Source organism: Daucus carota, chromosome 2 (assembly GCF_001625215.2).
Source record: "Daucus carota subsp. sativus chromosome 2, DH1 v3.0, whole genome shotgun sequence".
NCBI classification, from domain to species: Eukaryota; Viridiplantae; Streptophyta; class Magnoliopsida; order Apiales; family Apiaceae; genus Daucus; species Daucus carota.
The window spans coordinates 10899969-11006728 of NC_030382.2; the positions used below are offsets into that span (position 1 = coordinate 10899969).

The 106760-nt window shown below is 35.8% G+C and overlaps 11 protein-coding genes, 1 long non-coding RNA gene and 2 pseudogenes across 15 annotated transcripts; 9 read left to right on the forward strand and 5 right to left on the reverse strand.

Moving 5' to 3' along the window:
• Nucleotides 1-8417: 8417 nt before the first annotated feature.
• On the reverse strand, nucleotides 8418-21437 carry LOC108210071 (uncharacterized). 2 transcript variants are annotated; one of them, XM_017381325.2, is made up of 11 exons: nucleotides 20583-21437; nucleotides 19851-20483; nucleotides 19078-19695; nucleotides 18345-18977; nucleotides 17510-18148; nucleotides 16108-16587; nucleotides 14025-14575; nucleotides 12678-13305; nucleotides 10855-11217; nucleotides 9548-10350; nucleotides 8418-9214 (listed from the first exon to the last, which is right to left on the reverse strand). In XM_017381325.2, exons 1-11 carry the CDS (start codon nucleotides 21175-21177, stop codon nucleotides 8564-8566), a joined length of 6594 nt encoding a protein of 2197 aa, XP_017236814.1. In that variant the 5' UTR covers nucleotides 21178-21437; the 3' UTR covers nucleotides 8418-8563. The 2 variants fall into 2 exon arrangements, with proteins under 2 accessions (XP_017236814.1, XP_017236813.1); XM_017381324.2 differs by having other exon boundaries at nucleotides 10855-11220; nucleotides 20583-21436.
• Nucleotides 21438-29670: 8233 nt separating this feature from the next.
• Nucleotides 29671-33270, reverse strand: LOC108206991 (probable disease resistance RPP8-like protein 2). Its single transcript, XM_017377448.2, has 2 exons — nucleotides 32082-33270; nucleotides 29671-31925 (listed from the first exon to the last, which is right to left on the reverse strand). The coding sequence occupies exons 1-2, from the start codon at nucleotides 33058-33060 to the stop codon at nucleotides 30070-30072; spliced, it is 2835 nt and encodes a 944-aa protein (XP_017232937.1). The 5' UTR covers nucleotides 33061-33270; the 3' UTR covers nucleotides 29671-30069.
• A 1937-nt stretch (nucleotides 33271-35207) lies between these two features.
• LOC108208099 (uncharacterized) lies at nucleotides 35208-37468 on the forward strand. Its single transcript, XR_010288564.1, has 2 exons — nucleotides 35208-36222; nucleotides 36579-37468. It is a non-coding gene; the product is annotated as an uncharacterized LOC108208099 (long non-coding RNA).
• Nucleotides 37469-43298: 5830 nt separating this feature from the next.
• LOC108208123 (oxoglutarate-dependent flavonoid 7-O-demethylase 1-like) lies at nucleotides 43299-44837 on the forward strand (annotated as a pseudogene).
• A 2361-nt stretch (nucleotides 44838-47198) lies between these two features.
• Nucleotides 47199-48826, forward strand: LOC108207003 (oxoglutarate-dependent flavonoid 7-O-demethylase 1). Its single transcript, XM_017377462.2, has 4 exons — nucleotides 47199-47597; nucleotides 47682-47929; nucleotides 48028-48352; nucleotides 48419-48826. Exons 1-4 carry the CDS (start codon nucleotides 47349-47351, stop codon nucleotides 48659-48661), a joined length of 1065 nt encoding a protein of 354 aa, XP_017232951.2. The 5' UTR covers nucleotides 47199-47348; the 3' UTR covers nucleotides 48662-48826.
• A 1516-nt stretch (nucleotides 48827-50342) lies between these two features.
• Nucleotides 50343-52530, forward strand: LOC108207032 (oxoglutarate-dependent flavonoid 7-O-demethylase 1). The gene is given in 5 exon segments (XM_064086416.1): nucleotides 50343-50795; nucleotides 50883-51015; nucleotides 51018-51119; nucleotides 51218-51552; nucleotides 51619-52530. Coding segments are annotated over 5 exon segments (1062 nt in total). The 5' UTR covers nucleotides 50343-50546; the 3' UTR covers nucleotides 51862-52530.
• Nucleotides 52531-54948: 2418 nt separating this feature from the next.
• LOC108207927 (oxoglutarate-dependent flavonoid 7-O-demethylase 1) lies at nucleotides 54949-56482 on the forward strand. Its single transcript, XM_017378360.2, has 4 exons — nucleotides 54949-55294; nucleotides 55363-55610; nucleotides 55709-56033; nucleotides 56100-56482. Exons 1-4 carry the CDS (start codon nucleotides 55046-55048, stop codon nucleotides 56340-56342), a joined length of 1065 nt encoding a protein of 354 aa, XP_017233849.1. The 5' UTR covers nucleotides 54949-55045; the 3' UTR covers nucleotides 56343-56482.
• Nucleotides 56483-56843: 361 nt separating this feature from the next.
• On the forward strand, nucleotides 56844-59350 carry LOC135150353 (5-epi-aristolochene synthase-like; annotated as a pseudogene).
• Nucleotides 59351-65805: 6455 nt separating this feature from the next.
• LOC108207042 (G-type lectin S-receptor-like serine/threonine-protein kinase At4g27290) lies at nucleotides 65806-70106 on the forward strand. The gene is made up of 7 exons (XM_017377508.2): nucleotides 65806-67127; nucleotides 67220-67348; nucleotides 67463-67623; nucleotides 67769-67979; nucleotides 68099-68336; nucleotides 68419-68569; nucleotides 68657-70106. Exons 1-7 carry the CDS (start codon nucleotides 65834-65836, stop codon nucleotides 68948-68950), a joined length of 2478 nt encoding a protein of 825 aa, XP_017232997.1. The 5' UTR covers nucleotides 65806-65833; the 3' UTR covers nucleotides 68951-70106.
• LOC108208850 (G-type lectin S-receptor-like serine/threonine-protein kinase At4g27290) lies at nucleotides 68098-72594 on the reverse strand. The gene is made up of 7 exons (XM_064086417.1): nucleotides 71163-72594; nucleotides 70926-71054; nucleotides 70653-70807; nucleotides 70232-70442; nucleotides 69868-70105; nucleotides 69636-69786; nucleotides 68098-69555 (listed from the first exon to the last, which is right to left on the reverse strand). The coding sequence occupies exons 1-7, from the start codon at nucleotides 72577-72579 to the stop codon at nucleotides 69250-69252; spliced, it is 2607 nt and encodes an 868-aa protein (XP_063942487.1). The 5' UTR covers nucleotides 72580-72594; the 3' UTR covers nucleotides 68098-69249.
• Nucleotides 72595-80813: 8219 nt separating this feature from the next.
• LOC108218317 (uncharacterized) lies at nucleotides 80814-84297 on the forward strand. Its single transcript, XM_017391225.2, has 4 exons — nucleotides 80814-81941; nucleotides 82394-83121; nucleotides 83214-83641; nucleotides 83719-84297. Exons 2-4 carry the CDS (start codon nucleotides 82398-82400, stop codon nucleotides 84172-84174), a joined length of 1608 nt encoding a protein of 535 aa, XP_017246714.1. The 5' UTR covers nucleotides 80814-81941; nucleotides 82394-82397; the 3' UTR covers nucleotides 84175-84297.
• Nucleotides 84298-84887: 590 nt separating this feature from the next.
• On the reverse strand, nucleotides 84888-90329 carry LOC135150354 (uncharacterized). Its single transcript, XM_064086617.1, has one exon. The coding sequence runs from the start codon at nucleotides 90327-90329 to the stop codon at nucleotides 84888-84890; it is 5442 nt and encodes a 1813-aa protein (XP_063942687.1).
• Nucleotides 90330-90755: 426 nt separating this feature from the next.
• On the forward strand, nucleotides 90756-93899 carry LOC108208849 (G-type lectin S-receptor-like serine/threonine-protein kinase At4g27290). Its single transcript, XM_017379419.2, has 7 exons — nucleotides 90756-91817; nucleotides 91943-92074; nucleotides 92181-92335; nucleotides 92414-92624; nucleotides 92728-92965; nucleotides 93047-93197; nucleotides 93444-93899. The coding sequence occupies exons 1-7, from the start codon at nucleotides 91007-91009 to the stop codon at nucleotides 93741-93743; spliced, it is 1998 nt and encodes a 665-aa protein (XP_017234908.2). The 5' UTR covers nucleotides 90756-91006; the 3' UTR covers nucleotides 93744-93899.
• Nucleotides 93900-95200: 1301 nt separating this feature from the next.
• Nucleotides 95201-99778, reverse strand: LOC108210260 (BTB/POZ domain-containing protein At1g30440). Of its 3 annotated transcripts, none has more exons than XM_064086418.1 (5): nucleotides 99638-99778; nucleotides 98895-99039; nucleotides 98440-98509; nucleotides 96375-97598; nucleotides 95201-95968 (listed from the first exon to the last, which is right to left on the reverse strand). In XM_064086418.1, exons 2-5 carry the CDS (start codon nucleotides 98951-98953, stop codon nucleotides 95426-95428), a joined length of 1896 nt encoding a protein of 631 aa, XP_063942488.1. In that variant the 5' UTR covers nucleotides 98954-99039; nucleotides 99638-99778; the 3' UTR covers nucleotides 95201-95425. The 3 variants fall into 3 exon arrangements, with proteins under 3 accessions (XP_063942488.1, XP_017237056.1, XP_017237057.1); XM_017381567.2 differs by having other exon boundaries at nucleotides 98895-99084; XM_017381568.2 differs by having other exon boundaries at nucleotides 98895-99084; nucleotides 99602-99756.
• Nucleotides 99779-106760: the final 6982 nt, after the last annotated feature.

The following is a 106760-nucleotide window of genomic DNA, read 5'->3' on the forward strand; positions in this document are numbered from 1 at the left end:
GGCTGGTAAGATTAAAACAACAGCTTTGCATGGGAGAAATTAAAGGTGGCTCTGCATGAGAAAAGAAGAAAACCAAAGTAGCTACAGCTGGTGATGAAATGTTCTCCTGGAAATATGGTAGGCAGCAGTGTGTTTCAAAGCTAATAGTTATATACACGCTAAGGTGGCAAGATAAAAATGCAACAGGTTTCTATTAAGCCTAAAAATAAGGAAGACTATGGAAATCAGTAGTCCGCTTTGGTTGGCTAGTATTAACTGCATGTGTATGTAATAGGGTGAAACCAGCTTGTACTTGGAGCCTATAAATAGAGTTGTTCCAGGAGTATACTAATAGTACCGAGTAAGAAATAGAAAGCAAAAGGAAAAAAAAGAGCCGAAGCTCTCTGTGAGAAAAGAGAAAGGTTGTAACCTTTCAGTGTAAAAGGCTGTAGCCTAGAGTTTGTAATACTGAGATATTAATATATAAAGTGTGTGCTTGTTATACTGAAAATTTAGTTTTATTTTGGTAGAAACCCATACACGTTTCCAACAGGTACCTCACATCTTCTGATACTCCTGCAGTCTTAGTCTTCACTGCATCTTTTTTTAAAGTTTCTGTCTCTTTCTCATTATCTCTGCTCATTGGCCCGACGACTTGATTCGCCAATTTAGTTTCATCCTTCACTTGATCCAAACTCTGAGCAACCGCGTCGATAAGTACTTCATTAGTATTGATCTTTGGTTGAGATGATCCTTGATTTGTATCCTCTGCATTTTGCTCGGTTGAACTCTCCAGAGATGACATTTTAAATTTTTAGAAAATTTAGGGAAGCTAAGCCGAGGAGAAAACCTGCAGAGTTTGTAGTAATTAACATTGTGAACCATTTATATAGTTGCTAGCTAAGCTCCAGGGTGTGCTTTAAATTGTTGAGAGTACGACGTCACGACGTCTCGTTTTAATACATTTTAGTTACATATTTAGTCTTGTTACAGCGAATAATCAACTTTTATTACTAAAAAAAATCGGAATAAAATATAGAGTTCGTAATCTATTAACAATCGAGCTGTTTGTCAGATGCACAATTAGAGGAGCATCAGGTCCAACGAAAAAAAGCTAACAACCGCAGTAATCTGACGTTCCTTACTAATAAAGTTTACAAGTCTGTTAATTAACGAACTGGAGGAAGAAGGTTGTTAGATGAGTTTGACGCGAGGCTTTTTGCACTATATATAATAGAGTTAGTGTTCTAAAAATCCCCGACTAAACTGATTCATCCCCTGCAAGGTCGGCCACCCATTCGATTTTTGAAATCCGATTAATCCTTATATATATTTCGCTTAATTAAAATACTATATTACTTAAAATATGAATAATTATAGAGTTTATGAATATAGTAAATATATTGGTTACTAAATAGCTAATACAATAATAACTAAATATTAAATAATATTTTAATATTAAAATAAATCTGATTTTCACTCCGATTAATCCCTGATTTCCGATTAATCCCTGAATCGGTAGATCAACCAATTAGGTCCGATTCCCGATTTCTGTAACATTGAATACAGTTGTTGACAATTTGTCTTTTTTTTTAAATATAATTTCTGTTCAGATTGGTAGTTTACAGGTCTGCATCCACGTGAGCTTGGTCACCACTTGCTGAATTTTATCTTTTGTTCCATGAACATGATGAGCTTCTTCAGTTCATAAATGACTCAGCCTTGCAGCAACAGTTGACAAAATTGCTTCTGCCATTGGATATCCTATATCTTCTTCTCTGACAGAAACACAATGTACTCGAAACAAAAAGGACCTGGAGAGTATTTATCACAGTTGACTTACGGAAATTTCTGGTGTAATGATGCCATATTCTCCTAAACTTTAAGGTGTTGGAGGAAGTCCTCTATCATATAATATTTAATACTGAACCCTCGACAACCGGTAAAAAGAGTAAAGGTCAGACCATTAGACCAAGAGGTCATCGGCAACTTTCAGGAAATTACGTATTTTTTGAGAAGAATTATTAATCGTTATAATTGTTATTGAAGACTAATTGATTGTCAAAGTGTATCAGATTCTTTTAAACCATTCTTAAACAAATCAATTATAAAATGCTTACCTGCTCAGCTACTATCACATAAAATAAGTTAGCAAGGAAAATCATTTCAGCAACCACCAAGGCTCGTCTAAAAAGTAAAAACAGATGACTAGTTGGTATGCATCTTCATCCATTTCCAATATTAGTGAACAAACAGTTACAATTTGTTGCCATAAAATTTTACAACGTAATCAAACTGGAAAATTTATTTGGAAACATAATTTTTTTTTCTCGTATAAAAGTTTAGCTGCCCGACGCACTTATAAAAAATCTATAGCGTTTGTTAATAAGAGAAACTCACTTTTAGTGGAATAGAAATATAAAATACCAGTACAAAAATTTGATTACCATTATATAATTTATTTTATTTAATAACAAAAATTATTATACTATTATGAAAATACTTTTATGTTGGTTAATTAGTATTTTGTAATATAACGACTATCCCACCAGAATTATATCTTTATAATCCTTCACTTAACTTGATTAATTGTCATGATTTAGAATATTTAAAATTTCATATTCTAATTAGGGTAATCGCGGTGCACGCTGCAGATTTTGTCTAAAATCGCAAACTCAACCGCATATGCGGATTGGTTGAATATTCGAATCGTGCATCGTGCTAGCATAAAAACCGAGTTAATCACACCACAAAAATGCATAATATAATTATAAATAATACACATACATATATAATATAAGTTCATTTACCCATTCTTAATACATTTAGATATGTTATTATATTAAGGTCCGGCGCGGTTTAAACCGCACTAGTAATATGTCAAATCTCATACAGTGCTTGTGAATAGTTCAAAACATAATCGCACCACGAAAATTAAAAATCACGTTTTGTGGTGCAGTTTGGATGGTTTTATAATCACCCTTGATCCTAAATACATATTTTATAGAAACTATTATATCAACTGCTAAATGAAAATATTATACTTATTACAAATCCATCATTCGTTGATAAGTTACTTGATCAATAAATATTACAGATATTATGCTATCTATTGCTTAGCTATATCCACTTGTACAAATCCATATTAAGTATTTTAACTTATCATAATGAAACATCATATTCTTAATAATCTAAACAATAAAGCATGGATACACGAATTAGACTAACAAATAATTAAATTAAAATTTGAATTTCATATTTCCGTCAAAAAAAAAATTTGAATTTCATATTCATTTGAGAATAATTTTTAAAATTTATCTATTACTGACGAAATTTAAAAAATAAAATCTTTCAAAGTATAATGACAATTAACTTAATCACTTTATCTATAAAAATAATACATTAAAAAATTCTACAAAATTTTGATTAGTTGACATCCGTCCAAAAACAGCTCCCCTCAGAGTGGAAACACGATATCTTGTTTTTTTTGAAACAAAGTTATTAATCTAATAATAAAAAATTATACAGCATTTATGCCAATGTTCAAGTCAAACAAATAGTAACATGTAATTGCATGTTCTGATTAAGAGACAGTTAAACAGTTTTTTGAAGATAATCTATATACAAATACTACAAATACAAGGACGCACTTCATATATTCTCGTTGAATTACTGGTACTCTCTCTTCATCATGTCCCAATGGAGTTATTGTATGAGCTATCGATGAGAAATGTGATTTCATACAAAATTTCTCCACTAAATCAAGACCCCGCTTAAAATCAAGAAGCTAAAAATAGCCTCTCACCAAGAAGAGAAAATAAATTGAAATACAAGTCAAAAACCAAAAAAATAAAAACAAACTGAAAAAAATTATCAAAATGAAATTTATGAATCATGTGTGTTGTCCTCTCATACGAAATATTCGTTAAAATATTTGTTCAAAATAATCATTTTGAAAAGGTGAGAACATGTTTTCATTTTTTAAGCATATTACACTTGACTAATCCTTTCTGTTTGTTCTTCCCCCTCGAATTGTTGGTCGTTAGGTCTCTCTTCTCGCTCTCCAACAAAAAAGAAATTCATTTTTGATCCAAGATTCAATTCACCGGACTTGAGGAATACGGTGACTAGGTGATGTTACCATATGATTATTGATGTTTTAACATGTTTTTCTTTAGTTTTTTAATATTTTATAAATGTTTGTTGTGTGTATTTATGTCACAATGAAGGTACGCTATCTTAAACTTTTGAAGATTTACTATTATATTGATTTTGGTGGGTTATGTGATTATAAGTGTTAGATGTAGATGTGAATATTGATAGTCTTGAATTCATGTATCTGCTACTTGTTATTTTTTTCTCGATCATTGTGTTATGAGATGTTCAAGACGAGTGTTGTAGCTCTTTTGGTTGATCGTTATACCCTTTTGGAGTCTATATTTTGTTATATTATTTTTTGGTTAAAATTTTAAGTTTCTTGTGCACTAACTTTGCTGCATTTTTTCAGATGTTTTTGGGAATCATGTTCTTGATTTGGAAGTGCATGTGGGCAGTGGACTGTATGCCAAGGATATTCTCCATTACGCTGTTTTGGACTCCTTGAGTATGTTTGAGCCTATGCTGGAAGACAAACGCCCTCTCCATCATGGGGTTTGATGAGTCTGACCCCCAGCCTCCTCCCAAGAAACTACGCAGGGCGGCTAACGTCTGATGTTAGTCTGTCCACGCAGTGTGCCTCAGTGTCCAGCTATGTTTTAGTTTATTTAAGTTCCTTAGGTTTCTAGGTCTAGGTTATTGGCTTCGGTGCTTTCTCGGGGTCTCTTTCTCCTTTTGCTGATAGTTTGGTTTTGTGGTTGGCCTCGTGCCTTTTTGCTTGGCTTTGGAAGCCACTTGTAAGATGCTCCGAGATAGATTCTAATATATAACCGTTTTGCTTATATAAAAAAGAAAAACTCTGGCTAGTTTACACCTTTCAGATCATTGTTTGATTTGATTAATATATGATTGTTTTGTGATCACTTGTTTCTTTTTCTTCAAGTTTGTCCAATGACATGAGTGAATAATTTTTTAGTCTAAGTGTTAGATTCTTTGGGATAGTAGTACGTGTATGTTTCTAAACTTCAACTTGAATTATTATTCATTTGTAGTCAATCAAAAGTTTCAATTTCTTGAATTGAAAATCATATTTGATCTTGAAAATTCTAATTAAATTTTATTAATCTGTTTTGGAGATTACAACGGCTTTGTAATATATGAGTATTTCATTTATTCAACTTTAATTGCTGCATTTAAATTCATTAATTTTGTTTGACCGTAATAAATTCATATTATGATGAGATATAATTTTACATTTTACATATTTATAAATTCTGTTTTAATCCAAAACAAATTTGATACCTAATAATTTTAATCATAGAAGTATATAAATCCAACCGTTACAAAATTATTTTTATCTAATTTATTTTTTAAACAACAAACTAAACAAAACTAATGTTATGCACAATATTAAAATTAGTAAGCTGGATTTAATCCTCGCGTAATAAATAGTTAACATTACAAAAACTTTTAATCAAAAAAATTTTGTAAATAAAATAATAGATTGTAACATAAATTTGTTTTAATCAAACAAATTTCAAAACATAATCAAATTTGATTGGAAAAAAATTATTACTTAACTGCATACATGGGAAAAGCCCTAGCTTGACTAAGCGGGGAAAACTTAGAAGAATGAATGTGCTGGAGGGATCGAAAATAAGTATACAATATTCTATGAAGATTAAAGATACACAAGATGATCAACAAAAAACTTAACGCAATAAATGATGTCCACAACAATACACTAATAGTACAATACTACCAAACAAGCATGAAGTCAGAAGTCAAAAATAAGACATGACGAAAGAACGAGACAAAAGTTTAGTACTCGAGGAGCAGTTCTGACTTACTAAAAAGATTTTATTTCATATTTTATATTTTATTTAAGCATATGATTTATTATTGGTAAATAATTTTTTTCATCATTTAAATATATTAATAATAAGAATTTACAAAATATTTTAAAAAGGTCCGTGCATTGCACGGCGCTATAGGCTAGCATTAGACAATTCACATAAATAATTATTATGCCTAGGTTAGTCTTTTGGTGAATCTTTTTACTCGTACTAGTATATAGATAAAATCAACATCCACATCATAGACAACTTGTGAATGTTCCTAATAGCAGCATGCAAAGTAGTAGCGCCACCAGGATCATTTTAATTTAAACGACTTGTACAAGTTGTATAGATCACCTTCACTATATATAACCCTTTTCCACACAAATGTAGATTGGAGTTTTGCCTTGCCATATTTGAATTTAATTGTGTAAATGAAGAACTGTTGTATCTACATGATTGTAAAAATTAAGAAAATGATAAACTGAATTGATTCAACTAAATATGTTACAACAGAGTATATATACAGAACTGTATAACCTCACTAAAACGTAATTAACCTCATAACAAACAAAGTCAACATCCCCTCTCAAGTTGCAAGTCTGAAATAGATTACAGACATTGAACTTGGAACATGCTTCAACTGCTACGTACGTCTATATGTTGTCACAAGTGGACCTTTCTCAAAGTTTTCTTGAACCAAGCGACAATCAATTTCGATGTGCTTGGTCTACTTTCTCATAGTTTTCTTGAGCCAAGTGACAATCAATTTCGATGTGTTTGGTTTGTTCATGGTATATTGGATTTGATGCGATGTGCATATTTGGACGAAACCTGCAAATCCTTTAGCACGGTAACAAGCCAAATCACCTCACACCATAGTTCTATAATCCTACTATAACAAGTATCTATGTGTTGATCCTCTTTTCTTTTTTTACCTTTCTAGATCATTTTTCATCCTTCCATACTTTAGTCTATAAACAAATATTTATGTGTTGGATATCACATCTTTTATCTCTCATTTACTTGGAAGGACCATACTTACCAAATTATGTATTTCTTTGTTGGGGATATTGTCCGCTTGGCCCGAGCCCACACGATTTTGTATTTGGGACATCCCAAAAAGCCTTGACCTATTGAAGTTGTTCTGACTAGTTATATTCTAGCTTTCTTCCCCTCACACAACCGATGTGGGACAACTCCTAACGATCTTCCCCTTCACACATTAGGCTCGACACTTGTCGAATCCGGCCTCTTGATAAGCGATCGGGCTCCCCCCTAACCCCATACTGGAAGTTCGTCGGGTCATCTGGCTCTCAGGCCCAAACTAGAAGGCCCATATGTCTTATCCTTAAGCCCATTCTGGGTAGCCCATCTGCCTCTTCCTAGGCCCATTCTGGAGTCCACTTTAGATTGTTATGGACAGTTCCAACCTAACTCTCATACTACTTATTTGGCCATCTAAATGATCCTAACTCTACAATATTATAATATTATCCACTTTGGACCAAGTCCGCACCACTTTGTTTGCAATTTTAATTTTAACCTAATTAAAAATTGTATTACTCTGAACATGATCCATTATATATGAATTCAGATCCTTTATACTCCCTCCGTCCCAATTTATGTGACCCTCATTCCTTGTTGGGACGTCCCAAAAAAAATGAGCCTATAATACTTACTATTTTTGAACACTACCTTTCACTATTTCACCCATTACTTCTCTATTTTATACTCTTTTTTTATTAAACAAATGCTATTACACCCACTACCTTTCTCCACCATCTCAAATCTATTACTCCCTCCGTCCCACAATACAAGTCTCTTTTGAAAGAAATTTTTGTCCCATAATACCTGTCCACTTTTAGTTACCAATGCAAATATATTGACATTATTCCAAAATTACCCTTCTTAAAAGTTGTATAACAATTACTGTGGGTTGAATAAGAGTCTACATTCATGCATTTATTAGGGGTACTAGTCATCTTTGACAGCTGAATGTTCATTAATCTGAGTTACTCTTTTTCTTATGATAGGTTGTTGAAACTTAAAATTAGGATTATTTTTAATCGGTCCCTATACCACCAACCTGGGAATTTATTGACGTACTGAACTGCAGCACTACCAGGAGTCCAGGACTGCCAGTAATATAGAATTTATAATTAAATATAGTATCAAGGTGGCATTTGAAATTTTCTGATACATTATATATATTATCTGCTTCATAAGTTTTCTTCAAAATTAAACAGTTATCTTTAAAATATTAAAGGTAGAATGCATAGCATAGAGTTCTATAACAGCAAAAAGAAAGTTTCATAGGTTACAGTGATATATTTGAAATGAATAGAGACGCGGGACAAGGTGGTTTTGGTTCTGACTTCTAATGTTACTCAAGGTTGATAGGGAGTTGAAGTCCTCTTTTTCTTCTCCAGCTTTAAGAAGGATTTTCAGTAACTTATGCTCCAGATATAGTTAGAATGCATCTAGTGAAAGCATAAACAAAACTTGAGGGTATTAATATTGAGATCATTAAACGAGTATTAGTTACGAAGCATGTACACAATTACAGATCACTTGATATAGGAGTCGAGCACAATACATCATGATATTTGAAGATTCATTAAAACATGTGGAAATAACGATATGCATACTCAATCTTTATTTCTTTTGTAACGATCAAATACTATCTTGATGATCCAAAGAATAAGAATAAGAAGAAAGAAGAGAGAACCGATGATGCATATGGCTATGGCAAGAACTGGTGTTTCGGATAACACCACATACGTTCCTGCAATAAATGTCACCATCATTGCCGAAATAGAAAGAATGTTAAGCACAGTTGATGAAGCATTAAGCAGTGACACTTGGTGGATATCTTCATTCATCGACTCGAGGAAGTAGAAAAACAATGAAGATGTTGACATTAGTAGAGCTAGTGCATCCGATACCATGAATACATTGAAAGCTCTCTTTTTGGAAAGAACCACTAGTCCTTCGTCAACCTCTCCACTTTGATGGAGACCACCAGGCATAGTAAATCCTACCGTAAAAGTTACTGTGGTTATCAGTGCAGTAACTAGTATCTGGGTGTTGGTCCTCATTTTATATGTTTTTCGATCTTTTGTCCTCTGTTTCTCTAATGTTTTCTTCTCTTCCTCAAATTTCACATCTTTTTCCTTTCGTTTACTTGGGGGGGTTTTATTACATCTCCAAATATCAGCTTTCTTCTCTGTTCTTTTACCCCAAAGCTTCCAGCCTGATTTACTAGTCAGGACCTCATCAAGGGCAATTTTAATATGCACCTACATAAAAAGGTCAACAAATAATTATTCATAATGTTAATACAGAGACATGATCCTTTATAATAAGACTGTGCTGAAACTTTAGAGATATTAAATATATCAACGCAATAAAATTGCTCCTGCCTCGGTGCCTCTGCTGCCATTAGCCAAAGATCTAGCTAACAAGGTGGACAAGAATGGAAGGTAAAGAGAGTAACCATTTATTACATACTCATAATAAACAAGACTAAATGCTTTTACCGTTTAGAGTACCTCATTATTTTTTGTTTCAGAAAAAACAAAAAACTAGTTTTCATCAATTAGTGAAATATATAAGTGAGGTTTCTCAGGTACCTGATCGGCAACAGTAGCATCTTCAACATAAAGCATGTCCCGAGGAGTAAAATCTCTCTTGTTTCTTTCCATTGTATTAATTCCTTTATGTTTTATTAGTCCCGGAATAAAACAACCATGGTAGTTAAGTAGATGGAGAGGAGTATCATCATTTTTATCCTTCTGTTTCAAAATCTTGTCCTTGTATTTATTCGGACAATATTTCAAAATACTTTGTACCATCTCTTTTCTGTTAGCTGCAGCTTTTCGATTATCAACAGCATCAGCAACAGCTTTTTGATTATCAACAGCAACAGCAACAGCTTTTCTATTTTCCGCAGCACGTGCAACTGCCATATGTAGTGTATTTTGACCATCTTGAGTAACGAATGTGTATGGAGAGCGCTCATCAGAAGACAAAGCTGGCCTTAATTCCATTTGTACCATCTCTTTTCCACTATCAGCAGCCGCTGCAACAGCTTTTCTATTTTCAGCAGCAGGAGCCACAATTGCCATATGTAGTATATTTTGATCATCTTGAGTAATGAGTGTGTATGGAGAGCACTCATCAGAAGACAAATCTGGCCATAACTCCAGAAGTCGTACCAATGTAGAAGTATATCCACGTTCGATGGCTACATAAAATGGAGTTGCTTCCATATTTTCGTAATCAAATGGGTGTTCCAAATCTTTTTGTTCTCTTATTAGGGCATCAAGTATGGCATCAAATTCGTAATACACCGCGTAGTGAAGTGGTGTCCACCCATTATCCTCTTTAAAAGTTACAAGCTTTTTGGCCTTTCTCAAGAGACTTAATACAGAGTCTGAAGAAAAAATAAATACGTGACTTGGTTAATTATATCAAAATATACACATAATAATTTTGAATTTTATTCACCCCACATATGGTACTCCCTCTGTCCCTCTCATTTCTTTACAGTTTTTTCACACCGTTCGACACGCATTTTAAGGTGCATATAAAATATAGTTCTATAACTTATATTTAAATTTTTTCTTTTATGTATAAAAGTTTAAACATCAAATTTTTATCTAGAAGAAAAAAAAGTTCAAAATAATTTATTGAACTACATTTTACGAGAGCATTAGAATGCGTGCCGAGCCCCGTCCCCCAATGTAAACAAATGAGAGGGACGGAAGGAGTATCAATTATACTGAAAATTTTACTTGAAGTAGCATACATATTCTGCACATGCTTTAGAATTACTTGAAGGAATCACAAAATCAAATATGATAGGAACGTAACTGTTATTCTGCCGACGTAGTGTATTATATAGTCCTCGATAAATATATAAAGTATTAGTACATACCTTTATCAAGCTCTTGAATAGCACGAATTAAGTCAAGCACGTCAGCGGGATCATGGTCGATTATTCCAGCTTTGTATGTTTCAGAGAGTGCATTGATAATGTCATCACTACACTCGTCATCAATGGCCTTGCAGATTAAACGCATGAGACAATTTCTTTTCATTTCACCACCAGGTTGATTGGCCGGATCTTCCTTCAGTATCAGTTTAACAGCGTTCACATCTTTTCTCTCCACAGCAATTTGCAAGACAGTTCTTCCCAGCTCGTCTGTCCTACTAAATAATGCTTCAAAATCCTGTGCACTACTCCAGCGTTTGGCTGCATCAACCATCATGCCAATCACATCGCACTCTCCTTCTGTTCCTTCTGTTAAAGTCAAGTAATCACTACAAGCCAAAATGAGTTGTTACTCCCGCTAAAACTACGTTTTTTTCCGTTACTCTTCACTCCAATTTGGCGTTTGACAGCAATTAGCATAAGGTGTCAAAAAATAATCTCAAGTGTTTAGATTGTAAGCTTTTATTGAAGGTAAGTTTTCTTATCATTACTATATAAAAAGACAACTATACTTAAAACATGATACATGAAGTACTAAATTGTTAATATAACATCCAATATTTAACCTATAATATAAATTTTCAACATTTTAATTGCAGTTTGTAGTTGTTTAAACTTGACATTCCAAAATTCATAATGTGTTGCCTTTTGTAATCCTTTCTTAAAAAAAAAACCTTAACATTAAGTCGGATGGACATTTTTATACATGCATATGATTTTCACTAAAAACACATATATAATAATTCGACTTTATATTTAAAAAAGTAAAATTTCTTTTATGGTAAAATAAATTTTTTTAATTAAAAAAGGTATGATTTAATTGTATTTTTAAAAAATAATATTATGCAAATGAAACATGAGATTAGATTTTTCACAATTCAAAAACTTATTATTCGATAAAAGAAATATCTTAGATAACTTTAGTAAGATCAAAATTCTTATATTTAATTTCTTTCAAGTAGTGATGATTGGGAGAATTAATAATAAAATAAAAAAATATTTTAGATAATAAAATTGAATTATTAGATTTTTTTGATAAAAATAAAAAATTATAAATTTTGGAATGTCAACGATTACATTTCAGCATGACTACTCTTAAAATTAAAAGTTATAAACTGCAGTTAACTATTAAAAAAAATGCTTATGGCCTCTCTGCAAACTCAATTATTGATATAATTTTAGGAGCACACTGATTCTCTTATTTTGAATAGCCGCCAATAACTCAATTTTTGTTCCCAAAGGATCCTATATTTAAAGCATCTTTCAAGGCTCTTATAATATTTTCCTATTATCATTTGACAAGGAAATTACAATTTTACAATTCAATATAAAATAAAAATTATGCACAAAATATTATCTTTACACAACTTTACCACAAATATTAAAATAAAGTATATATAAACAATAACACCACAAACATATGTGGATACTCAACTGAATAAGTATAATTGTTATTGTTATTTTGATCCCTCATCAAATATTAATTAATACAATAAAGATAACTTATTAATGTTTTTGACATTTAATCATATAAAATACTCAATAGAATATTTAATCATAACACTGAATATATCGATATATAATCTTATTACTGAAATTTAAAAATATGAGACCATCACCCTAAAAACTTAATAAAAATGATACCTGAGTAAAGGTTTATGAATTTATGATGCCCTCCAAAGTTTATGCGGCCCTTAAGTTATCATATACTATTTATTTTATCAAAGTAAACTATCTCCTAATAAAAGTAAATCATATATCCATACCTCGGTCTATATTCTGTATGAGAGCATGCAGAGCAGTTGTCCTACCACCCGGACCATCTAAAACCAGAAGTTTGCAATCCCTACAGATCACCTTTACTATATCTTTGTAACCATTTTCTGCAGCTATGTAGATTGGAGTCTTGCCTTCACTGTTTTGAACATGGCAATCATTTGAAGAAGGTAGAAGTCTGGCCCCATGAATGAGAGCTTCAACCACTTGAGTGTGTCCATTTTGTGCCGCGAGGTGAAATGCAGTTTGTTCCAATCTATCCCGCTTGCCTAAAAGGTTTTTCTTTGCAAATTCAATCACAATGAATCGCACGTTTTCAATATCTCCCTTTTTTGATTCAACGTGAAGGATAGTTTCTCCCGATTTGTTGAGTTTATCAGCTTTCATTCTCAATGCAGCTTTTGAAATAGGATCTCCCCCAATGGCATCCGTAAAACAACTGGCAATGACATCATGATCTTCTTTCATCCCTGTATACTTTTCATGTATCATCAATTTTGCTCGTTCATTAAAAATCACATCTTTTCTCAGTCGTCTACTTAGAACCACAGAACGAGAATATTTATTATCCCTTGTAGGATCAGTTTGAATACCGTCAAGTATAATTTTGATTTGTACCTGTAAATAAAACAAAAATAATAATATACAATTATATTTACTTGGAGACGTGAATATAAATTAACAATTTGTCTCTTTTTAATTGTCCACTTTTGATATTTAATGGCCACTTTTTGACCAAAGTTTTTTTTTTTGCTAAATCTTTTGACCAAATATTAATGAACATCTTTTTATTATTTTGAATACTGAATATTACATTAAAATATATTATATGTACTTTACAAAAGTAAAATTTCTATTTTTTTCAATTATATAATATATATATATATATATATATATAAGGTTCACTAAAATTTTATTAGAAATATTTATTATTACCAGTAATAATATATAAATTTTTGTAATAATTTTTTTCAAAATTTTTTTAAAAAGATAAAAAAAATTACAATAACTTGAAAATAATTTTAACTAATTCAAGAGATAACATGATCAATGTTCACCCACAATCACCTCAATGAATATAGAGATCCATATAAATACTTATACATGATTTTTGATGAAAAAATTGTTTTTTTTTCAAAATATTATATAATAATCACATGTATATCTAATTTTGAGAATGATTTTTTTGTAAGAATAATTTGAAGATGATTTATATATTTTTTTATCATTGGAAGCAAAAATATTTTGTAATGTAATTTAAATATTATTTATTACATTTATTATCATATTCAACATTGAAGGGGAATCATCGATGAAGATGTACATAGAAGTAGTACCTGATCCTCCATGATTTCATCTTCAAAATACAACATGTCACGAGGAGTCCATTGTTTCTTATTTTTTATCCCTGTATCAAGTCCTTTGTATGTACAGAATTCTGGAATGAAGCAACCACGGCCAATAAGTAAGTGAAGAGGTGTATCACCGTCATCATCCTTCTTGTTTACAAACTTCTCCTTGCACACTTCTGGACAATGTTTTAAAATGCACAGTATCATCTCTTTTCCACTTTGCAATGCTGCTAAATGTAGTATATTTTGCCCCTTTTTATCACTACCAGTAAATGTCAAAGACGAAGCTGGCCATGACCTTAATAAAATTTCCAGAGTAGACATATATCCTTTCTGGACTGCTATATGGAACGGTGTTGATATCCTATCTGGATATACAAATCCATGCCCATATCTCTTTTGTGCTTGTATTATCTTGACCATTATCAAATTATGTTGATAATATACTGCATGGTGAAGTGCTGTCCATCCAAGATTGTCATGAAATGTTACAAGCTCTTTGATGTCATAATTATTTAGCACACTGAGGACATATTCTGCAAACAAATTGCAATAACTGAATCAGTTATACATTATTCTCTTCCTATATGCAGGTTTCAAATTGTTAAAAACTAGACGACGGATCAACAGATTGATCAAGGAGATAAATGTTCTGAGTTTGTCATTTTTTCTAATTATTGTGGATTTGTGGTTTTTTTTTTTAATTCTACTGTCATAGAAATTTATAAAACATGTTAAGACTTAAGAGTTAAAAATAAAGGGACATACTCTCTATAGTTAAACCTATCTCTATATATTACATAGCATACAAAAGAATTAGGGGTCACTTGATAACATGTGGATGATAGATATTATGGGCTCATTCATAATGGGCCTCATTAAGATTATTTGATAGCAATTTATTTGGACTTCACACCAAATACTCGAGGATGCATCCTCAATTTTCTCGCTCAATCGTCCAGATAGCTCTCCAATTTACCGCTCTCCAATTTATCGATTCCTAAAGTAACCGCCTACTATCCTATACATCATTTGCTGGAGTTTTAGGTTTTTTGGCGCCTATTCTTATCATCACTTATGCTATGTAAGTATTTAATGTAGCATCTTCTCATCTTGTCAATCACTTCTAATTTTATCAGGTACGAGTCTTTGTCGACCTAAATTGTTAATATTAGTATATTCTTGTTATTTTCACTATGGGTTAATTTTACATATGTGTGTTGTTTGTGTTATTTATACTTTGCAGCTTGTCAATTCTGCAACTCTTAATTTAAAGGCATGAAAACTTGTGGGATATATCTTTTTCGTTTGAGTTTTGATCACTCATCGGTCACCAGTTCCTAAGTATATGTTAGTGAGAACTCTACCAAAATCATAAGGTTAATGGAAGTACACTAGACCTGTTTAGCAAGTTGTCGGATACAACAAACGCTCAGTTATCAGTTTCAAGTTGTCGGATAAAACAAACGCTCAGTTATCAGTTTCAGAATGACCAAAACAAAATGATAGAACACTCTGAACATCAAAGGAAATTTACTATTAGAAGGAAATACAAAGATTTATGAAGTACGACTTCAAATTATGTAAAAAGTAATTATCAAGTGGTTGTGGTGGTTTTCAATTTTTTCCAAACTTAAAAGTGTTGCGATTTTATTCCAGACTTCCTCGGCCACTTCTAGGCTAATTATCTCACTCTGGTTCTGTACTCTTGTTTAGTTAAATAATATGCAATTTGATTAGTAGAATTTTATACAAATTCATAATAAATATTGATAAAAAATCATGCTATATATGTAATCTAAAGAGAAGTATTCACTTAAAGGTTCTGATGAATTAAGAAAAAGTATATTTTATGACAATTATGCTTTGTATTAGGATATAGTTATTAATATATATCCAACGTGTTTATTGGAGACTCTTTCTGTTGAATGCTTTTTTTAGATGAAACGTTCGTTTACTTTCATATATATATATATATATATATATATATATATATATATATATATATATATAACCTATATTATCAATGTTAAAGTAATATTGAAATGAATGGCATAATAAAACATACCTTCGTCGCCCCTGTCCATGTCAGATATCAATAGGTGCACATTGGCCTTCGTTTGGAAGCCAATCATTTGAACTCTTTCGTATGTTTGAGTGAGTAAATTGACCATATCATTGTTCTCCTTCTCCTTCTCTCTCTCCATGACTTTGTAAATTAAAGGCATGATACCCATCAATTCAGGATACATGCGCCGCTCATAAAATGATTTTCTTTCAAATGTCAATTCAAACAAACGTCCTATCAATTCAGGAAACATGCGCCACACGCGCGGGCCATAACCTGGATTTTTTGCTAATATCAATTTAACTAAGTCCAAATGATTTCCCTCTACTGCCAGTTCTAAAATCATACGTCCCTTCTCATCAGTCCTATTAAAGAACTGCATTAACCTTTGATCTCTCTCGTCTGAGGTCCCATGCTTATTTGCATGTTTGACCGCTTTAATGATTAACTTAATCACAGCCGTACCTTCTTCTTCTGCGCCTGCTAGGAAAGTACTGATAATATTATAAGAAAATCTCCCTTTTGACATATTTGTAGCAAATATTTAAGATATTATAAAATTTATTATTATGATGCTGAAATATTATACTGTTTGTTATTATATATTAGACTTAATGACCTTTTAGCCCTTGAAGTTTGGGTGGAAGTTCCGATGCGGTCTCGAAGTTTAAAAACATACCGTTCGACCCTCAAAGTATCTTTGTCGTACCTTTTAGCCCTTATGGCGTATACCGGTATATAATGGGGTAGACAAAGTTGACATTTCACACGTGAGGGTTAAAAGGGGAATTAAACATTAAGGGTTAAAATGAACATCTAATGTATTTTAATGTATTCTTTAGAGGTAAAAAGGAACGAGATGTATACTTTAAGGGTTAAAAGGTATGCCCAAACTTTACCCTGAATATGAATTGTCAAGTTTATCCCCCGATTTATACCAGTATTTTTAAAAAGGGCTAAAAGATACGATAAAGACACTTTGAGGGTCAAAAGGTACGTTTTTAAACTTCGAAGCCGCATCGGAACTTCCACCTATACATCAGAACTTCCACCCATACTTCGAGACCTAAAAGGTCATTAAGCCTATATACTAAGTATAACGAGTTTAGTCCAAGGTACATGTTGAAAGTCGCATTGTATAGAAAGCGCAACACACAAAGGTGTTTATGAGTGTTTTCTATTTTGATTTTATCAGAAACATACATTTATATATGTATTAGGACTGGTGACAAAATAAAAATAATATTGGACGACCGTTATGTTCTAAACACAGGGAGCTATCTATCATAAACGTAAACATTATAAAAGAACTCTATATATACCTCTATATCATCAAAAAAACAAAAAAAAGAAGTCTCTTAAAGCATATTAAATTGTTCTATACAACATATATCCCACATACCTTTGTCGAGATTGTCGATAAGAATATGTAAAACAGTGGTAGTACCACCAGGACCATCCAAATTAAGTGGAGGGGTGCAAGTTGTAGAGATCATCTTCACCATATCATAGTACCCTCTTTCGGCAGCTATGTAGATTGCTGTTTCCCCTTCACTGTTCCGTGTATGTGAATCACTTGGATCGGCCTCCACTATTAGCTTAACAATGGCCACATTGCCCTTCTTAACTGCTTTATGTAAGGCAGTCTCCATCATATTATCAGCTTGCCTAAGAAAAGCTTGAAATGAAGTAACCGCATCATCATCATCTAAAGAAGGAGGCGGCAAATGTTTAGCAGCATTAATGAGGATCTCAGCCACTTCTGTGTGTCCTTCATACGATGCCAAGTGAAGTGCAGTCTGTTTATATCTGTTAAGCTTCACCAAAAGATTTTTGTGTGCAAAATCCTTTAATATAAATTGCACGTGTTCTGTATTTCCCATTTTGGATTCAGTGTGAAGGATAGTTTCTTCAAAGTATCCGTCCAGCTTATCAGCATGCATCTCCAATGCAGCTATGGCATCAGCATCTCCGGCAATGGCATCTGAATACAGAACATCTTTGTGCATAATTTTGTAGAGGGTTCCACCTGGGCTTTCAGCTATATTGATAAACATGTGTCAAATCGTGTGTATTTAAGGAATCATCATGACATTGAATATATGGTCAAAAAGAAATTTAACATAAAAGGAACTAAATATAGTTTAATTAACAAAAGGGTATGCAGGCCTGTATAGTATATATATGTCTAACATTAAAAAGAAAGAGGCAAGAGACAGAGTCTTTATAAGGCATACCTTGGTCAAAATTTTTGTTACGCACAACACTACTACAATCAGGTCCGAGCAAAGATGGAGCAGTGCAAGTTGTAGAGATGATCTCTGCTATATCATTGAACCCTTTCTCCACTGCTATGTACATCGGTGTTTTGCCTTCATCATTTTGGGTATGTGTATGACTTGGATCGGCCTCTACTAATAGCTTAACAATAGGACCGTGCCCTTTCTTAACTGCTGCATGTAAGGCAGTGTCCTCATATAGATCAGATTGCCTAAGAAAAGCTTGAATTGAAGTACGTGGATTTTTATGAGTGTTATCATTATCTGAAGAAGGATACAAATGTCTAGCCACATCGATGAGGATCTCAGCCACTTCAGTGTGTCCATTATTTGCTGCCAAGTGAAGTGCGGTATGTTCATCTGAATCAAGCGGGGATAAAAGATACTTCTTTGCAAACTCCTTCAAAATAAATCGCACACGTTCCGTATATCCATTTTGAGATTCAACGTGAAGGATAGTTTCTTCACCTTCGTTCGGTATATCAGCTTCTGTCTCCAATTTAGCTATGGCATCAGCATCTCCCGCAATGGCAGCCACGAAGAAAGCATATCTATCCATAATTTTAAATAGAGTTCCACCAGGGCTCTTACCTGTAATGTGTGTATATGTCAAAAAACTTCTAGCAAACAAGGTAAAGGATTCAGAATAAAAAAAAAAAAGAATTACCAGAAGAGTCTTTAAATAGCATACCTTGCTCGAGATTGTTAATACGCACTACCGTACTACCATCTGGTCCGTCCAAAGACGGAGCTGTGCAAGTTGTAGAGATTATTTCTGCTATACCGTTGAACCCTTTGTCCACAGCTATATACATTGGTGTTTTACCTTCATTGTTTTGTGTATGTGTATCACTTGGATCGGCCTCTACTAACAGCTTAACAATTTCTTCTTTATTATGTATGACTGCTATATGTAAGGCAGTGTCCTTATCTTTGTCACCAAGCCTAAGAAAAGCTTGAAAAGAAGTAATTGGATAATAATCTTCTGAAAAAGGTAAATTTTTAGCTGCATCAATGAGGACCTTCGCCACTTCAGTGTGTCCATAATATGCAGCCCAGGTTAGTGCAGTCTCCATTTGATCATCCTGCTTCACTAAAAGGTTTTTGTGTGCAAATCCCCTCAAAATGAAGCGCACATGTTCTGTATTTCCTTCTCTGGATTCAATGTGAAGGATAGTTCTGTCATTTATGTCCAGCTTATCAGCATGCATCTCCAATGCAGCTATGGCATCAGCATCTCCGGCAATGGCAGCTGCATACAGAGCATCTTTGCGCATAATTTTATAGAGGATTCCACCTGGGATTTTAGCTATATAGATAAACATGTGTCAAATCGTGTGTATTTAACGAATCATCATGACTGAATATAGTTTAATTAACAAATGGGTATGCATGCCTGTATAGTATATATGTCCAACATTAAAAAAAAAAAAAGGCAAGAGACAGAGTCTTTATAAGGCATACCTTGGTCGAAATTCTTGTTAAGCACAACACTACTACAATCAGGTCCGAGCAAAGATGGAGCACTGCAAGTTGTAGAAATCATCTCTGCTATATCATTGAACCCTTTCTCCACTGCTATGTACATTGGTGTTTTGCCTTCATCATTTTGAATATGTGTATCACTTGGATCGGCCTCTACTAATAGCTTAACAATAGGAGCTTGCCCTTTCAAAACTGCTGCATGTAAGGCAGTGTCCTCATTCAGATCAGGTTGCCTAAGAAACGCTTGAAAAGAAGTAACTGGTTTATCACGAGTATTATCATCATCTGAAGGAGGCAAATGTCTAGCTGCATCGATGAGGATCTCAGCCAATTCAGCGTGTCCATTTATTGCTGCCAAGTGAAGTGCAGTTTGTTCCTCTGATGTGATCAACGTAGCCAAAAGATTTTTTTTTGCAAACTCCCTCAAAATAACTCGCACACGTTCTGCATATTTATTTTGAGATTCAACGTGAAGGATAGTTTCTTCCCCTCGGTTGAATATATCAGCTTGCACTTCCAAATTATGAATTGCATCAGCATCTCCTTCAATGGCGGCCACATAAAAAGCGTATCTATCCATAATTTTGTATGCTGTTCCCCCATGGCTCTTACCTATATGTGTGCATATGTGAAGAAACTTTTAGCAAAAAAGATAAATGATTAAGCTTAAAAGTTGCAAAGACCTACCAAAAGAGTGTTTAAAGAGCATACCTTGGTCCTGATTTTTAATACGCACCACAGTACTACCATGAGGCCCGAGCAAAGATGGAGCAGTGCAAGTTTTAAAGATAATCTCTGCTATATCGCTGAGCCCTTGTTCCACAGCTATGTACATTGGTGTTTTACCCTCATAGTTTTGAATATGTGTATCAGTCGGGTCAGCCTCTACTAGTAGCTTAACAATATCCAGGTGACCATACTTGACTGCTGCATGTAAAGCGGTGTCCATATCTTTATCACCTTGCCTGAGAAAAGCTTGAAAAGAAGTAACTGAATTATCATCATTATCTGGAGGAGGAGGCAAATGGCGAGCTGCATCAATGAGGACCTGAGCCACTTGGGTGTGTCCTCCTCGATATATAGCCAAGTGAAGTGCTGAATGCTTATATCTACTAAGCTTAGTTAAAAGATTTTTGTGTGCAAATTCCCTCAAAATAAATCTCACACGTTCTGTATTTCCCTTCTGTGATTGCAGGTGAAGGATGGTTTCTTCATCTTTGAACAGTGTATCAGCTTCCATCTCCAATTTGGCAGTGGCATCAGTATCTCCGGCCATGGCGGCATCGAACAGAGTGTCAAGATCCATAACTATATTTTGCTCTGCCTGTTGGAATTTCTGGGATTAATACAACAAACTTGCTAGCCTCTTTCATGAGCTAGTTATACACGGTGCTGATGTAATTTGGTTGTTGGACTTGGTAATGATGATGCATTATAATTTTGAAAACCAAAAAACAATAATGGTTAAGTTGGTCGAGAGTCGAGACTTTAAACTTTAATCTCCATCTTTAGATTCTTAATCGTATAGAAGCGTACCGACTGAGTGAGTTCATTTATGATTAGTTAAATTTCTGAGACCACTCTTTCATGAACTGTAAATTATTATATGTCATACTAGTAAGTGGCAATTCACTGATTCACAATTACCTGCTGGTTCTGAAAACATGTAGCTCCTCTTACACTGGTTAGTGGTATTTTATTTTGTAGCCGATTTTTAAACCACAAACCAGCCAACGATGGAGGCGTTAGATAACCTTTGTATTTTCTTATGATTTTTTAAATGAGAACCGCATTGTTACTAAACACAACAACCCATTTACATCAAGAAAACATATAGTCCCCCACAGAAGGACCAACTTTGAAAAGTTACATCACAGTTGCAACAAATGATACAGGAAATTAAAGCGGACTCATATAAGGGCCGGTTACATGTACACAATTGTACAGGAAAGGTAGGTGTACACCATCAGTGACTTGAAGTTACTAATGGTGTGCATTAAATGAAGTACATCAGTGACATGATCTTCCGGACGCATGAAAAAAATATTAAATAGCTACGTTAGTGACTTCAAGTCACTAATCAGTGACTGGAAGTCAGTGATGTTGAGTGAAAAACCTAAAATGTCGGTATTATCCTTCTCACCTTTAGTGACATGAGATCACTGATGTTGCATTTAATTTACATCAGCCAACAACGTACCCCCAACTACCAAGTAAAAAAATTATAAATAAGGTCACTGATGAAATGAAATCGTTATATTAGCTCCCAAGACTAGAGCGGTGGAAAAATTTTTAAGTAAAGAACATCAGTGATTTCAAGTCACTGTTATAGTTCTGGGGATATCCGTGACCTTAAGTCACTGATGAAAACGTTACAGTAGCTCCCCAAAACTAGAGGGCTGGAAAAAATTCTAAGTCAAAAACATCAGTGACTTGAAGTCACTAATGTAATTATGGGGATATTCGTAACCTTAAGTCACTGATGAAAACGTTAAAGTAGCTCCCCAAAACTAGAGGGCTGGAAAATTTAAGTAAAGAACATTAGTGAGCTGAAGTCACTAATGCGTAATCTTGGAAAAAATTTTAAGTAAAGAAAATCAGTAACTTCAAGTCACTGTTGTAATTTTGGAGATTGATTTAGAAGTTTGGAAAGAATCTCAAGTAACAAATAAGCGACACGGGAAAAAAAATTCCAAGTAAATACTAGTGACTTCAAGTCACTGACATGATTCTAAGTAAAACTCAAAAAGATGTTGATTTTTGTTTAGCATTTGATTAACATAAGGTATAGGAGCTTCGTTATATCTATAATTAACGAAAAAAACTAAGTCCGTGATATTTTAAGAACAATAATAAAATGAAAAGGATGGAATCTTGCACAAGTTCAACACAACACATATTATCTTTTCAATTTAGATGATTATTTTGCTTGACATAAAAACTCATCACTTATAATTAATAATATAATTTATATTTTTTATTATCACCCAGACATATTTTTTAAAAATAATTTTACTTACAAATAACCAAAATACAAGTCAAACCACTAGTTGACTGTTAAAATATCAAACGAAAAAAAATTTATTTATTTCTAAAACTTTTTTAATACCATCAAAATATATAAACTTTGACATCCGTGCGGTTGGACCATCGAGATATATCTTCAAAAAAATTTAAACGATAATACATGATAAAATACTACTTACATATACAAGTCAAACCACTGGTTGACTGTTAAGATTTCAAACGGAGAATGGTTATTTTTTTCTGAAACTTTTTTAATATCATCAAAATATATAGACTTTGACATCCGTACGGTTGGATCGTCGAGAAATATTTTCAAAAAAATAGAAACACAAATACATGATGAATGTCAAGTTACTAGTACAAGTCAAACCACTAGTTGACTGCTAAACTCTCTATTCAAATAACATTATTTTTTTTTTGAAAATTTTTAATATCACAAAAGATATAAATCTTCACATCCGTACGGTTGGATCATCCAGAAATATTTTTAAAAAAATATAAGCTTTAATACATGATAAAACACTAGATGCTAGTACAAGTCAAACCACTAGTTGACTGCTAAACTCTCCATCCAAATAAAATTATTTTTTTCTGAATTTTTTTTAATATCACAAAATATATATATCTTGACATCCGTACGGTTGGATCATCCAAAAATATTTTTAAAAAAATGTAAGCTGTAATACATGATAAAACACTAGATGCTTCTACAAGTCAAACCACTAGTTGACTGCTAAACTCTCCATCCAAATAAAATTATTCTTTTCTGAAACTTTTTTAATATCATCAAAATATATAAATCTTCACATCCGTACGGTTGGATCATCTAGAAATATTTTATAAAAAATGTAAGATGTAATACATGATAAAACACTAGATGCAGTACAAGTCAAACCACTAGTTGACTGCTAAACTCTCCATCCAAATAAAATTATTTTTTTCTGAAACTTTTTTAATATCATCAAAATATATAAATCTTTACATCCGTACGGTTAGATCATCCAAAAATATTGTTAAAAAAATGTAAGCTGTAATACATGATAAAACACTAGATGCTAGTACAAATCAAACCACTAGTTGACGGCTAAACTCTCCATCCAAATATAATTATTTTTCTCTGAAACTTTTTTAATACCATCAAAATATATAAATCTTCACATCCGTACGGATGGATCATCCAGAAATATTTTTTAAAAAATGTAAGCTATAATACATGATAAAACACCAGATGCTAGTACAAGTCAAACCACTAGTTAACTACTAAACTCACCATCCAAATAAAATTATTTTTTCTGAAATTTTTTTAATATCATCAAAATATATAAATTTTGACATCCGTACGGTTGTGTCATCCAGAAATATTTTTTAAAAAATGTAAGCAGTAATACATGATAAAACACTAGATGCTTCCACAAGTCAAACCAATAGTTGACTGCTAAACTCTCCATCCAAATAAAATTATATTTTTCTGAAACTTATTTAATATTATCAAAATATATAAATATTCACATCCGTACGGTTGGATCATCCAGAAATATTTTTTATAAAATATAAGCTGTAATACATGATAAAACACTAGATGCTAGTACAAGTCAAACCACTAGTTGACTGCTAAACTCTCCATCCAAATAAAATTATTTTTTATATCATCAAAATATATAAATCTCCACATCCGTACGGTTGGATCATCTAGAAATATTTTTTGAAAAATGTAAGCAGTAATACATGATAAAACACTAGATGTTAGTATAACTCAAACCACTAGCTGACTGCTAAACTCTACATCGAAAAAAAAAAATTTTAAATGAAACTTTTGTTATATCATCAAAATCTATAAATCTTCACATCCGTACGGTTGGATCATCCAGAAATATTTTATTAAAAAATATAAGCAGTAATACATGATAAAACACTCGATGCTAGTACAAGTCATACCACTAGTTGACTACCAAACTATTCATTCAAATAAAATTATTTTTTTTTGAAAGTTTTTTAATAACATCAAAATATATAAATCTTCACATCCGTACGGTTGGATCATATATAAATATTTTTTAAAAACTGTAAGCTGTAATACATGATAAAACACTAGATGCAAGTACAAGTCAAACCACAAGTTGACTGCTAAACTGTCCATCCAAATAAAATTATTTTTTTCTGAAACTTTTTTAATATCATCAAAATATATAAATCTTTAAATCCGTACGGTTGGATCATCGAAAAATATTTTTTAAAAAATGTAAGCAGTAATACATGATAAAACTCTAGATGCTAGTACAAGTCAAACGACTCAAACCATTAGTTGACTGCTAAACTCTTCATCCAAATAAAATTATTTTTTTATGAAACTCTTATAATATCATCAAAATATATAAATCTTCTCATCTGTACGGTTGGATTATCCAGAAATATTTTTTTAAAAATGTAAGCAGTAATACATGATAAAACACTAGATGATACTCCTAGTCAAACCACTAGTTGAGACAAATCTCTCCATCCAAATAAAATTATTTTTTCCGAAACTTTTTTAGTATCATCAAAATATATAAATCTTCACATCCGTACGGTTGGATTATCTAGAAATATTTTTTATAAAATGTAAGCCGTAATACATGATAAAACACTAGATCCTAGTACAAGTCAAACCACTAGTCCTAAACTCTCCATCCAAATTTAATTATATTTTATGAAATTTTTTTTATATCATCAAAATATATAAATCTTTACATCTGTACGGTTGGATCATCCAAAAATATTTTTAAAAAATGTAAGCAGTAATGCATGATAAAACACTAGATGCTAGTACAAGTCAAACCACTAGTTGACTGCTAAACTCTCCATCCAAATAAAATTATTTTTTTCTGAAACTCTTATAATATCATCAAAATATATAAATCTTCTCATCTGTACGGTTGGATTATCCAGAAATATTTTTTAAAAAATGTAAGCAGTAATACATGATAAAACACTAGATGCTACTCCCAGTCAAACCACTAGTTGAGACAAATCTCTCCATCCAAATAAAATTGTTTTTTTCTGAAACTTTTTTAGTATCATCAAAATATATGAATCTTCACATCCGTACGGTTGGATTATCCAGAAATATTTTTTATAAAATGTAAGCCGTAATACATGATAAAACACTAGATCCTAGTACAAGTCAAACCACTAGTTGACTGCTAAACTCTCCTTCCAAATTTAATTATATTTTATGAAACTTTTTTTATATATTATCAAAATATATAAATCTCCACATCCGTACGGTTGTATCATCTAGAAATATTTTTTTTAAAATGTAAGTAGTAATACATGATAAAACACTAAATGCTAGTACAAGTCAAACCAATAGTTGACTGCTAATCTCTTCAACAAAATAAAATTATTTTTTTATGAAACATTTTTAATATCATCAAAATATATAAATCTCCACGTCCGTACGGTTGGATCATCCAGAAATATTTCTAAAAATATGTAAGCAGTAATACATGATAAAACACTAGATACTAGTACAACTCAAAACACTAGTTGACTGCTGAAATCTCAATCGAAATATAATTATTTTTTCTTGAAACTTCTTCTTAATTAGCATCAAAATATATACATCTTCACATCCGTACGGTTAGATCATTGATCAATATTTTTTAAAAAATGTAAAGAGCAATACATGATAAAGTACACGATAATAGTACAAGTCAAACAAACCACTACTTGACTGCTAAAATCTCAATACAAATAGAGTTTTTTTTTTCTTTCTGAAATTCATATAATATCACAGATACATTTAGACCTTAACATCCGTAAGTTTGGATCATTTAGTAAAAATGTAAATAAATTGTACACATCAGGGACTTGAACTCACTGTTGTTATTAATGTATACACCATCAGGGACTTGAACTCACTGTTGTTATTAATGCGGTAAGGGTATGATAGGAAAATGAATTATGGAGGGGACATCAGTGATATAAAGTCACTGATCAGTGACTTTAAGTCACTGATGTACGCAACCAGCACCGTAGATCTCAGCCAACCAACGATCACGATTTGTTGGTTGTAAAAGTGGGCTGTACAATTGTGTACATTTAATTTCCCCCCTCATATAATTGTTGTAGACAGAGAAAGGTGCAATGCACATGGTGATATTTGGTTATCTTTATTGAGAGCCACTCCTTGTTCTCGTACAGTCGTACTACCTGAATTATGTAGCCCTACTCATTAAAGTGTGACTACTTTACTGTAAATTCTGAATACTCCCAACTACATATGCAGAGTGTGTATTATAATGTTGTATGCACCCCTTCCCAACAATCAGGACTCGGCAATTTCCCTCGATGATTAGGAATCTGATTAAGCCAATACTCATGTTGTTCAAATGAACAACACGTGAATAATAATGCTAAAATTCATCATTGTAACACCATCAAGGAGTGTGGAGACTTTAGTTCAGTTTATAAGCATAAGTACTACTACTAATTGCACCAACAAATCATCATCTTTTGGGGGCCAGTGGTGGGCTTGTGGATTACCCAAGTTGTTGCAGTTGGGCCAGTATATTTCGGCTTATTTTCAGATTCAGAATTCAGAACTTGACCCGATTTTCGGAAAAAGACTCGGGATTTGACCCGGGTTATCACAATCATGCTCCATATGATCCCTTAGAGAGATGTTGGTTGATCCAAGGCCGTTGTGCAATGGATCAGAATATCTATCACAGAGCAAGTCCAGATATTTTTATCAAATTTCTTAGTTTATATAGATGTTTATGGCATATCAATCTGAGCAGGATCATCTTCATCTGTGATGATTAGCAACTTTCTAAACTTCATTTAATCTAAACTTCATCTAGCACTTTCATCATTTGTAATAAGATACAAAGTGTATGGAACCGGACAAAGTACTGGTGCACATTCAATGTATTACAACACAATTTCCATTTCCTATTGATGATTGTAGGGACAGAGTGACAATTATTACATGATCTCTAAATTATTGTATTCTGATTTATTGTATGTCATTCTGCCAAGCTGCAATTGGCTACTCCCTCTGTCCCACTCATTTCCTTACATTATTTTTCGGCATGTTTTTTCACACTCGTTTAAAGTTTAGTTCTATAATATATTTTTTAAATTTTTTTTCTCTGAATAAAAATTTGATATTTAAACTTATATTCAGAAAAAGAAAAATTTAGAAAAAGTTATACAACTATACTTTATATGAGCCTTAAAATACGTGCAAACAGTGAACGTCGGGGACGGAGGGATTATTTCACAACGGATTTCTGATTTGTCTATGGGTACACACTAACAACTTTTTACATAGGTGTTACATTTCTATTAGTAGTTACTATCTTAATAATAATAATAATAATAATAATGCCCCCGCATGCACAAAAATCACACCAATCAAAATCCTCCACCTAAATTAAAAGTTGTTCTTAGTGTGTGCCCACGGGAAAGACCCATTTCACAAATAACCCGTTCTAAAAACGTCTTGCTCCTCTTTCAATCCTGTGCCCAACAGCCAATATACATCAAGATTAGCTACATAAAAAGTCCAACATAAGGACCTAGTTTGAAATGTCGCATCACGAAATATATATAAGAACTCGTAACATATACATACACTGATCAACACTTTACTGTGTGTGGAGTGACAAGCAAATAATGGAGTCCATTATTGATACCCTCCATGTTAAATAAATGTTGAACTATAGTGTATATGCTTCCCCTTCCAATAATAAGGAGTAAGTTTCTTCTATTAATCCAGTGATTCGATGAACATATATATGTAGCCAGGAGCCGTGGTAGAAAAATATATAGTAGTTATTGATCTAGATGCTTTGTATGATGCTGCTATTACAGGAGATGCTGATGCTCTAGCTAAATTATAATATCATATTGCAGGAGAATGGAGAAATATTTATTTTAATAGGCCTTCCAGATCAGAGAATTACATAACTAAAAATTAAATAAACAAAATTTTCAGATTATCCTATACAATCTGTTACATATTTTTGATAGGTCATCATGTGTTACCTATTTCCGGAATGGATAACTTTTTTTCAATATGTAAGAGCATCTCTAATAACATTCTACAATCATTGGCTAAATCGGATCGGTAAGACATTATGTAAAATTTGCGTGTAAGATATTGTGTTTCAATGGTATTGGCTATGATTTGAAAATAGTATGTTATTAATATTTAGATTGTTATAAATAGAATATATCGATTTGATATGATAATAAATAAGGGCAAAAAGGTACGACAAAGATACTTTGAGGGTCGAAAGGTACGTTTTTAAACTTCGAGGCCGCATCGGAACTTCCACTCAAATTTCAAGGGCTAAAAGGTCATTAAGCCATTTTTGAACGGATATTGTAATCATGATTCACATGTTCCCCTAGCTTGATTATATATTAATGCGCTGTACTGTACAAAAATTTGTTCATATTACATGTAATGGTATTTATAGATTGCCTGCAAAGATTCATTTTGCATTTATATGAAATTGTAACACAAGCTAAATGACATTGATTCGCAGTTTAAACAATTAACTAAAATTAGCTGCAGATAGATTGATTGAGTAGAGTACTTGATATCTCAAGGCCTCACTGTAGTAAAGAATTCAGAGAACTAGATCAATCGTCTGGGACTACTCGTCGTGCATAAAACAAACATAACCTACAGATTTAGCCGTGTAATCCTGCAATGAGAAATGTTTTAATATCTGAAATTTCTCAGAACAGAATATGTGTTAACACGATACAATAGATGTGGAGAAGTCTAAGTTATTGATTATAATTTACTAGTTCAAGAATTAGGAGGAAAGGTAAAAAAATTATTACATGTCTTAGTACAGATTTAGTTGATATTTACATACACCAACAAAAATCTACAGCAATTACAATCCGAGCCGAAGTTGATAGGTCGAAATCTGTTTTTTCTCAATGGCTAATTCAAATAGAATTCATTAATCAGCTTCTGCAAAAAAGACAAATATTAAGCGAGTAAAGTTCCATCTTTAGACAAGTGGCGTCAAGACTATTGCATAGTTGTTTATGGTAGTGAAAGTGTAACTTCCCACCATTTGAACTGTTCTGTAATTGGAAACATATGTCAAGACCAAACTACAGAAAAAAATTGTAACAGGATGCAATCTCAGAGCACAACAGTTTAATCAATGTCGACAACTATGGAATACTTGGCACCATTTACCACTTTAAGCCTTTCATAGAAATCTGGGGGCATCACTTCAACTCGTAATTCTTCCAGGGAGTGGAGAAACTTGATTCCTTCTGGAAGCTCCTTCAGCTTCAGACAGTTCCTAATCATCAAATGTGACAGAACAGGCATGCTGTGCTCCTCCACCCTCCATTTCACCAAGTTGGGAAGATTCCTCAGTACAAGACGGGTAAGTTTTGGGAATCCCGTGGCTGAACACACCAGTTCGCGCCCCATGAATGCTTTTCTGTGTATTAACAGCTCGCGCAGTGTATGAATTTTCTCCAGTACTGGCATTGGATCTTCCTCTAGGAATGACAGCATCAGATGTAAGCGCGTGATATGAATTAAGGACAGATCAATAGGAGCGTCGTGAAGTTGTTGCTGCTCGAATAATTGAGCCAGCTCTGGCAGTTGGCCAATTACTTTTAATTCCTGAAGGTTGTATCTATGATCTGACAACAACTTCCTCAAGATGTCTGGACCATTTCGCGACCCTAGATCACATTGACTGATAGTAAGGACCAAGTACTGGAGACATGAAGTCGATGACAAGGCTATAGCTGTTAAGCATTTCATCACCTCCTCCACATCATCATAACTATCATCTACTCTTAAGGTCAGTTTCTGAAGACCGGTTAATTTGGGCAGATCCTTAACCTCGCACCATTGAGTATTCACGTTCTCCAGTGTCTCCAACTTGTTCAAGCCATGAAAGCGCATCTTTGAATTTTTCCCCAGGCTGTGAACTTTCCAATCTGGTAGATACAAATGGCGCAGACGTCCCAGCTTGCCCATAATATTTCTTGACAGCCATGGTGGAAAAAGTACATCATTTCGTACGTCTAATTTGAGTGTTTGGAGGAGCACCAGATTTTGTATCGATGGCAAAAGCAATAAATTAGTCTTCCTTACACTCAGGTACCGCAAGTAAACAAGGCTGCCTAATACTCTGCCCAGATTAATACGGAAAAGGGTACCAGAAACAGTTTGTTTATCAAACTGGACTTCTTCCAAAGCAAACACTCTTAGTAGCCTAAAATTAGCAACATCTGACGACAACACTGGTGGCACACTTCTGGTCTTAAACTCGTTGAATAGTAACATTGAACGATATCGTTGCTGGTTGGCTTTCTTGCCAAAGGAGGGATTTGCTTGTTTGCTTGTATATTCCTCGTCAAAATAAACAACAAGCTGTCTAGTGGCAGCAGCCCTCGAGCCCACAGAAGCATTCAAATGAGAATGATTTTTTTCTCGAAGATCAATAACTTTGTATAAATCCTCCTCTTTTGCTTGGCTTAGGGAGAGGTCTCTCATAAGATCATGAAGAGAACAAGACTTAAACTTTGTAAGCGATGACTCGATATCCTTATATTTCACTTGAACCATACTTCTATGGACCAGTTCCCCCAAGTACGATTCAGCCACTTGCATCACTGTTTCTCCATTCTTTTTGTCACTTGACAGTACCATTCCTTCTGCGATCCATAACTGATATAAAGTCTCTACTTCTATCCATTCATCTTCGTTAAATTTACCTAAATAAAGAAAGCACGGCTTCAGTTGAGGAGGCAAGTCATTGTAACTCCAAACTAAAACCTCGTGTAATTGATGTTGATAGACTTCTCCCAGTTCTTTGCCCCTTTCCAGAGACAACATCGTATCACGATACACCTTCTCCCACTCTATCAAGGAAGGTTTTGTCACGAGAATTCCCCCCAACATCACTATAGCTAGTGGAAGACCCGCACAATATTCAACCATTTCTCTCCCCATTTCTTCCATCCTTTTAACGTCTCTAGTAATATCTGTAACAAAAATGGAATCATAAACTATAATTTCAAAAGAATTAGATATCATGCTAAATTTTACAGCATTAGATTTTAAAAATTATTGTCGGACATTTTACATTAGATTGCAGAGTAAGAGTAATTCATTTGTTTTTCGTAGAGCAATAAATTTACCTAGAGCATCTCCACCTTTAGGAAGTGCTTTGAACCGAAGTAGCTCCCAACTTTGTTCTGCATCTAGACAACCTGGTTCGTGAACAAATCCTTTCGGATGTACATACTTAGGAACATCAACGTTGCGACTTGTAAGCATTAATTTGCTTAAGCATTTTTCAGCAGCGAAGGCCCCTTTTATCGAATCCCAGGCATCTTTTGTCCAAATGTCATCAAGGACTATCAAGCATTTTTTCCTTTCCTGAACTTGTATCAGATTATTCACTAGCTTGGCCTCATCAAAACCAAGAATTTCCTTTTCCTTCTCCGGGGTGAGACATATGAGAATTCGTCGCAACACGTTCTTTGTTTGCCACTTCTGCGATATGGAAACCCAAGCTAAACCCGCAAAGTGATTCTTTATTGTGGAATGATTGTAAATTTTTTGAGCCAGAGTTGTTTTGCCCAAACCTCCCATCCCGCAAATAGAAATAAGCGGGTAACAATCATCACTTCCATCAACCAAATGCCTAATCAAACTATCAACGACTCCATGAACTCCAATAAATATGTCCGGTTCAAAAATAGTATGAGAGTAAAACCGCTCTAGCTTTTCGGATGTTTGATGTGGAGATTTTTTTGATTCCTCGGATTTTAAAGTAGACCTGATATTATATTTGCCAAAACGATCAAAGATGAGGGACATCTTTGTTCGCAAAATTTTAATTTTTTTTGTTCTACTTCTTGCGGAGGAGGAAGTGACCAGAAAACTTTCAACGACATTCTCAGCATCATAGGCAAGCTCCCGAACGTCCGCAAGCAAAATGCGGACATCATCTACATGTATCCTGGAAACCGCATGTGGTAAGAATGTCTTCATCCGAATGAGCTCGGACACCACTTGTTGAATTTCAATTTTTACTCCGTCAAGAAGATGAACTTCTTCGTTCAATAAATCAGTAAGCCTTCCCACGACGATGGACACAATTGCTTCCGCCATTTGCAATCCTTTAGTTTTCTTCTAATTTCACAGAAATGTCGCTTGCTATTGCTATGAAGAATTATTCAAGATTTTGCAGGAAATTTACTTAAAAGGAATTCTTCATTAAAACTCCGTGTGATATAAGTCATCAATAATTCATACTAAAAAATGCCCCTATAATTACAGCAAAAAATGGAGCTGGTTGCAATAATAAAATATGTGAGATCCACAAGTAGAGGGGCATTATTGCTAGTGAGATGGACGTGAAAGTGGACTTTGTGTATTATACTGCCACTGCTCCACAAAATGAAATACTATGAATGATGGTTGTTTTTTTTCTAATTGTGATAATAGCTTATGCTATTATTTAGCATCGGTTTGTTTAAGAGAAGCACAAGTTGTTTCTTGTTTCTAGCTTCATCTTTTCCTACCCCGTTTGTAAATAAGTAGAAACATTTTTATGAAGTTGAGAATGCATACTAGTTTTTTTGTCGCAACTTCTACTTCTTTTCCAAACACTTTATTAACTTCTAGCGACTCGGTCCTATCACTTCTTAAGGTCAATAGCATAGATCATGACTTACAATTCCATTCATTCAGAAATTAATCGTGCAAACGCAATAAACATTTACTGGAAGAGAAGATAGCATGTATTCTGGTTCTGTTCTTGGTCTAAACCACCGAGTTAAACTACATATATACCTAAACAAACTCACCATAATCATAAGAATATTCCTTTTCCGGTCACAATATAACATAAACAATATAATTTTATTCCTGACAAAATAATGAATTCAAAGAAGGTTTTATCTTGATATCATTATTATATATAAATTTACTAATTACCAATCTCATGGATGAAGACAGAATGTAGACGTTAATTATGCACAGTTATGGTGAGAAAATTTTGATTTGTTGAATAATAAGAAAATTTTGATTTGTTGAATATAGACAGTTACTTTTAGGTTACGAATTCGATTCCCTAGGCATTTCGGGAGTAAGCGGACCACCATACTCGGCGGTATGAGTGTGCTAGTATGTCTAATTGGATTAGTCAAGGTGCACGCAAGTTGGCTCGGATACCGGTTTAACAAAAAATATGTAAAAGAAAAAAGAAAATTTGGATTTCCGTTGTAAATTATGTACTTACGGGGGTGTAAAAGAAAAAAGAAATTTTTTTTTTTTTTTGTGGTGAATTATTTTCAAGTCACTGTTACCATCTTTTCCATAAGAAAGAATTACAGTTACAATCATTCTGATATTAAACTTAGACAACAGTGAAATTAAACCTGATGATCAAACAGAAGGCGATAACAATTTCCTAAGCTTAAACAAGAATATTTAAACCCTGTTCGGAAAAGAAATCAACCAGACTGATCTGACCCATTATCAGACTGAAATTTGGACCCACAGAACCGAAAGCACTGCACACAAGGAAAACACAGTACATACCCACAGCAAACACAACACATGAAGCACAGTGAGATTCCTATAAATCCCAATCCTGTATCATCTCTAGTGAGGGACCTCACATCTTTTGCTACTCCAGTAGTCTTAGTCTTCACTGCATTTTCTTCGAGATTTTCTGTCTCTTTTTCATTATCTCTGCTCATTGGCTCCACGACTTGATTCGCCAATTTAGTTTCATCGTTCTCTTGTTCCATACTCTGAGCAACCGGGTCGATAAGTACTTCATTAGTAATGATCTTTGGTTGAGATGATGCTTGATTAGTATCATCTGAATTTTGCTTGGTTGAACTCTCCAGAGATGACATTTTAAATTTTTAGAAAATTTAGTGAAGCTAAGCGGAGGAGAAATCCTGCAAGTTTTGTAGTTATTAACATTGTAAACCATCAGTTTATATAATAGGGAGCTAAGGTACAGGGGGTACTTTGAATTGTTCAGAGTATACGCAACTTTGTTTCTAGTGCTCAAACGACGTCCCGTTTTAATACATTTAAGTTGCATATTTTGTCCTGCTACAGCGTATGATCAACTATTTTTACTAGTAGAAATCAGAATAAAATATAGAGCTTGTATTCTGTTAACAATTGAGCTGTTTGTCAAATGCACAATAAGAGAAGCACCACGTCCAATTAGAACAAGCTAACAACCGCTGTTATCTGACGTTCCTTGCTAATGAAGTGTATAAATCTGTTAATTAATGAACTGTAGGAAGAAGGTTGTTTAATGAGATTGAGGCGAGGCTCTTTGCTGTATATATAACATAGTTGTTGACAATTTTTCTTTGTTTATTATCATAATTTCTGTTCAGATTCGTAGTTTACAGGTCTGCATCCACACGAGCTTGGTCACCACTTGCTAGATTTTATCGTTTACTCCATGACGATGATGAGCTTCTTTGATTAATAAATGACTCGGCCTTGCTGCAACCAGTTGACAATATTGCTTATGCCATTGGAAATACTAAATCTTCTTCTCTGACAGAAAGACAATGCAGTCGAAACGTAAAGGACCTGGATAGTAGTTATCAACTTATCATGGTTGACTTACAAAATTTTTGATGTAATGATGCCATATTCTCCTAAACTTTAAGGTGTCAAAGGAAGTCTTCTATCATACATTATTCAAAACTGAACCCTCGACAACCGGTAAAAAGAGTAAAAGTTAGACCATTAGACCAAGAGGTCATCGGAAACTTTCAGGAAATTACCTATTTTTTTGGAATAATTATTAATCTTTTGGATTGTTATTGAAGACTACTTGAATGTCAAAGTGTACCAGATTCTTTTAATTCATGCTTAAGCAAATCAATTATAAAATGCTTACATGCTCAGCTACTATCACAGAATATAAGGGGGTGTTTGGTTGGGGGTTTATGGGGGTAAAAAGGAAAGGGCTTCCTATTCCATAACATTGTGTTTGGATTAAATTTTTAAGAGAGGGGAATGGGAACCCTTATACCTCTAGCCTGTTAACACAAACCTGACCTCTACCCCGGGTTACCAAAATAGAATCCCAGTCTATATTCTCAGTCAATACATCTCCTTCATCGCCGTTTATTCATTTCTCTCTATCGTTTCTTTGCTGTATGCCGACCCCCCCCCCCCCCCCCCCCCCCTCTCTCCGCCTCTCCTCTCCATCTCTCCCTCTCTCCCAATCTCTCTTTACACTCCGTCTCTACATCAGATTGCTCGATAGTCAAAGCTGATTCCAAGGTAACTATTTGCACAAAACTCTCATCATATCTGTACACTCGTCAGAAATATATGCATATATTTGTGTAAATTGGCTCACCATTTATGCCAGCCATTTATGCAATTTATGAGTCTGTTGTGCTGTGTGTGCTGTGTGTTCATGGAAACTGGTATCAAGGTGTTTGATTAAATATTTAAGTGAGTATATTATAGCTGAATTAAACAAGTTATGTTCTTCAATGTTTTGATTTGAGTTAACCAGTTCATATTGTGTTTTTATCGATTAAAATATCACTTTGTTATGTGGGTCATTGTCCAATTATTCATGACAAACTTTTTAAGTGCTAATATGTCTTTTCCTGAATTTTTATGTATAGTATGAATACTGGAAGAGGGCAGAACAAGAGGAATTGGAGTGATGAGGAGGATCGTGCACTCATTGAAACTCTTCAAGAAGTGGTTGTTGATATAAATTGGAAGAGTGAGAAGGGATGGAGGGATGGTTACTTATGAATTGAGTACTTGTTTTTTTTATTGATTTTGTATGTATGGCTTGTATTTAATATGACTTGTGGCTAGTAGTTAATGTTCTTGTATTTGAAACTTTCAGAGTCATAAGGATGCTAGAGGTATGTGGGGTGTTTCATTTCCGCATTTTCATGCACTTGCCGAGTTGATGGGGAATGATCGAACAACGGGTAGTAATGCTGAAAATTTTGCAGAAGCAATAGAGAATATGGGGAATGAAACAAATGACTCAATGTTTAGCGCTTCTACAGAAGAAGCAAATCAAGATTTGGTTTCCAAACCTGGTAAAAGGAAGCGATCAAAGGACAACCCTGAAAAAAATTTGATTTCCATGTTTGATGATGTATCTAGCAAATTAGGCTCATTTATGGAGAATATCGATAAGCATCTTGGCAAGCTAGTTGCGAGCGAGAGTGATGACATGGCTGCTAAAGTGATGGAGGCTTTGAGACAGATGGAAGGATTGTCCAGTGGCCAAATGCTACAAGCTGCTGAAATACTTATGGCCGAGCCTCCTAAATTAAAGGTTTTTCACCATGCCGATGCAGAGTTGAAGAAAGAATATATTTATCGTCTTTTATTAGCTAAAAATAAGTGATTAATATTTCTTGATTTTATCTATTGTTGATTCTGCAACCTGTTTACGAGACAGTAACATGCAACAACATGAAATTGTTTGTTTTGCTACTAGCCAGATTTATCAGACCTTGTTGTTATAATGTGATGGAACTTTTTTATTCGGAAAAAATCTTGGATGCATGAGAATTTTATTTAGATTGTTTGTTTTGCTCCTAGCCAAATTTATTGTTTATAAATTTTATTTAATCAAAGGAAATTCGCAACACTCAATTTTTAAGAAAAAATAATTTTAATAAAATAAAAATAACTTAACTATTTGTGTTTCAATTATTATTATTAATTTATTAATTAAGACAAATAAGTTGATTTTAAATATTATATTCAATAATTTTTTAATAGAAATTTTCAATTTTAACCAAAAAATAATAATTTCATTCCCATTCCCATTCCAGAGTAATCCAAACAGCTTCATGTTTTTAACAGATTGCGATTCCAGCGCAATCCAAACAACCTCGGTAACCTCATTCCCAAACCCGATTCCCCCCATTCCCATTCCCTTGATTCCCATTCCTGATTCCCATTCCCATCAGCAATCCAAACGTCCCCTAAGTTACCAAAGAAAATCATTTCAGCAACAACCAAGGCTCGTCTAAAAACATATGACTTCGTCCATTTCCAATATTAGTGAACAAACAGTTATAATTTGTTACCATAAAATTTTACAACGTAATTAAACTGGAAAATTTATTTGGAGAACAATATATTTTTTCTTGTATAAAAGTTAGTTGCAGCTATATAGGTCTGTAAATGGACCGGATATCCGATCTCATCCGATTCGATCTGTAGTTAAATATATGGATATGGATAATTATTAAAAAAACGATCTGCTAATAATTCGGTCCGATAAAAAATAGATATGGATATGGTCAAATCTGATGTGTTAATGATCCGATTCAACCATGCTTAGCTATATTATATATGTTATATTATATTGCATTACATTAAAATATATTATATTATATTTATATATTACATATAAAATAAAAATTTTAATAATAAAAGACAAAACCCTAAATATAATATCAAGCAATTTATTTATTATTTTTCTATTTATTTGATACATACTATGTTGAAGGTTTTATAGGAACAGCCAACAGATTTTTCAGTTACATTTTTGTTAATATCATGAAACTGCAGACTTTATATTATTGCTTTATGAGTTCCTTTTTGTACTTGTTAAGTTAAAATTCATGAATTAATATAGCTAGAAAATATTCCTTTTTCTTTATGGAAGGTTTATACATTGTCCACATTTCATAAATTTTAGTGGATCGGATCTCCGATCCGATTATCCACGATCCGAATGGACCGGATATGGATTGACTTGTAATATATCCGACTTCTGATCCGATGCGATCCGAATACGATAAAATCAAATGGACTGGGATATGGATTCAGTTAGATCCGATCCAAATCCGATCCGTTTACGGGCCTACTGTTGTATGATGCACTTATAAAAAATTTATACCCTTTGTTGATAAGCGAAACTCACTTTTAGTTGAATAGAAATATGAAATACCAATACCAAAATTTAATCATCATTATATAATTTTATTATTTAAGAACAATTATTATTATACTATTATGAAAATATTTGCATGTTGGTAATTAGTATTTTGTAATATAACGACTATCCCATCAATAAAATTATATCCTTATAATTCTTCACTTCACTCGATTAATTGTCAAGATATAGGATATTTATAATTCGATATCCTAATTGGGGTGATCACGGTGCGGACGTTGCGATTGTTGTTTAAAATAGCAAACCCAACCACATATGCGGATTAGTTGAATGTTCGAATCGCAACCACCGTGCTAGCTAGCATAAAAACCGAGTAAATCACATCAGAAAAATGAATAACATAATTATAAATATATACATACATATATAATATAATTTTATTTAACCATTACTAATAAATTTAGATATGTTATTATATTACGGTGCAGTGCGGTTTGAACCGCACTAGTTTATTTCAAATCTCTTACAGCACCGCACCGCACCACGTGATTTGTGAATAGTTCAAAACACAACCGCACAATGAAAATTAAAAATCACGTCTTGTGGTGCGGGGCCGGGCATTTCAGACGGTTTGGATGGTTTTATAATTGTCGCTAATCCTAATTACCTATTTGTTGAAACTATTACATCCACTCCAAAATAAAAATATTCCCGACAAAATAATAAGCTCGAAAAAGGTTTTCTTTATTTTAATATTATTATTATATATAAATAAAATAATTACCAATATTATGGCTGAAGACATAATCTAGACACTAATTATGCATAGTTATGATAAGAGAATTTTGATTTCCGTCAAAAAATGCATAGTTATTGTATGAGAAATTTTATTTCCGTCGTAAATTATATGCTTAATTGTTCCATGTAATAGTTTCAAATCGTAGTTACGATTCTTTTAAAAAAAATAACAATTAGAGTTACAGTCTTTAACCTGATGATCAAACAGAAGCCAATAACAATTTGCTAAGCTTAAAGAAGAATATGTAAGTTCTGTTCTGCAAAGAAATCAAGCAGACTCTGATCGATTATCAGACCGAAATTTGGACTCACAGAACCGGTAGCACTGCGCACAAGGAAAACACAGTAGATACCCACACCAAACACAACATATGAAGCACAATCCTTCATATGTTCCTGTCAATCCTGAATAATCTCTAGTCAGGTTCCTCACATCTTCTGATACTCCTGCAGTCTTAGTCTTCACTGCATCTTCTTTCAATGTCTCTGTCTCTTTCTCATTATCTCGGCTCATTGGCTCGACGACTTGATTCGCCAATTTAGTTTCATCCATCTCTTGATCCAAACTCTGAACAACCGGGTCAATAAGTACTTCATTAGTAATGATCTTTGATTGAGATGATGCTTGATTCGTATTATCTGCATTTTGCTCGGTTGAACTCTCTAGAGACGACATTTTAAAATTTTAGAAAATCTAGTGAAGCTAAGCAGAGGAGAAAACCTGCAGAGTTTGTAGTAATTAACATTGTGAACCATTTATATAGTTGCTAGCTAAGCTCCAGGGTGTGCTTTGAATTATTCAGAGTACGACGTCTCATTTTAATACATTTTAGTTACATATTTAGTTTTGTTACAGCGAATAATCAACTTTTATTACCAAAAAAAATCGGAATTAAAATATAGAGCTCGTAATCTATTAACAATGCTGTTTGTCAGATGCACAATCAGAGGAGCATCAGGTCCAACGAGAAAAAGCTAACAACCGCAGTAATCTGACGTTCCTTACTAACAAAGTTTACAAGTCTGTTAATTAACGAACTGGTGGAAGAAGGTTGTTAGATGTGTTTGATGTGAGGCTTTTTGCACTATATATAATACAGTTAGTGGTCTAAAAATCCTTGACTTAACCGATTAATCCCGTGCAAGGTCGGCCACCGATTCAATTTTTGAAATCCGATTAATCCTTATATATATTTCTGAATCGAAGTATATATGATAAATTATTAAAATTAAAATACAATATTACTTTAAATATGAATAATTATAGAGTTTATGAATATAGTAAATATATTAGTTACTAAATAGCTAATATAATAATAACTAAATATTAAACAATATTTTAATATTAAAATAAATCCGATTTTCACTCCGATTAATCCCGATTTCCGATTAATCCTTGAATCAGTACCTCAACCAATTAGGTCCGATTCCCGATTTATGTAACATTGAATACAGTTGTTGACAATTTGTCTTTTTTTTTTTTTAAATATAATTTCTGTTCAGATTGGTAGTTTACAGGTCTGCATCCACATGAGCTTGGTCACCACTTGCTGAATTTTATCTTTTGTTCCATGAACATGATGAGCTTCTCCAGTTCATAAATGACTCAGCCTTGCAGCAACAGTTGACAAAATTGCTTCTGCCATTGGATATCCTATATCTTCTTCTCTGACAGAAACACAATGTACTCGAAACATAAAGGACCTGGAGAGTAGTTATCACAGTTGACTTACGGAAATTTTTGATGTAATGATGGCATATTATTGTAAACCCTAAGGTATTAGAGGAAGTCCGGTATCATATGTTAATTCAACACTGAATCCTTGACAACCGTAAAGAGAGCGAGGGTTAGGCCATTAGACCAAGAGGTCATTGGCAACTATCAGGAAATTACCTGTAATTTAAAATATATTAATCGTTTGGATTGTTATTGAAGACTAATTAGATGTCAAGTGTGTCAGATTCTTTTAATCCATGCTTAAACAAATCAATTATAAAATGCTTACTTGCTCAGCTACTATCACATAAAATACGTGTATCAGATTCTTTCAATCCAGTTTTGTCATAAAATTTTACAATGTGATCAAACTGGAAAATTTATTTGGAAACAATATTTTTTTCCTTGTATAAAAGTTTATGCTGCAACTGTAAGACGCGCTTGTGAAAATTACTAGAAAAACGGTAAATCAGATATAAAGTTCAAAATGTGAATATTGCAGCTGATTCCTACACATTGTCACCCACATTATTACAGAGAAGTAAATTTGGCCACGGGAAGGGGGAAGAGTAGACATGCAGATATTATCATTGATCCCCATTCTGTGCACTGATAAAAAGATTGGATTTACTATGCTCTTCATCTTCAAGAATTTATTCATGATCAATTAATTTGTCAAGTAAGTGTGTTCTGGGCTCAAATAGTCGAATTGCAGCAACTACTTATACGATACTATACAGGTTTAAGGCCGCTTAGTATACCAACAATACGCTCTACATCAGAGATTAAAGAGGCAAAGGATCCCCATCCTTTGTATAAGCCCAAGATAAGAAAAAGGTGCAGAGCCCTGGTTAAATTTTGTGGTTTCGCTTGAACAAATTGTTTCAGAATACCATCCTTGCATTCAATAATTGAACATAGAATAATAAAAATGCTAATTCAAGGAAATATCTTTTGTTATGGAAATAATCAATCAGATTAGAAATACTTGCACTGAAAGTTGTCAAACAAGAGCATAGAAGCTTAAGCTCTAGAACGAAATACAATAATTGCTAGCACAATCAAACAAATCACACAATGCACCTCCAAACCATGGCAACCGCCAAGCAAGGAAGACACAGCAGAAATGCACATGCTCCAGAGCAAACCGTACAGCAGAGGCAGCATATTGTTACTTCTGGTAATGGATTCATTGAACCATCTCTAGTCAGGTTCCTTACATCATCTGGTACTCCTTTAGTCGTAGTCTTCAGTTCACCAGGCCTCACTTCATTTTCTTCTAAAGTTTCCGTCTCTTTATCATCACCTCTGCTCATTGGCTCGACTACTTGATTTGTCAGTTTAGTTTCTGACATTTCCTGTTCTGTATCATCTTTCTCTGGCTTCAAACTATTGGCCATCAGATCGATTTTTTCTTCATCAGTTAGGATCTTTGGTTGAGATGATGCTTGGCCATTTCCATTATCATGATCATCTCCACCGTGCTCAGTTGAATACTCCAGAGAAGACATTTCTAATCAATCAGATAAAACATGAAGTTAATCTCATTGGACAACATATAAGTTTCTTCCTAATGCACGTTGTAAGCGATCACTAATCCATCTAGAGTTGACTGTGCTTATTAAATCAATCTGTAGTTTTAATTTAGTATTGCCCAACTCCAGGGTGTACTTTGAATTGTTCAAAGCAGACGCAAATTTGTTTCTGATGGTTTAAATCTTAAAATGAATATATAAAACTAAGTTCAACAGTAGAAATAACCAATTTCTAGTTATTATTAGAACAAGACCCTGGTGTACATATTCGATTCAGATAGCACATTGCAGGTACATGTTAAGATACGAAGATGCACGAGGAAGTACATTTTATTTTTAATTTTGGCACTGTAGTAAAGGGTCGATCTAGCAACCAAACTGTACAAGAGATCAACTGAGACAAGTAATTAAGTAAATGCTCAATTCAGCTATAAATACATGAGAAGATTTGCTCTATGATATATTCTAAATATTCACCTCATACGCGCACAGTAAGAAAGAAAGCGCTCATAGCAATTGATAGAAAGAATGGAAGCATCAAAAGTAGAAAAAATAGGGAGGTCTCTCCAGGTACCTTCAGTACAAGAACTGGCCAAGGATAAATCTGCCACAGTTCCATCACAATACATTCATTCTGATCAAGACCCTGTAATTCTCAGTTCGACAAATCTACCTGAAGTCCCTGTGATTGATATGGAGATCTTACTTCATGGAGATTTAATGGACGCTGAGCTCAATAAATTTCACCAAGCATGCAAAGAGTGGGGATTCTTTCAGGTACACTATGATTAAGATTAATTTATTTTTTTAGAGGATGCTACTTGAAAAAAAAAAAACTAGATTACAACGCGTCTTTGCAGTTAATAAACCATGGTGTTAGCGATTCATTACTGGAGAAGGTGAAAACAGAGGTCGTGGAGTTCTTTAACCTGCCACTTGAAGAGAAGAGAAAGTTTGGTCAACTGGATGGAGATATAGAGGGATGTGGACAATCCTTCGTTGTCTCGGAGGAGCAAAAGCTTGATTGGGCTGATATGATCTACGTCATCACCCTTCCTACTGATCTCAGGAAACCGCACTTATTGCCACAACTACCTCATTCATTCAGGTAACACAAAATTTCTCTTATATTAAGGCTTTTGCAGTAATTTCTCCTACCTCCCGAATGAGCCAACTGAAATGCATCAACCCATAACAAATATGCAGAAATGCTATAGAGGATTATGCGGTGGAATTGAAAAGCCTAGCCATGAGTATTCTCAATCTAATGGCCAAAGCTCTTCAAATGAATCCTGAGGAAATGGAAGTTCTCTTTGAAGAAGGCATGCAATCAATGAGGATGAACCACTATCCTTTTTCAACTGAATGAAATTGACGGCCTACAGATTAGAAAGGACGGTACTTGGATTCCAATAAAACCGTTGCCTTCTGCCTTTGTTATCAACATCGGAGATGTTCTGGAGGTAAAATTAACTATTTTAAATTTTTATTGCTTGTAAATGGATGGACTAACATGACTTAATCTGTAGGTTGTAACTAATGGAACTTATCATAGCATTGAGCATAGAGGAGTTGTCAACTCAGTGAAGGAGAGAATGTCGATTGCTACATTTTTAAGCCCCAAGGTAGATGCAGAATTCGGTCCTGCACCAAGCCTTCTCTCGTCCCAAGCTCCTCCAAAGTTTAAAAGGATTGGCGCTGCAGATTTCTTTAAAGGATATTTTGCACAGAAGCTTGCTGGGAGATGTTATCTAGACACTCTACGAATATAAACCTAATATATTTGGCTTTATGCACCTGAGCTTCTTCAGTGAATAAACCTGCAACTTCCTACGTATCGCTAACAAAGAATCTGCTGCAATTTCCACAATGTAAACAGACTTATTGTCTATGCAACAGATTGTAATAAACTTTTCATCGCAATTTCCCATGTTTCACTCGACATTAACAAATGTAATCTGCATAGTTTAGTAACCAATGAGCTTAGAGCTAAACAATAATTTATCAACAATGATAAAATGAATTAGAAACTCCATGTATTTCTCAAATTATGTATATAATTTACTTCTGAATACAAGAACAGTGATTAGAACAGGAAGCAGTAAGCAGACAGGGACTGTGATTTACAACTCATAGTCAAGATTAGGTAACTTAGAGAAGCATATATTTCATTTATTCATTTAAAACTGAAAAAATGTGCCTAATAATCAAGTTTCATACATATTCTTCTGCGAAGAACGAGTTTCACAGGAGCCACATGTTCGAGCCAAAATAATTAAACAAGCTAAGCCATATGTAGATTCATCAGCCAGATAGACATGATAGCAACAATTGACAACTTTTTCCAATATCATAAGGAATTCAAACAACGAAAAGGCTAATGATGTTAAGTACCAGACAGTATGAATGATGAAATGTTTGTATAAAAAGGGCCTAATTGGTGATTTTACAACTTGATCGTTTAATTAACTCTGTTAAGTACGAGGAAGGTTCTCTAAGGATAGTGACATGAAATGGACTTTGTGCGCTACATCCAATCACAGGTAGTGAAAGATTTCATGTGATTTTTATAATGTTGGCATGTTAAAGAGTATTGTCTTTGTTTTTTCGTTCGGAAGAATAGAGTGCTAATCCCATATAATCCGAAAAATGTAAATGGGAAGGAGCATTCTGCAGATTCTTAGGATGACTTCGGGCACTGCACACATATGACAGAAATGCTTATTAGCAGATTATAAACTTAGTTTCATGGAGATGACTAATGTACCATTTAATGATCACTTCACAATAAAAGACCTTCAATTATGAAATACTGAAAGCTCTGCATTAATCAGAATCCCATAAAAAAATAATCAAAAACCCTGTGAAATTAGAAGGACACTTAACTAGATACCTTTTGTTGGTTGGGTGTTACCTTGGTCGGAATAGTAAATTGCTCAATTGCCTACATAAAACATAAATATTGTGGAACCATAGATGCAGGCATCTTTGAGGTAAGGAAAATGCTGGCATCTGCTGTCAAAAAATGGACAGATAAACTGATTCTGATCAATACAATAGAACGCTTGGTAGTCGGCTACCATTTTTCCAGTTGCATTGAGGACCTATTAGCAGAGATTCATGAATCTCATGCAAATCTTGAAACTTATGAAAAGTATGATCTGACTCATCAACAGCAACATGCACAGTCACCCTCTCGTCTCCACGTAATGCATCATTTTCTTAATATAGCAATAAACGGTGGAGCTAGCAAGCAAACTGTACAAGATATCAACCGGGAAGTGGGAACGCTCAGGAACGGAAACAGGGGGCAATGGGGTGGTCATGGTGGCCCAAAGCCTTCCCTAAGAGTTTGAATTGATCCTATTTTGACTATAAAATTCGATTTTATAGTCGTTATGTCCCCCCCAAAAATCTCTCCAAAAGTTTGTATTTATTCAATTTTGAGTATAAAAATTGATTATAGAAATTTGAAAATTCTCAAACCCTAATATATATACTCTCTATTATTGAAGCAGCCGTCTCTATCATCAGTGGGGCTTCAATCGGTTTTCAACAGTGGAGAGCCCCAAATCTTTTGTTTGTTTCATCTTATTTTTTTCTTTCAATAATCTTACTCGTTGAGGAAGGATTTGTCTCATTTGATTTGTTTTTTAGACATACATCATCGGAGCTTACAGTTTACTTTTTTATTCGATTGAAGCGGAGCTTATCGGATACGAGAGTTAATCGTTCTTCTTGTGGTTTTGACGGTTAGATCTAAGTTTTTTAATTTTCATTTGTTTTCAGTCTACTTTTATTTCGATTTGTAATTTGTATTTTCAGGTTGTTTTCTCTCCCAGGTGAGAGTTTTGTTTTTCGCTTCTTAATTGTAAGCGGGGTCTTGATTTGGTGATGAAAGTTTGTATGGAATCGCAAGTCGATAGCTCAAACTATAGCTCTATCAGGGCATGATGAAAAGGGTAACAATAATTCAATGAGAATGCATGAAGCGAGTACTTGTATTAGTATATACATTTTCTTCAAAAAATTGTTTAATTGTCTCTTTATAAGAACAGGCGATTGCAATATACTCTTTGTTCGACTCGATCATTGGTGTAGATGTCGTATGACTTTTTATTATTAGATTAATACTTTTGTTTCAAAATAAAAATTGATTATAATGTTCGTTTGGTACCTCACAAACTAACAAATCTTGATAGTCCCTTCAAATATATACAGAAATCTCATGTAAATTTGGATTTTGTACATACAAATTCATGAACTTGTCAATAAAATGTAGATTGTCGGAATGTATCTTTTGCATAAAGAAATTTCGCCCCTCCAAATTTTTTCTGGTTCCGTCCCTGCGAACGCTCAATTCAGCTATAAATACATGAGTAATATTGCTCTACAGTATATTCTAGATATTCACCTCATACACGCACAGTAAGAAAGAAAGAGGTCATAGCAATTGATAGAAAGAATGGAAGCATCAAAACTAGAAAAACTAGGTAGGTCTCTCCGGGTACCTTCAGTACAAGAACGTGCCAAGGAAAAATCTGCCACAGTTCCATCACGATACATTCATTCTGATCAAGATCCTGTAATTCTCAGTTCGACAGATCTACCTGAAGTCCCTGTGATTGATATGGAGATCTTACTTCATGGAGATTTAATGGACGCTGAGCTCAATAAATTTCACCAAGCATGCAAAGAGTGGGGATTCTTTCAGGTACACTATGTTTAAGATTAATTTATTTTTTTAGAGGATGCTACTTGAAAAAAAAAAAAACTAGATTACAACGCATCTTTGCAGTTAATAAACCATGGTGTTAGCGATTCATTACTGGAGAAGGTGAAAACAGAGGTCGTGGAGTTCTTTAAGCTGCCACTTGAAGAGAAGAGAAAGTTTGGTCAACTGGATGGAGATATAGAGGGATATGGACAATCCTTCGTTGTCTCGGAGGAGCAAAAGCTTGATTGGGCTGATATGATCTACATGATCACCCTTCCTACTGATCTCAGGAAACCGCACTTATTGCCACAACTACCTCATTCATTCAGGTAACACAAAATTTCTCTTATATTAAGGCTTTTGCAGTAATTTCTCCTACCTCCCGAATGAGCCAACTGACATGCATCAACCCATAACAAATATGCAGAAATGCTATAGAGGATTATGCGGTGGAATTGAAAAGCCTAGCCATGAATATTCTCAATCTAATGGCCAAAGCTCTTCAAATGAATCCTGAGGAAATGGAAGTTCTCTTTGAAGAAGGCATGCAATCAATGAGGATGAACCACTATCCTCCATGCCCTCAACCGGAACAGGTTATAGGGCTCACGCCCCACAGCGATGCTTCTGGCTTCACTATCCTTTTTCAACTGAATGAAATTGACGGCCTACAGATTAGAAAGGACGGTACTTGGATTCCAATAAAACCGTTGCCTTCTGCCTTTGTTATCAACATCGGAGATGTTCTGGAGGTAAAATTAACTATTTTAAATTTTTATTGCTTGTAAATGGATGGACTAACATGACTTAATCTGTAGGTTATAACCAATGGAACTTATCATAGCATTGAGCATAGAGGAGTTGTCAACTCAGTGAAGGAGAGAATGTCAATTGCTACATTTTTAAGCCCCAAGGTAGATGCAGAATTCGGTCCTGCACCAAGCCTTCTCACGTCCCAAGCTCCTCCAAAGTTTAAATGGATTGCTGCTGCAGATTTCTTTAAAGGATATTTTGCACAGAAGCTTGCTGGGAAATGTTATCTAGACACTCTACGAATATAAACCTAATATATTTGGCTTTATGCACCTGAGCTTCTTCAGTGAATAAACCTGCAACTTCCTACGTATCGCTAACAAAGAATCTGCTGCAATTTCCACAATGTAGACAGACTTATTGTCTATGCAACAGATTGTAATAAACTTTTCATTGCAATTTCCCTTGTTTCACTCGAGCTTCACGCAACATTAACAAATGTAGTCAAAAGTAGATATGTAGTAATCTGCATAGTTTAGTAAATGATGAGCTTAGAGCTAAACAATAATTTATCAGCAATGATAGAATGAATTAGAAACTCCATGTATTTCTTAAATTATGCATATAATTTACTTCCGAATACGAGAACAGTGAAAACAGGAAGCAGTAAGCACACAGGAACTTTGTTTTACAACTCATAGTCAAGATTAGGTAACTTAGAGAAGCATATATTTCATTTATTCATTTAAAACTGAAAAAATGTGCCTAATAATCAAGTTTCATACATATTCTTCTGCGAAGAACGAGTTTCACAGGAGCCACATGTTCGAGCCAAAATAATTAAACAAGCCAAGCCATATGTAGATTCATCAGCCAGATAGACATGATAACAACAATTGACAACTTTTTCCAATATCATAAGGAATTCAAACAACGAAAAGGCTAATGATGTTAAGTACCAGACAGTATGAATGATGAAATGTTTGTATAAAAAGGGCCTAATTAGTGATGGTTTACAACTTGATCATTTAATGAACTCTGTTAAGTACGAGGAAGGTTCTCTAAGGATAGTGACATGAAATGGACTTTGTGCACTACATCCAATCACAGGTAGTGAAAGATTTCATGTGATTTTTATAATGTTGGCTTGTTAAAGAGTATTGTCTTTGTTTTATAATTTTGAGTATAAAAATTGATTATAGAAATTTGAAAATTCTCAAACCCTAATATACTCTCTATTATTGAAGTAGCCGTCTCTGTCATCAGTGGGGCTTCCATCGGTTTTCAACAGTGGAGAGCCCCAAATCTTTTGTTTGTTTCATCTTATTTTTTTCTTTCAATAATCTTACTCGTTGAGGAAGGATTTGTCTCATTTGATGTGTTTTTTAGACCTACATCATCGGAGCTTACAGTTTACTTTTTTATTTGATTGAAGCGGAGCTTATCGGATACGAGAGTTACTCGTTCTTCTTGTGGTTTTGACGGTTAGATCTAAGTTTTTTTAATTTTCATTTGTTTTCAGTCTACTTTTATTTCGATTGGTAATTTGTATTTTCAGGTTGTTTTCTCTCCCTGGTGAGAGCTTTGTTTTTCGCTTCTTAATTGTAAGCGGGGTCTTGATTTGGTGATGAAAGTTTGTATGGAATCGCAAGTCGATAGCTCAAACGATAGCTCTATCAGGGCATGATGAAGAGGGTAACAATAAACGAGAATGCATGAAGCGAGTACTTGTATTAGTATATACATTTTCTTCAAAAAATTGTTTAATTGTCTCTTTATAAGAACAGGCGATTGCAATATACTCTTTGTTCGACTCCATCATTGGTGTAGATGTCGTATGACTTTTTATTATTAGATTAACACTTTTGTTTCAAAAAAAATTTGATTATAATGTTCGTTTGGTACCTCACAAACTAACAAATCTTAATAGTCCCTTCAAATATATACAGAAATCTCATGTAAATTTGGATTTTGTACATACAAATTCATGAACTTGTCAATAAAATGTAGATTGTCGGAATGTATCTTTTGCATAAAGAAATTTCGCCCCTCCAAATTTTTTCTGGTTCCGTCCCTGCGAACGCTCAATTCAGCTATAAATACATGAGTAATATTGCTCTACAATATATTCTAGATATTCACCTCATACACGCACAGTAAGAAAGAAAGAGGTCATAGCAATTGATAGAAAGAATGGAAGCATCAAAAGTAGAAAAAATAGGGAGGTCTCTCCAGGTACCTTCAGTACAAGAACTGGCCAAGGATGAATCTGCCACAGTTCCATCACAATACATTCATTCTGATCAAGATCCTGTAATTCTCAGTTCGACAGATCTACCTGAAGTCCCTGTGATTGATATGGAGATCTTACTTCATGGAGATTTAATGGACGCTGAGCTCAATAAATTTCACCAATCATGCAAAGAGTGGGGATTCTTTCAGGTACACTATGTTTAAGATTAATTTATTTTTTTAGAGGATGCTACTTGAAAAAAAAAAAAAAAACTAGATTACAACGCGTCTTTGCAGTTAATAAACCATGGTGTTAGCGATTCATTACTGGAGAAGGTGAAAACAGAGGTCGTGGAGTTCTTTAACCTGCCACTTGAAGAGAAGAGAAAGTTTGGTCAACTGGATGGAGATATAGAGGGATATGGACAATCCTCGTTGTCTCGGAGGAGCAAAAGCTTGATTGGGCTGATATGATCTACATGATCACCCTTCCTACTGATCTCAGGAAACCGCACTTATTGCCACAACTACCTCATTCATTCAGGTAACACAAAATTTCTCTTATATTAAGGCTTTTGCAGTAATTTCTCCTACCTCTCGAATGAGCCAACTGACATGCATCAACCCATAACAAATATGCAAAAATGCTATAGAGGATTACGCGGTGGAATTGAAAAGCCTAGCCATGAATATTCTCAATCTAATGGCCAAAGCTCTTCAAATGAATCCTGAGGAAATGGAAGTGCTCTTTGAAGAAGGCATGCAATCAATGAGGATGAACTACTATCCTCCATGCCCTCAACCGGAACAGGTTATAGGGCTCACGCCCCACAGCGATGCTACTGGCTTTACTATACTTTTTCAACTGAATGAAATTGACGGCCTACAGATTAGCAAGGACGGTACTTGGATTCCAATAAAACCATTGCCTTCTGCCTTTGTTATAAACATCGGAGATGTTCTGGAGGTAAAATTAACTCTTTTAAATTTTTATTGCTTGTAAATGGATGGACTAACATGATTTAATCTGTAGGTTGTAACTAATGGAACTTATCGGAGCATTGAGCATAGAGGAGTTGTCAGCTCAGTGAAGGAGAGAATGTCGATTGCTACATTTTTAAGCCCCAAGGTAGATGCAGAATTCGGTCCTGCACCAAGCCTTCTCTCGTCCCAAGCTCCTCCAAAGTTTAAAAGGATTGCCGCTGCAGATTTCTTTAAAGGATATTTTGCCCAGAAGCTTGCTGGGAGATGTTATCTAGACACTCTACGAATATAAACCTAATATATTCGGCTTTATGCACCTGAGCTTCTTCAGCAGAGGCGGACGCACGTTCAGGGTCATGGGGTCACGTGCCCCCATATAATATTGAGTATCCCACAAGTATATATATTTTTGAAAAATTAAGGATCATTTAATTTATCTAATAAGTAATTTATAAGTCAAAAATATCTCACTAAAACAAATAAAAGGAAGTTTTAAACAAATAATTTAAATTAAGATGAATTTTTGGCTCTAACAAAAATTTATGTTCTTTTATAATATCATTATTTATATGGTGCCCCGTCTTTATAATTGTTCTAGATCCGCCACTGTTCTTCAGTGAATAAACCTGCAACTTCCTACGTATCGCTAACAAAGAATCTGCTGCAATTTCCACAATGTAAACAGACTTATTGTCTATGCAACAGATTGTAATGAACTTTTCATTGCAATTTCCCTTGTTTCACTCGAGCTTCACGCAACATTAACAAATGTAGTCAAAAGTAGATATCTAGTAATCTGCATAGTTTAGTAAATGATGAGCTTAGAGCTAAACAATAATTTATCAGCAATGATAGAATGAATTAGAAACTCCATGTATTTCTTAAATTATGCATATAATTTACTTCCGAATACGAGAACAGTGAAAACAGGAAGCAGTAAGCACACAGGAACTTTGTTTTACAACTCATAGTCAAGATTAGGTAACTTAGAGAAGCATATATTTCATTTATTCATTTAAAACTGAAAAAATGTGCCTAATAATCAAGTTTCATACATATTCTTCTGCGAAGAACGAGTTTCACAGGAGCCACATGTTCGAGCCAAAATAATTAAACAAGCCAAGCCATATGTTGATTCATCAGCCAGATAGACATGATAACAACAATTGACAACTTTTTCCAATATCATAAGGAATTCAAACAACGAAAAGGCTAATGATTTTAAGTACCAGACAGTATGAATGATGAAATGTTTGTATAAAAAGGGCCTAATTGGTGATGGTTTACAACTTGATCGTTTAATTAACTCTGTTAAGTACGAGGAAGGTTCTCTAAGGATAGTGACGTGAAATGGACTTTGTGCACTACATCCAATCACAGGTAGTGAAAGATTTCATGTGATTTTTATAATGTTGGCTTGTTAAAGAGTATTGTCTTTGTTTTTTCGTTCGGAAGAATAGAGTGCTAATCCCATATAATCCGAAAAATGTAAATGGGAAGGAGCATTCTGCAGATTCTTAGGATGACTTCGGGCACTGCACACATATGACAGAAATGCTTATTAGCAGATTATAAACTTAGTTTCATGGAGATGACTAATGTACCATTTAATGATCACTTCACAATAAAAGACCTTCAATTATGAAATACTGAAAGCTCTGCATTAATCAGAATCCCATAAAAAAATAATCAAATTTCATGAAGACCCTGTGAAATTAGAAGGACACTTAACTAGATACCTTTGGTTGGTTGGGTGTTACCTTGGTCGGAATAGTAAATTGCTCAATCGCCTACATAAAACATAAATATTGTGGAACCATAGATGCAGGCATCTTTGAGGTAAGGAAAATGCTGGCATCTGCTGTCAAAAAATGGACAGATAAACTGATTCTGATCAATACAATAGAACGCTTGGTAGTCGGCTACCATTTTTCCAGTTGCATTGAGGACCTGTTAGCAGAGATTCATGAATCTCATGCAAATCTTGAAACTTATGAAAAGTTGACGCAGAACGGAACACTCGGATCAACAAACGTTAATCCTTATGCACACACACACAAATCCGCCAACGCGAATTTGAAAGTTAAATCTGGAATCCACCAGAAAAGATGAGAAAACTCTCAAGGGTTTTGTTTATTCAATCATAAGCTGCCGACTTTTTGCTTACAATATTGTTTATATAGGAATATAAAACCCTAAAACATAATAATAAAAAACAAATTCTACTTAAAAATAAAATATTAAATATAAGTGGCATGATCATGCAGCCAGTCAGCGTGATCATGTTGTTGTCCTCTCTAGCCTCTGGAGCTTTTTCCTGCTTTGGCATGATCATGCAGCCCTTTAGCATGCTCATGCTGTTTTCCTCCCTTCTTCTTTGCAGGCCTTTTCATGTCAAGCTTCTCTTCAAAATTCTGAGCCTCTTGTTCTACATCAAAAGTATGATCTGACTCATCAACAGCAACATGCACAGTCACCCTCTCGTCTCCACGTAATGCATCATTTTCTTAATATAGCAATAAACGGTGGAGCTAGCAAGCAAACTGTACAAGATATCAACCGGGAAGTGGGAACGCTCAGGGACGGAAACAGGGGGCAATGGGGTGGTCATGGTGGCCCAAAGCCTTCCCTAAGAGTTTGAATTGATTCTATTTTGACTATAAAAATCGATTTTATAGTCGTTATGTCCCCCCAAAAATCTCTCCAAAAGTTTGTATTTATTCAATTTTGAGTATAAAAATTGATTATAGAAATTTGAAAATTCTCAAACCCTAATATACTCTCTATTATTGAAGTAGCCGTCTCTATCATCAGTGGGGCTTCCATCGGTTTTCAACAGTGGAGAGCCCCAAATCTTTTGTTTGTTTCATCTTATTTTTTTCTTTCAATAATCTTACTCGTTGAGGAAGGATTTGTCTCATTTGATTTGTTTTTTAGACCTACATCATCGGAGCTTACAGTTTACTTTTTTATTTGATTGAAGCGGAGCTTATCGGATACGAGAGTTACTCGTTCTTCTTGTGGTTTTGACGGTTAGATCTAAGTTTTTTTAATTTTCATTTGTTTTCAGTCTACTTTTATTTCGATTGGTAATTTGTATTTTCAGGTTGTATTCTTCTTGTCGTATGACTTTTTATTATTAGATTAACACTTTTGTTTCAAAAAAAAATTTGATTATAATGTTCGTTTGGTACCTCACAAACTAACAAATCTTAATAGTCCCTTCAAATATATACAGAAATCTCATGTAAATTTGGATTTTGTACATACAAATTCATGAACTTGTCAATAAAATGTAGATTGTCGGAATGTATCTTTTGCATAAAGAAATTTCGCCCCTCCAAATTTTTTCTGGTTCCGTGAACGCTCAATTCAGCTATAAATACATGAGTAATATTGCTCTACAATATATTCTAGATATTCACCTCATACACGCACAGTAAGAAAGAAAGAGGTCATAGCAATTGATAGAAAGAATGGAAGCATCAAAAGTAGAAAAAATAGGGAGGTCTCTCCAGGTACCTTCAGTACAAGAACTGGCCAAGGATGAATCTGCCACAGTTCCATCACAATACATTCATTCTGATCAAGATCCTGTAATTCTCAGTTCGACAGATCTACCTGAAGTCCCTGTGATTGATATGGAGATCTTACTTCATGGAGATTTAATGGACGCCGAGCTCAATAAATTTCACCAAGCATGCAAAGAGTGGGGATTCTTTCAGGTACACTATGTTTAAGATTAATTTATTTTTTGATGAAAAAAAAACTAGATTACAACGCGTCTTTGCAGTTAATAAACCATGGTGTTAGCGGTTCATTACTGGAGAAAGTGAAAACAGAGGTCGTGGAGTTCTTTAAGCTGCCACTTGAAGAGAAGAGAAAGTTTGGTCAACTGGATGGAGATATAGAGGGATATGGACAAGCCTTCGTTGTCTCGGAGGAGCAAAAGCTTGAATGGGCTGATATGTTCTACGTGATCACCCTTCCTACTGATCTCAGGAAACCGCACTTATTGCCACAACTACCTCATTCATTCAGGTAACAAAAAATTTCTTTTATATAAAGGCTTTTGCAGTAATTTCTCCTACCTCCCGTATGAGCCAACCGACATGTATCAAACCATAACAAATATGCAGAAATGTTATAGAGGATTACGCGGGGGAATTGAAAAGCCTAGCAATGAATATTCTCAGTCTAATGGCCAAAGCTCTTCAAATGAATCCTGAGGAAATGGAAGAGCTCTTTGAAGAAGGCATGCAATCAATGAGGATGAACTACTATCCACCATGCCCTCAACCGGAACAGGTTATAGGGCTCACGCCCCACAGCGATGCTACTGGCTTCACTATCCTTTTTCAACTGAATGAAATTGACGGCCTACAGATTAGAAAGGACGGTACTTGGATTCCAATAAAACCATTGCCTTCTGCCTTTGTTATAAACATCGGAGATGTTCTGGAGGTAAAATTAACTCTTTTAAATTTTTATTTCTTGTAAATGGATAGACTAACATGATTTAATCTGTAGGTTGTAACTAATGGAACTTATCGGAGCATTGAGCATAGAGGAGTTGTCAGCTCAGGGAAGGAGAGAATGTCGATTGCTACATTTTTAAGCCCCAAGGTAGATGCAGAATTCGGTCCTGCACCAAGCCTTCTCTCGTCCCAAGCTCCTCCAAAGTTTAAAAGGATTGGCGCTGCAGATTTCTTTAAAGGATATTTTGCACAGAAGCTTGCTGGGAGATGTTATCTAGACACTCTACGAATATAAACCTATTTTATCACCTGAGCTTCTCCAGTGAATAAACCTGCAACTTCCTACATATCGCTAACAAAGAATCTGCTGCAATTTCCACAATGTAAACAGACTTATTGTCTATGCAACAGATTGTAATAAACTTTTCATCACAATTTCCCATGTTTCACTCGAGCTTCACGCGACATAACAAATGTAGTCAAAGGTAGAGATCTAGTAATCTGCATAGTTTAGTAAATAACGAGCTTAGAGCTCATAGTCAAGATTAGGTAACCTTTTTTTTTTTTTTTTAATACTCATAGTCAAGATTAGGTAACCTTTTTTTTTTTTTTTTGTCGTAAGATTAGGTAACTTAGAGAATTCAAACAACGAAAAGGCTAATGATGTTCAGTACCAGACAGTATTAATAATGAAATGTTTGTATAAAAAAAGGCCTAATGGGTGATGGTTTACAACTTCATCCTTTAATTAACTCTGTTACGTACGAGGAAGGTTCTCTAAGGATAGTGACATGAAATGGACTTTGCGCGCTACATCCAATCACAGGTAGTGAAAGATTTCGTGTGATTTTTATAATGTTGGCTTGTTAAAGAGTATTGTCTTTTTTTTTTATTCGGAAGAATAGAGTACTAATCCCATATAATCCGAAAAATGTGAATGGGAAGGAGCATTCTGCAGATTCTTAGGATGACTTCGGGCACTGCACACATATGACAGAAATGCTTATTAGCAGATTATAAACTTAGTTTCATGGAGATGACTAATGCACCATTTGATGATCACTTCACAATAAAAGACCTTAAATTATGAAGTACCGAAAGCTCTTCATTAATCAGAATCCCATCAAAAAGAATATTCAAATTTCATGGAAATTCTGTGAAATTAGCACAACATTCAGTTTTATAGTTGTAACACTTAACTAGATACCTTTTGTTGGTCGGGTGGTCGGAATATGAAATTGCTCAATTGCCTACATAAACTTAATATTGTGGAACCAAAGATGCAGGCATCTTTGAGGTCTGCTAGGGATGAGGGAAAAAACTAGAATTTTAAATGAATAGACGACAGTGATGCAACAATAGTTTTCAAGAATGTCAACCATTATACTAGTGGAGATGCTCTGAGGTAAATTTTGTTTGGTTCAAGAATGTAAATTTGTTTATTATTTCATCCGAATGGAATCTCAATGGTAAAGTTTAATCTTTAAATAACTAGGCTAATCTCCCTTGCCAAGTATTTCACTTTTAATTCCAGAGATTTCGAGGTACTAATTAGGTACTGTAATTTCTTTATTTTATCGTCGTTAAGTTTAGTGCTTCATGCTGGCTAACATTTATAAAACCTTCAAATTCGGCGTGCATGTATAGTTATGGGAAGTGTACTCAGAAGAACATGATGCACTGTAAATTGAGGTAAGGAAAATGCTGGCATCTGCTGTCGAAAATTAGACAGATAAACTGATTCTGATCAATACAATAGAACGCTTTGGAGTCGGCTACCATTTTTCCAGTTACATTGAGGACCTGTTAGCAGAGATTCATGAATCTCATGCAAATCTTGAAACTTATGAAAAGTATGATCAATTCACTACGGCACTATGCTTCAGATTTTTAGACAGCATGGTTATAACCAGGGGCAGATCTAGGAAGAGGCACGGGGCACGTGTCCCCCCTAAATTTCTTTTTACATTTTTTCATCATATTAAATTTTGCAAAATTTAAAAATAAATAGGTGTTTCCGTAAGTTTGCTTGATGCCCCCTAAAGTTTGTGCGCTAGATCCGCCCCTGGTTATAACGTCACATCAGGTAATCCACAACAGATATTGAATATTGCGAATGTTTATAACTTGAGTGTTGATGCAATTAAAATTTAATTTGGACAAGGAGGTGAATTTTTTCATCCATGCACCTTGAAAAAAATACTAAAACAGAGATGGACATGTTTTATTGTTCCAAAATTTTGAAGTTGCAAGTTATAAATCTTGAGCTTTTAATGAACTCAAAAAACGCGCACTAAATATTGTTCTATCTGATTGATCAGAGATCTTCAACAGGTACAAAGAACTTGATTGAAAGTTCAGTGAATCGATTACAAAAGACCCTTTGGCTTTACCAAGCTTGTATGAAGCAGCACATCTGAGAACTAACAGAGAAGTTGTGTTAGACAAGGCTCTTGATTTCACAACTTGTCACCTCAAGTCTATTGCAAAGTCCTCAGGTTCTGTTCATTAGCTAAATAGGTGAAGCATGCCTTGGAACAGCCCCTCCACAAGGGCATCCTGAGAATCGAACCTAAGCATTTTATCAATTTCTTCGAGGACAGTCTATCAAGGAACAATGTGCTCATCAAGTTTGCGGAAGTAGATTACAATCTGCTGCAAATGTTGTATAAGCAGGAATCTTTATCATTTGATGTTGAAATTAGATTCCCTTTGAAATATTGCAGGTGGTGGGCTGATAGTGATTTTGAATCGAAACTTCCCCAGTTTCGGAGCAGGATAGTTGAAGGATACTTTTGGGCTGTGGCCAATTCATTTGAACCTTGCTATGCACTGGCCCAAATAATGTACACAAAAGTGCTTGTAGCAGTATTAATTTCTGATGATCTCTATGATGCATATGGTACAATGACTGAATGCATATACCAGAGACAGAAAGGTAATAAACAGATCCGCAATGTATTAATGTCCATGTATCATCAGATGGCGAGAAAAATTCAAAGATTAATGGACTTAAAAAAAATCCCATGTTCTGGCAAAAAATCCCATGTTGAGCACGATCGGATAGCCCAGTGGTGGGTTTATCCCCTGTTGTCCCGGTACACCCGGGTTCGACTCTGGCTCACCTCAAGAAGTATTAGAACAGATACTCATTTGTAAGGCGTATAAGCCTAAATCGTCAAAAAAATAAAAAAAATCCCATGTTTAATCATTTCAAGAGCTATGTGTTACAGGTTAGATGTTGACAGCATCGACGGACTTCCAGATCACTCTAAAATGTGCTACAGAACTGAACCATCCTGAAGATCATTTGAAGCCTAAAATCATCTTTATGCTTATGGATCCCATACCAGTATGAGCTACCATGCACATTCAATAAATTTTATTGGTGATCTTTAACAGTTCTCTAACTTGTCTTGTATTTCGTTATATGTTTCGTGTAAGGCTTATTATGCGTCATTTCAGCAGAATAATGTCATGGACACAGAAACATGAGTTTCCATGAGGATGTGGTGATTTTAGTTTTTATATCCGTATGAGCGAGTACAATGTTGTTAGGAAGAACATTTACCAGGATCATATAGTATTCTTGACATTCCCCTCACTCGAAACCCATTTTCAAGTTGAAGAGCGGACCACTGCCCCATAAACTTCATGCTCATAATAAATAAGAATATCGGGGGAGGCCGAAATCTGTGACTACACAGAATAACATACCTTTCACAGAAATGTTGAAATTTTAGCTCTTTATAGTGGCAAAGCCAAGGAGGCAAGGCTCCAGCCCGGTTGAATTTCAAAATTCAATACAATTTCTTTCTTAAAATTTTAGCATGCAGTTAATAATCAGTAAGAAAATCATTTTAAACCCCTATCAATATGAAAAAAATTAGCAAAATGTTCTTTTCTAATCTGGTTCCGCAACTGACTATACCAGTGCCTTTCACTAAATCCAAATTATCAATTTAAGTGATTATCTAACTACTGTCTCATCATTCATCAATAGTAAGAATTAATGGTACAGATCTGACGACATCGCGTGTCAGTTTATACAAAAAATGTGAATAAAAAACTGCTATCTCAGCTGCCTCTTGGCAGATTGTCAGCAAAAACTTACTACTCCCTCTGTCCGGGTCAATTCTATACGGTTTTCTTTTTGGGATGTCCATCATTTCTATACATTCCAAAAATAATAACTTTTAACAATATAAAACACTTTTACGCCTACTACTTTCTTCTAATATCTTCATTCTATGATAATATAAACCCTATTACACCCAATACTTTTCTCCACTATCTCAAATCTATCCTTAAATATAAATGAGGCCACCACTTTACCTATTTTTCCTTTAACTTTATATACTTTTTCTTGGTCTCCGTGTCCAACCATTTTTATATAAATGACCGGGACGAAGGGAGTATAAAAAACTGAGAATTTTTCATGCAGGATGTTTGTCTGTTCTGTCAGCAGGTAAGGAATTTTCCAACCAAATGATTCCTCAAAAACATATGCAGACAGAGATATATTGAATATATAACATGATAGCATCTATCAACTCGAATAAATTTATTATCAATGATAAAAGTTAAAACAAACATATCAGATGTCTGCTGTACATGGCCAGAGTAATACACCTAATAAATCAGCAAGAAAAATGTTTCATGGACATATAAAATGAAACAACTTGGAGTTTTGATTAATATGAATGTTCGTTAAAAATGAATCAAAAAAATTTTGGAGTAGCAATTATGCTGGAATATTGGAAACTGAATAATATTGTGATATTTACAATTATTATTTGTTGTGTTATCTTTTATATTTTGAATAATATTTATAGATAATTAAAGTATAGGTTTGTACAAATCAAGAAGTCTTATCATATTACATCAAATGTATCTATTTCTTTTCCATTACTTATAAAAGTTTTGTAATATTAAATTAGATGTATTTACTTATGTTCGTCATTGCTCATATATGTTGTCCTTCGTATAAATTAAATGTTAAGAGATAGGGATATGATTTAAGTCAAAGCGACAAGAAAGAGTTGGTCGCTTTTAAGTCAAAGCGACCAGAAAGAGTTGGTCGCTTTTAAGAGAGTTGCTTTTACTGATTTCGGTCGCTTTTATATATATAAGTTACCGCTTTGCTGGTGGTCGCTTTTGTTGAAAAATAAATTCCTTTAAATCATTCCAAATTTTTGGCCATATTTTGAATTTCCCGCCTTACAAAATTGGTGGAATTTGAAAAGCGGCCATAATTCTCTTCTAAGAAAAATTAGCAACTAATATTTATCATGTCATTTTAACATAATCATGTAATTTGCAATTATATAACAAATGTTCTGAACAAAAGTGATCGCAGAAAATTGTTGGCCGCTTTTGTATTTAAAAGCGACCAAAATAAAAGCTACCACATATAAAAGTTGCCATTATTTGTTGGCGGGAATTTTCCCGCCTTTACTCGGATTATTAAAAGCGACCGCTGAAAATTGTTGGTCGCTTTTGTATTTAAAAGCGACCAAATAAAAGCCACCACATACAAAAGCTACCATTAACGGTCGCTTTTATTACTCAGTCAATTAAAATTTATACTTCTATTAAAAACGACCAATAGTGGTGACTTTTATTGGTGGTGGCTTTTACTTGGTCGCTTTTAGCCGATTTTCTTGTAGTGACACACACATAATGTTCCTTACATAAATTTTAAATTAAAGGTTAAGAGATAGCGATGTGATCTTATATCATATACATATAATTGAAGACCTGATTTTTGACATAGTGTTTCATGTTTTGGATTGTGTTCCTTTACCCAATTTACTTCAGCATGCGGCACAACGTACACAAATATTTTATTGAAAGTTTTTGTTAGTTTAATATTTTATGTTGCGTGAATGATGAAAACATTTTCTCTTACCATAAATTTTATAATCAATATTATTTTTATATATTACTATTATTTGTGGACGTTGAATAAGATCAAATTTTTATACCGATTGTTAAAATATGATCAACAGTATTATAAAGGACAAATATATTTACCTTATTACAATCATAACAGATATTTTAGCTTATTCAACACTGGAGGGTTCATGTTTTTGAAGGAAGTACACTGCGACGAATGCATCATGGAACTAGATGGCACATGCAATATTTAACAAGGCATTGTTAGAAACCATTAATAAACTGGTTATATATAGTACTTATATCAAGTTGCAGGGTCAGTTTTTTCCACGATATTTATGTTACATTTATTGGTTACATATTTGTAGTTATGAAATTCTCCATTATCCCGTATGTAAAGTCATTTTTTTAATTTTTTAAGTGCAGAGAATCCGTATGTAAAATCATTTTTCAATCATTTAAGTGCAGTGAATTTGTCAAATGTGACAGCTACAGGATATTATTTGAATCCTCAAGATTCGTCAATAAAAGCACTCCGCACAGGTATTTCTACATAAAAAAAATGATATATACCCTAAAAATTATTTTCCTCATTTATCACACTCTATTACAATGTTTAAATTGTATTTAAATTTCCTAAAGATTTATATAGCTAACTTCCCATTTTCTCTTCAACATTACCATAGTTCAATTGTTAAAAAAGAAAGGATTTGTGAAGTTTTTCTCCTCGTGTGCGGGCAAGAATTTCTAGTATTCATATATGTGTTGTCCTTTGTATAAAATAAATGTTAAAAGATAGAGATGTGATTTCTGTATCATATATATATGTATTATTCTTTACATAAATAAAAGTTTAAGAGATAGGGATGCAATTTACATATCATATATGTGTTGTTCTTTGTATATTTAACATTTTTAATTTATTTTAAAAAAAGAGTTAATTCAATAATGACGAGCAATAATTCATCTACGTACCCGCTGTTGGAACCAAAGACCTTCAAAATATTATAATATAATAAATTTTCGGGATTCCAGTGAAGTTGATCATATGCATTTTTAGTGCACTTGTCAAATGGTACTAACCACTATATATGAGATTTATCAACCCTCTTCATCCCAAAAAATAACTGCCCATTTAATGTCACATTTAAATACACATAAACACCATTCTAATAATAAAATATAACTTACATATTAATCTCTTAATCAATATTTATAACATTCAAATATATAATTTATATATATTCTATTTTAATTATATTTTACAAATATATGTCAAATATAACATATCCACTTTGACTTATTTTGTTAAATATTCTTTAGATCTAATTAGAAAAGATCGCACTAAAGTTTATTATAGTATTTAGAGATAATTGCTTATCACGTCGAACTCATCAATCACCATTCGAAACTATCTTCGTCAAAGCTAGTTGACTCAATGTCCGAGTTTCGAGTCCCATCAAACGACTCACTGCCTCATTCCATCAACGATTTAAACTCATCTTCCAACCGATCCAAACTATTCGCCACCGACTTCTCTGCCGCCATCAACATCCAATCACGAATCATGGCAATCACATCGTCAATGGCATCCAAGAGACTTCAAATTCTGATCAAGAGATTACAAAGACTAGTTTTTCAAAATGTCGTCGTCTGTGTTCAACATCTCCTACAATTTCTCGCGCAACCTGCTATCAAAGTCGGAGAGTATCGTCAGCGGTGTTGTTAGTGTGGCCAAGCATCTTCACTATGTGACGCGCTATTAATTGCCATAAGCTTTTCTTCACCATTTTCCACCATCTTCGAGAGAAAAGTAAAGATAGATATTAATGTCCCAATTATTTGTTTACAGTTTTCTTTTTGTCTGTCCCATCCAATGGTTTAAATTTCAAAACTTATCAAAAATGTCAATGAGTTTCACCACTTCCTCATTTTTCTTTCCTTTTCACACTAGATGGGTTTCAAGATCAAATGTAATATTTATTGTTTTTAAACTGTTTCTAAAATTTTTTTATTTTTTTATTATATGATTATCAGCTACTAGATGTTTTCACTGACTGTTGGAAGAAGGTTGTTGCATAAGAGTGACATGAATATGGACTTTTTTTGTCCACGGTACATTACCATAAAGGTCAAGAAAGACACTCAGATAATTTCTAAAATATTGTTCGGTTGTTCAGAAGTAGCTATCTTTACTTATTCGTTAATAACACATGTAAATAATTAAATATAGCGGGAACAAACAGCCTTTAACTTCTTGGGATCACTCCAAACACTAGATACACCAAATGTATCCAGCTGACGAGTTCGGCTCGAAGTAATCCAGAAATATAATTTATAAATGACAAGTCTTTGATGAATATTTTTCAGGTTCCAATATTAGGAAAAAAACTCTCAAATATCTTAAAATCATCAATATACTTATATAAATGAGAAGCGAGGGGCGTGCATGTGGCGCCTCTCACATCGCTCCGTTCTATTTTCTAATTTTCTGGTATTTTTGGTTGAAAAATATCAAAAATTAGAACTATCTTTTTTAGTTTCGGATATATTAGAAGCAAGTTTCATAATCTGATTTAGTTTCAGACTATTTATGTAATATAGTAACTTGAAAGTTTATATCCGGTTTTGTTTCAGATTATTTAATTTTGGAAAAGAGTAGCACACAAGTCTCTCTACACCTATAAATACTCCTATAGATTGTAGAGCTTTTGGATCATCTAAACACAACCTCCTCTCTCTCAATACCACAACCCTACCTCTCTCTGGTGGCTTGATTTATAACTCGGTGGTGCCGTTCTTCTGCAATGATAAGTGAAGACTGTTTATATAATATTAAAAAAATAAAGGTTGTTGCAAGTAAAGGTAGTTATACACCGCTATGTGGGAGTCGACAAATTCAAACACGGAAAAAAAATATAGTTTTCACATGATATTGATGGATGATATCAATAAATTAACTATTAGTGATGTAGGTTTATTGGTTATTCTTTTATAATATTTGTTTTGTTCATCGGACATGTTTGTTGTCGTTAATTTTTATATGATTTACTTTGTATACAGGAAAATATGGTGAAGCGAGGGGCGTGTAGGTGGCGCCTCTCACATCGCTCCGTTCTATTTTTTTAATTTTTTGGAATTTTTGGATGAAATTTATCAAAAATTAGAACTACCTTTTTTGGTTTCGGGTATATTAAAAGTAAGTTTCAGAATCTGATTTTGTTTCAGAGTATTTATGGAATATAGTATCTTGAAAGTTTTAATCTGATTTTGTTTTATATTATTTAATTATGGGAAAAAGTAGCACACAAATCTCTTGGCACCTATAAATACCCTTATAAATTGTAGGATTTTGGATCGTCTAAACACAACATCCTCTCTCTCAATATGTTTTGGTGCACAATCAGTCCATTATTTTATTCTACAAATATTAATATTGAATCATTAATATATCCATTATTTTATTCTACAAATATTAATATTGAATCATTAATATAATTTTTACAGACCGCCGCTACGCGCGGCTTCTCAACTAGTTATAAGTAAAGTCCAAAATAATATTATTGGAAGAAATGATTCAAAATATTATTTATTAATGTTATATAATTTAATATTTTAATTTTTGAAGAAAATACTAGATCGTGTTATATTTACCTTTGAAAAATACTACAAAACATAAAGAGATCTGATATTTCACGAGTAAAAGTCTACATAATATAGTACTTAAGGTTTATAAAATACTAGATCGCGTTGTTAACAAGAAAATGTGAATACACAATATTATTAGCCCAAGACCTGAGTTAACCACTAAGTTATCCAACGATGCTCTGCTCAAAAAAGTTTTTAAACAATATAAATACAAGACTTAGTACTAGAAAGAGCATATTAATGGCACAGACTCTCATCATTCTGTTCTGCTCCAGTTTAACAATCTCCCTCCTAGCCATCTCATCTGCATCACTAGATACCTTAACTCCAAACCAAACCATTGCAGATGGTGCCAAAACCACCCTCATTTCAGCTGCTGGAGCTTTCGAGATGGGATTTTTCAGCCCCGGAAGCTCCAGCACTCGATACTTAGGCATCTGGTACAACAACATAGCCAATGGAACAGTAGCTTGGGTTGCTAACAGGAATACCCCACTTTCTGATACTTCAGGGGTCTTAAGATTTGACCATAATGGAGGACTTATACTTACTGACGGTGGAAGTAACGTGGTTTGGTCAGCAAAGTCTTCGAAAGCCTCAGCAGATCTTGTTGTGCAGTTATTAGATACTGGAAACTTGGTTATTAGGCCTGTTAATGACAGTTACCCTGATAACTACCTCTGGCAAAGTTTCGACTATCCGGGAGATTGTATTCTCCCGGGAATGAAATTTGGTTTGGATTTGACAAACGGTGTGAACAGGCAGCTCACATCCTGGAAAAGCCTGGATGATCCGTCGACAGGGGTGTATAGAAGTGGTGTTAATGGTAAAGGGTATCCGGAGATTTTTTTGTGGAATGGTTCGGATACTATGTTCAGGCTTGGGCCATGGAATGGGATTCCGTTTGGAGGGAGGTCTTCGTTGCTGCAGAATGCTATTTTCACGTATAATTTTGTGTTGGATGAGGCCGGAGCATATTACATGTTTCAGCTTCTTAATGCTTCTACTGCAATGAGGTTGATGCTGAATTCGGAGGGAGATTTGCAGTTTCTGACCTGGCATGACCCGAAAAAAGGCTGGGAAATTACTGTTAATTTGCCAACAGATAAGTGTGATGATTTTTCTGTCTGTGGGGCAAATGGTAACTGCAACATGACCAAATCCAAGTTAGGCCAAGAGATGTGTGATTGTTTCGAAGGATTTAGTCCAAGCAATCTGGAAAATAATGAAATTAAGGGTCTGTTTAGTGGATGTGTTCGGAAAAGAATGTTGACTTGTGGGAATCAAGATGTATTCAGTAGGTATCCAGGTCTGAAATTGCCAGACACGCAGAATTCATGGATAGATCCGAGGTTGAACCTGGATGAGTGTAAGGCCAAATGCTTGAATAACTGTTCTTGCACTGCTTACGCGAATATGGATATCAAAGAAGGAGGTAGTGGATGCGTTTTATGGTTTGGGGACCTGTTTGATACAAGAGAGTTCCTTGCAAGTAGTCAAGTTCTTTATTTAAGGACTGCAGGCGAAGGCTCAGGTAAAAACGATAAATCAATGCTTTCGATGAGTTTGTTTTGGTTTTTACTTGATATCTTTCTTGAATACATAATTTTCAATTTGATTTCACAGGGATAATCAGTAGATCAAAAGGAAAAGCACCAGTGGCTATCATAGTCATCGTTGTCTTAGTAGTCGTAACAGTAGTGCTTAGCCTATTTCTGCTAGTGGTATACAAGAAGAAAAAGCTGAGGAGAAAAGGTATAGGCCTCCATATACTCATTTCAATGCATTAGAATAAGAATACGACACAAAAATAGTCTCTGTAAGAGTGTATCCTTACCTTATCATGATCTTTATAAATCTGTTCTACAGGAAACATGACCTTAAGCAGCTTACACGGTGATGCAGCAGACCAAAGTCAGAGGGAAGATTTTGAACTCCCGTTATTTGAATTTGCGAGGATTGCTAAAGCTACCAATAACTTCTCTAACAACAACAAGCTTGGAGAGGGCGGATTTGGACCTGTTTACATGGTGCTTACTTTTATACTCATTGGTGCAGATTTATATGAATACGAAATATTCTACATACCAATCATGACATTGTTTGAATTTAGAAGATATCGATAAAGTCTTTTCATTAATGGTTTTCCATCAATGTCAATGTCTTTGGGGTCAGGGGATACTGGAAGAAGGACAAGAAATTGCTGTGAAGAGGCTGTCGAAGACTTCAAAACAAGGGCTTGATGAGTTCAAAAATGAAGTTCTGTGCATAGCAAAACTTCAACACCGAAACCTTGTGAGACTTCTGGGATGCAGCATTGAGGAAGGGGAGATGCTATTGATCTATGAATTCATGCCTAACAAAAGTCTAGATTTTTTTATTTTCGGTATGCCTATCCTAAAATTTGATCTAGTTACAACTTAAAATAGCATATTTTGCACTTGGTGAACACAGTTATAATGTATACATAGCAGTAGTAACTAACTTGCATAACAAAATGGTCAGATAAAGTACAGAGCAAGTTACTGGATTGGCCAAAGCGCTACAACATTATAAATGGTGTCGCTAAGGGTCTTCTCTATCTCCACCGCGACTCTAGACTAAGAATCATTCACAGAGATCTCAAAGCTGGCAACATTTTACTTGATCATGATATGAATCCAAAAGTCTCAGACTTTGGCACAGCTAAAAGTTTCTGGGGAAGCCAAAGTGAAGCAAGCACGACAAGAGTAGTTGGGACATTGTAAGACTGTCTACAAAATATAAACTATCCGACTTTCACTGTAAAAAGATGATACTATTTCTAACTTTATTATTCTCTGCAGTGGTTACATGTCTCCTGAGTACGCACTGGATGGCATATTCTCTTTTAAGTCGGATGTATATAGCTTCGGGGTACTAGTACTAGAAATTATCAGTGGAAAGAGAATGAAAGGTTTCTATCAACCAGATCCCAACCTTAATCTTCTTGGCCAAGTATGCACCATTTGTAATTTCTGTAATCACTGCATTTTCATCTTATGGTGCACATATATCAATTTAATGTATCCGAATATTGGACAGGCTTGGAGGCTTTACAATGAACAAAAATTTCTGGAGCTAGTTGATAAGGCAATCCTGCAGTCATGCAATTACTTTGAAGTATGTCGCGCTATCCAAATTGCTTTATTGTGTGTTCAGCCATATCCGGAGGACAGACCAGAAATGGAGCTTGTGAATCTTATGCTGAGTAGTGCAATTGAAATGCCTCGTCCTAACCAGCCTGGTTTTTTTACTGCAAAGAAGCTTCAAGATTCAAATTCTTCATCGTCTTTAATTCTTGACAATTCGGATGTCTTTTACTCCAGTGATATATGATCTTGGTACAAAATTAGGTATGAAACAGAGTACATAACACCATAGTATTCGAACAATTTTTATACAGGATCAAGTTGCATGATTGATAGGGTACATATGTTGATTCGAAACAACCTGAGTCCTATTTTCTTTCTGGAAAGTTGCCCTTGTAGATAGTTTAACACAGTGCTGTTCTGCATTTTCTGGGAAGGAAACTTACAACTGTTTATATCATACTTCTGCATTCCCTAACCTTCGTCTTTCTCTTAAAAAATATAGAAGCTTAACGTATGTAATCATTCAAACATGGCTTTGAATTTTTACCTAGGACTAAATATACTACTTGATGAAGAAATTTCAGATATCAGGCTGGATTCTGAAACTAATTGATTCCTGACTAATTGATTCCTGTCATTGAAGAAGGTGGGCTGTTTTGGCCGAGCCAGTTCATTATGACTGCTCAGCATCAATAGCACCATGGACATGCTTGGCCTGTCTTCTGGATATGGTTGCACACACAACAACCCAACTTGAATAACCCGGAACAGTTCTGATTGATTATATGAGTCCATTGCTGCCTGATCAAGCAGTTCCAAACATTTTCCTTCTTGATAGAGTGTCCATGCCTAAAAGTAGATATTGTGGTGTTATGATTGACAGTTTCTAAAGGCAGAATATTGTACATTTGATTAAAACTGGTACTTACATGTCTGAGAAGATTAAGGTCAGGGTCTAAATCAAAGAATCCACCCATTTTTATGCCACTTACTATTTCTAGTACTAATACACCGAAACTGTAAACATCAGATTTATCTGAAAATTTCCCATCAAGTGCATACTCTGGAGACATGTAGCCGCTGCAGGGAACCCAATGAAAAATGTTAGCTAATCTATGACAGTAGAAGCGGAGAGAGTCAATGTTTGGTTGAGGAATTTACTATGTGCCAACCACTTTTGTTGTTTTAGATTCACTTTCACTTCCCCAGAAAATCCTAGCTAATCCGAAGTCTGATATTCTTGGATTCATCTCAGAGTCAATTAAAACATTGCTGGCTTTCATGTCTCTGTGAATGACTTTCAGTCTAGAATCCTGGTGGAGATAGAGAAGCCCTCTAGCTATACCGTTTATGATGTTGTAGCGTTTTGGCCAATCCAGTGATCGTCTTCTTTCGCTCTCTGTGCAATTAGCAATAGAACATGTACCAAAAAAATTATCTGAATAATGTAATATGATTATCAAAGCACTGCTTGTCAGACCGTGAAAATTTGAAGAAATACACAACACCTCGAGACTGTTCATACCAAAAAGAAGATGATTTAAACTGTTGTTGGGCATGTACTCATATATCAACAACATCTCTTCTCTCTCAATGCAGAAACCTAGAAGCCTCACAAGGTTTCGATGCTGAAGTTTGGCTATGCATGAAATTTCATTTTTGAACTCACGCAGTCTTTGTCTTGATTCCTTTGCAAGCCTTTTCACAGCTATTTCCTGCCCGTCTTTCAATATTCCCTGAAACAGCAATTCTCATATTAACAAACCTGGTATTCTGGTAACATTTGGTTCATTTTCTGAAAAAAGGGAATAGAGCATTAGCCCGTTTAGTTAATTGGTTTTGTCATTAATATAGAAGAGACTGGTTTAAAAAAGTGATGGATAGCCTTCTTTACCTTATTAAAACATTATGACAGTATTTTTCATAAACTTAAATACCAGGATTACCTTGTAGACACATCCAAAACCGCCCTCCCCAAGCTTACTGTTCTCCGAGAAGCAATCAGTAGCATTAGCTATCACTGAGAAGCCAAATAATGGCAAGTCTAGATCTTCACCGTTGTTATAGCTTTTGGGATCACTCCTTAAGTTGAGCTTAAACCCTGCAATGTGAAGTGGGAATTAAGCATAAAGAATGAAATTTTATTGAATTTGCTGCGACTTCCTTGGACAGCTTCTGATTTGAAACACACAAGAACGGATATTAAACAAAACATAAACCTTCTCTCCTCAGCTTTCTCTTCTTTAAAATATATCTGGTGAAAATGCAGAGTAGTATTGTTAGTATAAATGATACAACAATGACTATGATCACCAGTTTCCTCTTTTTTCTTGAGCTTCTATTTTCCGCTGCACAACACATGGTTTTTGCAGATTAATATGACGAAAGTAATAGCAGGAAACATACAAATTTGCACTGGTATAAGGCTGCCTAGGTAGAAGAACGAGTTGATTTACCTGATTTCGAGGTAGCTAGTCTAACATATAGATTTTGCACATCCTCACTGTTGTCCCTAAGATCACTAATATCATCAAACCATAACATGCATCCCCTCCTTCCCTCTCTGACATCCAGTTTTGAATAAGCTGTACAGGAGCAGTTACTCAAGCACTTAATCTTACAATCCTCAAGGATGGTACTCTGATTAAACCAGGAACGACGTGTATCAGGCAATTTTTGGCCCGGATACAAAATAAACCTGTCTCCATGCCCACAACTCAATGCATTTATCCTTACACATCCGTCAGACCAGTCACCTTCTTTCCATTTTTCCGGAAACTTTGGTTCAAATCCTTCCACACACCCACACACACTACTTCCTATGCGGGCTTTAGCAATGTTACAAACACCAAATGGTCCACAAAATGCATATCGATCACAATCATCTTTCGGTGAAGTCAATAAACTTTCCCAACTCCGGGTTTTATTAATCCATACCAGAACAAATACATTGCCTTCAGGATTTAAGATAACTCTCATAATATCAGAACTATTGGCAGCATGAAACCCATAATAGATTCCTGTCTGCTGGAAAGTAAAGTTGGAAATGAAACGCGGATATTTAATAGCAGGTGATGTTCCACTAAAGCCTACACCATCCCATGGCCCAAACCTGAACTGCACAACTGCACCATTCCACACAAGTACCTGGGGAAAGCCATCAAGATTTAACCGTAAAGTAAAATCCCCTGGAGAAGGATCATCAGAACTCCTCCACGACGTAAGGTACGATTGGTTTAAACCACTTCCTAAGTCCCATCCCAGTTTCATTCCTGGCAGAAACTGATCCCCTGGATGATCAAAACTCTGCCAAAGAAATCTCTTGAGTCCCGGATCATCTTCGTACCTAATAACAAGATTTCCAGAGTCTAGCAGCAGACACACAGCATTCTTTGCTGCTCTAGATGACTTGGAAGACCAAATTACAGCACCAGCACCATTGCTGAGTACCAATCTTCCATTTTCGTCGATTCTCAAGACTCCTGAATCATCCATAAGTGGTGATTCTCTATTGGCAACCCACACAACTGTACCAGCTGATATACTTTTGTACCATATACCCAAGTAACGATTCTTAGATTTTCCAGGACTGAAAAATCCAAGCTCGAAAAGCCCACTAGCTGAATCAATGGTACTATTGCCATTATCTATAATAGTTTGATTCCCAGATATCATATCATCTGCCCTGCAATGAACTATAAATATGCATAAACAGATAATTAATTTCCTGGCTTCCATGACTAGTATTCGAAGCTTACTTGTTCTTTTGACAGACCAAAGTATAGGGCCTATTTGGATTGTGGAAGCAGAAGCTGCTGAGAATGCTAGTTTCTCTCTTAGAGCTTCTGCTTTTTTTCCAAACACTTTATTCATTTATTTATTTCTCACTTCTACTCCAGTTTTTTAATTTAAGCAAAAAATCTAACCCAAACGGCCCCATAAATTTCTGATCAAAGCTGACTCTTCATACATGCAGTTTATTAGTATAAGTTATGAATAGTCAAATGCGCATGTTTATTCAACTCACCTGACCTAACCTTTAATTTATTACTCCCTCTGGTCCTTTATATAAGGCACTTTGACTTTTTGCACATTATTTTAGGAGCTTTGATCATATATTTATAATTAATATTTTGAATATTTTCTTTTTCTAAATAATAATATTTATGTTATATTTTTATTTAAAAAAAGAAAATTTTAAAAATATTAATTTTAAATGTGCGGTCAAAACTCTTTAAATAGTGTGCAAAAAGTCAATGTGCCTTATATAAAGGACCGGAGGGAGTATATCTATTATGAATAGTCAAATGCCCATGTTTATTCAACTCACCTCGCCTAACCTTTAATTTGTTCGACAATTATTCAGCCCGTTCGAACCGTGAATCTCACCCTAGTCCATGAAAAAAAACTATCATCGATACTATTTCCGCCTAATCTTGTTTGATTCAAGCACAAAATATGAATAATCCGATTACTGATAGTATTCGATTATCATTTTTGTGAACCCAAAATATCATTTCTGTTCGTTTGGTCGATAAAGTTCGGCTTCAATCCAGCTTAACCCAATTCATCGAAATTAATTATTCAGATTTTCACGACCAAGCCCGAGATATGGTTAATCAAGCTCATATTTTGAAATGGTCAAATGGTTCTGTGATGTTCTCTAAGCAAGTGGATATTAGTCAAATACGACCACGTAAGTTATGACACTCAGACAGGGGTCACAGAAACCGTAAAATGGATTACTCCTTCCGTTCCAAAATAATTGTTGTTGACTTTTTGCACGTAAGTTAGATGTAAAAATGCATGCTTTCAACTATCGTTTTTTCTAAATAAAAATCTAGATGTTTAATTTTTATTTTAAAAATAATGTATAAAAATATGTTTTATTTACCTCTCAAATTACATGTAAAAAGTTAAAACTACACTTATTTTAGACCTGAGGCAATACATCCGATCTACAAATTGTTAGTGCTCTACAAACTACTCCCTCCGTCCCCCTGAGTAGTATACATTGGGGGACGGGGACGCGGCACGGACTTTAATGCTCCTGTAAAGTGTTGTTGTGCAATTTATTTTTAAAATTTTCTTTTTCTGAATTAAAGTTTGGATGTTATATTTTTATTCAGAACAAGAAAATCTCAAAAATAAGTTACGGAACTATATTTTATAAGAGCATTGAAATGCGTGTCGAGCAGTTAAAAAGAAACGTATACAATTAAATGGGACAGAGGGAGTAAAAGACTTGTCTACCAAGCATCTTCCTGCTAAAACAATGAGATGACTTGAATTTTAGACTCTACAAACTGATCCAATTTTCTAACACTAGACCTGCAATTTTCTAGCAATATTCAACAAGAAATTACAGCAAGTTGATGATTAATATATACTCCCTCCGTCCCAGTAAGTTACATACATTTGCTGTGGATACGGAGACCAAGAAAAAGTGTAAGAGCATCTCCAGCAGCATCTTAGCCCATTCCTTAAATATAATATAAAATATTGGATCCTAATGACTTAAGATAATAATGGCTATTCTCACCTCCAACAATATTCTTTATATTCATTCCTTATATACTATTTTATTATTAAAAGTTACCATTATTGCAATAGGTGAAGAGAGAGAACATGTTTGTATTCAAAATTTATTATAAAATAAGATTTAGGAGAGGAGAGAGGTTACCTAAAGATAAGGCATGGCTAGTGGATCTTAGTGATTTAGAGAATCACTAAGATACTGTTGGAGTGGATTATTTTCCCATATTCCTCATATTTTGGTTTAAGACTTCAAATAGAGAAACTGCTGGAGTTGCTCTAAAAAATAGTAAAGTTAGATGAAAAATGGGGAATGTGGTGGGACCCATTTATATTTAATTATAGATTTGTGATAGTGGAGGAAGGGAGTGGATGTAATAATGTTTATATTATTATAAAATGAAGATAGTGGAAGAAAGTAGTCGGTGTAATAGTGTTTTACATTATTAAAAGTTGCTATTTTAGAAATGTATAGAAATGATAAGACATCCCAAAGAGTAAACTGTATAGAAATGACCGGGATGGAGGGAGTATATATTTATGACAAACACCACAGCAACGTTAACAAAACTCGAGCTGAGTTCGTTTAAGTGATTTTAGTTCTATTCATTAACAAAAAGTATGTGATTTTGAACATGAATATCTCATCCAGCCGACCTTTTTATTGGGTTAAGCAGAAACATTGTGCCTGTTTGGGGTTAAGAAGTAAGGCATTCTTTTGAGCAGAAGCCCAAAAAAGAAGCTGAGCTTGTGTTTGGGAAAAAATGTCTAGCGCTTAAAGTTGGCTTCAGAAGCGGAAAAAGATAAGCCAGGAATCCATCCTTTTTTTATTCTCTTCTCACCTTCCAAAACAATAACCTCACTAACAGAAAAACATAGCAGTTGTGCTCTTCTAACGAGCCTTCACTCTTCGTGTATCTCTTGGATTTATTTAATTTATAAGTCATATATAATGTGAAATTAATATAATTTTATTCGTAAAATGCATTTACTTGATTAAAGTTTAATACTTCATTTATCAAAACTTATTTTCGTATGCAATATTAAAGTGTGCGCTTGTATTTTTCAGGTTTTTTTTATTTTAAAGACATTATTTTATTAAATTATTTGTGTTTAGTATTTTGTATTTAAATTTCTGTGCAAGTTTATCTATTATCAATTTACACGCACTCTTTTAAAAATAATATTGTAATGTACCAAACACTGCATGAATTTAAAAGTCAAATCATCCAAATACTAAAAAAAACTTATAAGTTTAACTACCCAAACACTTCATAACTTAAAATTTTTACTTCTACTTTTCACTTCTACTCCACTTTTTTATTTTAAACAAGAAGTCACTTATTTTAAACTTAGTCAAACAGCCCCATTACTTAATTAACTCAAAATTTGCCATTGGTTTACTAACTCAAAAACTTTCACTCAACTAATTAATTGAACTAATATAAACTTGTAACCGTGAAGCTGAACTGATTCTCAACTTGTAATTGGATAATAAAAGTCAAAAGATTATAAAATTAGAACATATTTTCATTTATATACATTTATTTATTGAATTAAAATTAATTTATTTAGTTTTTAATACAAAAATTAACAACTGAAATCAACTTTGTACTTATTTACTTTCAAAAAAACTTTGTACTTATTAAAATCATAAAAAAAGATAATTGTGCTACAATTATATTATATTATTCGAGATAAAATTGCTAGATTATGAGATATTGAGATAGGAGAGAGATCAAGAGAGGAGAGAGGTTGAGAGAGATTGGGAGAGAATAGAGAGAATAGAGACTAAGAGCAACTCCAACAAGCTCCTAAAACTTTTGCTAAAAATAATATAATTAATTGCCTCTTAACAAGTTAAGATACAAAAATCATTCATCATCTCCAACAATATCTTTATTCATCCCTCTTAAGTTGTTTTTTATTATTAATTGTACTTGCAGCTTTTTAAGAAAGAAAAGGAGAGTTGGGGCAAGGTTAAAAGTAGGTGATGCATATTAATAAAAAATGAAGTAGGGAGAGGAGAGAGAATCTTAAGTATGAAGAGGATGAAGAGACTCTTAAATATTTGAAGAAGCTTTAGGAGTTTGTTGGAGTAGAATTTTGCTACATTCTCCTCAAATTTTAACTTTAGGAGCTCATAGAGGAGCTTGTTGGAGTTGCTCTAAGAGAATAGAGACTAAGAGATAAGGCAACAAGTACGAATAAACATGTTACTATAATATTATCATGAAATCCCGGTAAATATTGTATAATCATAGATTTGATTGATGTGGAAACACTGATCTGTATGTTAACTCCAATAACAGTGTGAAAAAAATGGACATCAGTCTAAAATAGTGGGAATCAAGAGGGTTGAATAGAAGGAAATTACTCTGTCTGTCCCAACCATTTCTTTAAACTTTCGTATTTGGAGTGTTTCATCCAAATCTTCATATCTCAAAATTTACCAAAAATAGTCAACGGGTCTACCACTTCTGCAACTTTCTTCTATTTTCACACTACTTTTACTCCATATCTTCTTTTTATACATTAAAAATTAGTGGGTCACATCACTTCATCCACTTTTCTTTCTATTTTATACATATTTTCTAAACTCCGTGCTCAACTCATTCGATAAGAAATGAAAGGGATAGAAAGAGTAATTTTTTATTCGCGAAAATAAATTAGAAGACGACTAGCGATTAACATAGAAGACGATAAATATTTTATATGTTAAGCGATTTGAAAATAGAGTGGTTATTTATTTAGCTCGTATTTTTTTTTCATAATCCGGTTATAATTGATTAACAGTTTGGTGATTTGTCTCGGCTGGTTTTGAGTAATTTAAATCTTGGCTTTTCGTTTTAAAAAATATGTTATGCTAATTTTGACTTACTTAAAGGAGCACCATTATATATTCCATTTCCTGTATTTGAGCCGAGAAGATCGTTTAAGAAGCTGTTGGATTTGTTCTTGGTCATTAGTTTAACCATAAAACTAGTCTGCCAACCTATATAGCATATGGTTCGCTGTTAATGCATATGATTCGCTGTTCATGCTTTTTTTCTTTTTTCTTTAGGATCTACATACACATACATAAATTGTATTGAATACAATAACTACATGAAGATAATTCTTTCATTTAAAAAGTTTATCCTTAACTAAAGATCATGCGAGATGTCCTCAATAATTTAGAAAATAAGACTTTTATGATTGAAAAGATAAAATCAATCTTCAAAAAACATCTACATAATCCTTTGCCCCGGAGCCTGTACCTGCATCCAAATACACAAAAGTCGAATAAATCCTGACTTAAGTAAATACAACAAAAAATATCTGTCTATTTTCGTTATGAACCGAAATTAAATATTTCCTCCGTCTCGCAGTACATGTTTCTTTTAGGATTCGTTTAAAAAGAAATACTTACTCCCTCCATCCCGGTCATTTATATATATACAAATGGTTTGGACACGGAAACCAAGAAAAAATGTAAAAAATGAGTAAAGTTAAAATAAAAGTGAGTAAAGTGTTGGACCCATTTATATTTAATGATAGATTTGAGATAGTGGAGGAAAGTAGTGGGTGTAATAGTGTTTATATTATTATAGAATGAAGATAATGGAAAAAAGTAGTAAGTGTAATAGTGTTTTATATTATTAAAAATTACTATTTTTGGAATGTATAGAAATGATGAAACATAAAAAAAAAACTGTATAGAAATAACCGGGGCGGAGAGAATATTATTTTTCTAGCCCTTTCTTCCTATCCATTTGTTTACGTGAGGTAAAAGATTCTAAAACCCGACAATTTATATCTGAAACTTGTGAGAAAACTTGAGACAAAGCGAATAAATGTCATGTCATAAACACGGTCAATCAAATTAATGGTCGTATTTATTGATTTCGAATTTAAAATGTACTTGCTCCATGATACTCCCTCCGTCCCCTCAATTGTTTACATTAGAGGAGGACACGAAGACCAAGACAATGTATGAAAAATGAGTAAAGTTAAATGAAAAATGGATAAAGTGGTGGGATCCATCAATATTTAATAATAGATTTGAGATAGTGGAGGAAAGTAGTGGGTGTAATAGTACTCCCTCCGTCCCCTTGAGTTGTATACATTGGGGGACGGGGACGCGGCACGGACTTTAATGCTCCTGTAGAGTGTAGTTGTGTAATTTATTTTTGAAATTTTCTTTTTCTGAATTAAAGTTTGGATGTTATATTTTTATTCAGAAAAAGAAAATTTCAAAAATAAGTTACGGAACTATATTTTATAAGAGCATTGAAATGCGTGTCGAGCAGTTGAAAAGAAACGTATACAATTAAATGGGACAGAGGGAGTAGTTTTTATTGTTAAATCTTCCATCCCTATTTATCTGTCCACTTTGCAAGTAAAAATTTGTCCCTATTTATCTGTCCATTTATACTTTCAAAACTAATTTAATGATAGTTTTTCAAATATATCTCCATAATTTCAATTTTCTAGGCTTGACTTATTTAAAACTTGGTTGAATTCATGTTTTCAAGACATAAAGTAGGGGTATTCCACCATTTTCAAGATATTAATTAGAGGTATTTAATGAAAAAGTTCATAGCATCAATTATTCATTGGTATGTGTTTTTTTTTTCCAAAATGGACAGATGAAAAGGGACGGAGGGAGTATGAGATAGTGGGGGAAGATAGTGAGTGTAATGATGGAAAAAACTTACTATTTATAGTAACGTAAAGAAATGAGAAGGACATCCCAAAATAGTAACTGTAAAGAAATGAGAGGAACAGAGGGAGTAATAGAAACCAGCCACCTCTTTAGATCTCGTTTGACTGAGTTCATGACACGTCACACAACATAATTTATGACTTAACGTGACTTATCTCATAAGTTGAGAGGTTAAAATGCTCATTTGGATAATTTTGGCTTTTTAATATCTTATAAATAATAAAAATATAATAATAAAAATAAAAGTGATTGATGAATAACTTATGGTTTAGGAGCAATTTTTTATCAAAAAAAGAATGAAAAAAAGGACTTCAAGTCATTTTCTGACTTATTTCTGAATTTAAGCCGACTTCTAATTTATTACACAGACAGACATTTTTTAGGTTAAAAGTAGAGATGACTTAAAATCCGAGTTTTAAACCCAGACAAACGTTGTGTTCACTTGGAGTGATTGGAGTGAATGGTGAATGAAATGAATTTTGTACTTTAAAATAGTGTTGATCAAATAAAATGTATATAATTTTCATTTCTTCAATCGTTCCAACCTTATTATTCTAACTATAACTCTAACCCACATGTTTTGGAAGGAATGCTCATTCCATTTCAACATCATGTTCCTTCACAATATTTCTCACAAAAAAATTAACTACATTCATATTTTATCACTATTGTCTCAAACTTTCTTCTTTCTCGTTAAAATTTTTATATAATTTTTTATTCCATTCTCTCGTCATTCCATTCCATGAAGTGAACACAGTCTTAGGGTCCGTGAACACTTTCAGCTTATACAGAATGAACCTTTCCTATTCATTCAGAGACTTTGGACTAGTTTCCTAAACATATTTTAGCAGATGGCCATCTATTAAACTAGAAAAGTCAGACTCCTGTCCACGTTACCCTCATTCATAATGTTGGTAGTATGTGCGACTCTGAACATTTCTTTGGTCAAGATGATTGTTTAAAGTTTAATAATACAACCACAACCGCGTACTTTCATAGTCTCATTCATGTAATTTTATTCGCTCTTTACCTGGTTTTAATATCGACAATAGTAGCATCGCTTTTGAAATGACCTCTGAGCTAAATTTTAGAAAGTAATTACTTTACATATTATTTGAAATGGAAAGGGCTTAAATAAAGAATTCTGCTAGGTTTCACAAAAAAAATCATTGCTTTTTATTGACTCGGGACATAATTAGTCTCTCATGATTCCGTGCTTTATATAATATGCGGAAAAAACTAGACCCTAAAAAATTTTGCCAATTTTTCTCCAAACATGGTTCACAATATTTAATTAGGTAACCCAATTTGTTTTTGGTTGCTAATCGTTGGATGTGTGTAATGCGATGTCATTCATAGTTGCTCTTCTGTATTGTATATATAGTGGGTGTTTGGGAACCACCTGCTTCTTGCTTATTTTAATAAAAGTTCACCACAACTTATTTGCGTGTGTTTGGATACGGATGTCAGAAGTGCTTTTCAGCTTCTTTGGAGCCAGAAGTTGGAAGTTAGAAATGTTAGGTTTTTTCGAGCTTTTTTTTAGTGAATTGCATTTTTTTTTAAGTTTTTAAACTTTTAATATGTTGTAAATTATATTTATTAATAATGTCTCTTGTATTTTTAAAATTTATTTTTTTTAAAATGTATAAATTTATAAATAGAGATAGCTAATGGAGTTGATACTGAAATTCATTATTTAATATTATTAATAAGTAAAATGAGATAGAACGTGCCCAAACGGTCTTTAAAATGAATTTGGATATCTTGTTGACTCCGTCTGAGTCTGTAATAATTGTTGTTTACTTGTGAGTACTGTATTGGCCACAGACACACTGGAGATTGCATTGATGTCAGCCACTTGTGCAGAGGACAAGTAATAAATAGAAAAGCAGACATTCAAGAACCACATTAATGCATGGTGCTCTGTGTTGTAAAAAAGATAAAAAAAAACAAGCTTAGAAGACTAGGAAATGGAAGCCACCAAGATTATTATTTGCTTATGCATCTTTCTAGTTGTTTGCTCTGCAGAAGATAGGATATCTGGGAATCAAACCATCAGGGATGATGGTAATAGTACTCTGGTATCATCTGGCAGTCGTTTCGAGCTGGGATTTTTCAGTCTTGGCAGATCAAAGAATCGGTACTTGGGAATTTGGTACAAAAATATTTTGAATTTTACAGTTGTGTGGGTTGCCAATTGTTAGAGCCAAAGTTCTGCCGGATACCAAAGCCGAAGTATGACCTGAAACAGAGAAGAATGCGAGGGTTTGTCCCCCCGATTCACCTCCGGTGTGAGAATAAATTAGTGGCTCTAGGAAGGGTTTAGAGAACTGCAAGCGAGTATGTAAGAATGTATAAAGTTGTGAATGAATTTTACCACTGATTTACCCACTTTTTATAGGAGGAGGAGGAGCCCTGCTATGTAACGTTCCCGCCCGATGCGGGAGGGAAGTTATGATGAGTAAAGGAGGCGGGATTCTCTCGCCTCGACCGTTGCCATAGTAACGTTTAAGTTCAAACGGTGGGCTGGACCTGCTTTGGGCCGTAATGGATTGGGCCGAAAGGCTTATAACCCAACATGTCCCCAGGCTTCGGTCGGGTTTCAAACGCGGCCGAAGCCTAAGTTGTCTTTGACCGACCGACAGGGTGAGGCTGTAGTGGGAGCTGAGCAGTTGTTTCGGTCTGATTTCAAAATGCTTGGTCCGATGGACGCGTGGTGTCGTTTGGGCGCCGGATGGCGTGGCCTCGAGATACGCGCTGAATCTGGGCCGTGCATTCCAAAGGGTGCCATTAATAGGGCGCGCCTTTTCACAATTCGTTTATAAATACAAATCATTACCACCCGTTTCTTTTCATATTTCCAATATCCTCTTGTTTTCCTCTCAACTCTCCATTCTCTCAAGCTTCTTGCTCCCAGGCGATAGTTGTTAACCGGCGGTGGTTCTTTTTCCGGCTTCTTTCACCCGTTTTCTCCACATCTCTTCTACGACAAGTAAGTTGTTCTCCCCTCTTTGTCAGTTATCATCCTTTATGTTTAGGATGCTGCTAGATGTTAGTGCACTGTATTTTGTTGCTTTGCGTATTTTCTTTCCTGGTAGGAGTTGTCCCGCCGGCTTACCGATTTTTGGGGGGTTTTTTGTTCTTGTTATGTGCTTGCATTGTACTGGTAGTCGTAGATCAGGATCGCAGTAGGGGTTTTCCGGCGGTCTCTGAGTTTATAACCGGTGACTTGTCGCCGTCGCTTCCTCCACTTATTGTGTTATTTGTGCTTTAATTCTTGTTTGAGTTTTGAATGTTTGTTGCCTGAGTCGGCTTTCTAGGGTTAGGTTAGTCGAGTCCTGCTGGCCCGACCCGATTCGGCCCTCTGTACTCGGGCTTGCTTCTTTTTCTTCTTTTTCTTTCTTTCCGAGTACATGGCTCATGTTTGCCTTCTCTCGTTTGCAGGCAAATGGATCGGTCGGGTGACATAGTCGGGACGTCTTATTCGGCCGCGGATCACTTTAGCGATGTGCTGAAGTTTCCTATGGCCAACTTTCCTTCCTTACTGACCGAAGCGGATCTGAAGTCGTTTCGGATAAAGTACCAGATACATCGGTCGTGGGATATTTATCCAGCCATAGAGAGCGATTGTATCTACCAAACACCTGAGTCGGAAGAAGGGCACAAGTGTGTGGGCATCTCCGAAAACGCCTTTAAGTGCGGCTTTCGGCTCCCGATGCTCCCCCTGCTGAAGAAACTTCTGAAGCAGACGGGGATCGCCTTAGGCCAGTTGGACCCGAACGGATTTACGTACATAAACGTATTCCAGCATCGGTGTCTGATGGCCGGCGTGTCTCCTCGGCCAGCTCTCTTCTGGAATCATCATGATTTCAAGAAAAACGCCAAGAGCAATGGCTTTTATACCATCGGCCGCAAGACCGGCCGACCGAATTGGTGTGAAACCAACTCGAGCAACAAGGGTACCCACGAACGGTGGTTCTACCTGGGGGGTCACTCGATCCACAAGTTCTCTCTGTGGAGGGAGGTAGACCCCTCCATCATCACCACTCCCCCTCTGGTCGGTAAGGACCTGGAGGACTTTGAGAAATTGAACAAAGTCCAGGAGCCGAACCGGATTCTGCTGTCGACCAGTCGGGAGAAGGAGTGGCTCTTCACTCTTTGGGGTAGTGACGGTAGTCTTTCTATTTCTTCTTTGCTTTTCCCTCGATAGTTGATCACTTGATTTGTACCTGTTTATTGTTTTAACGCTGTCTTCTTTGTGCAGTGTCTTCCCGAACCGAAGCCCTGAAGAGGAAGACGGCGAAGGCCATGGCGGCAAAGAAGGAGGCCGAAGCAAAGGCCCGCGGCGAAACAACAGTTGGTGCCATAGTCCAGGCGGATGTGGCGAAGGAGAAGACCCCGGAGGTTGGTCGTGCGGAGGGGACGGTTGAGAAAGCCTCCGAGGTGGTGGAGATTCCGGCCGCCGAAGCCTCTAGGAAGAGGAACAGGCCGGACGGTTCATCGGAGGTCCGGCCTTACATTCCGGAGTGGTCGGTTTTGGCGACCGATTCGATTGCGATCCAGGCTCCTGATCGGATCAAGGAAGTTGCGGGCGATCTCTGCCGATCGCAAATGTTGCCGGCCGACCGGGGGACCTATGAGTCGGCGACTGCTCTGCAAGCGTGCGAGCAGCTGATGTGCTTCCTATCTCTGGTAAGTGTTCTCATCCTTTAGTCCCTTCCACTTTATGGGCCCGGTATATCTTTTTTAACTTGTCCATTTATGTGCAGGCTTCTCCTTGGGCGGCGGCGGTGACTGATAAGGTCCAGGACATGCAGAAGCAGATGGCTGGGGTGAACGCCCTTACTATTCGAGCCAATCTAGCTGAAGATACCCTGGCGGCCCTGAAGACGGAGCTGGATGCTGCCCACCAGGACCTGAAGGACCTTCGGGAGTCGGAAGGCCGTCTGAAGGGGCAAGTCGATACTCTGACCAGGAGGGTTCAGCGCCGCAACCTGGCGTTGAAGGCTGCCCGAAAGAAGGAGAAGAAGACGAGGAAGCTTCTTGAGAAGACCGAGGATCGGTTCCTCGACATTGGATATGACGAGGCGGTCCGTCGGGCTCACAAGGAAGGCTTGGATCACAAGTTACTTTTGGACGAAGGAGCTTCTGATCCGGTCGGCCGTGAGGATCCGGACGAACCCCTTGTTGTTTCATCCGATCCCGAGACTGACTACTCGGAGTAATTCTAATTTTGTACTTTCATTGGCCTTCGGGCCATTATTTGTAAAAACGATCTGCCTTCGGGCTTTGTATAAATATTTCGCCTTCGGGCTTCTAATTAATTTTGCCTTCGGGCTTGCTTTTCATACTTGGTTTTATCTCCATACATGTTTTTGTTTCTGATGTATGTCTTAGATAGTGTATGTCTTCGACCGGTCGGTCTCCATACTTTTGTTGTCGCAACCTTTAGGCCGACCAGTAAGCTTTTTTGCGACTGTATGTATGTCTTAAACCGAAGGGTTTCAATACATGTTCGATATATATATATTTTTTTTTATATGTACGTCTTTGACCGTTCGGTCTCAGTTTTACGTCTGACCGACAAATCTCGATACACACTAATTGAATTCGGAAATGTGCGTCTTTAGCCTTAAAAATTGGCTTCAGCACAATGCCTCGATCCCCCAATATTTGGGGATTGTTATTATCTTTAAGTTATGTATTCGATCGGCCCCATTGTAGATAAAAACAATCGTGCAAATATTAAGTTAAATCAAGGATAACTCCTTTGGTCCCGTAATTTTGATCAGGTTGCCCCTAGTTACGGGATCGGTCGGAGTGTTAAACAAGTTGAAATTACTCAAAAAATTTGAAGTAGGAGTTTTTATTCATTGGAAAGGAAACAATTACATAATTGTAATGTATTACTGAAAGTAAAATATTCGGGCGGGAAGCCTTACTGATAATATTTCCGGAGCTGGGAAGCATGCCAGGTGTTCTTAATGGGGCTTCCATCTGGAGTGGCAAGTTTGTACGTTCCCGGCCGAACTATCTCAACAACAGTGTAGGGGCCTTCCCAGTTTGGCATAAGCTTTCCTTGCTTCGTCGGCATGGAAGTAGCCAAGTCTCGGAGAACCATGTCCCCAACTCTGAAAGAACGTTTTCGGATACCCGAATCATAATATTGAGATGCTTGCTGTTGGTATCGGACGTTCCTCTGATGGGCGGCTTCTCTTTCTTCTTCTAAGAGATCCAGGTTGCCTCGGAGGCCATATTCATTGGTATCAGGATTGAAGACCTGGGTTCGGTAAGATTCCAGGCCAACCTCAACCGGGACAAGCGAGTCGGTCCCGTAAGCTAACCGAAATGGGGTTTCTCCTGTCGAAGAGCGAGGAGTGGTTCGGTATGCCCACAGGACCCAAGGGAGCTCTTCGGCCCATAGTCCCTTAGCTTCTCCAAGGCGCTTCTTGATTCCGTGGAAGATGATCTTGTTTGCTGCCTCGATCGCCCCGTTTCCTTGGGGGTGACCGACCGAGCTGAACCTCTGTTGAATGCCGAAGCTGGCCAAGAATTCCTTGAACTTTTTCCCAACAAACTGGGTGCCGTTATCGGACACACACACCATCGGTATGCCAAACCTCACAATTATCTGCTCCAGGAAGAATTTCTTGGCAACCTGTTCGGTGATAGCTGAGAGCGGTCGGGCTTCGACCCACTTTGTCATGTAGTCAATGGCCACTATGCAATATTTGGCTTGCCGGGTGCTGGTTGGTAGGATTCCGACTATGTCGATGGCCCACATGGAGAAAGGGATTGGGCTGAGGACCGAAGTCATTTCTTCCGGGGGTTGCTTCGGAACATTGCTGTGGATTTGACACTGTCGGCATTTCTTTGAATAGTTGGCTGCATCTTCTCTGATGGTCGGCCAAAAGAATCCCTGTCGGAGTATCTTTAGGGCTAGGGATCGGCCGGCCAGGTGCTCGCCGCAGATGCCTTCATGAACTGTCTCCAGGGCTAGAAGTTGTTCTTCTGGATCTAAGCATCGGAGCAGCGGCTGAGAGACTGATCGCCTAAAGAGTCGGCCCCCGATCAGTGTGTAGCTAGCTGCTCGGTACTTTATCTTTTGGGCTTCCTTCTTCTCTAAGGGCAAGAACCCTTTTTCCAAGTATGCTCTGATGGGGGTCATCCAATTTATGCCTTGATGAATTTCCAGGCAAGCTTTCTTGTCGACCGAAGGCATTTTTACCTCCGTCAAGTAGATGGACCCCGTCAAATTCTGTGTTTCGGCCGAGGCTAATCGAGAGAGAGCATCGGCGCGGCCATTGTCTTCCCGACCGATGGCGCTCAATTCAAATGTTTCGAAAAACTGAGTTTGTTCGCGTACTTTAGCGGCGTAAGCCTTCGTTCGGGGCTCTTTCTGTTCATACTCCCCAGAAAAGTGCTTGACAACCAGCATGGAGTCGCTGAAAGCCCTCAAGTGCCTTACCTCCAGATTTTTGGCTAGACCCACTCCTGCCAAGAGGGCTTCGTACTCGGCCTCATTGTTGGTCAAAGGGAAAGTGAACCGGATGGCTTGACAAATCTCAAATCCATCGGGACTAGAAAGGATCAATCCGGCCCCACATTTTGACCCGGCCACCGACCCATCCACAAACAACTTCCACCTACCAGGAGTCCGAATGAGCTGTTCCTTCGGTTCCAAGTCCGTCGGCCCGGAAAAACGGCACTCTACCATGAAGTCAACCAAGGCTTGGGCTTTAATGGCTGTTCGGGGAACATACTCTAAGTCGTATTCCCCCAATTCTACAGACCAGGCGACGACTCTGCCCGAAGCCTCCGGTCGGCTGAGAATCTTCTTCAGAGGTTGGTCGGTGACCACTTGTATCGTTCGCCCTTGAAAATAGTGTCGCAATTTTCGCGAGGCCATGACCAGCCCATATGCGAACTTCTCGGCATTCGGGTATCGGGTTTCGGCATCCCTCAGCATATGAGACACATAGAAGACCGGATGTTGGTTTTTCTCGTGCTCCTTTACCAAGACCGCACCAAGGGTTCGGTCACTTACTGCCAAGTACAACTGGAGGGTCTCCTTCGGATCGGGCCTCAGCAGCAGAGGGGCTTTAACCAGATATTCCTTTATTTCTTCGAAGGCCTTTATGCAGTTCGGCCCCCACTCAAAATTCTTGGCTCCCTTCAAAACTTCAAAGAAGGGGAGCGCCTTTTCTGCCGACCGAGAGATGAACCTTCGGAGGGCTGCCAGTCGCCCCGTTAGCTTCTGAATGTCCCGAATGGTCTTCGGGGCTTCCATTTCTATCACTGCCTTTATCTTCTCGGGATTCGCCTCGATCCCCCTTGCGCTGACCATGTACCCTAGGAACTTGCCACTACAAACCCCGAAGGTGCACTTGGCGGGGTTGATCTTCATGTTGTTCCGTCTTAGGGTCTCGAAGCATTCCTTGAGGTCATCGGCGTGATCTTGAAATAAGGACTTCACTATCATATCATCTACGTAACATTCCATGTTTCGGCCTATCTGATCGGCGAAGACTTTGTTCACCATCCTTTGAAAAGTGGCCCCCGCATTTTTCAGGCCGAAGGGCATCTTGATGTAAGCATAGGTTCCCTTCGGGGTGATGAATGCTGTCTTCGGAATATCCTCGGCATCCATGGCGATCTGATGATACCCTGAGAATGCATCCAAAAAGCTGAGTATTTGATAGCCAGAGGTGGCATCTATCAGCTGATCGATGTTCGGCAAAGGATAGTGATCCTTCGGGCAATTCTTGTTGAGGTCGGTATAATCGACACACATTCTCCACTTGTTGTTTGACTTTTTGACCACCACCACATTTGCCAACCACTCTGGATACTCGATTTCTTCGATGAACTTGGCCTCCAGTAACTTCTCCACTTCGGCCTCAATCACTTTTTGCCTCTCCACCGCGAAGTTCCTCTTCTTCTGCTTCACGGGCACAGCCTGAGGATGAACATTTAGCCTGTGCCGAGCGATCGACTCATCCAACCCTGGCATATCCTCGGGTCCCCAGGCAAAGACATCATGGTAGCGACGGACCACATCAATCACTTTTTCCTTCAACCCTGGCTCCATATCTTTACCGATCCGAACCATTTTTCCCGAGCACCCTGCATATAATTCCACCTCTTCGGTTTCGGTGCCCGGTTCGGCTATCGGGTTTGAGAGATCATTTCCAAACTTCTCCAACTCAATATGGAGGGCATGGCCGCTGCCCCCAGGACCATCTTCGGTTCGGCGCCGTTTGTTTCCTTCGGCGCCACCTAGATCCTTTTCTTTCTCCAAGTCTTCCAGCATAATGATCCTAGCTGCCTTCTGATCACCTCTCATCTCTCCCACCCCCTTTTCGGTCGGGAACTTCAACTTAAGATGGGGAATAGAGGCAATGGCTTCGAAAGCAGTGAGAACAGGTCTCCCCAAGATGGCATTGAAGGGACTCTCAACTCGGACCACATAAAACTTGACCTGTTTTTCCACAGTATAAGGGGATTTACCGAGCAATAGGGGCAAGTGGATCGTACCTTCGATCGGGACCGGCTGATTGCCGAAGCCATAGAGGGGTGCCTCATAGCAGGTATCGATCTGCTTGCCTTCCAGGTTCATCTTCTGGTAGGTGTTGTAGTAGAGGACGTTAACAGAACTTCCCCCGTCAACCAGAACCTTCCAGATCTTGTTTTGGCCGATCACGGGATTAATGACCAACGGATCCTCGTGCGGCAGCATAACATCCTCATAATCTTCTTGTGAAAACATTATAGGATACGACTGTTTGGTGGAGTTGATGCTATAGAGGTTGTAGACCTGTCGGGCGTACTTCTTCTTAGCCGTTTTGCTACTTCGGTCCAGAATTGTTCCCCCGAAAATCGTTCGGACCTCACCTCTGTACCTCTCACCTTCTTCGGGCGCCTTCCCTTTATCTTCTTTGGGACCCAACCGATCCCTCAGATCCTTAACATACTGGTTCAAATCTCCAGCCTTGACCATCCTCTCTATTAACTTCTTCAGGTGGTAGCATTCATCGGTATTGTGCCCGTTGTCACGATGATAGTCGCAATACTTATCAGAGTTTTTCTTGTAATCTGGGATCTTCATCTTCGGCGGCCGAACGAATCCTGGTTTTCCTTTAATTTCGTTAAGAATCTTGGAGACAGATGTATTCAGAGGAGTGAACACAGTGCTGTCTCTATCTCTCCTTCGTTCGGCCCCCCGATCCAGCTTTTCATCCCTTTCATCTCTCCTGCCTCGGTGGCTATCATTCCTTTTTCCCCTGCCGTCCGAACGGGAACTGTACCGATCATCTTTCCGATCGCTCTTGTGTCCCCCGATGGATTCCATCTTCCTTCTGATGCTTTCTCCCCGCAAATAGATGTCATTCAGCGATTTAGGGGGTATATCATACAAAGATGATCGGAGCTTCTTACCCTTCACCGGATCCAGACCGGCCGTCAGGAACCCTGCAGCCTTCACCTTATCCAGATTAGTGACCATCCCAGCTTCTTCCTTGAACCTGGCCAAGTAGTCGCCCAACTCCTCATTGGGTCTCTGTCGGCAATGAATTAGGGCTTCTGTATCCTTCTCTCTTCGGCACAAGTGAGAGTAGTGCCTCAAAAACTTGCGTTTCAATTGATCATAAGAACTGACCGACCTTGGTCGTAGGGATCGGTACCACATCGTAGCGGATCCCTTCAGGTAGGTCTTAAACATCTTGCATAGCATGATGTCACAATGTCCCATTCCAGTCATCAGGGACTCGTATTTGTCGCAGTGATCGATCGGGTCGCCCTTCCCGTTAAATTCATTCATCTTCGGGAACTGTCTACCCGGGGGCGGCCGATATTGCTCGATCTCCTCGACTATCACTGGCTCATGGGTCAACGTCTTGTCCCCAAACATGGCCTTCTCCATTCGGCGAAGTCGGTCCCTAACGTGGGGACCTTCCTCTCCTTCGGTATCCGAAGGTGTGACATGCCTGTGACGAGGCCCTCGGGAATGCGACTCGGAGTCCGAAGACCCGTCTTGGTCTTCCCGATTCCTCTTCTTATTTCCTTCGCCTTCCGGCACTCGATCTCCTTCGGCCTCCAAGGCCTCTCGGAGGGCTCTCTCTTGGAGCTCAATCTCTTCCCTTTGTAGCTGGAGGGCCTTCAGCCGGAGTTCGTCGGCTTCCCTCTTCTTGGCTAGTCGGGCAGCTTCTTGCTCCTTGGTCTTGGAAGATTGGGCTTTAGCAGCCTGCTCTTCTCGCCATTTCAACAGCATCTGCTGTTGTTCTTCGGGGGTGGGCAACAGCCCTTCGGGACTATTGCCAAAGTCGAAACCTGGGTTTGGGTTGGAGGTATTTCCAGTGGTTTGTTCGGTGGTGTTTGTCATGGTGTTGATTTATGAGAAATTCTACTTGCAGTTTCCCACAGACGGCGCCAATGTTAGAGCCAAAGTTCTGCCGGATACCAAAGCCGAAGTATGACCTGAAACAGAGAAGAATGCGAGGGTTTGTCCCCCCGATTCACCTCCGGTGTGAGAATAAATTAGTGGCTCTAGGAAGGGTTTAGAGAACTGCAAGCGAGTATGTAAGAATGTATAAAGTTGTGAATGAATTTTACCACTGATTTACCCACTTTTTATAGGAGGAGGAGGAGCCCTGCTATGTAACGTTCCCGCCCGATGCGGGAGGGAAGTTATGATGAGTAAAGGAGGCGGGATTCTCTCGCCTCGACCGTTGCCATAGTAACGTTTAAGTTCAAACGGTGGGCTGGACCTGCTTTGGGCCGTAATGGATTGGGCCGAAAGGCTTATAACCCAACACCAATGGAAAAACTCCTCTTACTGATAAATCAGGAGTCCTCAGGCTCGATGGAAATGGACAATTAGTACTTAGGAATGGTATTGGTAGCATAATTTGGTCTTCAAGCTCCCCGAGAGCCGAAAAGAAAGTTGAGGCTCAGTTACAAGATACTGGGAATCTTGTTCTTGGCTACCAAGATGATACTGAGCCAAAGGCCTATCTTTGGCAAAGTTTTGATCATTTTGGGAACACCCTTTTACAGGGGATGAGATTGGGGCAGGATTTAGGCAATGGTGTAGACCGCTATCTCACGTCGTGGAGAAGTGCTGATGATCCTAGTCCAGGAAATTACACTATGAGGGTGAGTCTCGATGGCCCCCCTCAGATACTTGTGAGGAATGGTTCGGCTGTGCAATTCAGGTTTGGACCATGGGATGGTGTTAAATTTAGTGGAACCTCCTTTGATAATCCAGACCCGAATTTCATTTCCAACTTTTATTCCCAGCAGACAGAAATTTATTACCAGTTCGATGTTCGTAGTGATTCTGTTACTATTAGAGGGGTTATAAACCCGGATGGGAATGTACAGGTTCTTCTATGGGCTAATGAAACTCAGACTTGGAAAAACTTGCAGACTACTCAGAAGGATATTTGTGACCTCTATGCAACTTGCGGACCAAACGGTTTCTGCAACATTGCCAAAGCTAGCTCAGGAAATGGTGTGTGTGATTGTGTGGAAGGATTTGTGCCAAAGAATCCTGAAAGATGGAGAACAGGTGATTGGTCTGGTGGATGTGTGCGGAGAACTGCATTAAGCTGTGGGACTGGGGATGGTTTTTTTACTTTGCTGAATCGAAAATTGCCTGATACGCGTGGTTGCTGGTTTAATCAGTCCATGAACCTTGAGGAGTGTAGGATCAAATGCTTGAACAATTGCTCTTGTACAGCTTATTCAACTATAGATATCAGAGAACGTGGAGTCGGATGCATAATATGGCTTAAAGATTTGATCGATACTAGGGACTACAAGTTGGATGGGGCAAATCTATTCGTAAAAGTTGCTGCTTCAGAATTAGGTAAAAACTACTTCTTCTACCATGGTAGCCTTGCACCAGTGTTAGCCTTATCCGGTGTAGATACTTTATGATCTGTTTTTCCTATCGTCGTCTTTTTATTATGTTATATACCCCTTGCTGCACAGGGTCGTACAAAAGATCAAGAAAAAAGCGGAAACTGGTGATCATAGTCATTGCTGTGGCATCATTAGTACTGATAGTACTACTTGGCATGCTTCTCAGATATGTGTTGATGAAGAGAAAGCAGAGGAGAAACGGTTAGTGTTCTGTTGTTACTCATTCTAGTGTCAACAAATTCGAAAACACAAAAAGAATGTAGAAAGGTTTATGCTACATGTTTCTTACATCTCCTTCACATTGCAGCATTTACATTCAATTCAGTTGGTGACCCCAACAACAAAGACAAGGACGAGGAGTTGGACTTGCCGTTATTTGACTTCCCGGTTATAGCAAATGCTACTAATCACTTCTCCGAGAAGAGTAAGCTTGGAGAGGGCGGATTTGGATCCGTCTACAAGGTAATAACAATAACAATGATGTTCCCATATCCAAATCCACCTCAATGTGTAAATAATATTACAATTGGTGATTTTTAGGGCGTTATGAAAGATGGGCAAGAAATCGCTGTTAAAAGACTGGCAAAGGATTCGAGACAAGGACTAACTGAGTTCAAAAATGAAATTTCATGCATAGCCAAACTTCAACATCGAAACCTCGTGAGGCTTCTAGGTTGCTGTATTGAGAAAGACGAAATGTTGCTGATATATGAGTACATGCCCAACAACAGTTTAAATTATCTGCTTTTTGGTATGTTCTTTCTCGTGCAGTTGATGCCTTTACCTTAGCTTTTCATGGTCTAATGCTCAATACTTCATAATCTTGTTAACTTCATAAACTGCATTTACAACAGATAAAGAGAGAAAACGACAATTGGATTGGCCAATACGCTACAACATCATAAATGGTATCGCTAGAGGGCTTCTCTACCTTCACCAGGACTCGAGACTGAGGGTCATCCATAGAGATCTGAAAGCCAGCAATGTTCTACTTGACTCTGAAATGAATCCAAGAATTTCAGACTTCGGATTAGCTAGAATTTTTTGGGGAAGTGAAAGCGAATCAAATACAACAAAAGTGGTTGGCACATAGTAATACTTTAAACCGAACTTCCTGACTCTCTTCCTACATTTTAACAATTTAACTAAGATTTTCTGTTGGGTTTCCTGCAGCGGCTACATGTCTCCAGAGTATGCACTTGATGGAATATTCTCCGTTAAATCTGATGTTTATAGCTTCGGTGTGTTACTCCTCGAGATAGTAAGTGGGATGAAAATGAGAGGGTTCTATCACTTAGATCCCAACCTTAACCTTCTTAGCCATGTAAGTGTGTGATTTACTTCACAATTTATCAAAAGTCCAAACCTTAATTGTTCCAAAACTGTAAATCAGACGAGCACGATTGGATAGCCCAAGTGGTGGGTTTATCCTTTGTTGTCCTGGGACAATCGGGTTCGACTCTGACTCATCTGAGAAGTATTTGAACAGATAATAATTTGTAAGGCATATAAGTCTATATTGTCAAAAAAAAAAAAAACTGTAAATCAGACTGATAATATCCGCTTACAGGCATGGAGACTCTATGAAGAAGAAAGATGTTTGGAGCTGCTTGATGAGGCCGCGATGGATTCATATAACCAATCTGAAGTTTTCCGAACTGTTCAGATTGGCTTATTGTGTGTACAACCATATCCAGAAGACAGGCCAACCATGTCCATGGTGGTTTTGATGCTGAGTAGTGATATTCAACTGCCTCAGCCTAAACAGCCCACCTTTTTTACCGAAAGGAATCAATTTGCATCAGAATTCAGTAAGGTCTCTGAAATGTCTTCATCAGTTAGTACTAGTAGTGTATTCACTCCTAGGTAGCATACACTGGCTCAATTATTTTATTTTATGATTTTCGAGTTTGTATAATGCCTGTCAATTTTTCTTTGCATTCGAGCCATTTCATTTTGAAAGCATTGAACTGTAAGATTCATTAACCATGTACATAATTATTGTAATTTTTTTCTGCTTTGGTAACTAATCTCTCTCTTCCTCCCAGCTCTCTCTCCCTCCCTCCCTCTCTGTCTCCCTCCCTCCCCAAAACCCTTTGGGCCTCTCCTAGCTCGTGAATAAACCTTTTAGTGTCCTTGTCTGTATAAGAAGAAATGTCGAAATCATTCACAATCTGAATTAACTTGCAGGATAACTTTATGTTCTCATTTGTGGCCAGCTAAGGTCATGTACAATAAGTGCAGGTTACATCTATGTTCTCACATGTGGTCGTTAAGGTCACGTCACTTGCTTAAAGTAAAGAAGTGGATCAGAAGTAAGAAGTAAAAAACTTAATAAGTTAATAAAGTGTTTGGAAAAAAAGTGAAGCTCTTAGAGAAAGGCTAACATTCTCAACTTCTTAAAAATGCTTCTACTTATTTACACAAGGTGAAGAAAAGCCGAAGCTAAAATCAGATTCTACTTCTCGTAAACAAACGGGCGCTTAGTCAATCCTTTTCAAAAAATCAAATGAACCCCCTGAATTCTCACAAATGCACATGAGTATATGGTATACCAGAATGGCATGAAAGAGCTGTCCAGGGTGTGACCATGGCTACATGCCACCGATGTTCATATACATTGGATATTTTTTGCTATGCATCATGTCAAAATCATATTCCAAATAAAAAAAATGTTTCAAAATGCGAAAAGTTTTGTAAATTGAACTGTCACAATTTCTTGGCTAAGTGGTCAGATCTGGCAAAATCTGCAGACATCAGCTTCATTGACCTGGAGTAGAAGTCTTCATACGGCACTAGTCTGCACTACTCATTCTCAATGGACCAACCATTATATTATCTTCAATGGACTCACATATGTTTATTACTTATTAAACATTAGTTTTCGCAGCCCCAAGAATCAACCATTGCAGTATTCACTTTATGTTGTGAATCTTGGCACGGCAAACATTCTTAATTAGAGTCCTCCATTAGTAAGACATTCTTAATTAGTCGTTTTTTAGAGTAAAATTACGAGATAATAGTTTTTACTTTGTAGTCGAGGCACCTTGAGATGTGTACAAAAAGTCTAAAAATCAAGTGACTTTTATTATAGGACCGAACAATGAAGTGACTTGTATTTTGGGACATGGAACGAGTAGTTTGCGGATATATTTCATAAAAGTACTTCATGGTACTGGCAAAAAAATCAAGTGACTTTAATTATAGGAGCAAAGAATTCAAGTGATTTGTATTATGGGACATGGAACGAGTAGTTTGCGGTGGTACTGGCAAGTACCAGCACCTTCTTAGCGTTGATCATCTGCTCTTTGTAATGGAACTAAGTAATTACCCGAAACTCATGCAAAATATATACACCAAGAGATGGTTTCTAATTGTTCAATACAAAAGACAAATCTTATAAACAATTATCTGACCTTTCCCAACAGATAACACCTTTGAACAAGTGACCCAGGAATATAACTAGATGTGTAGTATGACAGAAACAAATTCGCGATAAACCTATGGAACAATTGAAAAGAGATATACATAATTGATGACAAATGAAATGCATTACTTAAGTGAAAGTTGCTTATTCTTGTGCTTCCCATGCTTCTCCTTTGTCTTTTCACCCTTTCCGGTTTCCAAATTGTGATTACTAACAGACCCTTCCTGAGCGCTACACATCTGAGACTTCAGATTGAACCCGAACTTCTTAGACATGTTACCCCAAGTGCTGGTTCCAGCACGACCTAGTTTTTGAATCTCTTGCTTCATATTTGAACATTCTTTCTCGAGCTCAGATACCCGCCTCCGCATGCTGTCCATTCCAACTTTTAGAACTTGATTTTCTCTCACAGCTGTGTTCCAGCCTGCATCACTAGATGCCACCAAACCACTTCTTAGCTGCCTTGACCCGTCAATATTGTCAGACTGGAAGCAGCTGGAGATGGAAGTCCTAAGTTGAAGCTGTTCGAAGAATAGTACTTGGACAATAATTCTTAGCGGAAGCCTTTCATTTTGGGCAGCATGGGTGCAGGCTTCCAGGGAGAGTTTCTGACAGTCCATCAGTCTGCATAATTGTTCTCGGTCAGCATCTGCCAACCATGGGTGTGCCTGCAGATTTAATTAAAATCGACAGGAAGGTTAATAATTCTCACAATGCAAAAATAATAGCTTTACAAAAAAAATTTAGTGTTCCAGAAGACTATTAGTTTGTATTGCTTCATAAAATAACATATCGACAGATAGCACATATAAGTTTTTCCAGTAAATTTATCCAACATGCTTGCAGAAGCATGTATCTGAGAGTTATATTCATGCGAGTAGTTTAGCAAGGAATGAGATACGCATTAGCACATACATCAAATAGATAGAAGTTAAAATGAACCCATATCAACGATGACAAACCCTGTAACTTTTGACTGGGGGCCTAACTGGTTTAATGATAGGGCCATCTGTCAAAATATACATTGTAAGATGATTGTATTGCTATACAAAATACTAGAGATGATAAATGTACCTTCAAATATATGTCGATTGCGCGATAAAGACCATCATCCAAGGGTCTGGCATAATCAGGAACAGCCGCAGCAAGAGACTGAAATTTTGGGAGCTTTAAATTAACATCAGGGGCAACCTCTGCCAGGTACCCATCAATCAGTTTGGCTACCATTGTGATTGGTGTCAATGATGGGGACCCCATCAACTGGCCATTATCAATCGAAGTAGGGGACATCCCACCAGTCACCTGGTCCATGGCCAAGAAATGTTCAAGAATCCTCTCCACACATTCAACATTGTACAAAGTCTCCATGGTGTATGAGAAGTTGGGCATTAAGAGATCCTCAAGGGATGCTTGATCAAGCTGCATTCCTATTCTTCTTTCCAAATTTGAAATGCAAGAGGGGCTTGCCCGTAGAATCAGTGCTGTCCGAAGTAGGCTGAACAGAATTTTTGTTGGGATTAGTCCCTTGTGGTTAGGAAGTAAATTATCAAGCTCTTCTAGTAAAAGCTTCTGATCTTCTTCAGATGGCAGACCTCCTGAATGTGCTGGTTCAAGATGGTTTTTAGACTCACTGGCGGTTTGACGTCTATTCAGCCCGGGCAGGTACTTCTTTGCATATGAAGTGAGTGATCCAGCTAATACGTCTTGCTTGATCCCACGAGATTCCATAGCTGAAATCAACCTCTTGTAAAGAGGCAAACTTAAACATGATATATCTTCATACCACCAATCTGAACTTGAATTTTTTATCCTTGCACCGGTACTTATCCCATTCCATAGAACACTACCACCAGGACTCTGCATTGGCCCACCATATTCACTAATAGGCCATCCAGACAAATTTGGATCGCTGCTTGCTTTCACAGCTAATGACTCAATGCAGCGTTTGGTAATATTGAGATCTTCAGCCAAAGGGAGAACATCTTCACAGCTTTGGAGCGCTTTTAAAGAGTCCTTCCAATTTCGCAAGACCACTTGATTGAGAAAACTTTCAGTTTGTGAGATTAGATTGCCATCCCCATACTCCTCAGTCATTTCGAGATGCTCAGAAGCACACCGAAGGTAAACAACATTTGTGGCAAGAAGTTCGAGTTTAACTCCATAACAGAACTTAGCAACAAGTTCAAATGTTTTATCACCTCCTGGGATATCAGGGAGGTTAATGACACAGGCACCTTCTCCTCCAGAAGCTTCTGCAATCAACTTTTCCATCATTCCACTTCTTGAAAGCAAGGGAAACTGCATTGCATGCAAAAAAGGAAATAAGTAAAGAATAAACAAAAAGATCATTTCTATTCATTCCACAACTATTCTTGTCTTGACATTAAATCTTTACGACATGTCATTGCATGTCATACTAAGGTTTTTTTTGTCAGGGCATGTCATTATAAGTTAAACATATATACTAGTAGAATATTTTACAGTAAAAAATTAAAACAACATATGACGAAACAAAATTTTTTCAAGCAAGACAAGTCCTTTTTATCATCCATCACCACCTTAGCATGATAAGACCAGTAATATTGCTTCACTCTGACATTGTATTAGTCATATGCCCAGAAAATCATAAGTTTGATAAAAGTTTATGTCCATGCTTGCTAGAAGTATTCTATTTTGGAAAAAAAAAATTACAAAACAATACTCCCTCCGTCCCATTTAATTCTATACGTTCACTATTTGGCATGCACTTTAATGCTTCTATAAGATATGGTTCTATAACTTTTAAGATTTTCTTTTCCTGAATAAAAAATTAATATATAAATTTTTATTCAGAAAAAAAAATCATAAAAATAAGTAATAGAACTATATTTTAGAGTAACTATATTCAGGGGGATGGAGGGAGTTTAAGCCAGTGATTAAACATAGCTAACAAAAAACATGCTATTCCCAAAATCTGCTGAAGCACATAATTTTTTTTTCTCCAATATGAGTTTCTGTCTATATAGCTTGCAATCTAACTACTGGATTCGAATCGTAATCAAAGTCTTTCACCAGGCATAAACTTTCTTTTACGTAAGCAGACACTAAAAATCAGTTTACATGCATTATTGAACTTGTAATTTGATAGAATAAAAATTACCTTGTGGAGATGGAATGACATCTCTCCAACCTCGACAATAATATCACTTGGAAGGCCAGTTGTGCAAAACCTTCAAATATTATCAGAAAAGAACATCAAAATTCGCAGGTCATCAGAAATTAATTGTAGACCAAAAATTAACTTTGAAGAGACAATGACAACAACTTGCAGGGCATGTTTTGTTTAACCAATGCACCTATAAACTATAATACATCGACTTTCACTAAATTCAATGCTATGCTATCAAATGTAAAGAAATAAAACCAGAATTTTATATGGCACATTAATAACAAACTCTGCCAAGCACATCAGATGCCTAGATAACTGAAAGTCAATGATGCAACATTATACTGAACCATTATCTAAGAATCAAGAGAATTGTGAATGTGAAGAAAGCAGGAGAATGTAAACAGCATAAACCATGTTAGACGAAATTAAAAAGATCAAAATCATACCAGGCCTGTCCTTTCCTTTGAAACGCATCTGCCTTAGATCCCAATTTTAGACTAGCCATTTTTTGGACAATGTAGTACTGCAGTCCAACTCAGCTTTAAAACAGCCTCCAAGACAAAACCAAGCAACCAGAAGATCAACCAGCACCTTATAAAATCTCAAACCAACTACCTAATCAAGAGCAATTTCCAACTGCAACACACACCAGATCAAGGTGGTTCAAAAATTAGACAAGTATAATAAAAATCGAAACTTTCAAAAGTCAAATTCCCAAACCAATCCCAACTAAAACACAACAAGGACTATACTAATCCTTGCCAACTACCACTCTAAAAAAACCCAAACTTGCAGAGAACTCACTTCTCTAACCCTTCAAGAACAACAACAATCCAACTTAATGTTGGACAAATTACAAAAGTAATCTTTTTTAAATCCCAATTATTAACTCACTCCAGCAACACATACCCACTTCCCAAGATACCACATCTCAGTCCAAAAAAACACCTCACAAAAACACATAAAAAATATAATAAAACAACAAAAAAACACATATTTTAGGTCAACCAACTAAATAAAACCGACAAATTCCAAATAACAACCATTACTAAGTACATGAATGACCAAAACCAATCACACCCATCAAACAAAATTCAATCTTTTTAATCTTTTCTCACAAAAAAAACACCTAAAATTGAAGAAAATAAAATACCCATCTCAAGAGAAAAGCCTTGGAAAAGCTGAATACCATGTGTAAATTAATCTCAGCTCTCAGAACAACCCCTTTGAAGTGCTGAACCATGTGGCCATCAGGCTATGACTTTAAACATACTCATTGTATTTTCTAGAACTGTGTGTTTCTAAGAAGCTTTAAGAAGCAGTTTTGTATGTATATATATATGAGTATAATAAGAGACAAAATTGTGGAATTTAATATAAAGCTAACCGTTTTAGATTTTAGTGGAGACTGGTGAGTTAATATGGAAAGTAACAGCTACTTGCTTGTCCAGATAGGCCATGTGGATACAGATAGATGGTGTTAGAGATGGGAAGATATTTGTGGTTAATGAAAGTACTAAACGGAAAGACCAGGCTATTGAATATGTTGTACTTACCTGTCGGTTAACTTTGTCAACCTATTTTCTACTTTTTCTCCCGGAGTTCTGTCACGCAGGTGTGATAAAAAAGCCGCTCAAATCGTATACGCTGCAAATCGTGTAAACCGCATAATAAAATATGATTTTTAATTTCCGTGATGCAATAACGGTTTGATTTTTCACAAACCACGCGTTGCGGTGCGGGTTGCGGTTTGACATTTTATTGGTGCGGTTCAAACCGCACCGCACCACAATATAATAGCATTTATAAATATAACGTATCTATATTATTTATAATTATGTTATGTATGAGTTTGTTAGTTAATTATTATTTTATAAATCTAAGTATTATTACTACACCAAATTTTGTAAAACGATTATATTAGTATTATATGTCTCTTACTATTCATTATTAATTTATTTACACTTTTATTTATATTTCTTAGTTGTTGTAACTCTGAAATGATAAATATCATATAGATTTACTATAATTTTTTTAAATTATCATATAATTGAAATTTTTCATAATTTTAACTAAGAAACATTTTATTTTAAATGTGCAGACCGCACAAACCGCACCACACCGCATTTTTGTGGTGTGGTTTATACAGTTTTTATGCTAGCGCGGTGCGGTTTAAATATTCTACCAAAACGCATATGCAGTTTGGTTTGTGATTTTAGAGAAAAACCGCACCAAAACGCATATGCGGTTTGGTTTGTGATTTTAGAGAAAAACCGCACCGACCGCACCGCGATTGCCCCTAGTGTCATGAGTCGCGATCAAAATCATATTCGAGGGATCGGTTAAATTGGACCCGAAAAATATCATGTAAAATTTGTTTGATTTGTAAACTATTTGTTATTTTAAAAATAATATGTTATTAGTTTTTAAATTATTATAAATATAATATATCATTTTAATATAATAATAAATAATATATTACTTTAATAATATAATAAATAAGATAAAATCATATTGCAAATATTTTACGGGTTTGTCGAGATTCGACAAATATAGGCAACATCAGTATGTTGGCTATACTTATACAAAAGAAGAATGCGTGGAGTTGGATTTTTTTTTTTTTTACATTGTCCCTCTTTTTTATTTATAATATATATTAATGATATTTAGTTTAGGGTTCCATGTGAAGATGTTCTGATAAATTCGATCTTTGATGGACTTTGAATCTGATTAAAAACTTAGTCTCTCTATCCCAATTTTATATGGCCCTTATTCCTTTTTGGAACGTTCTAAGAATGAACCTATTATATTTACTATATATGTACACTACTTTTCACTATTATATCCACTACTACTCTAATTTATATTCTTTTTTGATTAAATAAACACTATTACATCCACTAATTTCCTTTACTATCTCAAATCTATTATTAAATTTTGATATGTCCTACCAATTTACTAACTTTTCAACTTAGATTTATGTTGAGATTTATGGATGATAGACAACAGTCAACTTAACGTTTTCATGTACTTAGATTTATCTAAGTAGAACATACTGTCACAGCCAGAGTATGTCTTTGTAGTATAGTTTTATCTCTGTCAAGATTGTAATGGTTATACTTGGAAGAAGTTCAATTCGAAATTGTTCATACCCCAAGGCGCGAAGACAAATGACAGCAAGATTAAAAGAATGCTATTGTCAAGATGTTTGACAACAGTACTACACAAGGCAAACAGTTAACAAAGTCTAGACAACAAGTTTGTTCTTGACAGCAACTTTGGATAAAGCTCCGAAGACAGCAAGTTTCAAGCTCGCATGACAGCAGAACACTGACGTTCCTACCTAAAGCATATTCAGGAAGTCATTGTCATCTCCGAAGACAAGTTTGTTCTTGACAGCAACTTTGGATAAAGCTCCGAAGACAGCAAGTTTCAAGCTCGCATGACAGCAGAACACTGACGTTCCTACCTAAAGCATATTCAGGAAGTCATTGTCATCTCAATCATTGTTTTGACAGCAAGTTCTGATGTCCCTATGTCACTGTCGCTGAAGATCTTGGATTAGATTTGATTCCACATCAAGTCAAATCCTGTGGCAGAAAAAGATGTTCAATCCTAGGAATGCTGTAGAAAGATGTTTTGTAGCAGACCTATCAAGCCTACAACTTGAAACTCAAGAATACACAAAGTTGTGGATAACTACCTGGAAAGGAGACAATTCACTTTCGTTCACCTCTGAGTTACTCGAAATAGAATGTTCCTAGGTTGCTTTTCATACAATGTAACAACTGTAAAAATGCATTTTAGGAATGTCACATGGGTTGTGTTCTGTAAATTAGCCGCAAAAGCAAAAGACTACTTTATAGATCTACAGAACCCGTGGTGCCCAAGTAAGGTTAAACATTGATATAAGTATAGGAACCGAGCTTGAGCTGAGTAGGTGCAAATACAGAGAGATCAAATAGAGTGAACACCAAAGGAGTGAAACACAAGTGTATTCCTTGAGAAACGAAGCTCGAGATTAATTCTTCGAGGTTGTAGCAAAATAGTAAAATAAATAAACCATTTATTTTGTGAAGTCAAACTACAAGTGTTCATAAATTAGTTTGCATCTCACTTTACTGATAGAATTAAATCTTCGATTTGTTGTTGAATTAAGATTTAAATTTATCAGTATTGCATTCAACCCCCTCTTCTGCAATACATTCGAGGACCAACAACTGGTATCAGAGCAGGTCAGGTTGTTTTCATAATCTTGTAAACAAACCCTGTGATCGTGTCAAGTATGCAAAAGTCAAGCATTAAGATTCCAGCGTTCGACAAAGAAAATTACAACATCTAGAAAAGGAAGATAATGCTATTCATCAAGTCTTCAAACCAGCTCTATCTTGGTTAGAGAATGACCCATTTATCCCACAAAAAGAATTCCATCATACACCGATGATGACAGAATCGTTTCAGCTCACTGGGTACCAAAGAAGCCTAGTGAATGGACTGATATTGAAAAAAAGAAAGTAGCCCTGGATGATCATCTACAATTAATCCTGTTGGATTCACTTTCAAATCACAAAGTCATGGATGGCAATGTCATAACATGTAGCTCAACATATGATATGTGGAAAAAGATTGAGTTGTATGTGAGGGAAGCGAAGAAGTCATAGAGAACCAAAAGTAAATCCTAGTCTCTCAATATGAAGCTTTCGTGGAAAATCGAGGAGAAGAGCTGACGAACCTAGTCGTGTCTTCCAGCAGATTCAACCGCCCACTCTAAAAATTGAGGAGGTGGAAGATGAAGATGACAAGGTTATCGCGGAACTGGAAGATGATGAGGAAGATGAGTTCTATACCCTCGAGGAAATGGAAAGTATGGACAACCCTGCCATGGCTTTTATGGCAAGGAAGTTCAAAAACTTTAAGTTCAAAAAGAACAAACCATTTAGAGCTCAGGGTCAGTACTCAAAGTTCAACAGGACTGGTTCAAGCAAGAATACTGGTGGAAATTCTAGTGATGGATATAAATCTGGGATGGTGGATAAATCAAAGTTTAAGTGCTTCAACTGTGGAGAGCTTGGACACTTTGCTGGAGAGTGAAAAAAGCCAAAGCAATTCAGAAGAAGAGACAAGGAGTCTAGCGGTCAAGGCAAGAAAGGTCAAGGAAGAGCATATGTTGTTGAAGGCACATGCTGAAAAGAAATTGATGAAGAAGAGAGTGAGCAGATGGTGAATCTTGCTCTGATGGCAAACTCAGGAGATGAGGCATCAAGCTCTTCAAGTCAGGTACCCTCACTTGTCTTACTTGATATGACTGTTGGTGAGTGCAAGAAAACTATTAAGGATATGAGTGCTGAAATGTTTAATCTACACTCTAGTCTTTCTGCAGCTCATGAACAAATAGTCTGGGTAAATAGTAAGAATGAGACCTTAGCTATTGATAATGACTTGTTACTTCTTAAAACTGCTTCTTTAGATTCCTTGAGATCTGATAATAATAAGCTTAAGAATGACTTAGCTTGCGCTAAAAAGATTGAGGAATTTCTTAGGACTAAACTAGCAGAAAATGAATTTAAGCTTAAGGCTTATAAGAACTCTTCTCAAGTTGTTCAGGACATCTATGGGAAAGGCACTAAGAACAATAAGTTAGGTATAGATTATGAACATGGTAGAAGACCTAGTAAAGAATCAGTGTCTGATTATGTTGACAATGATACTACCAAACTACTGGTTCTTAGAAAGGTTCATAAACCCGTATTCAAGTTTGTTGAATCCGTGTTTGATGAGGAAGCTTTACTCATCAAGCAAAAGCTGAATGATCAGGACAGTGTAAGTAACAGCGTGACTGTCAATGAGAAAGGTACTGTCAAGAGACCCGTGATAGTTGACTCTATACATAGTCAGATGGCTCATCCAAAACTTGTGGTCAACAAAGATGATACGGAACCTTCTAAAGGTATTGTCAAGAGGAAACCTCAGCGTTCTATGAGTATTCTAAATCTTCAACGATAAACATCTAATGTCCTAGATAAGGTCGATTTTACAAGATAAGAGTCTTATCTTATCACAAGATAAGAAGCCTACTTCTACGAGGTTTCAGATACATGAAATCATACTTTCATACTGTCTCTAACACCGAGACCTCTATATAAAGGGCTCTACCTCTCCAAACTAGAACTACGTTAAGACTTGATTTTTTACACAGCTAAAGGATATGTAGGCATCTCGAATCTCGAGAACAGTCTTCAAAGCGAGACGCTTCACCTTCGTTTTTGATCCATACAGAAAGTTATAGGCAATTGAAAGTGTTTTCCGAATCATAAAAAATCATCGAAATCCTAAATTAATTGAATTTATTACGAATTTTAACAAGATCTCTAATTTTTGTAATTTATTAAACAATTATAAACAAGATTTCAATAATTTTGAATTTTACTGTTTTGAAAGGATCTTCTCGTTCTCTACAACTTTCGTTCTTTAATATTTTTCAAAAAATATCGTTTAGAGCGTCCAAAAAATTAAATAAAATCTGGTTAAAATTAACTTTTTAAATTTCCCAAACTACCCCTAAGACTTTTAACTTTAACAGTCAAAATTAACAGAAAGGGTACAAAGTGACGCTCCAAATGAACCAACAGGGTGCAAAATGCAATTATATAATGTATTGTCGATAAAGTGCTTTTTCGGAAATCCACTACGTTGCGTTTTGCAATTAATTCTATATTAGTATTACATAACTTGATTATTTATATGAGTTAAGTGTAACTATAACATATATTGTTAATTATCGAATGAAAAAGGATATATTGATAAAGTGACCTGCTAATATGGGACATATTATTCAAATTCCCTCCCATCACAAGAAAACCACCCTCAAACAAACCTAAATTCTGATCCCATACATACAAAGACCATAAAATCAAAACGGTTATTGTTGTTGTTCTCTCGAAAAGATTAGTACAGCTCATAAGAAAAAACAAAAGAGGGGGTGATGTACTCACCCAAGGCACAGTTTTATTTAAAAGTTACGTCACATAAAAGGCAGTGTATAAAAGATGTGGACATGCTAGAGACGTGTTAGTGTGACACGCCATCAAGTGGAGGATAACATGCTTTTATACTCTGGTCCGGGTAACATGTCCGGGGGATATGTTCATATAAACACTTATTGCAACCAACAATACAGTTGTACTAGCGTTGATACGTTACATATAAAAGATTATTGCAACCAACAATATAGTTGTACTAGCGATGATACGTTACATATAAACGTTTATTGTGAGTTATGACCAACAATATAGTTGTACTAGCGTGATCAATTAATACGTTAGATATTTAGGCGTATCAAGTGAAGACGCTACGTCACCACTGGTCATATCTATAATATCTCCATTGCATGTAGCATGTCTCTTTCATCAAATTCTCGTACGCTAGCCAAAATTATATGTTCGTTGGATATGCTACATACCACGATGTAACTACTTAATTTAATATCCAACACTTCAGTTCAGCGGCGTTACCAACATGTACGTCACAAACCAAGGCGTATCATTCCCACATGTGACTAGAGTTGACGTAAATATATCCCCACGATAATTGTTGTAGCTAATGTACTTTATTAAAAAAAAGCGTGTCACTGGTATACGCCGATATTTGGGCTAGTCTCAGCCCTCATGGGTAAATTATAAATTTGGATGGTGTTGACCTATTTGATTGATATTTTGGGCTAGTCTCAACCCTTGTAGATAAACTTTCAATTTAGGCGGTGTTGATGTATTTAATTAATATTTGGGTTATTCTCAATCCTCGTGGCTAAATTTTAAATTTGGGTTATTGGAGCCTTTACTATTGACTAATATTACATAAATGATAGATATTAAAATTTTAAAAAGTGTAGCTAATATATGCCAATGCCAACAATGTACCATCTTGAAGTATGTCTGGTATTGACATATTTTATTAATATTTTGGGTTAGTCTCAATCCTCTTATGAAAATTTGAAATTTAGATTATTGGGATCATAAATGATAAATATTAAAAAATATAAATAATGTATATATAAAACCATGTTAAAAGGTCAACAATACATCAAAATCATTATTACCCCTTCTTTTTCGCTGTCTATTAACTTTTTTTTGGAAACAAATGTGTTAATTGAATAATAAAAAAGCATACGACATCTACGCCAATGATTGTATCGAACAAACAGTAAATTATAATCGTCTGTTCTCATAGAGAGCTCCAGCTAAACGATTTTGAAGATAATACATATATATAAATACAAGTACCCACGTCATGCATTCTTGTTGAATTATTGATAC

What these genes read in the sequence shown, in the direction of transcription:
- LOC108218317 (XM_017391225.2), top strand. Translation starts at nt 82,398, where the DNA reads ATGGATCGGTCGGGTGACATAGTCGGGACGTCTTATTCGGCCGCGGAT. An exon ending in CACTCTTTGGGGTAGTGACG is followed by an intron (nt 83,122 to 83,213) that starts GTAGTCTTTCTA and finishes TTCTTTGTGCAG; the next exon opens with TGTCTTCCCGAACCGAAGCC. An exon ending in TGATGTGCTTCCTATCTCTG is followed by an intron (nt 83,642 to 83,718) that starts GTAAGTGTTCTC and finishes ATTTATGTGCAG; the next exon opens with GCTTCTCCTTGGGCGGCGGC.
- LOC108207003 (XM_017377462.2), top strand. Translation starts at nt 47,349, where the DNA reads ATGGAAGCATCAAAACTAGAAAAACTAGGTAGGTCTCTCCGGGTACCT. An exon ending in CAACTACCTCATTCATTCAG is followed by an intron (nt 47,930 to 48,027) that starts GTAACACAAAAT and finishes ACAAATATGCAG; the next exon opens with AAATGCTATAGAGGATTATG. An exon ending in ACATCGGAGATGTTCTGGAG is followed by an intron (nt 48,353 to 48,418) that starts GTAAAATTAACT and finishes CTTAATCTGTAG; the next exon opens with GTTATAACCAATGGAACTTA.
- LOC108206991 (XM_017377448.2), bottom strand. Translation starts at nt 33,060, where the DNA reads ATGGCGGAAGCAATTGTGTCCATCGTCGTGGGAAGGCTTACTGATTTA. An exon ending in TAAAGGTGGAGATGCTCTAG is followed by an intron (nt 31,926 to 32,081) that starts GTAAATTTATTG and finishes TTTTTGTTACAG; the next exon opens with ATATTACTAGAGACGTTAAA.
- LOC108207927 (XM_017378360.2), top strand. Translation starts at nt 55,046, where the DNA reads ATGGAAGCATCAAAAGTAGAAAAAATAGGGAGGTCTCTCCAGGTACCT. An exon ending in AAGAGTGGGGATTCTTTCAG is followed by an intron (nt 55,295 to 55,362) that starts GTACACTATGTT and finishes GCGTCTTTGCAG; the next exon opens with TTAATAAACCATGGTGTTAG. An exon ending in ACATCGGAGATGTTCTGGAG is followed by an intron (nt 56,034 to 56,099) that starts GTAAAATTAACT and finishes TTTAATCTGTAG; the next exon opens with GTTGTAACTAATGGAACTTA.
- LOC108208849 (XM_017379419.2), top strand. Translation starts at nt 91,007, where the DNA reads ATGAGATTGGGGCAGGATTTAGGCAATGGTGTAGACCGCTATCTCACG. An exon ending in TTTAAATTATCTGCTTTTTG is followed by an intron (nt 92,625 to 92,727) that starts GTATGTTCTTTC and finishes CATTTACAACAG; the next exon opens with ATAAAGAGAGAAAACGACAA. An exon ending in ACCTTAACCTTCTTAGCCAT is followed by an intron (nt 93,198 to 93,443) that starts GTAAGTGTGTGA and finishes ATCCGCTTACAG; the next exon opens with GCATGGAGACTCTATGAAGA.
- LOC135150354 (XM_064086617.1), bottom strand. Translation starts at nt 90,329, where the DNA reads ATGACAAACACCACCGAACAAACCACTGGAAATACCTCCAACCCAAAC.
- LOC108210071 (XM_017381324.2), bottom strand. Translation starts at nt 21,177, where the DNA reads ATGGATCTTGACACTCTGTTCGATGCCGCCATGGCCGGAGATACTGAT. An exon ending in CATACAGAATATAGACCGAG is followed by an intron (nt 11,221 to 12,677) that starts GTATGGATATAT and finishes TGACTTTAACAG; the next exon opens with AAGGAACAGAAGGAGAGTGC. An exon ending in ATGCTACTGTTGCCGATCAG is followed by an intron (nt 9,215 to 9,547) that starts GTACCTGAGAAA and finishes CTTTTTATGTAG; the next exon opens with GTGCATATTAAAATTGCCCT.
- LOC108208850 (XM_064086417.1), bottom strand. Translation starts at nt 72,579, where the DNA reads ATGAATAAAGTGTTTGGAAAAAAAGCAGAAGCTCTAAGAGAGAAACTA. An exon ending in TTTAAATCATCTTCTTTTTG is followed by an intron (nt 70,106 to 70,231) that starts GTATGAACAGTC and finishes CTAATTGCACAG; the next exon opens with AGAGCGAAAGAAGACGATCA. An exon ending in ACCTTAATCTTCTCAGACAT is followed by an intron (nt 69,556 to 69,635) that starts GTAAGTACCAGT and finishes ATCTACTTTTAG; the next exon opens with GCATGGACACTCTATCAAGA.
- LOC108207042 (XM_017377508.2), top strand. Translation starts at nt 65,834, where the DNA reads ATGGCACAGACTCTCATCATTCTGTTCTGCTCCAGTTTAACAATCTCC. An exon ending in GAAAAAGCTGAGGAGAAAAG is followed by an intron (nt 67,349 to 67,462) that starts GTATAGGCCTCC and finishes TCTGTTCTACAG; the next exon opens with GAAACATGACCTTAAGCAGC. An exon ending in GATTTGGACCTGTTTACATG is followed by an intron (nt 67,624 to 67,768) that starts GTGCTTACTTTT and finishes CTTTGGGGTCAG; the next exon opens with GGGATACTGGAAGAAGGACA.
- LOC108210260 (XM_064086418.1), bottom strand. Translation starts at nt 98,953, where the DNA reads ATGGCTAGTCTAAAATTGGGATCTAAGGCAGATGCGTTTCAAAGGAAA. An exon ending in TGTCATTCCATCTCCACAAG is followed by an intron (nt 97,599 to 98,439) that starts GTAATTTTTATT and finishes CATGCAATGCAG; the next exon opens with TTTCCCTTGCTTTCAAGAAG. An exon ending in CAATCGACATATATTTGAAG is followed by an intron (nt 95,969 to 96,374) that starts GTACATTTATCA and finishes TTAAATCTGCAG; the next exon opens with GCACACCCATGGTTGGCAGA.